This window comes from Mesoplodon mirus, assembly GCF_964341445.2.
Source record: "Mesoplodon mirus genome assembly, chromosome: 7".
NCBI classification, from domain to species: domain Eukaryota; kingdom Metazoa; phylum Chordata; class Mammalia; order Artiodactyla; family Ziphiidae; genus Mesoplodon; species Mesoplodon mirus.
In genome coordinates this window covers 84193550-84337728 of record NC_138983.1, presented here as the reverse complement: position 1 = coordinate 84337728, position 144179 = coordinate 84193550, and the positions used below count along the sequence as shown (strand labels likewise).

The 144179-nt window shown below is 41.6% G+C and overlaps 2 protein-coding genes and 1 long non-coding RNA gene across 5 annotated transcripts; 2 read left to right on the top strand and 1 right to left on the bottom strand.

The window, feature by feature from the left end:
- The first annotated feature begins 28512 nt into the window (after positions 1–28512).
- LOC309807164 (RNA cytosine C(5)-methyltransferase NSUN2) lies at positions 28513–31450 on the top strand. Its single transcript, XM_082626473.1, has one exon. The coding sequence runs from the start codon at positions 28528–28530 to the stop codon at positions 30748–30750; it is 2223 nt and encodes a 740-aa protein (XP_082482599.1). The 5' UTR covers positions 28513–28527; the 3' UTR covers positions 30751–31450.
- A 10576-nt stretch (positions 31451–42026) lies between these two features.
- On the top strand, positions 42027–46506 carry LOC309808019 (speedy protein E4-like; the record flags this gene model as incomplete). The annotated part of the gene is made up of 6 exons (XM_082628033.1): positions 42027–42135; positions 42655–42876; positions 43772–43830; positions 44315–44400; positions 45917–46085; positions 46246–46506. The coding sequence occupies 6 exons, from the start codon at positions 42027–42029 to the stop codon at positions 46504–46506; spliced, it is 906 nt and encodes a 301-aa protein (XP_082484159.1).
- Positions 46507–47701: 1195 nt separating this feature from the next.
- LOC309807697 lies at positions 47702–111404 on the bottom strand. Of its 3 annotated transcripts, none has more exons than XR_014294627.1 (3): positions 111029–111403; positions 63674–63738; positions 47702–48362 (listed from the first exon to the last, which is right to left on the bottom strand). It is a non-coding gene; the product is annotated as an uncharacterized lncRNA (long non-coding RNA). The 3 variants fall into 3 exon arrangements; XR_014294626.1 differs by lacking the exon at positions 47702–48362 and adding an exon at positions 52978–53952 and having other exon boundaries at positions 111029–111404; XR_014294628.1 differs by lacking the exon at positions 47702–48362 and adding an exon at positions 56483–58522.
- Between the last annotated feature and the right edge of the window lie 32775 nt (positions 111405–144179).

Sequence of the window (144179 nt, the reverse complement as noted above, 5' to 3'; positions counted from 1 at the left end):
ACTGCTTATTGAGAGGAAAAATTTGTATTCATACCTTATAACTTCTCTTTAAACTTGCCTTCCATTCTTAGGTTACTTAAGATTTTGTATATTCAAATCTGTCCATAAATTGGAGTCAAATATTACTCTGATATTTGATTAGGTGCTAAAATCAGTGGAAAATATTGTTTAAGGGAGTAAAGTCAAAATTACCCTTGAAAATCTCTTAAATCAATCATAATATACACTGTCCACTAAATAATTTATATCAGTTCCTCTAAAGCTTATTTAATCAATTTCCCTTACCCATCCTCTCAATTAATTATTCAATGAATTATTTGAGAATGGCAGAGAATCATGAATTCCTAAATAATGCATTCTTCTTCTCACGTACTTACTGGCTGTCTTCTCACTAGTTTCAAGCCCTGTTTCAAATGTAGCTGGAGCCAAATACTGTATCAACTGCATTGCCCCCATCAATATTGCCATATCATTCAGGGACTTTTCCTCCGCCTTCATAAACAATCTAATTTCCCTCCTATCATCCATTTTGGATGATGCAGATACACAAATGACCTTCCCCAGACTTCTTCCCTCTCTTCATAGCCTGATAACAGCTTGTGAATTTTTCCTATGGGAAACTAATAAACTCACAAGAAAGTATTAACCTAGGCATTCATGTTAAACCATGCATTCTCAAACTTGACACTCTGGCCAGTGCTTCCAGGCCAAGATTACTACTTTTCTCAAGTTACTCCCCTGCTGAAAGAGTATTCATTACATCAATTTACAAAAGCTGTGAGCACTCCCCTTCCTCAGCAACAATCTGGTAGTTTAGATAAACGGTGGAGTATTTCTTGGCTAATTTCTATGGTAGTCTTGGATGGAGGCACAGCCATATGTTATGTCACAGTACAGTAATCTCAGACAAGACCACAAGTATATAAATCCTTATTTATGTAGACTTGAATATCTGGAAGAGCATGAAAGTGGGTCTGTTACTAGAAGAAAAGCCTACTTTACGATACAAAACACATAGAGAACAGTGGAGAGCATGGATAGTGTTTTACTCTTTTCCATTTAAAGTCTATACAGGTTTCAGCTTAAAGCTGCATCTCTGTAGGTTCTCCCTAACTTTTCTCCTCTTCACCATGACCTTGGTTTTTTCAGCTTTCTTCTTACTCTGCAAGGCTTGATTAGCAGTCAATAGGCTCCTTTCATCTTCTCAGCAAGATACGCTGTGGGAGAGGTCAGGTACCTTGAAGGTCCTACGGAAATACGTTTTAATCTTTCAGTTAAACATCTACAATCAAAATTTCCCTTGCAAATGTTGATAGCCTTTATTTGGTGTTATGATAATAGAAACTTTATTTTCTCATCTAAGCTAAGGCTCTCTTCTAGGAGGGGGAAATGACCAAAAAAAGGGAGGGGGGACTTGGAGAAAACAAATCTTGTCTTACTGCATAACACTGAAGACAGAGAACAGAATTATATGGCACTTTTTCTTGAGGAGATGATGACATTGCACTCTGGTATTCTTTTTTTCTTCTTTAATTAATTAATTTTTATTTATTTTTGGCTGCGTTGGGTCTTCATTGCTGCGCGTGGGGTTTCACTAGTGACGGCGAGTGGGGGTTACTCTTCATTGCGGTGTCTTCGCTTGTTGTGGAGCACGGGCTCTAGACACGTGGGATTCAGTAGTTGTGCCATGCAGGCTCAGTAGTTATGGCACACGGGCTTAGTTGCTCTGGGCATGTGGGATCTTCCTGGACCAGGGCTCGCACCCATGTCCCCTGCCTTGGCAGGCGGATTCTTAACCACTGCGCCACCACGGAAGTTCTGCACTGTGGTATTCTAATGAGAGAAGTGGAATTTTTTTTAATTGTTTTGCATAGAGGGAATTTACCACCATAGTGGTGATATCTGACTTCTCTTGTGTCTTAACTTCTGAGACCTAAAGCCATTCAGCAGTGTTTTCTTGGTAGCTCTTGAAATACCAGACTGTAGTAGAAGAAATGACAGACCTTTGTCCAATGTCTAAAGCCAGTTTATTAACCAGAAGCACAATTTAAGGACTCTGTACTTCAAATAAATCAAATCCTTATAGTCTCTAATTTATACATAATCTTTCAGTTCCATTATTTTTCATTTCCAAAGATAATTTTTTTTAAATCCACTAGGCTATATTTTCTACCTAAACTATATGTTCCATTAAAATAAAAGTATGGGGGTTGCTAAATGGGCCAAGATCCTCTCATGTTCTATCATGTATGTCATTAAAAATAATTCAGAAAACAATGCCATGTTTATTATCAGATTATGTGTCTGTTATAAAAGATACATTGGAAAACCAGGTTAATCATATGTGGTTTGATTGAGAAATTCAATCTTGATGAAGTAAAGAAATTTAAATGTTTAATTTTTTTTCAGTAACTGCTACAAGGGAAATTTAATGCTTTTGCAGTCTAGACCAAAAATTACATCTAATTTTAAAGAATTCATTTAAGTAAATATATGGACATTTCATGTACTACTATTATTATGTTATTATTTTTATTGGGGGGATATTTGTTCAAAGCAACAACTCCAAATAGCCAAAAAGCTTCCCACATGCTCTTCTCTAAATTCCTGTTTTGTTTAATTATAACCCTGAGTTTAGAATTAAAAAGAAAAAGGGGAAAAGAGGGAGACCCTCCTCTGACTACAAGCACAATTAGCTGCCCATTAGCAGTTATGATCCTGGTCTTCGGCCTCTGATATCAGTGGCCTCTAATAACATGGGATGGGTTCACTCTGTGGCTTCAGCATGGGAAGAGTTTAAGGTTCATCCTCATTCTTGCCTCTTTTACAACAGAAGACACCCCAAAGTGGAAGCCATGTCTTAACTTTTGTCACTTCCAGCAATAACCCCCTCCAACTTATTCTCTGGGCTACTGTTCGACCACACTGAGTTCTCTTTTAAGCTCTCTGAGAGTGACAGTGAACTAACTGGAGGACTGGTATTTCATCATCTCTTACCCAGAAACACTGTTTCTTCTACCAGGTCTGATTGGTAGAACAAATGAAACAAATTTTCAAACAACAAACTTTCAAACACACAACACCTATCAAATGATTTGTTTGCTTTGTTTTGATCTCAATAACTGTAGCTTTCATCTCTAGAAGTTAAATTTGGTTCTTTTTTATATCTTCTATATTTCGACATAACTTTTTTTAACATGTGTGGTACAATTATAAAAGCTATTTTGACTTCCTTATCTTCTCATTCTAACATCTGTGCCAGTTTTGGGTCACTCTCAAGTGATTATTCTTATTATAGTTCATCTTTCCCTGACCCTTTGTATGCCTGGTAATCTTTGGTTGGATGCCATAACTTATTAATTTTGCCTTGTAGTAGTGATGAATATTTTTGTATTTCTATAAATATTATTGAGTTTTGCTCTGGAACATAGTCAAGTTACTTGGAAAGGTTTTCACCTTTTTGTGTCTTGCCTTGAAGATTTGTTCTGCTCTCAAAAACTTCATTAGTTAAATGTTTTATATCTATTGTTTAGATGATGAAAATGAAATTCCTAGAGAAAATGTAAAAGCCATGTACCTGGCTGTGGTAGGATCTCAAAAATTATCATTGAATAATTTGAATTCATACCCCTCTGATTCTAAAAACACCATGGTGTCACTCTTCACAACGTTCCTCTGTTTTTAATTAACTCACTTACTAGCTAGATGAAAAGTCCCTCAAAAGTTTCTTAAATATAAAATTTAAATACTGTGCTAAAAATATATATAATAATTTTCTTACCACTGGCTCTAACAATTTACTCATCTAATTCAGGCTTTTCACTTAACAGTAATTACATATGGTTATAATATGTGAGAATGTGCAACGAGAACTTACGTTGGAAAAATATCTGTTCTTACATTTCATATTATACAAATGTTTTCACTGTACAGGAAAAGCCAGACATATTCTAAAATATTTATTTGCAGTAATGTCTTGGATATATATTTTCCTTTAATAATTAATAAAACTAAGGACTGACAATAACATTGATTGAGAAGGAGTATAATTTTGAGGTTCCTGCCTCAGAGACGATGTTAATCTTCATGTTCACATTTCATGTAGTTTAGTTCAGAAAAAAGTTTTCATTTTCCTCTTTGTAACTAAAAGAATCCCCATTCTGCATTCAGAACAGTCACAGTAAAAAACAAAGGCCTACTTTATATAAAGTCAGAATTTATAAACACACACACCCATATATACATATATGCGTGTGTGTGTGTGTATATATATATGTGTGTGTGTGTGTATATATATATATATATATATAAAACTTCCTTATTCTTGTTTCCAAAATATTGTAAAGAAAATTATGACTTATGTGGTATTTATTCATGAATAAACTCTAATGGAGAATTCTACTCTTCGTTTTTGTCCAGTGTATGAACCCATATATAAGTTATGGAAATCCCCATCTTATGAGGAAGAATCTGTCTCTCGTTATTGAGATTGAAAATGCCAGCTACTTAATCTCTGAGTAACCTTTAAAGCCATAGGCTAGCATATGACCTTAGCTCTGACAATCAGTTATATCCATTCTGGAGACTGGACTAGAAGCTACTGACAAGAAGAAAAGACTGCTTAGAATATATTCTGGAAGTGGAAAGCACACACTGTTTTCAGTATCCAGAACAAATGTATCAGTGATTCATATTACTGTATTTAGCATCCCCTATCATTGATATTTGTAGTTCTAGCTGAAGTGTCTCTGCCCAGTGACTCTTGCACTAGGTTGTTCCCTGGACCAATTCTACAGCATGATTCCTAGGCATAAGTTTAAACTTCCAAACACCAATCCTGGTTCTTGAATCTTTTATTTAGAGATTCCATAAACTGTCCAATATATTTTTAATCGTTTATTTTCTACTTAATTAACCCAGAGTAAGTCATCTATTGCTCTAACATAAAAATTGATACCAGGAGAGATCAGAGACAACAGATCATTGAGGATATAGGGGAAATTGCCATCACTTATCTAGCCTGGTTGGCACTGGAGACAGTAAATCTCTAGTTGGCAATAAGAAACAAATTGAGAAAAATTAACCTTAGAGTCTCCTGGAACTTAAAGCCTACTAGTGACCTGACTAGGGAAAATCAAGTAGTAACTCACATGTAAAAGGATGAAGGTCCTGGGACTTCTCTGGTGGTGCAGTGGTTAGGAATCCACCTGACAGTGCAAGGGACACGGGTTCGAGCCCTGGTCCGGGAAGCAACTAAGCCCACGAGCCACAACTACTGAGCCTGTGTGCCACAACTACTAAAGCCTATGAGCCTAGAGCCTGTGCTCTGCAACAAGAGAAGCCACGGCAATGAGAAGCCCGCACACTGCAATCAAGAGTAGCCCTCACTCGCCACAACTAGAGAAAGCCCGTGCACAGCAACGAAGACCCCATGGAGCCAAAAATAAATAAATAAATTTATCTTTTAAAAAAGTATGGAGGCCCTGAATATTCCAAATCTGTAGGGTGTCATGGTTACTTCTAAGGGCACTGGGAGAGCATCCTTTCCCAATTGTATTCTTAGCTCCTTTGTCAAAGATCAGTTGGCTGTATATGCATATGTTTATTTCTAGTCTCTCTATTCTGTTCCATTCGTCTTTTTGCCAGTACCATGCTGTTTTGAGTACTGTAGGTTTGTAATATATTTTTTGAAATCAGAAACTCTTATGCCTCCAACTTTGTTCTTTCTCAAAACTGACAAATGGTGTTGGTGAAATTGGATATCCACATGCAAAAGAATGAAACTGGACTCTTGTATCATACACAAAAATCAACTCTAAATGGATTAAAGACTTAAACATAAGATCTGAAACTGTAAAACTCCTAGAAGAAAACATAGGGGAAAAGATCCTTGACACTAATTTTGGCAATGATGTCCTATCTATATACACCAAAAGCACAGGCAACAAAGCAAAAATGGGCAAGTAGAACTACATCAAACTAAAAACCCTCTGAACAGCAAAGGAAACAATCAACAAAATGAAAAGGCAGCCTATGGAATAGAAGAAAATACTTGCAAACCCTGTATCAGATAAGGGCTTAATATTCAAAATTTATAAACTCCTATGACTTAATAGCAAAAAAAAAAAAACCCCAAATAACCCAATTTAAAAATGGGCAATGGGCTTGAACAGACATTTTTCCAAAGAAGATATATAAATGGTCAACAGATATATGAAAAGGTGCTCGACATCACTAACCATCAGGAAAATGTAAATCAAAACCACAATGAGGGAATTCCCTGGTGGTCCAGTGGTTAAGACTCTGTGCTTTCACTGCTGAGGGTGCAGGTTCAATCCCTGGTCAGGGAACTAAGATCCCACATGCCACACAGCACAGACCAAAACAACCCCCAAAAAACAACAAAAGAAAACGCACAATGAGATATCATCCTGAACCTGTTAGGATGGCTATTATAAAAATAAATAAAGTATTGGTAAGGATGTGGAGAAATTGGAACTACAGTGTACTGTTGGTAAGAATGTAAAATGGTACAGTTGCTATGAAATAGTATGGAGGGTCTTGAAAACCTTAAAAATAGAATTATCACGTGACCCAGCAATGCCACTTCTGTGTAGATAGTCTAAAGATTTGAAATCAAGATCTAAAAGATATTTCTCCACTACCATGCTCACTGTAGCATTATTCATGATAGCCAAGATATGGACAAAACGTATGAATACATTTTTAAAATGTGATATATACATACAATAGAATATTGTCCAGCCTTAAAAAAGAAGGAAAATCTGCCATGTGCAGTAACATAGATATATCTGAAGATGTTATGCTAAGTGAAATATGCCAGTCACAGAAGAACAAATACTGCATGATTCCACTTATATGAGATATCTAAAATAGTCAAACTTGTAGAAACAAAGAATAGAATGATAGTTGCCAGGGGCTGTATTATACACTTAAAAATGTGAGAGTAGATCACATATTGTTTTCTTACCACAATAAAATTTCTTTTCATAAATTAATAAAATAAATTAAAAATAAAGACAACAGGATAAACCAATGTAATAAGAATGTAATATTCCAGTCTTAAATTCCCAGCTCAAGATAATGACAAAATATCGTTAACTTTCTGTGAATGTGATAAAAGTCTTACTTCTTGCATCCACAGGTTGAGATAGAATAACACTAAACATTTAATTCTGATGACTGCTTTATTATGAGAGTTTAATTGGCATCTTGGAATGGGGCATTGACTGAAAAAGAACTGGACTTCTTTGTAGTGGGATGAGGATATAATGGTAGATTCCAATAAAGAAAGGACTCTCCAACCCTCACTTGCCATCTTTCTAAAGAGAAGTCAATTTTACGATATATAGTAACATTTCTTTCGCCATGATTGGAGACATGTAATGACTTAGCCAAGACGAGTTACCTAGAAAATGGAAGTCAATTTTTCCCATCCCAACCTCTTTACCCTTCCCTGTATTGATTCTTGGTACCTTCGATACCACTATTCTCCACTAGTCAGGGTGGTGACATGAAGATGAAATGATAAATGGCAGTTTGACTTAAGTCTGCCTCCCAGTAGGACTAGTAGGATGCCCCAAAATTCCATAAATATTTCATTAGTTTCTTAGTATATCATTAAAGTAGTACACTCAGCCACAAGCAGAATCACCATCTTGGCTGCATGTCTCAGGGAATAATATTTTTATTAGGAAGAGCCCACTAAAAGCCCCAAGAGCTTCCTCTATTTATTATAATAATATATCAAAAGCATGATTAAATCCCTAAGAGAATCACAGTGATTAGTTTCACTACTGAAGATTTTACAAATTCAGGGTTGGTGATTTCTATCATATTCCCTTTTAAAATTTCAATTTGTCTAGTGTAGAAGTCAGAGTATTCAGGAGTAAAACAGAAGATTGTTATAAATTTGATCAGCTAGAGACAGCAAATTGAGGCCGTTATTCTATATGTGGTCTCTTCACTAGAACAAATCAGTAAGGTTCTAAGGAACCTGCTTTGTTTTCTAAGTAATCAATAGTTATTGATTAGGCACATGCTTTTATTCCTTTACTCTAAAAAGCTGAGAACATCAGAACAATTTGCTTGCAAATCACAAGGCAGCAGTATTAATTTCACTGTATTGTCTCAACTTATTCATTCTACATCACAGCTTAGTTCATAGAGACCTTGACCTTCTGACATCACACTTATCCTCTATTTTAATGACATCATGCTCAGAGAACCTACAGATCAGTAAATAGACTACCCAAAGTGTCTTGGCAAGACCCATGTCTGCCTGAAAGTCATAGATACATTGCATGAACCTTGTCCATTCCCTATGTTTTAGGAATCTCCCACTTTATGAGGCAAATCCACCTTTCACCATAGAAGCTAAACATCTCAAGTACTTGTTTTCTCAGCCTCCTTTGAAACTAGGGCATTAGCACAAAAACGGAATTCTATCAGTTGGATGCATATGCCCCAGATTTGCAATTAAAAGCTGCCAGTGAGTGAGTGGAAAACAGTAATTGTAGAGTCTATACTGGTCACACAAAAGAACCCTAGTGGAAGCAATACCCTCTTTCCAGCAGCATCTAAATTCTGTGTTTGTGAGCTCAGCATTACGATCTGCAGAGTAATCAAGTAATCCAGCAGTAGTGGCAATCTCGTCTTCACCACATCAGACCATGAAATAAGTTTAGACATTTCTCCTGGCTGATAGTTTAGACCCACGGTTCTCTGACTCTCCAAACCATTCTGTGAGCTACTCTGTATCATTGTAATAAATTCATTTTCTTAAAGTTATCTAAGTCATATCATGTTGCTTAAAACCAAGAGTTCTGCCGATACACCCAATTAGCATTTAGTAAGCATCTTCAACTGGCCTTATCAGACCCTAAAGGAAACTAGATAGATAGGATACAAACTCTGTTAGTGCATATGCTTGTGGGGGAAACTGTGATGGTGTTAGAGTACACACATATGTAATAAACCATGGGAGTATAGCTAAAATTTTGCTTTTCTTATGCTAATTGTGATTTCTTCTTTGTGGATTATTAAAGTAAAATGCTTAATTCCTGAACATTTGGATCTATTTTAAAATAATTTTTGTTACTGATTTCTAACTCAACATCTCAATGGTCAGAAAGCATCTTTTATTGTATTTCAGTCTTTGAAATATGTTGAGACTTGCTTTATGTACAACCATATAATCAATTTTGTAATATAGTCTATATATACTTGTTAAAAGTGTGATTTCCATCATCATTGTTGCATAGAGCGTTTTATATATTTCAAATTGATCAAGTTTCATATTTGTGTTAAAAATCTTCCATGGACTTTTGGCTGGTTGTTCTACCTACTACTGAGGGAGTTGTGTTAAAATCTCCCACGATGATTGTGGATTTACATATTTATTCTTCTTTTCCTGTCAAGTTTTGCTGTATGAATTTTTAAAAACATTACTTTTTGTATGAAATCTTAGATTTATTACATTGTTTTAGAGAATTGATCTTTTAATCCTTATGGTATTTGAAACAAATTCTACAGGTAAGCCATTTGAATAAGATAATTTAACAAGGTTGCTGAATCCAAGGTCAATATTTTTAAAAATCAATTGTATTTGTACAGACCAACAGCAAATAGGATATTCAGAAAACGATGCTCTTGATGGTAATATCTAAAAAGTGAAACACATAAAAATAAATCTAATGAGAGGTACGAAGACTTCTATATGCAAAATTATGAAGCAGTACTGAGAAAAATTAAAGAATACCTAGATAAAGGGATATACCATGTTCATGGACTGAGGGACTCAACTTATTAGAGAAATCAATACTCCACATATTAATCTCAGTTTCAACATAGTCAAGTCCCATTAATTTGGGGTTTTTTATTTTTGTTTTTGTGTTTGGCTGTTATATTTGTTGCATATTTGTTTGTTTGGTTTTTATTTCTTTGGGGAGATTAACAATGGTTTTAAAATCACTGGGAAGTGTGTCCTCCTACAATTTAAAACTGCTACTCTCTTCCTCATTGATGCTTAAAATTTCATATTTAGATATACATTCTATAACTTTACCTTTCTTTGCCCCTCTTAAATCTCACTCCTCACACTTCCCTGGGAGAGGCAGCACCTTAAGGCTTGTAAGCCATTTACATTTCAGTACAAGTTTGATACAAGTTTCCTAGAAGAAGTTTTGGTAGGAGAAGGAGAGAACAGAGATAAGAGGCACCAAAAAGGGCAAGGAAAAAAGAAAATGAGTTCAATAAAGACAACCACAGATTGGAGAAAGACCAGCCTTTTGCTATTTCTCAATCCTTCTTAGAACAGCTCTGTTGATTGACATTCAGAAAAACAGATGACTGCAGTATTTCTGCTTATTGATTTACTTTATATTCCAGTATAAGCCACTACCAATCAAGCAGTCATCATCTGCTTAATCCAAAGTTTTACTTTACAATTGTTTTTTATGTTGCTTTTTAAGTTGATATGACATCTGGATTCTAAAACATGACATTCTGTTCTCTTTTGGATACAGGAAAAAATATTTTGATGTTTGAGACTGTATGATTAATTTTCCAAATGGTGGAAAGAGTACTGGATTGAGAACAGAGATTTTAATACTTCTTAATATTTAATATGCAATCATCTATCTTTGGTAAATTGCTTAGCTAAGCAGGCTCATATTTTTCTCATTTGTAAAATGAAGGGACTCAAATATCTCATGAACCTGTTCTCAACCCCTTTAAGAGTACATGACTCTTAGTCAGATGTTCACTGGATCACTCAGCAAATTCTTTCTAAGAATAAGACAGTATAATTTTAGATGACACCTTTCTTTTAATAACATCAATTAATTTTTTCTCAAAAATTTCCAGTTAAGCAGTAGAGATAAATATCTTTTAGATATGGGGATATCAATAAAGACTGAAGTTTTACTAAGCTTACAGAGTTGAAAGTAAAAGGATAAGTATTGTTAATATCAATATTATCATTTAGAAAATGCTTTTTACATCTTTTAGGTTTAGTTCAGAAACAAATAATGTTTTAAGTCATCTCCAAATGCTCAAAGGGCAAATAATTTATTCTATATATGACAATTATAATAACACAACACTTTGATTCCTTAAGTATGATTTGTAATTCAAACTTACCCCTCATTTATTATAAAAAAAGTTTATTCCTTTGATCTAAATTTACTAAAATAGATATAAATTGTCTGTGTTACATAATATTTTCAAATGTAACTTCCTTGTCTTACAATACCCTCACTTGAGACAGGCAATATAATAGATGTATTATTAAAACGCCTGCTCTTTCTACAATCTAATGGTTTTCAACATGACTTAGTCAGTCAGTAAATACTTACATCAAAAGTTACTGAGACCAGGGACTTCTCTGGTGGTCCAGTGGGTAAGACCCTGTGCTCCCAATGCAGGGGGCCCGGGTTTGATCCCTGGTCAGGGAACTAGATCCCGCATGCATGCTTCAACTAGGAGTCCACATTCTGCAACTAAGATTCCGCATGCCACAACTAAGACCCAGTGCAGCCAAAAAAATAAATATTAAAAAAAAAGAAAAAAAGTTACTGAGACCAGGGGTTTTTAAATTGTAGTTCTTGGAGTTTGGGGATTTTGTCAAGGACATTTATGAGTTTATGAAAGAGCGGAGGGTACAAATAATCAAAGCCACACTTATTTTGTATTTCATAAAGTTATTGGGATTACATGTAAAATTTTGTTTGAAAGATGGGATATGTTCTATTAAACATCTGGATGTCACTGACTGTACAGACGCTTTTCAAATGTAGAGGTTAATAATAATAATAATAATAATGCATATTGAGCATTCATTAAATACCAGGCACTGTTTGAGTGCTTAAAACGCACTAACTTATTTCATCCTAACATCAATCCAGTGATCATTATCTCAATTTTAAAGACGTAGAAATCAAGGCACAGAAAAATTAAATACCTGTCCCAGTTAGTAAATGAAAGAACAATAATCAAACTCAGGCTGTTTAACTCCAGTACGTTCACTCTTACCCACAACATTAATTCACTTTCTTAGGACCTCCTTAGAATAGAAAAATGGACAATCTTAAAAGTCAGAAAAAAAGAGACAAAATAGACTCAATGAAGTTTCTGATCAGAAAAGCAGCAATACAAAAGTGGTATTAAAAATATTCATCTGGTAATTAATGTAAAATAAATAATAGGAGAACCTAACTTTGGGTACTTGGGCTCATTCATTTATTAATGAATATTAATTGAGCTAGTTATCATCCTTTGTGATTAGGCTACATTAATGAACAAAGCATAAAGAAAATTCTGCCCCCTTGGACTTTCTAATGGATCCAGAGACTAGTTACCTTGGCCCAAAGACCTGGCCTAGGAGGCTAGCAAGGAGCCTACAGAGTGTTAGTTGAAAAAACAGTCAAATTTTTTTCCATCTAAAGGCTATGGCAGAGATAGAAGAATGAGAAAATCAAAAAGCGGGACTAGGTTTGGAGAGAAAAATGATTTTGAATAGCTATCTTTCAAGGAATAGCAAGACATCCATTTATGAATATTTAGAAGGCAATTAGCAATACAAAGTTGGGGCTTTAGTGAGAGTACATTACATGGATACCATAGCCATTTCCCACTGAGGTAATAGCCAATCCAATGGCAGGTTTTAGCTGGAAACATAAAATTCAATCAATAGTCTGATAGAGGAGAACCAGCACACAAAATACAGAAGTATGGTGAATTCCCAAAATAGTGGAATGGGAAAAATCAAAAAGAAGCACTCAAAGTAACAAACTGATTTGCTAAATATGTGAAAAGAGTAACAGGTAGTACATAGTCAACACAATTACAGCAAAAAGATAAGAGTCATCTGTGAGGAGCAAAACATCAAAAGCAATTGAGATTTTAAGGTAAATGAGACAGAAGAAAAACCTTTGAATTTGGAAATTATAAAGCCATTACTGATGTGGAAAATGAAATCTTGGTGCAATGTGGAATGAAAGCAGGGTGAAAAGAGAACATAAAGAGTTCGTATATGTCATTTGTTTTGCACATATAGTACAAGGAAGGGGAGGAGTAGACCATTAGGAAGAAGGGCATGCTTCATTTTGGTGGTAACTGCATCAAGAACACTACAGGATTTTGAAACCACAAATTAGCTGATGATTAGAGAAAACTTTACTTAGCTTTGGAAAAGCTGTGCTTCAAATAGCTTACGGATAGCCCAACTAATTCCTTAGTCTTTCCACTACTATATGCTACTTCCAATAGAGTAATACAAACCTGTCACTTGTTTTTAATAATGCTTGCTCATTGCCCCAGCAGTTTTCTCTTAATCTACTATCTTTGACTTCCTTGCCTTAGCTTACAGTAACATTTTAATACAGGGACTATAACAATAATGCTGGACTCATTTATAATTCTATCTCTTCAAACACACTTTCTCACATGAAATGTTGTTAGGATTAATTAAAAAGAAAGTAAAGTGACAAATAAGAAAACCCTCTTTCAAAAAGATTTTTTAAAAGACCGTTGCTCTGAAAGGCAGATATGAATCACTGACAGCACACATTTGGATATTAGCTAGGTGTAATAAAGTTCTCACACTCTTTCACTCAAACTTTGTTTCAGTCCAACTGTGCCCTCTACAGTCTTATCAAGTGAATGAAAGTGACTTTAGCTTGAAAGGAATCTGATAAGTCTCTGATACTCAGTCCACACTTTTCAGACAGGAAAGCAATATTTGATTCTTTATAAAAATTTCCGACCTATTTAATTTGGGGGAACTCTCTAAGATAAAAGGTAATTAAATTTAACAAGTGGATACATTTGCTTGGCTGTGTGATGACCACTGCAAAAGAAAATAAAGTTTTATATAGTCTAATTGTGTCCTTCGATACTGAAAACTATTATTAGTGACAATGTGGAATTTTACCTGAGCCCTCGAATCCTGGAAAACAGCAAAAGTTAAGATATCCCTCTGCCCTTTGTGTTGTGGAAAACAGCTTATTCCTAAGAACCACCACAGATGCCTCCTCTTGTTTACCTATGGCAATGCCAGACAAAGATATTCCAAATTGCCATTTTTTTTTGTCTCATAAATTATCATCTGAAGTGTTTATTCCTACTAATCAATTGGAACAAACTGCTTATTAATCAAACTGTAAAGTTTCACTCCTTCCTCCAGGCTCCAGAACTCGGACTCACTGTCAGACTGAGTCAACAGATAATCTCTCCTAAGAACAGGCTGACCTCAGGGTAAAATATTCTATGATCTACCATCCACTCAAGCTACTCTTTTATCCCATTTGCCCACACCCTACCCTTAATACCCTTGTTACTTCCTCTCAAGAGAAGAAAAACCCCTTTTGATTAACCACTGAGAGGCTTGCAGATCTTAGGGTCACAGCATTCTCCCTAATGCAATAGTTCTCCTCCCCCAATTGCAATAGGCCCCTCCTTGCACTTACCCTTTTGAGTGAAGTTTCTCCTTACTATGCTGCTATTGTTTGGGTTTTTTTAGTTGACATTGGCAACTGATAGGAGAAGTAAATATTGCTGCAGCTGGATATATGTGATAATGGGGGATTGAAAACTCTAAAATTTTTATTTGATTTTTATTGGAGTATAGTTCTTTTACAATGTTGTGTTAGTTTCTTGCTGTACAGCAAAGTGAATCAGTCATACATATACATATATCCGCTCTTTTTTAGATTTCCTTCCCATTTAGGTCACCACAGAGCACTGAGTAGAGTTCCCTGTGATATACAGTAGGTTCTCATTAGTTACCTATTTTATACATAGTAGTTATATATGTCAGTCCCAATCTCCCAATTCATCCCACCCACCCCTTCCCCCCTTGGTAACAGTAAGGTTGTTCTCTACATCTCTGACTCTATTTCTGCTTTGCAAATAAGTTCATCTCTACCATTTTTCTAGATTCCACACATAAATGGTACTATACAATATTTGCTTTTCTCTGCCTGACTTACTTCACTCTGTATGACAATCTCTAGCTCCAACCACATCTCTGCAAATGGCACTATTTCATTCCTTTTTATGGCTGAGTAATATTCCATTGTATATATGTACCACACCTTCTTTATCCATTCTTCTGTTGATGGACATTTAGGTTCCTTCCACGTGCTGGCTATTATAAATAGTGCTGCAGTGAACATTGGGGTGCATTCATCCTTTCGAATTATGGTTTTCTTTGGATATATGCCTAGGAGTGGGATTGCTAGGTCATATGGTAGCTCTATCTTTAGTTTTTTAAGGAATCTCCATACTGTTCTCCATAGTGGCTGTACCAATTTACAGTTCCACCAACAGTGTTGGAGGGTACCCTTTTCTCCACACCCTCTCCAGCATTTATTGTCTGTAGATTTTTTGATGATGGCCATTCTGACTGGTATGAGGTGATACCTCACTGTCATTTTGATTTGCATTTCTCTAATGATTAGTGATGTTGAGCATCTTTTCATGTGTTTGTTGGCCACCTGTATGTGTTCTTTGGAGAAATGTCTATTTAGGTCTTCCACCCATTTTTTGATTGGGTTGTTTGTCTTTCTGATATTGAGCTGAATGAGCTGTTTGTATATTTTGGAGATTAATCCCTTGTCAGTTGCTTTGTTTGCAAATATTTTCTCCCATTCTGAGGGTTGTCTTTTCATTTTGTTTATGGTTTCCTTTGCTGTGCAAAAGCTTCTAAGTTTCATTAGGTCCCATTTATTTATTTTTGTTTTTATTTTCATTACTCTAGGCGGTGGGTCGAAAAAGATCTTGCTGTGGAAAACTGTAAATATTAAATGATTTGGTTCATTCAGTGAATTATGAGTGTTAATGAATACATTAAACAGTCCACAAAGAGAGAGTCCTTTAAGCATCTGCTGTGTGCTAGGGTTTCCTCTACTAGGCCACAATTAGAAAACTCTGTTTGCTCAAAAAGCACATAGGTCAGTACAGAAGACTAACATAAAACCATCATGAGATGCATTGATAGAAATGTACACAAAGTGCTATGTTTACATTTGATAAAGTCATTTACTATGAGTGCCTAGGGTCTATGGCAGGAAAATGATGTGACCAGAAAAGTTTTAGAGTAAAGGTGATATCTGAGAAGACCATCAAAGAATAAACACGACTCTGTCAGATGAACAAACTGTGAAGAATCTGTATTTGGCATTGGGAACAAAGTGATCACAAAAAGCCCAAGTAATACCATGGTTCCTCTGGAGAGCAAAAGTAGTTGGAACTGACTCAACTGTAGCTCACATATGTAAGATAACTGAAGGGGAGCTGGAAAGATGAGCAGATACAAAGCAGCACAGCCTTTTACAACTATGAAAGTTGGGGACTGCACAACTCCAGTGGGTACCATTCATAATAATGTCAATCTGAATGACACAAGCTGGAGTTGTGTACAGCCCTGAGCAAGACCTCTGAGGAGGTACCAAATTAGTAAAGTATTTTTATGCCAAGTGTATAAGTTAGGATGCTTTTGGTAGCAAAAAAATGGAAACCCAATCTGTCTGTCTTCAACTTTAAGAGGATTTTGGAAAGAACATCAGGGCTCATGTAACAGAGGAGGACCCTCTGGGGCCTTCCTAGGATAGACCCCTCCCCCATATCCTCTACTTTAGCTCCTCTCTGAAGTACATAGATAACAGTATTTGATGCACATTTCCTGCTTTACAGATGCTAAAACTCCCACCAAATGGAAGGTTAACTACTTAATGACCATGAGCACATAGCCCCCAGGCCTACTGGAGCCAAAGAATTGATGACGTAAACCCCCGTGACACTGTCCTGAAACCTCACCATCAACCAAACAGAGAACTGTGCACAAGCTGATCACATATCCTGGGACTCCCCTCCCTCACCTTGCCTTTAAAAACACTTTGCTGAAACCTAGCTGTCCCGGACTCTTTGTATGGTGCCTTACAATAAAACACGGCACTTTCACCACAACGCAGTGTCAGTAGATTGGGTTTATTGCACGTGGATAAGTGGACCCAAGTCTGCTTCAGTGACACTCACAATACTGCTATGGGGCTTTTGCACAGCAATGGAAACCATAAACAAGACGAAAAAACAACCCTCAGAATGGGAGAAAATATGTGCAAATGAAGCAACTGACAAAGGATTAATCTCTAAAATTTGCAAGCAGCTCACACAGCTCAGTATCAGAAAAACAAACAACCCAATCCAAAAATGGGCGTAAGGCCTAAATAGACATTTCTCCAAAGAAGACATACAGATTGCCAGCAAACACATGAAACGATGCTCAGCATCACTAATCATTAGAGAAATGCAAATCAAAGCTACAATGAGGTATCACCTCACACCGGTCAGAATGGCCATCATCAAAAAATCTACAGACAATAAATGCTGGAGAGGGTGTGGAGAAAAGGGAACCCTCCTACACTGTTGGTGGGACTGTAAATTGGTATAGCCACTATGGAGAACAGTATGGAGGTTCCTTAAAAAACTAAAAAAGAGAACACCATACGACCCAGCAATCTCACTACTGGGCATATACACTGAGAAAACCATGATTCAAAAAGAGTCATGTACCACAATGTTCATTGCAGCTGCATTTACAATAGCCAGGACATGGAAGCAACCTAAATGTCCACCAACAGATGAATGGATAAAGAAGGTGTGGCACATATATACAATGGAATATTACTCAGCCATAGAAAGAAACGAAATTGAGTTATTTGTAGTGAGGTGGATGGACCTAAAGTCTGTCATACAGAGTGAAGTAAGTCAGAAAGAGAAAGACAAATACTGTATGCTAACACATATACATGGAATCTAAAAAAAAAAAAAGGTTCTGATGAACCTAGGAGCAGGACAGGAATAAACACACGGACATAGAGAATGGACTTGAGGACACAAGGAAGGGGGAAGGTTAGGCTGGGACGATGTGAGAGAGTAGCGTGGACATATATACACGACCAAATACAGAATACTAGAGAGCTAGGGGGAAGCGGCCGCATAGCACAGGGAGATCAGCTCGGTGTTTTGTGACCACCTGGAGGGCTGGGATAGGGAGGGTGGGAGGGAGACGCAAGAGGGAGGGGATATGGGGATATATGTATACATATAGCTGATTCACTCTGTTATACAGCAGAAACTAACACACCATTGTAAAGCAATTATACTCCAAAAAAGATATTTAAAAAAAAGAAAAAGAAAATAATGGAGGGTTTGTAAAGAAAAGGGAAAAGCCAAAAAGTGCTGGATATAATTGAGGATTTCTGCATTAGGAATTCTGCAGCACTGTGAACTACAAGAAAATTGAGTAGGGGGATGAAGATTTAAGAATGTTCAACTTTTTATGAATTTAATTCCTTTTTTCACCTTTTTTTATGAGTAATGGTTAAAATTTGAATTCCTTTATAAATTACTTTTGGGTGATTAACTGTGTTTTTTAAAATGCATCTCTGTACAAAGACTCTCTCAAATTTATTATGGTGGCCTAAATAAATTAATACATCTTGAAGGTCTTAGTGGTAAATCACCATGTTTAATTCCAAGAGAATTTAAAAGGTAAAGAAAAATTAGTTTCAAAATATTTTCAACAAGTTGACATTTATGAAAAATTTTGAAAGATGAGCAGCTGTGTGCATACCACCTTATTTTAGCTGATGAACTAATGAATATAGACTTCACACATTTTCAAAGTATTGAACTGCCTTTTCTTCTATAGCAATCCTCAACATATACCAGGTTAAAAAAAAACAATAATCTTAAATCATGATTTCTTCCCTAAAATCCCCTTTCTACTCATTTATAAATCCTCCTTAATATTAATTTTTTCCTATCATATTTCTCAGCCTTGATTATTTCATGTATTTGATGTACAAATGTATTGAACACTTACAATATGTACAAGATACTTTTTTTTTAAAGCTACATGTTAGTTGACGCTTTTGTGCTTGGCACTGGAAGATACACTGTTGGAAGATTCAGCCCCTGCACTCAATTTTCTCACAGGTTAAAGAAGATTCAGACAAGTAAATCCACAATTCAACACTCTACTATAAAAGGTATGAGAAAGGGTTGCCCAGGGGGTTTTGATTGTAAAGAGCAGGAGAAACTATCTTTTCCTGGGTATGGGAGGATTCCTAGAGATGTTACCTGAGAAAAGGAAGATGAGAAGAAATTGCTAGGTGAATAAGGGATATTTTTTAGCTTTTATTTCTATTCAATTCTCACAAAAAAAGAAAAAGTCAAAAAAATAAATGAAGGTATGTGACTCTCAGAGCTCCTTAGGCTCTTTGGTATCTATATTTGTAGCTGGAGATACATGTGCCACAATTATGTTCTAAGTTAAGGGAGTCTGCGTGTGTCATGAATCAAGCATGTAGCACAAGCTCATGTTAATAAAAACAGCCATTTAGGCATAATCAAGGTAGAAGAGCAACAACTCACTACATATTTACCGATACCTTTCCTCTAGTCTCCTCTCCTGTGTTCCTTTCACCCACCCAAATGTTTTGGTGTGTAAACTTTCCTCTCAGGACAATGGAGTCCACAGCATGGCCATCACAAGTTTGAGTGTTGAACAATAGGTGAGATCCCTAGTGAATAATTACACCCAGTTGGAGAAGACTAAACAGGGCTTGGAGCCAGGTGAGAGAAATAGCGTTTGGCTTATCTGCTCTGAAATAATATCTGAAAGACTCAATCCATAAAGTTTCCATATGGCTGAAAGCAAGTTGAAGAGTGAACACTGGGTCTTAACATTGTGTGTGTGTGTGTGTGTGTGTGTGTGTGTATGTTTTGATTCATCAAATGTTAGGGAGAAACATTTTATGACAGAAAGAGCACTGGCCCCAGAGGCATGGGTTTAAAGTTCTGTATCTGTCACTCTCTTGACAGGAGGCTTTTTTAAAAGCTCATTTAATGACTCAGTTAATGCTTTTTTACATATGAAAAAGAATGAGCCTTTTTCAAACTTAAAAGTTGGATGATTTCATGGTCACTTTTAGTCGCAGCTTTTTAAGATTCCCCATCTAAATAAACTCTTAGGCTCCATGACGTGTGCCCAACCTAGACATGCCGAAGGGGCTTTGAAATCCTGGCCTGCTTTCAGCCAACTTTATGCATTTATATCAGCTGATTTGTTACTTGATAAAAATGTTCAGGATAATGCAGTCACTTTTTTCAATGTTGTAGAAAAGACCACTTCAGAAACAGATTACAACAGCCATGATAATGGACCGGAGTCCTGAGGCATTGAGCTGAGAATTCCATCTCCCCCTGCATGAGAGAGGCAGGTCGTTACCCTCTACAGAATCTAAGTTGGGGATTTGCTCCCTAACCCCCTAACTCTGGCTAACAGCTTCCCATCAGCCTACCATCTGTGAATGAATCTGGACCTGCAGATTTATAGTCTCAGTTGGTACCGTGTCTTAGGATGTGGAGGACAGCTCGCTTATTATTCCCCAATGCTGCTTCTTCTCAATCTTAAGAGCTAACTCAAGATTTAGTGAATAATCTATACACACGTTACATGAGCTACTCAGATTCCCTCCCACATCGTGACTTCCAGACTGAGGAGTTCTTCCAACTGCCTATTCTCAAACCCCCAACCTCACCCACACCTTCAGCTGAGGAGCTGCTTCCTCAGCTGCAATGGAAGGGGGAGGCTTCTGGAAGCCTTCCAGTGCCAAACGATGCAGGGGACACAGGTTCGTGTCCGGACCAGGAGGATCCCACATGCCGCGGATCGGCTGGGCCCTTGAGCCATGGCTGCTGAGCCTGCACGTCCGGAGCCTGAGCTCCGAAGCAGGAGAGGAGACAACAGTGAGAGGCGCGCGCACAGAAAAAAAAAAAAAAAAAAAAAAACCACAGGAAAGCATTGGGGCAGTAAGACGGGCAGTGGACATGAACAGGCCCTTCATACAAAAACAGAAAGACACCAGTCTGAAAAGACCACAGAATGAAGGACTCCAACTACGTGACATTCTCGAAAGGGCAAAAATACACAGACAGTAACAAGACCAGCAGCTGTCGGGGGCTTGGGGGCACTGGGCGGGTGAACAGGTGGCCCCCAGGGATGTTTCGGGCAGTGAAATGGTTCTGGGTGGCACTGCAGTGGTGGCTGCAGGTCATCACACCTGTCCAAACCTGAACAGTAGGACACAGAGAGTGAGCCTTGATATAAACTACAGACTCCAGGGGAGAATTAGGTGTCAATGCCGAGCCATCACTGAGATGACGCGCCACACAGGCCAGAGATGTTACCAAGGGAGGGAACCCAGAGGGACGGGTATAGGAAAGCGCTGTCTGCTCGATTCTGGTTCTCCTATAACCCTAAAACTGCTCTAAAGGCTGTCTACCAATTAAAAAGAAGAAACAGCTTCTAAGCACGTGAAAATACTCTCAACCTCATTCACGATTCAGAAAAACCCCAAGGGAACGTCCATACTGCTTACCGGGGCCTAGGATGAGCGGGAACACGCCGCGGCCTCGCCCCTTCCTGTCGGGCATCGCGCTGGAGCCCAGAGTCCCCCTGACTTGACCCACCGCACCCCACCCCGCGTTACATGCCGTCCACAGTCTCTACACATGACATCTTTTGATCAGATGACTCACTGTCCCAATTACAAGGTTTCAGTTTCTCCACAGGAAGAAACCAAAACCAGCACAGAGGGGAGGCTCTTCAGTCAAACTCAGGGTCTGCCTGCCTTCACGTCCCGCTCTTCCTGACGGGAGGCCCACATTCTAAGGAAGGAGGTCCTTACCAGCACCTCAGGAGCCTCATCCAGTCCACCTCACGCTGCTCTGAGAGCCTCGCCAACCTCTGCAGCTACCCAAGTCCTGGGCACTTCAGGGCCGTCCCCGTTCCCCGAGTCACTGAGCCACGTGCTCTGACAATGCATTTCAAACCAGGCTCTCGGACTTCCCTGGTGGCACACTGGTTAACAATCCGCCTGCCAATGGTGGGCACACGGGTTCGAACACTGGTCCGGGAAGATGCCACATGCTGCAGAGCAACTAAGCCCGTGCACCACAACTACTGAGCCTGCGCTCTAGAGCCTGCGTGCCACAACTACTGAGCCCACGACCCGCACCTACTGAGGCCCGCATGCCTAGAAGCCGTGCTCCACAATAAGAGAAGCCACCGCAATGAGAAGCCCACGCACTGCCACGAAGAGTAGCCCCCGCTCGCCGCAACTAGAGAACAAAGCCCGCGCGCAGCAACAGAGACCCAACGCAGCTGAAACTGAATAAGTTAAATAGTAAACAAATAAAAAATTTAAATGAATAAATAAATAAATAAATAAAAGCAGGCTCTGCTTTGTCAGCACTCTGGAGTTCCCTACGTATCGACGGGCAGGATTCCCGTCCTCTCCTGTAATTACGTCTGTGAAGTGCCTTTCCCGAGGAGCACAGAAGCTCCTGGAAGCAGAGAATTGCTTCTTAAGATCACATGCAGAAACTGAAGACATTTGATGCTTATGTCAAGGATAAAAGACACAACACTAGATGGTGTGAAGGGTCCTCGAGGCCAAGAGCCAGGCAAGCAGGACACTTCCTCTGGGGACCCTTCCATCAGCAGAGAAGAAAATGTCCGTGGCCAGAACTGGCACTCAATTCGCTTTGAGCCGAGAAGCACCCATGTAATTACACAGGCTCCCCAAAGAGTAATTACTCCCACATTTAAGAAAGGAGATGGCTTTTCAGGCAGGGAAGGCAAGTACAGTCTTCCCAGCTGGATGCACTGTGTGCTGATGGTCACGATGGAGCTGGGCCCCCGAGCTCTGCTCTCCCCTCAAACCCCCAACCTCACCCTCACCCTCAGCTGACGAGCTGCTTCCCTGAGAACACAGAAGCCATCGGAGGGCTTCCCCACCTGCAACCCTGCTCAGCCATCCCCTCCCCACTCCAGGACCACGGGCAGCAGCTCTCCCCTCCCCCACACGCATCTACTGGATCATTCCCACTGTTATTTCTCCCATCACAACACAACACAACACAACACAACATCCTCCCCGGACCTCAGCTCCTACCCCAGCTACTGTCCAGTTTCTATTTTCCCCGTCACAGCAAAATGTCGTGAAAAAGTTGGGACCAGAACAAACCCAGTTCTCCCACTCCTCTCTCCTAAGCCTCTCCGATCAGGATTTTACCCCACAGATCCATCCAAACGCATCATCGGCGAGCTACGACCTCCCCCCAGTGCTGGGCTCGATGGTTAATGGCTCCGCGGAACGGCAACCTCGTTTGTCCAGTCACCCAGGGAACCTCTAAAGTGCTTCCCACATGCAGACAAAACGCTGTGATTAATATTTTAGGAGAAATACTCAGCGTGGAGAATACACTTGAGCTGCTGGACGAAAGAGGTAGCAGCACAGAAGAAAAGTTTCTGTAACTACAGGAATGAACAGATAAGCTGTTTTAATGGTAGCAAGTATGGGATGAAGGAGAACGAATAAAAACCACTCAGAAGACGACATTAACAAGCCTCACACCACAACGTGGTAACAGAGGATGGAGAAGGACTTTACAATGAACTCATTTTTCTGGGCAGGGGACAGGCTGGATGATGCAACGATGAGCCGCCAGGGACAACAGGACAAGGCAAGGGGCAGGGGAGCTGTAAATAATCGTTTCTGGATCTACTGGATCTAGTAATCCGAGGTGCCCTTTGGACAAACTCCATAGAGATGCTGGCAAGTGGCTGGACAGAGGCATCTATCTGGTCCAGGTGGGAGAACTGACAGAGTTGGAGGTGAAAAGCACCAGAGGGTGAGATCAGACGGGTTGAAGAGTCATGAACCAAGGGGGAAAAGACAACACACAAAGAGGGCGGAAGAAAGAATCAGTCAGGAAGACAGCAAGGAGAGATCTGTCACAGAAACCAATAGAGCAGACTCTGCAGATGGCAAGGCGACAGTGGTCTGAGGTGACGACTGGCAAATCTCCACTGCTTTGTATGCTGGATGCCAGGTCACCTCAACCGGATCAGGTTCCATGGAGGGGCAGAACCAAGACCGCAGGCTGCACGATACAATTCAGCTGGGAAACAAGAATCTTTGCCAGAGACCTCACTGCATGGTGTGTAACGCGACCCTCTGAGATTGTAAGAGACAAAGAGGGAAATTTACTGGAAGGGTGACAAGGCTGTTCTTCCAGATGATCCTCATTGCATCCCTCGACTGAGCACTGGAAACAATGTACCTATGTGACAACGGTGTTCTACCGAACAGACAAGTTATATGCACTGAGTGCTCCCTGGACAGCACGCTCTCAGCTTACAGGAAGTACAAGGCAGGCACCAACGTCAACACGTTAGGGGCTGTCACTCAGGAAGGCTCCCGGCCTACAGCGGGATCCTCAAGGAAACCTTTTAACGCTCGAGAACAAAAGTGCTTCGGCAGGACAATGTAAGTCAAGCAAGGGATGGTGTTTTGCCACAAATGTCAAGAACACGAGGCTTGTACTGTGGCTCTAAGAGGATCCTGGGATCTACACGTAGAACTTGCCAGAAACACTTGGTACTGACCTGCTCCTCTACACTTTGTCTAATCACATCTTTTACCTACTCCTACTTTCCCATTTTAACTTTTGAACTATTCGCCTCCCAAGGTGTTATCACAAAAGAACAGCAGCAGGTAAACACATAAACAGCAAAACTCACCAGAGGCTGATTCATTTTCCGCTGCTCTTGGAACAACGTGCAGGACTGTGACAGTGGAGGCGGACCTGGAGAAGGAAAACGCAGGCAGTGAAGCTACGACTGAAGCGGCTCGGGGTGCACGAGCACCTGCCCCACGCTCCACAAGAGACACCTGTGGGAGACCTGTCCTTTCACCTTCAGAAGGGCCTGTGAGAATAAGGAGGGAGCAACCACTCTCAGGTCTGTAGCTCCCACGTGGCTCTGGTACCTGAGGGGATACTTTATTTTTCCGTAGCGAGTGTACATTGAATCCTATTAAAATAAACCTCCGTCATTAAATGTGAAATTTAAAAACGCTTATAGTTTATCTCTTCTCAGTCTGTTAACAACTTAGATCAGAAAATCCACAGGACACCCAGAATAAAGGGACACACTCAGGTGCGTTTCAGTCTTGCAATGATTTGTACAAACTTTACAAACTTAAGTGCGACGCTCAAAAACATCTTTTATTAAAACTGACTTTAAGTGGACAGAACACCTGCCCTAGGAGTTTGGAGTCCTGTGAGCGACCCCAGGTGCACACCCGGTGAGGGTCTAGGACAAGTCATCTCCCTCCTCAGGCCCCATCGCTTCCTTCCTCACCCGAGGCAGCAGGACAGAAGCCCTGCAGACTCATCCTGCACCGATTACACTGGGCGACTCCACAGGGCACAACCCAGGGGGGCGGCGGACGCTTATATTAGACAACCAAGGTGTTGACGCGCCTCGAGACACACGTGCGAGATGCCGAGTCGGCGACAGGAGGGGGAGGACGAGGAGGAGGTGGAGGATCGGGGTTGGACGGAGGGGAAGACGCGGCACGTCCCGGCCGAGCCTGTGGACCCTGCTCCCCCAGGACACCCAGAGCTCACAAGTCCCAGGGGAGCCCCATCCGGAGCAGCCAGCCCTGTCCTCCAGCCCGGCCCCTCCACCTCCTGGAAGCGGTCAAACCCTCCAGGTGTCTCTACCGCGGGGCCCGGGGCGGGCTACCCCAAGCCCTGCTCTCCAAGGGCCGCAGGCTCCACAACCAACTACAGGCCTGCAGACGCAACACCTACCCCGTCGGGACTCGCTCACCGGCCCCGGGCTCCCGAGGCTCCGGTCCGGGGGCTGCTCCTCGGGCGCGCTCCTCTCTCGGCGTCCCTCCGCTCCGCCTCCCGAGACCACTGGGCCAGAGGAGCCGGCTCTGGGCCCACGTCCCTCCCGGGACCTCGCTTGGCCCCGCGCTGCACATGGTCGGGCACTGCACCGCCGCCGGCCGCCCGGCCACTCCGGCCCAAACGCGGGCTCCGCGGCTCGAGCTCGGAGGTCACAGTTCCAGCCTCCGCCCGGCCCACGAGAACCCTCGCCCGCACAGCCCGCTCCCGCGGGCTGCCGGCCGGCCCGGACAGCGTACCGCCCCGCAGGCCCCGAAATGCTCGCCCGCAAGAGGCCAAGACGGGGGAACGACGGCCAGCGACGACCTGGGCACGCACAGCAAGCGAGGGCGGGGCGGCGACGGTGCGCGTGCGCCAACACGCACACATCATGGGGCGCACCTGCGCAGGCGGACACCCGAAGTCCGCCTGCCAAAGCCCGCCAGGAGCGCGGGACAAGTACCCGGACTCCAGAAGCCTCCCAGAAGTCTCCGTGCCGTCAAGATAGTGAGCGTATGAAATGTCTCCATCTCATCTGGCGCTCAAGTGCTGCTGTGCTGCGAGGGTGTGCCGCCTGGACCAGGGACTCCATTGCCCATTTGTCTTCACTCCTGTTAGGGATCAAGGAAAGGTGTGGCCTCAAGTGGGGGCTGTGTGATGGTTTCCAGGGTCCCTGGTCCTTTCCCGGCCCTGGGACATTTCGGGTTACATCTGAGATTCCCCCACCACCAGGAGAGGGGAAGGAGGGTATCATGTTCGCTTAACTGAAACGCTACAACTTTCATTCAAATCCTAGAATACAATAAATGCCCAGCCATGACACAAACTAATATTGCCCACGGAAGGAAAAGAAAATAGAAACTGTAGCTGCTTAGATTACACAACCAACGCATTAAAAACTGTACGAAAATCAGAACGTACACACAAACCGGAAACAGAAAACAGATACCTGGGATCTTACCTCTTAAAGACGATACTGTTTATGTTAGGTAAAAATATCATTTTTCAAAAATGGAATCAGAAGGGTAATTATTTATCACTATTTATCACTGGGGGTGAAATAATATAACTGTGTTCTTGGCCAACTGTTCCTTAAAAGCTGCTAGGGGAAAAGTTAAAAATAAAATCTCCAGGGACTTCCCTGGTGGTCCAGTGGTGAAGACTCCTAGTTTCCACTGCAGGGGGCACGTGTTTGATTCCTGGTTGGGGAACTAAGATCCCGCATGCTGCGCAGCACAGTCTCATTAATTAATTAATTAACGAACACACAAAATAAAAATAAAAATAAAATCTCTCGCCAACCGAGAAAATCCTCTCCACAAATGTAGAGATAAAGAAAACGGTTTTACTGTTGAATAACCATTAAACCAGACTGTGCTGTGCACCCACAGGTGAACCACTAATGTTTGTGCAAATGAAATCAACCTCACCTTTTTTTTTTTATAGCTCAGCAGATAAAATCTGTTGCATACAGGTTCTCAAGATAAACGGGAACTTGCCTCATGGGAATAGACTTGACACCACCATAAAAATGGCATACATTCTTTCAGAGTACATCCTAAATTCACCTGGTCATCTCGGTGGTTGTCCATGCTAGTTAATACCCTTTATCCAAAGGAGAAAGACAACTTCTCCTATCTCTAGGACAAGCACGTACTTATAGCTCAGAGGAAAGTGCCTAACACCTAGCCTAAACTCCCCTGGTGACAGAGAGATAAAGAAGATAGCTCTCAGGTCCTTAACATAAACATTCCTGGGTTGTAATGCTGGCAAGAGACTGATTTAGCTTTTAAAAAGATTTAGATACTTACGAAAGGGACAGAGGAAGTATTTCTATTACAAGCGTCTTGAGGAAATCCTCTAAAAACGGAAATAAGAAGTGATGATTCATGCAAATGAATAAGCACCTAACCCATTCCTGATTTCCCCAGCTGAACTGCCACATTAAATGAATCCTGCACAAAATGTGTGCTTCCCCAAAACTGCTCTTGGAAGTGGCTGCTTAGAGCCACGAATGGTCTTTTCCAGTTCTTGCTGCTGCTGACTGTGGCCTCTGCCTGAATTCTCACCGATGAAATGCTGCTTGTGTGGGAATGACAGCGACCACACCTCCTCTGAGCCTGAGCCTGGCAAACCTCCAGGGCGCATTTCTCGCATTTTCCAAGTTCACCACGTAAGGACATCAGCTACATGGAGTACCTTGCTGGGAAGCGCCTTGGAAGGGCAGTGCGCCCATGAGCACGCCACCAGGCCTCCAGTTCTCACCTCACCCACGTGCACTGACCGTGTCTCAGCAGAAGACTGGGGTGGCCTGTGAACCCCAGCTGCTGTGCCCACCTCAACACCTCACTCTATCCCTCCAGCCCAGAGACATGCTGGGCTCCCCAGCCCCCTGCCCTGGACACTCTCTGCAAGTCTTTCTATTACAAGTTGTCTTGAGGAAATGCTCTAAAAAAGGGAATAATAAGTACAGAGTCATCCCAATGAACAGGATGTCCAGCAGTGAGCTGATGTCTCTCACGACTCACCCCTCTCTCCAAAAGGTGAAAAACTGTCATTTCATACATTTCCCCCTTTTTAAAGTTGTTGAAGCTAGGAGGGTAAACCTGGACCCTGCGATTTCACCTTGACCAGAAGCAGCAATGGCCACCTTTTAGTTTGCTTTCATTAAGATCTCTTCAGGCCGCGTGGGCCATGGGGCGGCGGTCGCGGGGCCGGCGGCTCCAGCAGCAGCAGCAACGACCCGGGAGCGCGGAGGACGGCGCCGAGGACGGCGAGAAGCGCAGTGGGGCGGGCTGGGAAGGCGGGTACCCCGAGATCGTCAAGGAGAACAAGCTGTTCGAGCACTACTATCAGGAACTCAAGATCGTGCCCGAAGGTGAGTGGGACCAGTTCATGGAAGCGCTCAGGGAGCCTCTCCCGGCCACTTTAAGAATTATGGGTTACAAAAGCCACGCAAAAGAGATTCTCCATTGCTTAAAGAACAAGTATTTCAAGGAACTGGAGGACCTGGAGGTGGACGGGCAGAAAGTTGAAGTTCCACAGCCCCTGAGTTGGTATCCTGAAGAGCTTGCCTGGCACACAAACTTAAGTCGAAAAATCTTGAGGAAGTCTCCACAATTGGAAAAGTTTCACCAGTTTCTGGTTAGCGAAACTGAATCTGGAAACATCAGTCGTCAAGAAGCCGTTAGCATGATTCCACCACTGTTGCTTAATGCTCACCCTCACCATAAGATTTTAGATATGTGCGCAGCACCTGGATCAAAGACCACACAGCTAATCGAAATGCTGCATGCTGACATGAGCGTGCCTTTCCCAGAGGGGTTTGTCATCGCGAATGACGTGGACAACAAGCGCTGCTACCTGCTTGTGCATCAGGCCAAGCGGCTGAGCAGTCCCTGCATCATGGTGGTCAACCATGATGCGTCCTGCATCCCTCGGCTCCAGATGGATGTGAACGGGAAGAAGGAGATTCTCTTCTATGACCGCATCTTATGTGACGTCCCTTGCAGTGGAGATGGCACTATGAGAAAAAACATTGACGTCTGGAAAAAGTGGAGCACCTTAAACAGCTTGCAGCTGCATGGTTTACAGCTGCGGATTGCAACTCGGGGCGCTGAACAGCTAGTGGAAGGCGGCAGGATGGTGTATTCTACGTGTTCACTAAACCCCATTGAAGATGAAGCAGTCATAGCATCTTTACTGGAAAAGAGTGAAGGTGCCTTGGAACTTGCTGATGTGTCCTCTGAGTTGCCAGGACTAAAGTGGATGCCTGGACTCACACAGTGGAAGGTGATGACGAAGGATGGGCAGTGGTTTGCAGCGTGGGATGATGTTCCGCACAGCAGACACACCCAAATCCGGCCTACCATGTTCCCCCCGAAGGACCCCGAGAAGTCACAGGCGATGCACCTAGAGCGGTGTCTTAGGATATTACCACATCATCAAAACACTGGAGGGTTCTTCGTGGCAGTATTAGTGAAAAAGTCTTCAATGCCATGGAATAAACGTCCCCCAAAGCTGCAGGGTGAGTCTGCAGAACCGCGGGGGCCTGTGCAGCCGGGCCCCGCAGATCCCATGGGAAGGAGCATTTCCCACCCCTTGGAGCTGGAGAGTAAACTGGCCGCTGGTATTAGCGACACAGGAGCAACTGAAAGAGCTGAGAATTTAGAGAATAATGGAAATAAGAAAGATGGTGTGTGTGGTCCTCCTCCATCTAAGAAAATGAAGTTATTTGGATTTAAAGAAGATCCGTTTGTATTTATTCCTGAAGACGACCCATTATTTCCACCTATCCAGAAATTTTATGCTTTGGGCCCTTCCTTCCCAAAGATGAACTTGTTAACTCGAACCGTGGAGGGGAAGAGGAGGCAGCTCTACATGGTGTCCAAGGAGCTGAGAAACGTGCTGCTGAACAACAGCGAGAGGGTGAAGGTTATTAACACTGGGGTTAAAGTCTGGTGTCGAAATAACAGCGGTGAAGAGTTCGACTGTGCTTTCCGGTTGGCGCAGGAGGGAATATATACGTTGTATCCATTTATTAATTCAAGAATTATCACCGTCTCGATGGAAGATGTTAAAATTCTGTTAACCCAGGAAAATCCATTTTTTAGAAAACTCAGCAGTGAGGCATACGGCCAAGTCAAGGACATGGCCAAGGGCAGCGTCGTCCTGAAGTACGAACCGGACCCCACGAAGCCGGACACGCTCCAGTGCCCCATCGTGTTGTGTGGATGGCGGGGAAAGGCCTCAATTCGAACTTTTGTGCCAAAGAACGAACGGCTTCACTATCTCAGGATGATGGGGCTGGAAGTGTTGGCAGAAAAGAAGAAAGAGGGGGCTGTTCCAACGAGCGAGAGTGCAGCCAGCCCTGGGGCTCCGGAGGACAAGGTGGGTGCTGAGCAAGGGGCAGAGTAGCCGGCCAGCCGGATGCCGCCACAGGCAGTGACCTGGCGGCTGGCCCGCCCCAGTGCGCTGGCTGCAGGGGCCTCCACCTCGGCGTCGCCGCTGAGACAAAACCCAGGACTACTGACTGGTGAGGCATACGTCTGTAAAGACTGGGAAGTGACGGAAGGTTAGGTCTGTGAATGACCCCCGGACTCTTTCACGTGGAGCGTATGGAAGGTATTTTTTTAGCTTGTTAGAATTTCCCCATTTCTTTGGCAAAGTTGGGTCCAGTATGTCTGTTGCCAGTAATAGACTTTCATTGTTAAAGTCTACCAAGAAATATAACTGCCCTGGCAGAAAATTTCAGGTCCCTTTTGTTATGCCTATATTGGTCTTAAGGCCTAGTGCTTCTTTTAGGCATTCTTTTTTAGAGAGAATCTGTAACTACGTGTGGATTGTTGGAAAACTGTACTATCAACTTTAATAATTGTATTAAGTTGCCCATTAGTGCGACATTAATACGCAGTGGGGTTAATATCTGAGGTCTCAGATGACTTCTGTGCCTTTGTAATAAAAGGTAAAATAAACTTTCTCACAGTAAGAGCTGTACTGTGAATTGTGATATTAGTCATGAGGGTTTTATGTGCTTTTATTGGAGTACCCTGCAATTTTAATTTTTAAATGGGGTTTGGGATCCTTGGAAAGTTTAAATAAAGAGTCATTAATGAAAAAAAAAAAGATCTCTTCATATATATGGAGATTTACAATACAAAGCTTTCTCTTTTTGTATCTGCATTTCTATTAAATACAGATATTTTCCCTACTTGGTCACTTATCTATTTTTATTGAAGTATACTTCGTTTACAATATTTCAGGTGTACAGCAAAGTGACTCAGTTACATGTATTTATGTAAGAATATATGTATTCTTTTTCAGGTTCTTTTTTCCATTATGGGTTATTACAAGATATTGAACATAGTTCCCTGGGCTATACAGTAGGTCCTTACTGTTTATCTATTTTACATATAAAAGTGTGTATCTGTCAATCCCTGTTCTTTATCTTTTTAACTTAATTTTTTACTCTCACATTCTGTTATACAGACACTTAAAAAGATATTTTGTGTTCAAATCTTTCACTTTCACTTCATACTTTTCATCAGCTTGGACACTGTACTTGAAGAAGCCTTTCCCATCCTGCATTTCCTAAGTAGTTGCCTGTGTTTTCTCCTGTTTATTTTGGGTCTCTTAACATACCAATTTTATCAAGATAACTGGCACCCATCTTCAGGATTTGTAAAATCATTTTCCTCTTAAAGTCTCTCAACCATTTTTTTCAACACTAACACATCTACCACAACCAGGAAACGCAATGTTTAAGAAGAAAACTCAAGTTTGTAATCTAACAGAAAAGGACAGGCTCTTCTTTGAAGCTCAGCGACACGTCTTAATTTAAAGGCAGGGGAGGGACTTCCCTGGTGTTCCAGTGGTGGTAAAGAATCCGCCTTCTAATACAGGGTACGTGGGTTCAAAGCCTGGGAACACTGGTCCGGGAGCTAAGATCCCACACGCCACGGGGCAATTAAGCCCGCGTGCTGCAATTAGACACGATGCAGCCTAAGAGAGATAAATAATTTTTTACAAATAAAAATTAAAAAAATAAAGGCAGGGGAAGCAGGAAAGTGACCGTCTCATGTGAATTCCTTCTTATTCAAAATACAGGTCGTAGCAGTTTACTTGGGCTGCGTCACAAAATACGACACACTGGCGGGCTTAAGCAACACAAATGCACTGTCCGACATTTACGCAGGCTGCAAGTCTGAGATCAAGGTGTCAGCAGGGTTGGTCCCCTCTGAGGGCTGTACGGGAGGATGTGCTCCAGGCTTCCTGGTGGAGAGGGCGGTTTCCTCACAAGCACATGCACTATGTATGTACCACGTAGGTGCCTGGGCTGAACTCCGATCCCAGGGCTGCTCATCCGCAGCAGCACCAGGCCGCTGGAGGGCTTGTCACGGACCCGTTGGCAGGAGGACTGCAGGCTGACACAGACGTCCGCTCAGCTGTGGACCCATGGCCCGGCCACAGCCCTGACAGAGGCTGCCTGGTTGAAATCCAGGTCACGGTTCACCTCCCTCCTGCTTATTGCATTCAATGACGCCTTGAAGACCCCCTACTGCACCAGCCTGGGTGGCACATCCCACCCAGTCATTTCCAAATCAGAAGCATGTCAATTGAGAAGGTTAAAATTAGGCCCTGGCTCAGTGCTGTGGAATTAGAATCTGTGAGGCTGGGTCCAGGCATCTGTGTTGGAATATTTTCTCCACGTGACTCTCATGCCCAAAGGATTGTATTGACAAAGCACTTCTGCTTCACCCTACTGATATTTCTGCACGAGAGCTACAGCCGTTGTTATATTAAACTGCATCCACAGGAGGAAAAGAGAGGAGGAGAGGTGATAGTTTTGCTTATCTCCAAACACGCTGTTACTGAACCAAACTTGGGTCCACTCGCCCGCATGCACTAAAGCCAATCTACTGACACGGGTCACGGTGAAGGAAAGTGCCACGTTTATGGCAGGGCAACAAGCAAGGGGTCCAGGTATCTAGGGCTCAAAAGGCCCCCACTCCCCAGTGGCTTTCAGGGAAAGGTGTTTACAGATGGGGTGAGGCTGTTGGTGGGAATGTACACTGGTGCTGCCGCTATGCAGAACAGTGTGGAGGTTCCTCAAAACACTAAAGCTAGAGCTACCGTAGGACCCAGCAATCCCACTCCTGGGCATATACCCAGAGAAAACCATAATTCAAGAAGACACATGCACCCCAATATGTATAGCAGTACGATTTACGATAGCCAAGACATGGAAGCAACTTAAATGTCCATCGACAGAGGGATGGATAGGGAAGATGTGGTACATATGTGTGATGGAATACTACTCAGCCATAAAAAAGAATGAGATTATGCCATGTGCAGCAACATGGATGGACCTAGAGATTATCATACTAAGTGAAGGATGTCAGACAAAGACAAATACCATATGCTATCACTCCTATGTGGAATCTAAAACAGTGATACGAATGAACTTCTTAACAAAACAGAAACAGACTCACAGACATAGAAAAAAAACTTAGGTTTACCAAAGGGAAAAGGTGGGGGAGAGGGATAGATCAGGAGGTTGGGGCTAACATATGCACACAACTATATATAAAACAGGAAATCAACAAGGACCTCCTGTAGAGCACAGGGATCTCTACTCAATATTCTGTATTAACCTAGGGAGTTCCCTGGTGGCCCAGAGGTTAGGATTCTGGTCTTTCACGGCCGTGGCCCGGGTTCAATCCCTGGTCGGGGAACTGAGATCCTACAAGCCACACAGCACCACGAAAAAAAAGCAAAATTCGGTAATAACCTAAATGGGAAAACAATCTGAAAAAGAATAGATATCTGTGTCCATATAACTGAATCACTTTGCTGTACACCGGAAACTAACACAACACTGTAAATCAACTATACTCCCAATATAAAATTTAAAAAATGTTTAAAGTGAATTACAAACGAGTGGGGTGAGGGAGAGGAGGTTGAGGCGTGTGTGGTCAGCTTGTGGACATTCTTCCGATTGGTTGGTGGTGAGGTAATCTGAGGTCAACATCATCAACCGGCTGGTTCCAGCTGGTCTGGGGTCTACGTGCTTGTGGGCAGCATGCAGTTACCTTCCTCCCCCCTGCTGGGGGCTTCAGTCTCTGCAAAACAGCTCCAAGGACGTGGCTCAGAACAGTATCTACAGCCCTTGAGGAGGAACTAAAGGTCCTTGACTTTGTTTAACGGCTACACTAGTATTATTTGGTCTTTTGGGACTCTTTTCCTTGCTTTTGGCACTTTCTCCCTTCTCTGATTAAATTGTTTGTTTCCAACTCACGGAAGGCTAGGAGGCTAAAATTTTCTAAAGACAAGAAGCAGGCAGAAGACATGGGGAGAATCCGTCCCAGGAAGGCCCCACAAGGTCCTGCTCACTTACAACATCACATTCAATCTGGGCTGTTTACGCCATTTTTGGACAACATACCAACACATCTTAAGATGGGTCCCACCCGACTGTAGCACATTTGGACAAGGTGCGGTGGGGTGGGATTATGCAAATCCAGATCTGAAGACTAGATAAAGCAATCAGGGTATTTCACAGTACACAAGAGAAATTTTCATGGGGACAGAATACCAACCTTCTAATATTTGAAAGCCTGTTAGCCAAGAGGGAGAGTGAACTTCTGTTTTGTTATACAAGGACCCAATCAGCTGTGATGGTTGAAAGCATGAGGAACGCAAATCTGAATTCATTTGCCTCCTAACAATGCAACGTCTACAGCAGAGGGACACAGGTCCTCAAGCAGCAGTGCTTTTCCCAGCAGTGCAGACCCTGAGGAGAGCCAGGCTGTGGCAGCTCTGGAGGACCTCAGACACTCTTTGCACGGCCTCTGAGACCTAGAACATCTCAGAAAGTCCACGAGTGCAAACCAAAGAGACACTCAGTCCCTGCACCTTGGATGAACTGATTTGACTCTATGTATGCATTGCTAGGGCTAATTAGAAATATGGAAGTGATCAGAAGACAGAATAAACCTCTGGGCACATCCTGAACAACACAGATACTTCTCATCAAAGTCCAAACAATAATTCAAAAGCAAGATTCAGAGCCAAAATGTGGAAACAAACCAAGTGTTCACTGACAGATGAATGGATCAAGAAAATGTAGTGTGTATATTCACACAACAGATATTATTCACCCACAAACAGGAAGGAAAGTTTCTAATTGATACAAAGACCATTTATGTATTTTTCAAAGATTGACATTTCTTTGTATGAACAGTGAAAATTTAACAATTCCACTTTTAAGAGGAAAGGTTAGTGTTTCTTTGTAGAAACAATTAAGTCTCAGCAGTAGAGGCATAAGCACACACGTGCACACAGAGTAAACAGAACAGCGCCCCACTACCTCCCCGCAATCTGATCCCCCGATGAGCCTTGCTGATTCTCCCTTCAAATACAGAGAACCTGTTTACTTCTCTCCATCTTCTCAGACATCGTCTTCCTGGACTACCACGCCAAATTCCTAACCTTATCTGGGTCTCCCAACTTCCACTCTTACTGAATCCCCACCCCATCCATTTATGCAGCAGCCAAAATCAATTGTTCCCCTTTCAGTGCAAACTGGATCAGGACACCTCTCATTCACTGCTTTCCCACTGCACTTGGCAAACATCTGAACTTCTTCAGACCCACGGTTTTATTTCCTTCTCACTCACTGTGTACTGTGTACTGTCCACACTGGCTTTGGGGTCTAGGAAGGAAATTTTGACACAGGCTACCACACAGATGACATGCGAAGACATTAAGCTAAGTGGATAAGTCAGATACAAATGGACAAATGTTACATGATTCCACTTCTGTGAGGTCCCCAGACGGGTCAAATTCAGAGAGACAGAAAGTGGAGTGGTGGGTGTCAGGGGCTGGGAGGGGGATGGGGAGTCAGTGTTTAATGGGGACAGAGTTTCACTTGGACAGGATGAAAACATTCTGGAGATGGATGGTCGGGATGGTTGCACAACAATGAGAATTCTTTTATTTTTCCTTAAGATTTTTGTTTTACTTATTTTCGGCTGCGTTGGGTCTTCGTTGCTGTGCGCAGGCTTTCTCTAGTCGCGGCGAGCGGGGGCTACTCTTCGGTGCAGTGTGCAGGCTTCTCATTGAGGTGGCTTCTCTTTGCGGCAGAGCATGGGCCCTAGGCGCATGGGCTCAGTAGTTGTGGCTCGCGGGCTGAGGAGTTATGGCTTGCAAGCTCAGTAGTTGTGGCGCATGGGCGTTAGGTGCTCCGCGGTATGTGGGATCTTCCCGGACCAGGGCTCGAACCTGTGTCCCCTGCATCGGCAGGCGGATTCTTGACCACTGTGCCACCAGGGAAACCCAAGAAAAAAAGCAAGACTCAGACCCAAAGGGGAGGAGTGGAAGTACGAGTTGGGAGGTTCAGAAGAAGCTTCCAGTGACACTGCATGACCCTGAGTTGGCTATTTTCTTCTCTGCATCTCGGCTACCATATACTTCCTACCCTCATAGAAAAATAACCTGTCTGGAATTGGAAATTTTTCCATTTAGTCTTTTTGTGCATGTGACATTTTTATTCAGAAAAATAATCTGTGTTGAACTGGAGTTTTTTCCATTTAGTATTTTGTACATGTGACATTTTTATTCAGGTAGTGAAATCTCTGGGTCAACAGTGATACCACATTCTCAAGATTTTGATAAGTAGACTAGAACTTCTTAACTGGAATCAAGGGGCAGGCTTTGGACAATCCATGGACTTTGTGACATCCAAAGGTGCCCTTTGTGTGTGTGTGTGTGTGTGTGTGTGTGTGTTTGTAGACACCCTTTGAAGGGTGCGTGAGCACCTGTAGTTTTCTATGATTTTAGCTTCTCCAAATGGCTCTTGGACTCAAAGGTGCCTGAGGGGAGCGGACGTGTACTCCCCCAGTACAGAATTCTGAACGCAGTGTCAGTAAACATTCAGCCAAAGAGCTTTGCCAAATGGCGTGTTTTAACGTAACTTTTTAATCCAGTGAGTCGATGTACCTGGGATCTTTTTTTACATACTTATCTCATTCTTTATTTATTTTTTTTGGGGGGGGGTACGCGGGCCTCTCACGGTTGTGGCCTCTCCCGTTGCGGAGCACAGGCTCCGGACGCGCAGGCTCAGCGGCCATGGCTCATGGGCCCAGCCACTCCGCGGCATGTGGGATCTTCCTGAACCGGGGTACCAACCCGTGTCCCCTGCATCGGCAGGTGGACTCTCAACCACTGCACCACCACGGAAGCCATTATCTCACTCTTATAAGGCTGAAACGTTGCTGCTTCCCCTAAGTTTCCTTGTCCCTCTCCCCACTCTCCCACCAGGCCGTGGAAGAGGAATGGGAGGGAGGGGGAGAGTCCAGCAGGGAGAGGACAGTGCACCTGCTGGGAAGCGGTAAAGAGGGGTCCAGGGTGGGAGGGAGGGAGACACAAGAGGGAGGGGATATGGGAACAGGTGTATATGTATAACTGATTCGCTTTGTTATAAAGCAGAAACTAATACACCATTGTGAATCAATTGTACTCCAATAAACTTGTAAAAAAAATTAGAACTACCATATGACACAGCATTTTCACTCCTGGATATATATCGAAAAAAATAAAACCAAAAAACATTAATTTGAAAAGATATATGCACCCTAATGTTCATGGCAGCATTATTTACAATTGACAACATATGGAAGCAAGCTAAGTGTTTATTAAGAGATGAATGGGTAAGGAAGATGTGATATATATACATACAATGGAATACTACTTAGCTAAAAAAATTTTTTTTTGAATTGAAATTGTATGAAGTATCTTTTCCGACCACAATGCTATGAGACTAGACATCAATTACAGGAAAAGAGCTGTAAAAAAATACAAACACATGGAGGCTAAACAATACACTACTTAATAACGAAGTGATCACTGAAGAAATCAAAGAGGAAATTAAAAAATACCTAGAAACAAATGACAATGGAGACATGACGACCCAAAACCTAGGAGAGGCAGCAAAAGCAGTTCTAAGAGGGAAGTTTATAGCCATACAATCCCACCTTAAGAAACAGGAAACATCTCGAATAAACAACCTAATCTTGCACCTAAAGCAATTAGAGAAAGAAGAACAAAAACATCCCAAAGTTAGCAGAAGGAAAGAAATCATAAAGATCAGATCAGAAATAAATGAAAAAGAAATGAAGGAAACGATAGCAAAGATCAATAAAACTAAAAGCTGGTTCTTTGAGAAGATAAACAAAATTGATAAACCATTAGCCAGACTCATCAAGAAAAAAAGGGAGAAGACTCAAATCAATAGAATTAGAAATGAAAAAGGAGAAGTAACAACTGACACTGCAGAAATACAAAAGATCATGAGAGATTACTACAAGCAACTCTATGCCAATAAAATGGACAACCTGGAAGAAATGGACAAATTCTTAGAAATGCACAACCTGCCAAGACTGAATCAGGAAGAAATAGAAAATATGAACAGACCAATCACAAGCACTGAAATTGAAACTGTGATAAAAAATCTTCCAACAAACAAAAGCCCAGGACCAGATGGCTTCACAGGCGAATTCTATCAAGCATTTAGAGAAGAGCTAACACCTATCCTTCTCAAACTCTTCCAAAATATAGCAGAGGGAGGAACACTCCCAAACTCATTCTACGAGGCCACCATCACCTTGATACCAAAACCAGACAAGGATGTCACAAAGAAAGAAAACTACAGGCCAATATCACTGATGAACATAGATGCAAAAATCCTCAACAAAATACTAGCAAACAGAATCTAACAGCACATTAAAAGGATCTTACACCATGATCAAGTGGGGTTTATTCCAGGAATGCAAGGATTCTTCAATATACGCAAATCAATCAACGTGATACACCATATTAACAAATGGAAGGAGAAAAACCATATGATCATCTCAATAGATGCAGAGAAAGCTTTTGACAAAATTCAACACCCATTTATGATAAAAACCCTGCAGAAAGTAGGCATAGAGGGAACTTTCCTCAACATAATAAAGGCCCTATATGACAAACCCACAGCCAGCATCGTCCTCAATGGTGAAAAGCTGAAACCATTTCCACTAACATCAGGAAAAAGACAAGGTTGCCCACTCTCACCACTCTTATTAAACATAGTTTTGGAAGTTTTAGCCACAGCAATCAGAGAACAAAAGGAAATAAAAGGAATCCAAATCGGAAACGAAGTAAAGCTGTCACTGTTTGCAGATGACATGATGCTATACGTAGAGAATCCTAAAGATGCTACCAGAAAACTACTAGAGCTAATCAATGAATTTGGTAGAGGTGCAGGATACAAAATTAATGCACATAAATCTCTGGCATTCCTATATACTAATGATGAAAAATCTGAAAGTGAAATCAAGGAAACACTCCCATTTACCATTGCAACAAAAAGAATAAAATATCTAGGAATAAACCTACCTAAGGAGACAAAAGACCTGTATGCAGAAAATTATAAGACACTGATGAAAGAAATTAAAGATGATACAAATAGATGGAGAGATGTACCATGTTCTTGGATTGGAAGAATCAACATTGTGAAAATGACTCTACTACCCAAAGCAATCTACAGATTCAATGCAATCCCTATCAAACTACCACTGGCATTTTTCACAGAACTAGAACAAAAAATTTCACAATTTGTATGGAAACACAAAAGACCCCGAATAGCCAAAGCAATCTTGAGAACGAAAAATGGAGCTGGAGGAATCAGGCTCCCTGACTTCAGACTATACTACAAAGCTACAGTAATCAAGACAGTATGGTACTGGCACAAAAACAGAAAGATCAATGGAACAGGATAGAAAGCCCAGAGATAAGCCCACGCACATATGCTCACCTTATCTTTGATAAAGGAAGCAGGAATGTACAGTGGAGAAAGGACAGTCTCTTCAATAAGTGGTACTGGGAAAACTGGATAGGGACATGTAAAAGTATGAGATTCGATCACTCCCTAACACCATACACAAAAATAAGCTCAAAATGGATTAAAGACTTAAATGTAAGTCCAGAAACTATCAAACTCTTAGAGGAAAACATAGGCAGAACACTCTATGACATAAATCACAGCAAGATCCTTTTGGACCCACCTCCTAGAGAAAAGGAAATCAAAATGAAAATAAACAAATGCGACCTAATGAAACTTCAAAGCTTTTGCACAGCAAAGGAAACCATAAACAAGACCAAAAGACAACCCTCAGAATGGGAGAAAATATTTGCAAATGAAGCAACTGACAAAGGATTAATCTCCAAAATTTATAAGCAGCTCATGCAGCTCAATAACAAAAAAACAAACAACCCAATCCAAAAATGGGCAGAAGACCTAAATAGACATTTCTCCACAGAAGATATACAGACTGCCAACAAACACATGAAAGGATGCTCAACATCTTTACTCATTAGAGAAATACAAATCAAAACTACAATGAGATATCATCTCACACCAGTCAGAATGGCCATCATCAAAAAATCTAGAAACAATAAATGCTGGAGAGGGTGTGGAAAAAAGGGAACACTCTTGCACTGCTGGTGGGAATGTGAATTGGTACAGCCACTATGGAGAACGGTATGGAGGTTCCTTAAAAAACTACAAATAGAACTACCATATGACCCAGCAATCCCACTACTGGGCATATACCCTGAGAAAACCATAATTCAAAAAGAGACATGTACCAAAATGTTCATAGCAGCCCTATTTACAATAGCCCGGAGATGGAAACAACCTAAGTGTCCATCATCGGATGAATGGGTAAAGAAGATGTGGCACATATATACAATGGAATATTACTCAGCCATAAAAAGAAACGAAATTGAGCTATTTGTAATGAGGTGGATGGACCTAGAGCCTGTCATACAGAGTGAAGTAAGTCAGAAAGAGAAAGACAAATACTGTATGCTGACACATATATATGGAATTTAAGAAAAAAAAATGTCATGAAGAACATAGGGGTAAGACAGGAATAAAGACACAGACCTACTAGAGAATGGACTTGAGGATATGGGGAGGGGGAAGGGTAAGCTGTGACAAAGTGAAAGAGCGGCATGGACATATATACACTACCAAACGTAAGGTAGATAGCTAGTGGGAAGCAGCCGCATAGCACAGGGAGATCAGCTCGGTGCTTTGTGACTGCCTGGAGGGGTGGGATAGGGAGGGTGGGAGGGAGACGCAAAAGGGAGGGGATATGCGAACATATGTATATGTATAACTGATTAAATTTGTTATAAAGCAAAAAAAAAATTAAAAATAAAGATGAAGAAAAAAAAAAGAATAAAATTTTGCCATTTATGACAAAAAAAAAGAGGGGTCCGGATACCCTGAGGGGGGTTTTGGAGGATGGGCAGAGGTTGGGTCAGTGGCAGGAGATACCATTTACCCCTGATCTCTGGCACAAGTGCACGCATAGGTCTGACAGTTACTTGTGCTTTCCTTCAAACTGGTTTCCTTCAAACTCCGATGATGACATCAGAGGCTTCCGACCTTCCCGATTGGATGGACCAGACTCCTTGGTGCTTGGCAGCAGTAGTAGACAACAGAATCTCGCCAGAGCTTCTCTCCACTGACAGTTGCCCCGCAGCTTGGAGAAGGGACGACCACTTGTGTTTAGCCCAAGTCCAGAAGAAGAGTTGGGACAAAGCAGAGTCTAGGCTTCGAGGAAGGGAAGAGTCTGGGAGACATCATGGACAATCGTCAACCGACTTCCCAGGCTGAGGAGCTGAATTCCCAGTCCAGCTCTTCAGGGTACCCCCTGGAGTTGACTGTCTATGAAGAAAGCCCAGGACCGTCAGGTGAGGGAGCTGGCATGAGAAGGAATTTCAGAGATTTGACCAGTAAGGAGGAAAGGGTACAGAGGTCGGGAAGGAGCACCTGCATAAGGTGCCTATGAAAGAAAGGAGACATTCAGAAAGCCAGGGATTGAGGGAGGAGAGCACAGGAGCTGGGGACACGGAACACCTGGGGAGCAAGAAACAGGGTTAGGAGATGAGATCCAAGGATGAGAGAAGGGGAGAGAGGAAACAAGGGGAGGGTTCTTTTTTTTTTATTCCTGGTGGGAGAAATTATCTACCATGAGAAAGAGTTTCGAGGACGGGAAGCTGGACAAATGACAAAAAGAGTCAGGGGAGGGATAGGTAGATGTGGACAGAGAAAGATGGAAAGATGACTTGGGGCAAGGTCAGCGGTCTGTGAGACTGGAAAGCACGGGGGTGCTTCGGGGGGGAGGCGGAGTCGGGGTGGGGTTGGGTGGTCACCAGTGGCTGAATTCCCAAGACGAGAGCGTCATACTGTAGTCTCTTCTCCTTCGTCAGCTCCCTGGGCTGGTTGCAGCCCCCCGCCTCAGCGCCCCGGCTGTAAGAGGAAGAGGTCAGTGGCGTTCAGAGCGGAGGTGGAGGGCAACACGGCCGCTGAGGCCCAGGACACCTGGGTCGTGGAGTTGCTGAGTGGGCTCAAGATGAAGCTGAAGCGACAGCGGGTGTCTTCAGTGCTGCCTGAGCACCACGAGGCCGACACCTGGGTCGTGGAGTCGCTGAGTGGGTTCAAGATGAAGCTGAAGCGACAGCGGGTGTCTTCAGTGCTGCCTGAGCACCACGAGGCCGACACCTGGGTCGTGGAGTCGCTGAGTGGGTTCAAGATGAAGCTGAAGCGACAGCGGGTGTCTTCAGTGCTGCCTGAGCACCACGAGGCCGACACCTGGGTCGTGGAGTCGTTCAGTGGGCTCAAGATGAAGCTGAAGCGACAGCGGGTGTCTTCAGTGCTGCCTGAGCACCACAAGGTCTTCAAGTGGATGCTTGGTAAGGACCCACCGCCCTGCCCAGCAACCTCCAATCCTATACTTGAAAAACAAACAAACCAGAACTTCCCATGACTACACTTTCCCAGTGGAAAAGAATTCCCTGCTACTTGGTGCGCTCTCCGTCCCTGGCGGACTGTCTACGGATAAAGGATACGGGGGACACATAAAAGATACAGGATGAGGTTAGACTTAGAAATGATACAAGACTAGGTTAGATTTAGAAATGATACAGGATTAGGTTCGCTTGGTTTCAACTGTACCCGAGACTCTAGCTCTTACTGGCCTTTTGAATCTTACTGGCATGTTCGGGGTGGGGGGAGGAGGGGCTGACAAGCCATCTTCACCCCCTGACATGACTGTCAATTGAGACATTGGCTGAGAGTATCTTGATGCCCTCTGCAGGTACGTGAATGCATGATGAAGGGGCATCACTCCCTGTCACTCGGCCCCCCCAGAAGGGGAGTCACCCCCTTTCCTCCCACAGTGAATGGTCTTCCCTCCCCTCTTTCCGTCAGCTTCACCCTGGGCCACATCTTGGCATTTCCCCAGGGGGGCGCGGTTCACCCTCTTGGCTCTGGAATGCTCCCACGACAGCCCTGTTCCCACTGGCAACATCTGCCCTTTTTTCACAGAGGATCCCGTCGTTAAGAAATTCCTCGCCTGGGACAAAAACCTGGAAGTATCTGACAAGGTAAGTCACCCACTGAGATGGATTCCTGCTCCAGCGCCTGTTCTAGGTGGGCGCGCTGGGTGCTTTCTACACCCACGTTTCCACTCCCCTCCTAACCTCATGCCTTGTCAACACTTCCCTCCAGGGGCCTCGAGGTCCCCTCTGGGATCTGAGCCCCAGGAGTGCCCCTTTGGTGGTTGCTGCCTAAGTCCCCTCTCCTCTCAGCTCCTGGGGACTCGCCTTGGCTCCGGTTCATCGAACACCGTCCTGTGCCCGCGGCCCTAAGTCCACGCCCTCAATCCCAAAGCCTCCCATCCTTGGAGCGCCGCCAACTCTGACCTTCTGTCCTCTCCCCTTCCCCAAACAATCAGGCTCACCCCACACGGGGGTCTCTCCTCCAAGTGGCACCACCCATTCCTCGTCCCCTGCTCCCTTCTCCCTCCCACTCTTTCTCCTCTTCCAGGATGTGACCTCTCTCCTACGTTTTTTCCCCTCTTTCCATCAGTATCTCCTGTCGATGGTGATAGCGTATGTCAGCCGGGCCGGGCTCCTCTCCTGGCAATTCCAGAGAATCCATTTCTTCATAGCTCTGTGAGTACCTTGCTCCATCCCCGCCATCAATATTCAACACCCTGGGAGGGCAGAGGGAGAGACGTGGGGCTCTGACCTTTCATCTATTTTTTTAAACCCCTTTGTACTGACTCTAGGTGTGAAAATGACAGGATTACGGTACCGTGGTTTCTTTTTCAAACCATGTTCTGTTTTTTATAGCATTCATTGTCAAAACAAACTACCCTAATGTCAATTAAAACACTGAAAGAAACAAAGCAAAACGCAAAACTTTCCTAAGAGGAGAGGAAGAAAGAACTGACACCATCCTGCCCCCGAGTAACAGACTTGAGACGTTTCCGGTTCGAATTCTCCGGTCTCGGGTCTTCCGACATCAGCACCAAGTGTGATTATCTTCCGTTTCTGCATTCCCACGACAAATGCCACAATCGGGGCCCGTATCACATAGCACGGATTTGGTGTCAAATGCTCCCCACTGATGTTTCTTCCAAGTCTCCCAAGCCAGTTGGCTCTATTTGCCTGAACATCCTTCCAAAACACAGGTCTGACCGCTTCACACAATTTCATTGGCTAATGACATGCCAAATCAAGGCCAGAGTTCTGCGTTGGGATTTAACTCTCTCTGCAATCTCCAGCACACCGTCCTGATACTTTATTCCTGTGTTTCACTGCTCCTTCCAAATACCCTGCCCTCTAAGTTTCTATTGAGCTTTCTATCCAGGTATCTTTGCCATACATTTATCTGAAGAAAACGACCTTATCCTTAAAGTGGGTTCAAACACCAAAACCTTCACGATGCCCGATCTCCCTAACTTCTGCATCCCAGAGGCACTTTAGTTCAAATTGTATTATAATGTGATGCTTTGCATTATAGTCATTTCTTATCTCCCCCCTTCCCCTTCCCCGGTCCCACTAGACTAGACACCATGTGGAAGGCAGGTCTCGTCAAAATGTCAATGCATTCCCAAAACACTCAGCACAATTCTTTTCATTGGGCAAATGTTTGTTACTGTGAGACTTCTAGGTAATCAGTATTGCATTTGGCCATGAGATAAAATGTTCATTCATTCATTCATTCATTCATCTAACAAACCTTATAAAGTACACCCTACATGCTGGGGAATATGAGGTGGTGGGAACAGAGATTCACAAAAGGCTGTTGAATTCATGCATCAATATGAACCAAGCCCTAAATGTGTCATTTGCTAGGAGAGGGATGAATGCAGAAACAGATCAGATCAGCTCCTGCCCTCAGGAACTGTACATGTACCTACAACATAGGAAGAGAGGTGTGTGCACATAAAACAAGTTGAAGGGAACGGGGGTTTGGATCGTGTCCTCATCATCAAGGTGTGAGAGGCACCCTTCCGAAGGTCCTGCCTGGCAGTGGCTCCTTGATGACTGGGCGGCTCCCGGTGACGCTGGGCAGGGCTGGGTGGGTCGTGTGAGGATGCTCAGCCTGCCTCTTTTCTGGGAAGCTGATCTCAAGTGGAGGCCCTTCCTGTCCTGATGACAGCGACCTGATGTCTTTCCCCAGCTATGTGGCCAGCGACATGGAAGAGAACAACCAGGCCCCCAAGCAGGCCATCGTTTCGTTCCTCTATGGAAAGAACAGCTCGCAGCATGCCTTGTTCCACAAACTGCGTTCCCAGTTCATCCGTTCCATGGGCTGGAAGACATGGGTCACTCGGGAAGAGTGCGAGCAGGTGGGTGGGCTGTGGCGGTCTCGGGGAGGGGGAGGGACGGAGAGGAGGTGGGGATCATGGGGGACTCGGTTTGGGACTTGGGGACAGACGAGAAAGAACCGGAGGCGGGGCAACGGGAGGCAGCGGCATCCTCATTGCCAGGGGCTGTTTGTCTTTCCAGATCCAGGCTTTTGATCCAGAGCTCTGGGTGTGGGGAAGAGATCGCGCCCTCTTGCCCCAGAGGCCCCAGGACCACGCAGGCCTGACGTCATCGGCCTGCGCAAAGGTAGGTCTGCGTGCGCAAAGGTGCGGGTGGAATGACGTGTTGTCTACTGAGGAAATCGGAGGAATCCCACTGCTGGACCCACATCACCTCTCACACTGTGAAGGGGGCCAGCCAGGCACACAGCCACGTGCCGACTCTGCGCCAGCCACGGACTGACAGCCACACACAGACACCAGCACCGCGAGGCCCGTGGGCACCAGACCTCGGGGAAACCAGTTTGTCCCAGACGCATGGGTCTCACTGAAGTTATTTCACCCAAAGCAATTGGGTCCAAATAACAGCTTTGACGAGGTGGTGATTCTTTTCCATATACTGCGTTTCCAGTTTCTCTTTTTCATTCATTTTTGGCCTTACATCCCTCAGGGTTATGGGTTCTAGCATTTATCTACAACAAAGTAAATGTCTACAAACAGGATATTAGATAGAACAGCCCACACGTTCAATAAGAAAAGATGAATTATGACTAGCTTTATATTCCTCCAAATTTACTTTCAAATTGCCTATGGCCAGATCACCTGTGACTCTTTATTCCCCCTGACTCACCACTTCTGGACCAATGATTCCTCTAGTACAATTCACCTTTTCCCCCTCACGTTTATGGTCAAGGGGGTTTATCACAACGACTGAAGGTTAAGGAATGCCATCTTCAGCATGGCTTATTACAATTGACACATTAGAGTTCTAGATGTGGGCAGAGGATTGAGCAAACATTTGGTTTAAATCTTGCAAACTAGCTGCCTTCGTCCATTCAACCTGCCCTACTACAGACCGCGTTGCTTAGAAACAACACAGCACGGTCTCTTTTACAAGGGCAATAATCTCATTCATGAGGGCTCTACCCCATGACCTAATAACCTCCCAAAGACCCCACCTCCTAATACCAGCACCTTAGGGGTTAAGATTTTAAGATTTCAACATAAGAATTTTGGGGGACACAAACATTCAGCACATAACACTAACCAAGTTTAGGGCTGAGTATTATTTAAACATTAGGACCCAGGGACTTCCCTGTTGGCACAGTGGTTAAGAAACCGCCTGCCAATGCAGGGCACACAGGTTTGAGCGCTGGTCCGGGAAGACCCCACATGCCGCGGAGCAACTAAGCCCGTGTGCCACAACTACTGCGCCTGCGCTCTAGAGCCCGCGAGCCACAACTACTGAGCCTGCGTTCTAGAGCCCGCAAGCCGCAACTACTCAGCCTGTGCGCCTAGAGCCCGTGCTCCGCAACAAGAGAAGCCGTCAGGAGAAGCAACGGAGAGTAGTCCTCGCTCACCACACACAGCAACAGAGAGAAAGCCCACACACAGCAACAGAGACCCAATGCAGCCAAAAATAAAAGAAAGAAAATAAGTAAATAAATGAAAACTTAATAATAACATAGACATTAGGATGCAGGGTTAGGGTTAGGGATCCGGCCTCAGGTCTCCTGGTCCACGATGTTGACTTGTCAGTGATGTCTGTAGTGTGCTTCCAAGTTCAGAATTTAAGTGGTGCCAAAGGACCAAGGTGAGTTAAGACTAAAGCAGCCTTCTCCAAATGCCAGCTCCCTGAGCAGAATCACCTGGAGTCTGGGCTATAAAGCAGATTACTGGGCCTGACCTTGGGTGCATTCAGTAGTTTTTGGAGTCAGGGTCACCAAAGTCCAAGAATCGCACTTGAAAACAATGAATGGTTCAGGACTGGGGTTCAGAATGGAGAATTTGAGATAAAACTCCAATCATAAATGAGTCTCAATTCTGGTTAGAATTGACTAAGAATGTGAAAACCTTTATATCTGGACAGTTGCCACTTTGAAATCTGACATCCTTGCTCCTTCTCTTACTTCCAGATCACAGAGCCCAGGAGAGATGAGGATGTTCAACAAGAGGTCAATCCAGACACTGACGACAGCCGTGAAGAAGGAAGGGAGAAGCCTCTTGTGCAGATCATCGAGAAGAAGCCAGCATCTTCTAGAATGAGCGGAGGCCAGTTTTCGTGTTATACTCCTAGGAGCGGGGTGTGCTTCTAGGAGTCTGTGGCAGGACAATAAGAAAACAGGGTTTATTCAGATTCCACCCTTTTGGAAGGCACCACCTCAATTTTCAGATCATTTCATTTCCATCTCCCCTGAGACGAACATTGGAGGTCCCATTTTTTATACACTTGTTTGCCCCAGTCTAGAAGCATTTGAAGGTGGAGTGTAGCGGCTCAGAATAGGAGGGAATAACATTAAAATATATAATTAGGAAAAAAAAAAAATATATATATATATATATAATTACAGCCACAGGGTCATGACTCATGACTTAAGTTTCACTGGCTTATTTTGAAAATGTCACCTATAAAATTATTGTATTTTTATATTTTATATTTATATATTTATTTTAAATAGTTTTGAAATAGTCTTCATTTTGAAACATCTTATTACTACAAACTTTTGTGATGAGAACTGTAGCTGTTGTATATTTACACATATATACAGTTTTACTCACATTTTCAAGAGAGATTGTTGATTTTATCTATTACATCATATTTCCATTCTACTTATAGCATAGTGGGTATTTCCTCCCAATTCTTGTAAGCATAAATTTTGTATTTTTTTAGTTCTCATTATTGAATTGTGGGAATTCAGTCCTAATTTTTTAACTTGCCTCAGCATGTTTGTATGTTATTTTAGATTGTTCAAGAGTACCGTGCGATGCAGCTTTTGGGGAACTACAATAAAGACGAAAGTCTTCTCACAGTCAGGATGTGTGTGGTCATTACCAGTCGGCTTCGCCTCTTTGCTGTCCAACGAGGTGTTGCTTAATGGCGTTGTGATTATCCAACCACATTTCTTAACTCTGAAAAATAGTCCTCAATTATTTTTCATGTAGAGAAAACTACAGAAGATGAGGCAGGTCTTGCATCATTCAGGACTCCAATACTGAGAGACAACTCTTGGGTAAAAGGAAAGATAGCTTTATTGAGGAAGCCGGCAGTCCAGAAGAGAGGTGGACTCGTGTCCCGAAGAACCAACTCTCCCCTCCTGAAGTTTTGCTTGAGGACTATACAGGGAAAAGAGAAAGGGGCTACATGTTGAAGAGAGGGTTACAGGGTGCGTGATCAGCTCACGGTCATTCTTCTGATTGGTCAGTGGTGAGGTAACGGGGACTCAACATCATCAGCCTTCTGGTTCCAACTGGTCTGGGGTCTACGTGCTTGTGGGCAACATGCAGTTAACTTCTTCCACCTGCTGGGGGTTTCAGTCTCTGCCAAACAGCTCCAAGGATGTGGCTCAGAATATTACCCAATAGCCCTTGAGGAGGAACTAAAGGTCCTTGACTTTGTTTAACGGCCAAGAGACGATTATTTTGTCTTGGCTGTTTTTTCGGCCTCGCCACGCAACTTGCAGGATCTTAGTTCCCTGATCAGGGATCGAAAACAGGCCTCTAGCAGTGGAAGCGCAGAATCCTAACCGCTGAAGTGCCAGGGAGTTCCTGACAGTAGACTTTAAAAAAAAAAAAAAAACAGACCAAAAGGAACACAGTTTTAAGGAAGCTTAACTTTCTCAGAAATGCAGAAATTTTGTTGTGCATTTATTTTCTTTCTTTTTTTCCCCCAATACATTTATTTATATATTTATTTATTTTTGTCTGCGTTGGGTCTTCCTTGTTGCACGTGGGCTTTCTCTAGTTGCAGTGGAGAGGGGGCGACTCTTCATTGCGGTGCGTCGGCGTCTCCATGCGGTGGCTTCTCTTGTTCCGGAGCATGGGATCTAGGCACGTCGATTCCAGTAGTTGTGGCTCACGGGCTCTAGAGGTTTTTTATGTTTTGCAAGTATTCATCAAATGTTTATTGCTTGAATGAATGACAAATAATTTCTTCCAACAATCTTCAAACTGCTTAACACTATGACAATATTTAGCGTTTCAAATTTCACGTGACCTTAGTCTTTCCGTGCTCTAGTTTCTAAAAGCACGTGGGATCTTCCCGGACCAGGGCTTGAACCAGTGTGCCCTGCACTGGCGGGCGGATTCTTCACCAAGGAGCCACCAGGGAAGTCCCTGTGCATTTATTTTCAAAAAAATAATAAGGCCGGATGAATTCAGAACTAGGTGCAGAAACCTCTTCCAGTGAGATACAGAATCTCTGCTGTTTAGGCAGATTTAGAGAACAACTTTTCCAACCACTTATTAAAGAGACCAATACTCCATGAAAAAAATTTATCATTTGTACAGAGAGAAAACCAAACTCCAGCTTTGCATCAATATAATATTTGCTACTAAGAGAACCATAAGCTCTTTTTTGAAAATCTCTGGAATAAACATCAAAACTGAGCTGCCTTCGGCTCAGACAAATAAAATTCCCTTTCTACCCGTCTCCTACAACTTTCTATACCCATTCAGGTTGTGTCCTTCACTATCCTCTTTCTGGTGCTGGAACAATCAGTCATTTTACTTTAGGACCAAACGATTTTTGTTCCTGTTAATAAACAAAACTACATCGCATTATCTTGCATACAAAGTTGTACCTCTCGGTTGCTGGAACCAAGCAGGACCATGCAGGGCCCTTCCATGTCCCCTGCCTCTTGTCTGTAAAATAGCTGCAGTCTCCCAGGCCTCCCCTGAGTCACCAAAGAACAGGTTCAAGCAGTTACTGATTAGGACAACAGCAGTCACAGAATCTTTAGTTCCTCCCGAAGGACATAAGTAACAGTGTCAGACACACACTCCTAACTTGTTTTGCAGATACTAAAACCACTACAAGAGGAGAAAGCTAACTGTATGATGACCAGACTGGAGCTATGACACAAGCTGCTCCATCTTGAGCAGACCTGAACCAATGGCTTACACAATTCCAGGAACTGGCCTCAAGGAAATGGGAACAAACCAACACTGGAATTGAAGATTAACTGTGCCTGAAACAATCAACATGACACTGACCACACCGCTGCATGACCAATTTCAAGAGGATGGTCAGAGCTGACTGTGCTACTCTGCACGGAGCCCCCACCGGCACAGCCCAGAGACTTCCCGTTTTTTCCCTATCAACCCCTTTTCCCTCTCATTGGCAACTGGGAGATGGTATTGGGGACACTAGCCCACCATCTTCCCAGGTTGCCAGCTTCCTGAATAAAGCATCTTTCTTCTTCCACCAACCCTTGTCTCTGGAACACTGACTTCTGAGCGATGAGCAGCTGAACCTGAGTTCTGTTCCAGCCGATAACATCACTATGGGTCAAGCCTCATTCATAGTATATTAATACTAACTTTGAACCAAAGTTACTTCCATTTCACAAAGAAAACTAGGAGTGAATGATTGACAACTGCCCATCACACATCAGCATTTCAGGCTAGCACAGCTCATGAACACACATAACACAACTTTACACAGCCACAAACATCCCTTACACAACTTATTCAAGTGGCAGAGACAAACACATTCATTAACACACCCACAGACAGAGCCTCTAGGTAACAAGTAAACATATGCAGCAAGAGCATATAACTTGAGATTATGCTTAGTAATCAATGCCTCAGGTTTCTGTCTTGCTTACAAATGACCTCGGTATCCAATGATTATCCAGTAAGTAACACAATTTAGTATCAGTTCAAGGGTTTACGTAAACTGAAGATCTGGGAATTTATCGACAAGCTAACACAGTAGAAAACATAGTTACTGTTGAAAGAAAGTCTGTCAGAATAAAAACTAAATGTGGTTAAACACAAACTTACAGTTTTCATAACCTTAAACATTAAGTAGAAGTAATATGAGCTTAGTTGATGGGCACACCTATATAAATTTAGGAAGAACACACCCAAGTAGAATTGTTTTAAATGTATGCCTAATACTGATAAATAAGATACGAATAACTTTTTATTAAACCAAAAATATTAAACTAGCTTCATGTGTCAAAGATTTACCTAAATTATGTAAACTTGAAGTCTTTAAATTTCTGAGTTGATTTTTTTTTTTTTTTTGGCTGCACCGAGGGGCTTGCTGGATCTTAGGTTCCTGACCAGGGACTGAACCTGGACCCTGGCAGTGAAAGCACCGAGTCCTAACCACTGGACCGCTGGGGAATTCCCTGACTTGATTTCAATAAGAATATTTTTCTAGCACATTTAAAGTATTAGAAGTTCTAATTCCTTTCTCTCTGAGAATTTTAGGGATATATAATTTTTATAAGCACATTTGTATCTTTGTAAGCCAATCAGGACAGAAACCCTTTAATTTAACAGACTCTACAATCTACTTTAATAGATCCAGAAGTAGGAAAACATTACATACTCGCACTGTCAGAGGTAAAGACCTTTTTGAATTACAGACACACAGACATACAGAGAAATGGAACTTTTACCTGCAGTTTTAAGTCTTAGACTTGGGTCAGGAATAAACACTCACCAGTCTAGATATTAAAGAGCCGTTCTCATCCCATTGGGCAAGAGATTCTTCATTGATTTGAGCTTGTCAAAGTAGACAAATAGACAAACAGAAAAGACTAAGAAAAGACTAACAAACTAGATCCTCTGTTACCTCTCACGTAACTGAGATCAGTTCTGTAGAAACTTCATCCCTTTAGAGACCATCAAGTCTTCAAACGACAGAGCCAAACTCAGAACCACTGCTGCCACCAATGGGGAACCACTTCGCTGGAATCTGAAAACAAAGGAGAAACACAAAAGTAATAGAAGGGGAAACTAAAGAAACAGAAAGTGAGCCAAGTTCAAAGGCTGCTTGGGTTCACCCCTGGGAGAGGAGACAAGATGTACCTGGGCTTCACTGGCTCATGAAATACACCACTTGTTGCTGGGCTTTTACAGCTTTATTTACGTAGAACTGATATACAAAATCTAGCCCATGTTTAATGTATATAACTTGATGAGTTTGGACATATGCACACACCTGTGATACCATCACCACCATCACGGTAATATACTCATCACTTCCAAAAGGTTCCTTCTATCCCTCTGTGTGTGTGTATGTGCGTTAGAAAGACGTAACACAGCACCAGGTACATGAAAAGGTGCTCAACGTCACTAATCATCTGGGAAATGCAAATCAAAATCATCATGAGATACTACCTCACATCTGTTAGAATGCCTACAATTTTTTATTTTTTTTTTAAAGATGAGAGTTGTCAAGGTGGTAGAGAAATCGTAACCCTTGCATATTGTACGCAGGAATGTAACATTGTGCAGGCACTGTGGAAAACAGTATGGAGTTTTCTCAAAATCTTTTAAATAAAATTTCCATATGATCCAGCAATCCCACTTCTGGGTGTACAGGCCCAGCTCAGAGACACTGCAGCTTCAGTTCCAGAACACTGCAATGAAGCCAATACCGCCATAAAGCGAGTCACATGAAATTTCTGGTGTACCCGTGCATGAAAAGCTTCTGTTTACACTATACTGTAGTCTGTTAAGTGTGCAACAGCCTTGTGTCTAAACAAACAATGTACATACCTTTATTGAAATATACTCTGGGGAAGAGAAATATAGATAAATGGAACAGGATAGAAAGCCCAGAGATAAGCCCACGCACATATGGTCACCTTAGCTTTGATGAAGGAGGCAAGAATATACAATGGAGAAAAGACAGCCTCTTCAATAAGTGGCGCTGGGAAAACTGGACAGCTACCTGTAAAAGAATGAAATGAGAACACTACCTAACACCATAACACAAAAATAAACTCAAAATGGATTGAAGACCTAAAGGTAAGGCCAGACACTGTCTAACTCATAGAGGAAAACACAGGCAGAACACTCTATGACATAAATCACAGCAAGATCCTTTTGGACCCACCTCCTAGAGGAATGGAAATAAAGACAAAAATAAACACGTGGGACCTAATGAAACTTAAAAGCTTTTGCACAGCAAAGGAAACCATAAACAAGACAAAAAAACAACTCTCAGAGTGGGAGAAAATAGTTGTAAATGAAGCAACTGACAAAGGATTAATCTCCAAAACATACAAGCGGCTCACGCAGCTCAATATCAAAAAAACAAACAACTCAATCCAAAAGTGGACACAAGACCTAAATGGACATTTCTCCAAAGAAGATATAAGATTGCCAACAAACACATGAAAGGATGCTCAACGACACTAACCATTAGAGAAAGGCAAATCACAACTACGGTGAGGTATCAGCTCACACCACTCAGCATGGCCATCACCAAAAAATCTACAAACAATAAATGCTGGAGAGGGTGTGGAGAAAAGGGAACCCTCCCCCTGCACTGTTGGTGGGAATGTACATTGATACAGCCACTACGGAGAACAGTATGGAGGTTCCTTAAAAAACTGAAAATAGGGCTTCCCTGGTGGTGCAGTGTTTAACAATCCTCCTCCCAATGCATGGGACATGGGTTCGAGCCCTGGTCCGGGAAGATCCCACATGCCGCAGGGCAACTAAGCCCGTGTGCCACAACTACTGAGTCTGCACTCTAGAGCCCGCGAGACACACCCACTGAGCCCGCATGCCACAACTACTGAAGCCCGCATGCCTAGAGCCCGCGCTCCACAACAAGAGAAGCCACCGCAATGAGAAGCCCGCGCACCACAACACTGAAGCACCTGCTCGCTGCAATTAGAGAAAGCCCGCGTACAGCAACAAAGACCCAACACAGCCAAAAATAATGAATAGATAAAAATACATAAATTTATACAAAAAAAACCCAACTAACAATAGAACTACCATACGATCCAGCAATGCCACTCCTGGGCATATACGCTGAGAAGTCCATAATTCAAAAAGAGACACGTACCACAATGTTCGCTGCAGCACTATTTACAATAGCCAGGACATGGAAGCAACTTAAGCGTCCACTGACAGATGAATGGATAAAGAAGATGGGGCACATATATACCATGGAATTTGACTGAGCCATAAAAACAAACGAAATTGAACTATTTGTAGTGAGGTGGATGGACCTAGAGTCTGTGAAACAGACTGAAGTAACTCAGAAAGAGATAAACAAATACCGTATGCTAACACATATTTATGGAATCCAAAGGAAAAAAAGTGGTTCTGATGAACCTAGTGGCAGGACAGGAATAAAGATGCAGACGTAGAGAATGCACTTGAGGACACGGGGAGGGGGAAGGGTAAGCTGGGACGAAGCGAGATGGAAACCAAAGGAAAAAAAAAGTGGTTCTGATGAACCTAGTGGCAGGACAGGAATAAAGACGCAGACATAGAGAATTCACTTGAGGACACGGGGAGGGGGAAGGGTAAGCTGGGACGAAGCGAGACAGTGGCATGGACACATGTACACTACCAAATGTAAAACCGATAGCTAGTGGGAAGCAGCCGCATAGCACAGGGAGATCAGCTCAGTGCTCTGTGTCCACCTAGAGGGGTGGGAAAGGGAGGGTGGGAGGGAGACGCAAGATGGAGGGGATATGGGGATACAGGTATACATACAACTGATTCACTTTGTTATACAGCAGAAAGTAACACAACGCTGTAAAGCAATTATACTCCAATAAAGATGTTAAAAAAAAATACTTTAGGGACTTCCCTGGTGGTCCAGTGGTTAAGAATCCGCCTTCCTACAGGGGGCGCAGGTTTGATCCCTGGTCGGGGAACTGAGATCCCACGTGATGTGGTGTGCAGCACAGCCGAAACAAAAAGAAAATTAAAAATACTTTACTGCTAAAAAATGCTAACCATCATCTGAGCCTTCGGCGAGTAGTAACCTTTTTGCTGATGGAGGGTTTGAAATAGTGTGAGAATTACTAAAATATGACCCAAAGACAAGAAGTGAGCAACTACTGTTGGAAATACAGTGCCAACAGACTTGCTCAACAAAGAGTTGCCGCAAACCTTCAATTTGTGAAAAACACAAGATCCGGGAGGCACAATAACTGTAATAGAATATAATGTAATAGAATATAATACAATATAATATAGCCTGTATATTCAAAGAAAAGGAAATCAATATCTAGAAGAGATACATGCACCTCTATAGTCATTACAGCATTATTCACCAGAGCCAAGGTAGGAAAAAAATGCAAATTTTCATCCACAGAGAAATGGATAAAGAAAATGGGGTATATACATAGGATGTTATTCAGACTTTCCTATTAGAAGGAAATCCTACCAGTTGTGACAACGGGGATATAAACAGAACACATTATGATAGGTGAAATAAGTCAGTCACAGAAGGACAAAACTGTGTGTTTCCACTTATATGAGGTGAGGTATCTAAAAGAGTCACCCAAAAATTGTCAGGGGTGGGGGAGGAGAGAATGGGGAGTTGTTCAACGGGTATAAAGTTACAGTTACACAGGATGAATACGTTCTAGAGAACTGCTGTATGACTAAGCATCTCTAGTTAACGAGGCACACTATTGTTTTCGTTTGAATTAAAAAAGTTTAATTCAAGTGTAACTGACCTACAACACTATGTTAGTTCCAGGTGCATAATATCAATATTTCTGTACATTAGAAAATGATCACCAAGATTAACTCTAGTTATGGTCTAGTTACCATCCGTCACCGTACAAAGTTATAATGCTATTGACTGTATTGCCCATGCTGTATAGTTCATTCCCATGACTCATTTATTTTCTAACTGCTTATCTGTTCCTCTTAATCTCCCTCACCTATTTCACTCAACCACCTACCCTCTTCTGGCAACCACCTGTTTGTTCTCTGTATCTATGAGTCTGTTTCTGTTTAGTGACATTAGTTCATTTGTTTTGTTTTTTAGAGTCCACATACAAATGAGATCATACGGTATTTGTCTTTCTCTGTCTGACATATTGCACTTAGCATAATACACTCTAGCTCCATCCACGTTGCCACAAAATGGCAAGATTTCATTTTTTTTTAATTTTTAAATATTTATTTATTTTACTTTTGGCTGCATTGGGTTTTTGTTGCTGCATGCAGCCTCTTTTCTAGTTGCGGCGAGCGGGGATTTCTCTTCCTTGCGGTGCATGGGCTTCTAATTGCGGTGGCTTAGCTTGTTGCAGAGCATGGGCTCTAGGTGAGTGGGCTTCAGTAGCTGTGGTACATGGGTTCAGTAGTTGTGGCTCACAGGCTCTAGAGCGTGGCTCAATAGTTGTGGCACACGGGCTTAGCTGCTCCGTGGCATGTGGGATCTTCCCGGACCAGGGCTTGAACCTATTTTCCCTGCACTGGCAGGCGGATTCTTAACCACTGCATCCACAGGGAAGCCCCTCATTCTTCTTCTTCTTTTCTTTTTTACTGGCTAATAGTCCATTGTGTGTGTGTGTACAGTTATACATATATATACATATACATATATATATGTGTATATATATATATACATAGACATATAAATATATATGTATATATGACACATCTTCTTTATCCATTCATCTATGGATGGACACTTAGGTTGCTGCTATACACTGGCTATTATAAATAATGCTCAATGAACATAGGGGTGCATGTGTCTTTCTGAACTAGTGTTTTTGTTTTCTTCCCAAAAAATACACAGAAGTGGAATTTCTGGATCTTATAATAGTTCTACTTTAAAAGTTTTGAGGAATGAGGTGCACTACTTTTGAAACGAAGTTTACCTGGTGATGTTAGGTGAATCCATCCAAGATCTCTGTGAAGACCTCCAAAACTGTTAAAACATAAGGGTAGGGACTTCCCTGGTGGTCCAGGGTTAAAGAATCTGCCTTACAATGCAGGGTACCTGGGTTCAATCCCTGGTCAGGACACTGAGACCCCACATGCCACAGTGTAACTAAGGAATGGTGTGGAGGAGGTTAAGGAAAAGACCATGCCAAGCTCAGAGGCCGTTTCAGATGGCAACAAACTCCTGACATTGACTGCAAATCAAAGTTCTTTATGTGGAACAATCGAAGAGGCAGGATGGGTTCTGTTAGCAAGGTCCCCTGAGATGCCAGGTCACCTGACCCCCAGCTCCAGATGCAGAGATGTCCGGGACCCAGGCTTTGCTGGCCTGGGAAGGCTGAGGGTGCCCAGCTGCTGACAGGACACACGAGGTGGGGGGATGAGGGGGGCCGGGGGAAAGAGTTGGTTGCCGCCCAAGGCAGACAAGCGTCTGTGCAGAACTGCCTCGGCTCAGCCTCGAGAAGCCTGGCTCAGAAATCGACAGCAAGTCTTCCAGAAGCTCTGAGCATATTCCATTCAGGTGTCACTGGTCACATCTGTGGCTGCCCGGATGAAGACTGGGGGCCCACTCGTTCACACACTGAAAGTTACTACCAAATGCAAGAGAGTGAGGGATCAGACCATGAACTACTCTAATTTTAATGCCTAAGTAGAATCACGCGCACCTTATTCTACTTTCCGGTTTTGCATTTGTAATTTCACAAAATGTGTGATTTGTGGGGCTTTTCTAATTGCTTGTCATTTTGCCTGATGCGAAAAAAACGGCACAATAAGAAAACATTATAGTTTTCACTGGTAATGGGCATAAAAATATACGCACTGTTCCTGCTTGAAAAGAGCATTAATGTGAATGTTCCAGATGATTTTCTATCTGGTGATGGGTTAAGCGGCTTGACCACATTCACTTTTATGTAAAAGGAAGATGAGAAAATTGCACTCTTCTTGCACTTTAAACTTTAAGAAAATGGATTTCGGGAAACCTGGATAACAAATTAAGAAAGCAATCAGAACTGCAAATATTTAGGGGTTTTAGGTTAGTTTCAAAACACAAGGGAACAACCCATGATGTATGTGTCTTAAAAGACCCCTTGGTACAGTAAGATTCCACAGACAGCCTTGTAATCACAGAACTCAGAACTGGTTACACATTTCCCACAAGCCACTTTCTCACTGTTAGGTTAACAGTGTCGGCTCACTCCCCTGCTTGGGGGCAGAGAGGACCGGTCTCCTTTCCTTTCTGAGATTCCTTTCATGAGTGGCTAGAAAGCTTAAGCACTGGAATTTCATTAAAGAAAAGGAGTATTCCTCAGAGGATTGTAAATGACACAACCCCAAGAGGACTTTAACAGCTGCGTCCCTGTGTCAGAGATCTCCCACACATGGCTGGGGCCCAAATGACACAGAACAGTGGGGGCCCAAGGGCCGAAGTCCTAGGATGCCGCTCCCCAACCAAAAGAGTCCTCTTGCTCCTCAGGGAAAAACAAAGGTGTTCTCACACACACACAACTTCTGGAGCCAGGAAGTGAGGACCCCACCTGCCTGGCCTATCCCAGGAGAGTGGCTGATGCAGTGCCCAGAACCAGAAAGGGGAACTGAGACCCAACAGAAAGGGAACCACGAGACCGATGCATTCCTCCCCCCGCAAAGAAGCTGCACCCCAGTACTGACCAAGGAGGGTGCTCTTCAACTAGGAATCTTATCCACACAAATGTGCTGATTTTGAGAAGCTTTTGAAATGCATGGTATTCAACCTCTCAAAGTAAAAAAAAGTAATGAATTATATAGCAATGCTGGAAAATACAGGAAAATGACAATAAACCTTGGAAAACAATGTTTACTAACAGGACCCCAACTGGAAAAATTTAGAAACATTTAAGACGACTCTGAAAGCCAATAAGACAAGGAAAACAAAACAGAACAAAACAAAACAAAACAAGACAGTATTGGGGCAGGAAGACGGGCAGTGGACATGAACAGGCCCTTCATATAAAAACAGAAAGACACCAGTCTGAAAAGACCACAGAATGAAGGACTCCAACTACGTGACATTCTCGAAAGGGCAAAAAAAAACACAGACAGTAACAAGACCAGAAGCTGTCAGGGGCTTGGGGGCACTGGTAGGATGTTCTGGTAGGGCACTGGTAGGGAAGGTGGCCCCCAGGGATGTTTCGGGCAGTGAAATGGTTCTGGGTGGCACTGCAGTGGTGGCTGCAGGTCATCACACCTGTCCAAACCTGAACAGTAGGACACAGAGAGTGAGCCTTGATATAAACTACAGACTCCAGGGGAGAATTAGGTGTCAGTGCCGAGCCATCACTGAGATGACGCGCCACACAGGCCAGAGATGTTACCAAGGGAGGGAACCCAGAGGGACGGGTATAGGAAAGTGCGGTCTGCTCGATTCTGGTTCTCCTATAGCCCTAAAACTGCTCTAAAGACTGTCTACCAATTAAAAAGAAGAAACGGCTTCTAAGCACGTGAAAATACTCTCAACCTCATTCACGATTCAGAAAAACCCCAAGGGAACGTCCATACTGCTTACCGGGGCCTAGGATGAGCGGGAACACGCCGCGGCCTCGCCCCTTCCTGTCGGGCATCGCGCTGGATCCCAGAGTCCCCCTGACTTCACCCACTGCACCCCACCCCGCGTTTCATGCCGTCCACAGTCTCTACACATGACATCTTTTGATCAGATGACTCAGTGTTCCAATTACAAGGTTTCAGTTTCTCCACAGGAAGAAACCAAAACCAGCACAGAGGGGAGGCTCTTTAGTCAAACTCAGGGTCTGCCTGCCTTCACGTCCCGCTCTTCCTGACGGGAGGCCCACATCCTAAGGAAGGAGGTCCTTACCAGCACCTCAGGAGCCTCATCCAGTCCACCTCACGCTGCTCTGAGAGCCTCGCCAACCTCTGCAGCTACCCAAGTCCTGGTCACTTCAGGGCCGTCCCCCTTCCCCGAGTCACTGAGCCACGTGCTCTGACAATGCATTTCAAACCAGGCTCTCGGACTTCCCTGGTGGCACACTGGTTAAGAATCCACCTGCCAATAGTGGGCACACGGGTTGGAACCCTGGTCCGGGAAGATCCCACGTGCTGCGGAGCAACTAAGCTCATGCGCCACAACTACTGAGCCTGCACTCTAGAGCCTGCATGCCACAACTACTGAGCCCGGGACCCGCAACTACTGAAGCCCACATGCCTAGAAGCCATGCTCCGCAATAAGAGAAGCCACCGCAATGAGAAGCCCGCGCACCGCCACGAAGAGTAGCGCCCGCTCGCCGCAACTAGAGAACAAAGCCCGCGCGCAGCAACAGAGACCCAACGCAGCTGAAACTGAATAAGTTAAATAGTAAACAAATAAAAAATTTAAATGAATAAATAAATAAATAAAAGCAGGCTCTGCTTTGTCAGCACTCTGGAGTTCCCTACGTATCGACGGGCAGGATTCCCATCCTCTCCTGTAATTACGTCTGTGAAGTGCCTTTCCCGAGGAGAACAGAAGCTCCTGGAAGCAGGGAATTGCGTCTTAAGATCACATGCAGAAACTGAAGACATTTGATGCTTATGTCAAGGATAAAAGACACAACACTAGATGGTGTGAAGGGTCCTCGAGGCCAAGAGCCAGGCAAGCAGGACACTTCCTCTGGGGACCCTTCCATCAGCAGAGAAGAAAATGTCCGTGGCCAGAACTGGCACTCAATTCGCTTTGAGCCGAGAAGCACCCATGTAATTACACAGGCTCCCCAGAGAGTAATTACTCCCACATTTAAGAAAGGAGACGGCTTTTCAGGCAGGGAGGCAAGTGCAGTCTTCCCAGCTGGACGCACTGTGTGCTGATGGTCACGACGGAGCTGGGCCCCCGAGCTCTGCTCTCCCCTCAAACCCCCAACCTCACCCTCACCCTCAGCTGACGAGCTGCTTCCCTGAGAACACAGAAGCCATCGGAGGGCTTCCCCACCTGCAACCCTGCTCAGCCATCCCCTCCCCACTCCAGGACCACGGGCAGCAGCTCTCCCCTCCCCCACACGCATCTACTGGATCATTCCCACCGTTATTTCTCCCATCACAACACAACACAACACAACATCCTCCCCGGACCTCAGCTCCTACCCCAGCTACTGTCCAGTTTCTATTTTCCCCGTCACAGCAAAATGTCGTGAAAAAGTTGGGACCAGAACAAACCCAGTTCTCCCACTCCTCTCTCCTAAGCCTCTCCGATCAGGATTTTACCCCACAGATCCATCCAAACGCATCATCGGCGAGGTACGACCTCCCCCCAGTGATGGGCTCGATGGTTAATGGCTCCGCGGAACGGCAACCTCGTTTGTCCAGTCACCCAGGGAACCTCTAAAGTGCTTCCCACATGCAGACAAAATGCTGTGATTAATATTTTAGGAGAAATACTCAGCGTGGAGAATACACTTGAGCTGCTGGACGAAAGAGGTAGCGGCACAGAAGAAAAGTTTCTGTAACTACAGGAATGAAAAGATAAGCTGTTTTAATGGTAGCAAGTATGGGATGAAGGAGAACAAATAAAAAACATTTAGAATACGACATTAACAAGCCTCACACTACAACGTGGTAACAGAGGATGGAGAAGGACTTTACAATGAACTCATTTTTCTGGGCAGGGGACAGGCTGGATGATGCAACGATGAGCCACCAGAGACAACAGGACAAGGCAAGGGGCAGGGGAGCTGTAAATAATCATTTCTGGATCTACTGGATCTAGTAATTCGAGGTGCCCTTTGGACAAACTCCATAGAGATGCTGGCAAGTGGCTGGACAGAGGCATCTATCTGGTCCAGGTGGGAGAACTGACAGAGTTGGAGGTGAAAAGCACCAGAGGGTGAGATCAGACGGGTTGAAGAGTCATGAACCAAGGGGGAAAAGACAACACACAAAGAGGGCGGAAGAAAGAATCAGTCAGGAAGACAGCAAGGAGAGATCTGTCACAGAAACCAACAGAGCAGACTCTGCAGATGGCAAGGCGACAGTGGTCTGAGGTGACGACTGGCAAATCTCCACTGCTTTGTATGCTGGATGCCAGGTCACCTCAACCGGATCAGGTTCCATGGAGGGGCAGAACCAAGACCGCAGGCTGCACGATACAATTCAGCTGGGAAACAAGAATCTTTGCCAGAGACCTCACTGCATGGTGTGTAACGCGACCCTCTGAGATTGTAAGAGACAAAGAGGGAAATTTACTGGAAGGGTGACAAGGCTGTTCTTCCAGATGATCCTCATTGCATCCCTCGACTGAGCACTGGAAACAATGTACCTATGTGACAACGGTGTTCTACCGAACAGACAAGTTATATGCACTGAGTGCTCCCTGGACAGCACGCTCTCAGCTTACAGGAAGTACAAGGCAGGCACCAACGTCAACACGTTAGGGGCTGTCACTCAGGAAGGCTCCCGGCCTACAGCGGGATCCTCAAGGAAACCTTTTAACGCTCGAGAACAAAAGTGCTTCGGCAGGACAATGTAAGTCAAGCAAGGGATGGTGTTTTGCCACAAATGTCAAGAACACGAGGCTTGTACTGTGGCTCTGAGAGGATCCTGGGATCTACACGTAGAACTTGCCAGAAACACTTGGTACTGACCTGCTCCTCTACACTTTGTCTAACCACATCTTTTACCTACTCCTACTTTCCCATTTTAACTTTTGAACTATTCGCCTCCCAAGGTGTTATCACAAAAGAACAGCAGCAGGTAAACACATAAACAGCAAAACTCACCAGAGGCTGATTCATTTTCCGCTGCTCTTGGAACAACGTGCAGGACTGTGACAGTGGAGGCGGACCTGGAGAAGGAAAACGCAGGCAGTGAAGCTACGACTGAAGCGGCTCGGGGTGCACGAGCACCCGCCCCGCGCTCCACAAGAGACACCTGTGGGAGACCCGTCCTTTCACCTTCAGAAGGGCCTGTGAGAATAAGGAGGGAGCAACCACCCTCAGGTCTGTAGCTCCCACGTGACTCTGGTACCTGAGGGGATACTTTATTTTTCCATAGTGAGTGTACACTGAATCCTATTAAAATAAACCTCCGTCATTAAATATGAAATTTAAAAACGCTTATAGTTTACCTCTTCTCAGTCTGTTAACAACTTAGATCAGAACATCCACAGGATACCCAGAATAAAGGGACACACTCAGGTGCGCTTGTCTTGCAATGATTTGTACAAACTTTACAAACTTAAGTGCGACGCTCAAAAACATCTTTTATTAAAACTGACTTTAAGTGGACAGAACACCTGCCCTAGGAGTTTGGAGTCCTGTGAGCGACCCCACGTGCACACCCGGTGAGGGTCTAGGACAAGTCATCTCCCTCCTCAGGCCCCATCGCTTCCTTCCTCACCCGAGGCAGCAGGACAGAAGCCCTGCAGACTCATCCTGCACTGATTACACTGGGCGACTCCACAGGGCACAACCCAGGGGGGCGGCGGACGCTTATATTAGACAACCAAGGTGTTGACGCGCCTTGAGACACACGTGCGAGATGCCGAGTCGGCGACAGGAGGGGGAGGACGAGGAGGATCGGGGTTGGACGGAGGGGAGGACGCGGCACGTCCCGGCCGAGCCTGTGGACCCTGCTCCACCAGGACACCCGGAGCTCACAAGTCCCAGGGGAGCCCCATCCGGAGCAGCCAGCCCTGTCCTCCAGCCCGGCCCCTCCACCTCCAGGAAGCAGTCAAACCCTCCCGGTGGCTCTACTGCGGGCCCTGGGGCGGGCAAAGCCAAGCCCCGCTCTCCAAGCCGCGGTCTCGCAAGCCCTGCTCTCCAAGGGCCGCAGGCTCCACAACCGCCTGCAGGCCTGCAGACGCAACACCTACCCCGTCGGGACTCACTCACCAGCCCCGGGCTCCCAAGGCTCCGGTCCGGGGGCTGCTCCTCGGGCGTGCTCCTCTCTCCGGGGTCTCTATTTTTAAAATATTTATAAGTAACCCATTTTGTAGAAAACACCTATCTTTCATCATAAGAATTATGACACTTTATACTTTCATTCCAGCCTAACTTTTATACTCTATTTTCTACCATTTGGCAACTTATACCCTATGCTCTAGTCAAAAAGAATCTCATTTACAGTCACTTACATATATTGTGTTGGTTCTCAAGTCCAGGATGTTCCTTCTGCCTGGTATGCCCCGACCTTCTCTCCACGTGGAACATTCCTACTGACGTTCAAAACCTAATTCCAAGACCCCTCATTGTTGGCATTCTCTTTAATATCCCCTAGAAGGGTTACTGACTCCAAGTTCTGTTTTACAAATTTATATTTTTATGATCTATTTATTTAATAGCCTATCCCTATTCGATTGTAATGAGTTGTTCATGCATCTCTCACACTCTCTTTTGAGTTCCTCTGGCCTTTTTCTTTTATCTCTTACCCATAAGCACAGTGTTTGCCCCATAGTACGTGCTCAACGTGTTGGCTGAGAGAAAAAAGACACCTTTTAGCTCTAATCATTTGTGAAATTTCATTTAAAATGACATCAGATTACCCTTTGTTTCCTAACTTAATTTCTAGTACTATAGAATGTACACTCAGAACATCGTCAGTGGCCTACAGAAACAGTGTTCTCACTGGACTTCATGCATATAGTCAACCCCCTTATAACTTTCTCTGGCATACAACTGCCAGACATGTTATTAAGAAAAAAAAAAAAAAAAAGATGTACCAACCCCTCACCTATTAGAAAACTTCCAGAAGCTCTCCATTCCTTATGGTATCTTTTCTACTTGATTTTTCAAATACCTCTGTCTTACTTCAACTATTCAGAACTGCCTTTTCCACCTTTGGCTTTCATTTTCAATTTCATTCATATCATTACCTGCACTTACCCATAGAACCTAAGCATATTTCAGTTTCTTATGCAAGTTTCCTCACTAGAGGTCAAAGGGGCAAGGACTATTGTGATAAAATATTAAATAAATAGACGATAGAACTTTGTTCTATTGGTCTGGGAAAATTACTACCTGAAACAAAATAATTCTGGAAACTGAAGGGATCAGACCAGTCAGCTTTGTTTACTTCAGACTCAAATCAATGTCTTGTCTTTACCTGAGCTCTGGTTACATTTAGAAAAAAGTACTGTAAATACAGTGAATGAGCAAGGCCACTACCTGAGACGTGTCTGGGTCCTTAGTATAGTAACTGGGGGAATGGTAAGCGTTGGTCAATGTTTGCTGATTGATGACTCAATACATCTGGTTAAGCCTCACCATCAGAATTCCAGATTTTTTAACAAGCTTCTCAGTCTTTTCAACCCAAAGAAAAAACTAAAGAAAACCAGATGACAAGAATTTCAAATTGTAAAATATCCTGGTTGTCAAATTTAAATAGGGATATCCTGTGCAATGGAGAGGCTGGCTGGTGCCAATTTCACATTTTGTTCTCTAGTGTCCGGACGAAGCCTGCTCTGCCAGTGAGCTGACAGGTCGAGAGCACTCCAGCTTCCACAGACACCCGAGAACTTTCTATTTTTCATGGTGTTCCTGCCTTACCTAAGGGAAGGACTATATTCACAATGAAAAGAGTTATGATTAATCACCAATAGAGAGATTCTTCCACTTTCTGGGTGCTCACGTTGAAAGTCTGGTATAGTCAACACTCCCTCTAACATAGATTGTGTATTGAAATGAGAAAACTATCACCTAATATGGCCAGAGAGATGAAGGGACTTGGCCCAGCTGAGCCCAGGAGACACCTCTAATTCAAAACCTCAACCATTAACATAGTGATTGTGATCAAGGGGACTTACAGGACATAAGAGATTCAAAAAGCATATCAATCCACCTCCGGCAACACTGCCAGTTTAAAAGAATGATTAACCTTCTCTCCCACTTGATTCAACCTGGCTATGTATTATACCACTCTAAATGCTAGCAGACTCTATGCTTATGGCTTCCATTAGGTAGCACTTAGTATACACGAAAACTTTCTTCAAGAAGTAATTACTTTTGAAACCATAAACGTTTCAGTTGGGAAAAGAGAAAAAGAAAGGAGGTGCAAGTAAAGGGAACTAGGAAAAAATAAGAAAATACCCTCAAATATAAACATGTTCATTCAAAAAATAATTTAAAGGGGATTTAAACGATACTAGGTGAGCATTTATTCTGTTTCTGCTTTAAATAAAGCATTCTGTTCTATTTGTTAGGTGTTGTACTTGTTTAGTATCTAATGTCTGTTAAAAACCTCTCGAAAGAGATGTATTCATTCTGGTATCCTAAGCACCTATCTGGATGAACAGCACAAGCAATGGGAAGTCATGGGGCATAATGGACCTTGCAAAGGCTCTGGAATCCATCTCTTACTTATGGTCTTTGAGACTCAGGCTCCTCCTCTATGTAGTGTTCATAAAACTTAGTGGAGATAGAACACTAGGGACACAGAAGGTCAAAGCAGGTATTTACTACGACTTTTCAAATATCTTCCTTTAGGAAAACAAATATATTTTATTTGCAATGAGGCTTTCTTGTGAATTTTATTCTTCTAAAGAAAAACATTTTTAGTGAACAACTGATTCGTTTGCCTCCCTGTGCTACTTTATTGACAATACTCAGGTAGGGGTGGTTTTCTCTCAAGCAGTTACCTCCATGTGATTTGTATTTCAGACCTTCCTAAAAGCATGTTTTCCTGCTCTTTCTTTCCACCCCATCCCAGCTCTGCTTAAAATATTGTGATCCTCTATTAAAATGCACAGAACCCTATAAGGAGAAGCAAAATGTTTGTCACTGCCAGCTCTGGTATGCATATATCAGAGAATAAATTATAACTGATGAAGACAGAAATGGGACCCATATCTGACTGACTTCAGAAACCAGAAGTGTAGGGCTTCCCTGGTGGCGCAGTGGTTGAGAGTCCGCCTGCCGATGCAGGGGACACGGGTTCGTGCCCCGGTCCGGGAAGATCCCACATGCCGTGGAGCGGCAAGGCATGTGAGCCATGGCCGCTGAGCCTGCGCATCCGGAGCCTGCGCTCCGCAACGGGAGAGGCCACAACAGTGAGAGGCCTGCATACAGCAAAAAAAAAAAAAAAAAAAAAAAAGAAACCAGAAGCGTAGCTACTACAAGCTGATGAATTGGAACTCAGATCAAGGCCTAGAGTGGAGAGGAGTCTTCTGATCAGAAGGGGAAAGTAAACAAAGGGCAGCGTTTAATTATTTAATAATAAGTAAGAGAATGACTATGGTGTTTTTACAGAACAGGATATAATATTGAAATAAAACCCCCCAAAGTGACACAGAAACATAATGCAATCCTCTTAAGCTACAACCCTTCCTAAACCAAACCATACCATTCTCTTCACACAGCCTGGAAAGTCAAAAGAAAGGGGATACTGATCTGCATCACACTGGCATTAGAAGCAGATGTAGTTTTAATGAAGTTTTACTTCATGGACTGAAGTTTCCCCCAAAAAAGGGTAAGCTTTTTTCTCAAGAAACATCACTGTGTAATAATCAAGGAGCCAGGGATGGTGGTATTCATTGTTCTAAGTACAGGGATTTGTTTTGCAGAAAGAAGTACCAATCAGAAAGAGAACTGACCAATAATTACTTAACAAAACTGCTTCAGAAGTAGATTTCTAAATCTACTTTTAGATTGATAGTTAGAAACATCTTACTAAGTTTATTCATTTAGAGGAAATCTGTGCAAGCCTCTGAAACCAAGAGGTATTGTATCAAAAGAGATAAGGTCACTAGACACTTATGTAAGAGCTACTTCTTCCTCAAATGGCCACCATATAGTCATTTCTGACTATTACATTACCAAGAAGTAACAATGCACCTTTAGGAAACTAGTATGAAAGAAAAACATAATAAAATTTTTTGCAGGTGACTCTTTGATCTCATAGGTGTGTGTTAATTTTCCAAAGTTGGGACTGGATCCCGCCTTTACAAAATGCTCCTTGAAATATCGCATTGAAAATCTTCTCTTTTACTCCTTATTGTAAACACTGTATATGTTTTTAAGAAGACCAATAAAAAATATGGACTATGGGGCTGCCCTGGTGGCGCAGTGGTTGAGAGTCTGCCTGCCGATGCAGGGGACACGGGTTCGTGCCCCAGTCCAGGAATATCCCACATGCCACGGAGCGGCTGGGCCCGTGAGCCAGGGCCGCTGAGCCTGCGCGTGCGGAGCCTGTGCTCTGCAACAGGAAGTGCCACAGCAGTGACAGGCACGCGTACCGCAGAAAAAAAAAAATATATATATATATATATATATATATATATATATACACACGTATATATATACGGACTATGAAATTATTTTTCCAGTAGTGAAATTATGGAGAATATGACTTGCATTTCTACTGTATTCCCGCAAAAAGAGGAAGTCCTTTTCCACAAAGACTGTCATCAATGTTAACTCTGGGAGAAAAGTATTTGTAGTTGTCTCATGCTTTGTGGTGAGAGACTCTCACTTTTCCCCGTCTCTATTGTGGGAAACAGGGCACACTTTGGGCTGAGAATTCATGCTGTGGTCGGAAAAGAAAGAAACGAAAACTACCCTCATTAACACTGCTCTTTAACAAGTTCAGCAAATGGGCCTCAGGCATTCTAAACAGCAGCAATTAAAAAATAACTCTAGATTTCATACATTTCTTCCAGTAGGATGAAAAGCTGAGGTATGTTAACTTTAATTTTATGGTTTGGGTGAATACAGAGTTCGATTACTCCCTGTCAAAGCAGAAATCAGCCTTTTACAGGGAGTAAGTGCTAATTAAGCAAAACAGAGTAAGCATGTCATATGAAGTATATTTGATTCTTTCCTGTGCACTGTGGCTGCACAAGCTCTAACCAGTTTCCGGAGGGACCATCAGTGCTCCCTAAGAATGCCAATGCAGTGTTCCGTCCAGTTAGTGGGGTGCAGAGACCACTCAGAATGCTGATGCTTTCCACAAAGGAGATGGGGCTAGGGAGGCAAATGCAATCAGGGAGTATTACCTCTGTCTTGTGTGCCTGCTACAAAACAGTGTCCTCTCAAGACTACTCTATCCCTTCTTTGCTTTATACGTGTATGTGTAAGTTTGTGTAGGTAAGCTTTACAAGTCTCTCATAAGAGAAAACTAAAAATGCCCAGGAAAAAGACAAAACTGCTTCAACAGAGAAAGGCCTCTCTGTTCCAGTTGAAGAGGATATAGAGTTAATAACAGGAAATATCCATCCCCTGAAACTGTAGGAAACATGGATGCTTCCACAATTTATTCAAGGTCTCACTGACCAGGCTGTAATTTTAATTATTATTTCTTATGATTATGGTAGATAAAAAGTCTCAGTAGTATGCTAAAACTCTTGAACACTTGTTGACCTTTTTTCTTGATAGCTTTCCTCCTGCCAGGCTCCAGCCAACAGTAGCAGTAACAGATATCCAGATCTTAAGAGGATAGAAGTATAATGGTGCACTGAATATGGAAAGGAAGAACCAGTAATGGTTCCTATACATTCATAACGCGAATCAGCATCAAACTAAGGAAAAAAGCTTCCCCAAGAAGTTGACAGCAAATAGTTTCGCCTCTTAATGCACTGAGGAAACAACTTTGAAGTTATCCGTAGCCACCACTTCTGAAGCGACCAGTAGCTTTGCGACTATTACTTTACTTGTATTAGATTAATTTATATTAGAGTTTATTTAATGTAATTGCTCACAAATTTTAAACCATTTTGTAGTGTTCTGTATCTGTTCAAATGAAATGCTTTCCTAAGCTCAAGATCAGTGTTTTTATGTTGTGTAAATTATGAAATTACTGTGGAATATCTGGTAAACTTGATAGGAAACCCCAGATGTCAGCACTTTGCTGGGCAAGATTTAAAGTGGTCCACACCACTAACCCTCATCAGGAGCAGTAGCAGTGGGCTAAGTCATAAGGGCACGCCCATCCATTACATTCACCCAGGATACCGTGAGTGAGAATCAAAGGGCAGTGAGACAGAGACCTCTACGCTCAGATTCCACTGCCAAGAAATGGCCTAAGTCAGCTCTTGTTGTTGAAGAAAATAACCCTTTAGGAATCAGACTGAATCCTATTTTAAGTTTTAGAGGAGGAAGGATACTATTTAAACATTAATGAAATGTGCCTCTCTTTTTTTATCAGCATAGAAATTTATTTGAATTCAAAAGAATATGGTTATATTTAGCATAGTGTAATAATTATCTAAAGCACGTATCATCGCTGGCTCTGAAACAGTTCTAAAGATGTCATTCTTTTGAAGTAAAAAATATGCAGTAAAAATGTACAAGGAAGCAAAAATATGAAAAAAACAGTTTGCTGAGTATGGGAAGTTGTTACAAGAGGGGCACACCAAGATAATTGTAAGAGTCCAAATTACATAACGTGCAGCAAGGAGTTCTCTTGCTTTAACAACTCCTAGAAAATAAACCAGTAATCTCAATGCAAGAATATCACCACTGGGATAACAGGACAAATTTTCTGAGGCACACAGGTAGTAATTCACTATACTTCCCCTTTCTCTAATACCTTTTCTCACACCAATTTCTTTTCTTTCCTCGAGGATAGATTTTATCCTGTTGAAAACAATTTTAGTTTTATTTGTAAAGTGGAGTAAATAATATCCTGAGTGAAGTAGGCAGCGTTTTAGCTGAAGATGCTCAGGAATCAAACTTTTGAAAAAGGCCAATCAGCTAGCTAGCTAGCAGTTACCATCAGTGGCTTGCAGAAAAAAAAATTACAGATGATATGTTTGTTAAATAGATAAAAAGAATAAGCAGTTTAAAATGGGTGAAAAATCCCAGGATCTGTTGTGACCTAGACCAGAGGTCCCTAACCTTTTTGGAACCAGGGACCGGTTTCCTGGAAGCAAATTTTTCCAGGGAGGGGAGGCGGGGTGTGTGGGGTTCAGGCGGTAATGTGAGCCATAGGGAGCGGCAGATGAAGCTTATAGCTGGCTTGCTTGCGACTCACCTCCTGCTGTGCAGCCCAGTTCCTAAGAGGCTGTGTGGACTGGTACCTGTCCAAGGCCAAGGGGTTGGGGACCCCTGACCTAGACACTCAAAAGCAGACAGTTGACCTTTGATTAAGCCCATTTTCCTGTGGAGTGAGCCATAAGGGGCTCCAAGACACAGTTTGGTTTCAATGTTTCAGTGTTCACAGCCAGAGGGCAAACTCAGAATGTCTCCTCCTCTTGCAAAAACTGGACCACGAATGAGAAGTCTTTTTTAGAGTAGCCCTTCACGCACAACATCCCTGCAGATCTGATGGGCTTGACTGCCCAGAAGGATTGGGCTCTTCGTGCTGGTAGCAGAGCCTCATGCTAATCCCAGATCCTTAGCCATGAGTGTTGCTCCAAATCCACCCTAATAGTAATTAGCCAGGTGAACTCCATCCATCACCCCAGGTACAGGATTTTAAGTGTCACTTGACCAACATCGTCCTAAGCTCGTATTTAGGATTTTAGCCAAGAGTTTTGGGTCAAGCCCTAACCTGAGTGCCAGATTCACAGCTTCAGCAGTTCCAATCCTACTAATACCTAACAGCAAGTGTTTGCAGATCTACGAAGCCTGGCCAGTCCCAACAGCTCTACAATGCACCACATGGGAGCCCCTGCACCACAGCAGCTCAACCCCTCCCATCCTAAATGTGAGGTTGCCAGACCGAGCTGTTCCCACACCACCAGAAACAGGGGCATCCGAGAAAACTGCTCCCATTTTCTCAACTTCTTTGGCCAATTCTCTCAAAACCATAGGGTCAACAGTACTGGAATCTATTAATAGTCTTTCTTCACTTTTTTTTGAATTCCATTTGCTTCAGTATAAGCTTCTAGCGCATTGATGCACTGTAATAATTCTGTCACCTTTTTCGGCTACATCCGCTGCAGAAGACACTACCGGGTCCACTTGCATCTAGCAGCTCTTTGCATGCATCAGGGAACACATCAGCAATAGTGAGTGGCTAGCCATGTTTCAAGAGCTCTTTTGCCATTGGATTCCCCACGTTGCCTACTCCAATGAATCCAACTGGAGTCTTGGAAGCTACTGACCTAGAACACAGCGCTGCAAGGCTGGCCACCGACGGCTGCTGTGGACGACTCCCTGTACCAGAGGCAGGAGGTGGCTCCACGGAGACGGAAGGAGGCTGACACGTTGCCCGCGCCCCTCCTTCCCACGGTGACCTCCTCGACTCCCGGCTCACCCACTGGCTGCTATAGGGTGCGTGGTGCGGAGGGCCGGCTCGGCTGTGGCGATTCTTAATACCTCTTTGGTACTAGGTTACACATACAATTTCACCTAGTGAGCGATTTAACAGAAGGAATTTTTTTCGACGGCATTTTTGTGGCACAGCAGATAGAAGCGAGGTCACTATTTCTTTGAAAAACTGAACTAAAAATGTATAGAAAGTCATGATTCATTCTACAAATATGCTGAGTCAAAGAAATGTGGAAATTGATGCGATGGAGGAAGAGCGCTAGACTTCCCTGATGCTCAACTGGGACCTTTCTTCTGGTGTCAGAACATGGTTGTGTAACTCCTTTAATCCCAGTGGATTTTCCAAAAATTCCAGAATCTTCAGATTTTGGTAGTCCCTGTTTACTGCCTTTGCCCCCGCATGCCAAACCCCCACCCCACCCCGCACACATTTATTTTTTGCCAGTTGTCCTCCGGGGGCCTTTTCTTTATATAGTTATTGCAGCAGTTTGTTAGACTACTGACCCCCAGTGAAAATGCCCCTCCCCCCCGTTTTCTCACCCTGTGTAGTTTTGTTCCACCTTGACCTGGGTTTGGTCACATGACTTGCTTTGGCCCAATGGCATATCAAGAGCTGAAGCTTGGAGAGTACTCGTGCTTTAGGGCTTGTCCTCATGGAAACCTGACATGTTAGGAAGCCTGGCTAACCTAGTGGAGAATAGGCCCAGGCCACAGCCAGCACCAATGGCCAGACATGTGAAAGCAACCAGCCCCAGTCCAGCAACCAGATGATGGCAGCCTCAGTAGTCACCTCAGGTGAAAGAAAGATAGATCCATCCAGGGGATCCCAGCCCATTCTGCTGATTCACAAATTGTGACGAGATAAAGTGCCTGCTGTTTTAAACCACCAAGCTTAGGAGTAGTTCATCACACAGGAAGAGATATAACTATCTTCACTGTTAGATTATCTTCCCATTTTATACCATGTTTCCCCTCAAACGACTGTTCCTTTATCCAAGATTCTAGAAAAGAAATAACAACTGATGAGGCTGACAGAGCCTTAACATTTTTTAAAAGCTTTATAAACTTTTAAAATAACTATGTTAATAAAATCAATATTTATTTGATCACAAAATTATTTTCTTCAGTTGCCTTAAGAAGTAATGCAGAATTGTACTAAGTTTATAAATCTGGAGGCTCTAAAAATGTGTTATTCCTTGGATTCAAGTCCTAGTGTACTTTATGTGGGCATTCACGTTTGCAAAATGATTCCAGGAAATTTGCGATTTCATTTTACAACTTGGGCCTAAGGAGTCTTATGATATTTTACCTGAGAAAAATAATACATTAATTCCACTTTCAGCTATTAAACCCATGGCTTCCTGTATTTTCTAAATTCCCTATCAGTAAAGAAGACTACGTATAGCGTACAAGGCTGTCATGATTAGGAGGAAGGTAGTACAGAAAGAACCTGTCAAATTAGGCATTGCCCAGTCATGTCAGTATACTAACGTGGGGAGCCACAGGCAGCTTGAAGCCTGGAAAAAAGACAGATACAATGTAATGATTATCCTAAGGATCCGGATAATGATTCCTATGATTTTCTTTTAAATAATAATGGCAGAGGATTCTGGGGAAATGATGGTGGCTACAGAGAAGATTTTTATCCCTGAATATGCCACCCCTCCCCTAAACACACAAGCCCCCACCCCCACAAAGAAGAAAGAAAAGCATCTAGAATAGCAAGATCAAAAACCCACAGACAACATCTACAACAAGGTGTCCACATTAACTGCAACATACAGCCAGGTAGGAACAAATCAACAACAGGAAAAAGACCTACATATGTGTATCCCAAGGTGTGTGGGAGGAAGACGAGGGAAGGACTCTCTCTCTCTTTCAGGGGAGCCAAAGGTTACTATGGTTCAAGAACTCACTGAGATTGAAAAACTCACTGAGAACAGCGACAGAAACCGGGAGTGAACGTTGCAGGCTCCACTTTGCAGCTGAGTGCAAGAACTTTGAAATGTTCTGAGGATGACAAGTGTTCTGGGGTCTGTGAAACCTTGACACCTATCAAACCAAAGCACCATTCCAGAACAAACCCCCATACTCAACAAGGACAAGAAAGAGGAGCCCTGGGTAAATGGGCAGAGGAGGGCCGAGGAGGAAGATTTGAGAAATTTTAAGGTCATTTTTAAAAATTATGTTGTGAAAATAATAGAAGATAGTGAGCCCTGGAGTTCTGAAGCTAGAAATTATATTCTGATCTATGATTCCCTCCTAAAGTGGAAACTTATTTCATTTAAAAATGAGTGACAGAAGAGTATTCCACTCACATCCTGTAGAAAATCAGTGAGAAAAAAAAGAAAAAAGAAGGGTGAAAAGAAAGTTCCAGCAAATCCTGAAAACGTGACAGAAAGACACGTCCACAGAACAAATGAAATTTATTGCCTGATATTGCGGAAAAAGTAAAAGAAATTTTAAAAGGAATAGAAACTGGTTTTAAGAAAAACATAAAAGAAATTAGAAAAAATCAGAAATGAAGTGATTGGAGAATAGCAAGATTTGAAAAGGTGAAAAAATTCAGTAAGTAATTTGTTTAAAAAAAAACATGTCTCGAGAGAAGGTTAAACTAGAAGGAACACAAGTTTGAATAAACACAGTGGATAATGCCTCCTTGGAGAAATAGCTGATTTCAAATCCAGCATAAGAAACGAATTAGATGTTCCTGTTACACCTTGTCGTACAAGAGAGCTGGGAAGACTTCAGACTACTGTGGTTGTGTGGAAAGGACTCAGGAGCCAACTTGAACAGGATCCGTGAACCTAAGAGGGGACAATCTCTGCATCAATATTTGTAACAACCTCACTGAAAACAACAACAAAGAAAGAAAATACCTCATTAGTCATCTTTGGAAGCTACTTTGCAGTCAACCTTTCTCTCTCCTGTTCTTTCGTTTTTTGTAAAACTGGTAAATAAAATAAAAGAAACATTTATTCTTCCTTTCCTAATTAAACTGTAACTCAGGGCAACCAAGTAGTTGATGAAATAATCTTCTAGCTAGTAAATGAATAATAATCTAATTAGTAGAATATCACCATTTGGTACCCTTAAGAAATTAATGGATCTAGACATTGATCATTAATGGCTGCAACATCACAGTAAGACAGACACTTTATAGTTCCTTTTGGAATTCATCAATATTATCTATGAAGTAAACGTGACAAAAAATCACACCTGAATTATGTCAGTGCTCTAGATCTATCTACCAACTGACAGTAAATACATGGGCCAAAGGAGCATGATAAATATATAAGCATAAAGGGGATGCAATCAGCATAATCCAGACAGTTGGGAACCCTACTGGATGAATGCTTTGAATTCAATGACAAATACTTGCAAGAAAAATGAGCAAATTGAGTTCTTTTAAACCTATACTTTAAAAGAAATTGTGTTTGGATCAGCAATCAAATAAATAATGGTTATTAAAATAAAAATACGTTTATAGGACAATCAAGGAAACATGAACTGACTGGCTATTTGTTGATATTAAGGAATTATTATTATTTGCGGATGTGTGATAATGACATAGTTGAGCTTAAAAAGGGCAGTTCTTGCATTTTAGAAATATGTATACTGACGTTTTCACTGAGAAAAAGAAATCTGGGATTTGCTTTAAAATTGCTGGGGATTATGGCGGTAGTATTCAGAGAGGGTGTAGAGAAAATGTATTGGCCTGAAATTGACATTTGATGAGAACAATTGATGAAAGTTTCTACTTCTTTCTTTTTACTTCTGTAGATGTTTGAAATTTTCCATACTAAAACATGTTTTATAAATGTAGATGGCTTGCAATTTGCTCTTCTGAGCTCTCAGAAGGCAAAAAGCCATTCTTAAATTAGGAGCTTTCTTCTCTAGCCAAGAATTCTAATGATAATTGTGTCCCAACTGGCCAGTGCACTCAGATTGCTCTGAGATCTGCTGGTGGAAGACAATAAAGAAACTCTTTAGTCTTAGAAGAAAACAACAAAGAGTAAAGGCTGCTGCTAGGTCTAGGGCAATAGTGTAGTATCAGTATAAGGCAAAATATTAGTTCCTTCCAAAATCCACTTGTTACTACTGTGTATACTCTTGCAGCAAAATATCTTTTCTACATTGTCAGCATTAAAGTAAATTTACTATTTAGGTGGCATTTAAATTATCATATGCTCAAAGCCTAGAAAGAATCCCCTAGGCTGAAATGACATTAAATCTTATTTTGGCCATTGTAGTGTATTCTCCAGTCCTACTTGCTTTGTCTATAACTGTCCTAAAAAGGTGTGAGGAGATCTGCCAATATTAATGCCAGGATTCAAAATGAGTTCTTTGCAGCTTGCTTCCTTCAGGATCTTCTGCCCTCAGACCCATGTATTTACTTACTGCCTCAGATTATTGTATATGTCACATCTTTCCAACTAGAAGACAAGCTCCTTTAAGGGCAGTGACTAGTCTCATCAACATCGAATTTACTCCAACACCAGTGCTTTCAAAATGTGTGTTGCTTAGTATACGTCTGACCGTGAGAAGTTACAGAAACAATTCTACTCTAACTGAATAATAATGATACTGCTGCTACCATTTCTACTACTGCTGCTAATAAAATGTATGAAATAGAGTATACATGGGAAGATAAAGATCACACTGGAAATCCCAGACTGTAAAATGAATGACCCCAAAGCCACTTGCCAATCCATTGACTGTAAACAGTTACTTGGGAATTGGTCAACGTTTAAATGCATAATTGAGAGAAGGGTTAAAACAAATTTTATTACCAAAACACACAATTTTTATACCTACAATTTTTGAGCTCAACTAACCTGTAGTTTTAACAGAAATAGATGAGATTCAAAGTATTCATTCAGGTTCCTAAATGATCCATTCCCTACCTTTCCTTATGAAACAATCAGTTATACCTCTAATAATTTGTCAAGGATTCACCAATCTCTACTTCCTTTATTTTCCAAGGTTTGGTATCATTACAAAATCAAGTCCTTTGGCGGAATTTAATAGTTTCAAAATCCCTCATCAGTATTATTCACTGGGATAAAATAATATGAAAATTTAACAAACACTGACTATGTGCTGAGAAATGATCCTTCAGTGATTCACTCCAGGTGGAGACTAGCATTCAGGCTGCACCTGAGGTAGAACTTGAATTCCAAAGTGGACCTTTAAACCACGGCTCAGCTTCTCTTTTTAAAACCATCAGAAATAAGCCTGTTGCCTGACCTTTGAGATTCTGCAAAGAGACCATATTTACATCTTTTGTCTCTTTTAACTTCCCTAGTCCCCTTCTCTACTTTCAGAATAGTGATTCCCAGATAAGTACAATGAGTTCAAACAGTGTGGTTAAAGGGGTAATTAGTCTGCTCTGCAGCCAAGTTACTCACAGAATAAATAAGTTGGCTTTCACAGTTGTTAGTTTCTTCCTGGGCTTTGTTTAGAGGGGTCTCAGCTCAAGCAAGCAGCCTGTCAGCAGCCTGAAATAACTCTGTGGAAATCTAATGGCATATATGTAAAATATGTCTATGAAACCTTTTATTCAATCTTAGATCCATAATTTTATTACTTCTTTAGGCCTGGAAAAGGATATTCAGCTACAAAAGGACAGAAAAGAAAATGTGTATAATACCTCATGCCTGCCTCACACCCTAGAACCGTATTTTACCCGTTTCATCAGAAAATGATGTATACTGTAAGAAACATTTTTTTAATTATTTGATCAAATATTTAAGTGCACTAAGTCTCTGTATTTATTAAAGCAAATAGTTACCTTTCTGTCCCTTTCTAAAACAAAGCAAAAGATACAGTTCTTTTTTCTTAAGACTCAGGGTTTATGGATATTAATTATTACACTATATTGACACCCAGACATGTTTATAGGAGGCTTTTGAGACATACAGAGCTATTTATTCCCATACCAAATGGCACTTCTTTTTCCTCTGCCTTCTGCTTCTATTTCTTCTGTTGTGATTATATCCTACTGAGGCTGCTACATGTCTTTGTTTGATTTGAGGTTCTAAAGGTAAGACTGTATAGTCTCCTTTTTACAGAATAATAATGGGTTTTATGACTGCCTTCAGAAGCCTCCTTTTCCACTCATTCTCATTTCATATCTATGGTGAGGTGTCTAAAACAGATGAGTTAGTTCTGAACTGGTGATATATAAATCAATTATTATTTGATTCATATTCAAAGCAGCTCCTCCTAAAATAGTGGCCTTCCTGCCTGTGGGATGTAGTCTAACCTACTGCCTGGATCTACACCCACCAACATCCATATTTTGTCTATTGTTACCTTGGACACTTGTAGGAACTGAGTGAGTTTCTGTTTCTATAGTGTCCATTGACAGACAAATGAATAAAGAAAATATGGCACATATGTAGAATGGAATGTTATTCAGCCTTAAAAAATAAGGGAATCTTGCCATTTGCAACAACTTGGATGAACCTTGAGGGCATTATGTTAAGTGAAATACTCAGAGAGAGAAAGACAAACACTGCATAATCTCACTTTTACGTGTAATCTAAAAACGCTGCTCTCACAGAAACCGAGTAGAATGGTGGCCGTCAAGGGCTGGGGAGTGGAGGAAATGGGGAGTTGTTGGTCAAAGGGTATAACCTTCCGGTTATAAGATGAATAAATCCTGGGAGTCTGATATACAGCATGGTGACTATAGTTAACAACACTCTATTGCATACTCAAAAGTTTCTGAGATAGTAGATCTTACATGTTCTCATCACACACACACACACACACACACAAAGGTAATTAATTGTGTAAGGTCATGGATGTGTTAACTAACCTTATTGTGGTAATCATTTTGCAACATATACATGTATCAAATTATGATGCTGTACACCTTAAACTTATACAGTGTTATATGTCAATTACATCTCAATAAAACTGGAAAGAAGAAAAAGATTCACATGGAGAAGGGTGAGGCTGGTAGAAAAAAGCCACTGCCTTGAGCAGTACCGAGGTGGGCGGAAAGCCATGGGGCTCTATGAGCACTGCTGGGGAGGCTCTGTTCCCACGAGTGGGGAGGGGGTAGGACAGCACAGCTGTGATCCTTATTGCAGACCCTAGGCAGCCTCAGGCAACTTTTCGAAGTTAGATGCTGAAAACCAATAAATGAAATTATAAGGAAGAATTACATAAATGCCTTTATTCTACTTCTGGTCCTCTTGGCAACTTTTTCCATCTAAAAGCTGCGCCCTGCAGTTCTCAAAGCAGGAACATTAACATGGACCAGAAGTTTCCAAACTTTTCATCATCAACCCCTACACCAAAAGAAAAGTTGAAATTTTATGACCCCTAGTATATGAAGTATCTTGTGTGTTTTTAATATTTATCAAGAGAACATTTAACGGTTACCTACTATGTGCCAAGAGAAAATAAAAATAAGACACAGACTTTAAATGCAGACTTTGTTCCGGTATTATTCTTCCTTTTAACTTCAGTATAAGAACTATTGAGCTATTTGCTGTCCCAGTAAGGGGATAAGCAGACGATTACAGAATCCTGTGATCTCTTCCCAAGTTTGCAACTATAGGGTTGGTCCTAGAATTGCTCAATAACTTTGTATTTTGATTTAAGGGGAAACTAAAAGAACTTCCTGTCCCAAAGTAACTCTGCTTTGCGGAGACTGGAGGTGCCGTGCAACTGACTCAAGATACTGTTTATTTGTTTAAACAGTTAAATAAGTAGTTTCTATTTAACAAGTGAGCACAAATTTTCACAACAGTACCTACCCCATGACATAACTCAGACAAAAACTCTGAGGGAAAGGAAAACTATATGGGCAAAAAGTCCAGGTTCCATCCACTGTACATGGGATATTGATAGGCTTGTAAAACTTACAGAGGTACCTGGGGGTACCCAGGAACCCTGGGTATTTAGTATACAGATCAGCAAAGGATGGTGGAAAATAAGACGACACCAGGTCAGGGGAGAAATTAAGCAGGTGAAGCTGGTCCTTTATATTCTTTTCCCTTCTGATACACCACTGCTCGTTCATGTCCAGAATATGTTCTGTATCCTCAGTAGACCTACACACACACACACACACACACACACACACGTGTGTAGCACACAAACATGCACGCATGCATGCATGTACACATACATGGAGTCCCCAGTCTTCTCAGTTAAAATTCAGCTTGTAGTAACTAAAGAAAATTTATAATGCCCTATATTTTATAGATTTTAAAAATACTTGCACTTTAAGAGAAAACTTTTAATGTCTGAAAATCCCTTCTCACGAAGGAAGTTATTTCTGATATTGGAGGTTGACAGTTTCACAGAGAAAACTTCAGGAGCACAGAGACATGCCTGACGTTCTCCCCACGCACCATCTGGGGAGAATTCACCAACACAGAGGCTCAATCCCTCTGCTAAGTCAAAATCAAGTATACCAACATCATTATTTCACAGAGAATACCCTACCTCATGTTAGGCATTCATATGTATTTTATTTGTTGAAGAGAGGAAGAAGATATAAAGGAGGGAATCATCCGAAATTACAGAGGACAGCATTTAAGTCAATATAGATATTTCAATTTAAGGTAAAATTCAATGATAATTTGAAATTATATGTGGAGTTTTATTTACTAAAGAATATTTTGCAAAGTTCAACTCCTATTTTAACTTATATTTTCAGAGAAGGTATTTGGTCCAAATGAAGAATACATTCAATCATTGTTCTTTTATTGCAAGCAAAAAAGGATTTATACTTCTTTTCATGAAATATGCTTGTTTGACAACAGAAGGATAAATATTTTATATTTTTAGAAACAACAGTCAGGCTACTGATATTCTTAATTAGTTTTAATAAATATGAATGCTTCTTATCATCTACTCTTGAGCTTGTACCTGAGGAGTTGAATACCTCCGGAAAGATATGTGCTCCAGACCCGGAAATATGCAGTTCACAGAGTCTACCACCAGAGGGCAATAAAGAAGTCAAATCTTGAAACCCTGGAGTGAAAATAGTGGGAGTTTAAATAAAAGCAACATTTCACAGTATGCTTTTCTGACCAACGTTATATCTAATAACTTAATGGATTGTATGTACATGGATTCTGAAAAGTCAGCAGCACACTTCACTGGTCAATTTCTATGATAAGGGGAACATAATTGGAGTGTAGAAAAACAGTATACTTACATCTTAAAATTCCACCCCTACAGAATCTACTACTCACTATTGAAAAATGATAAGAAGAATAGCTTTCTGTGTCTCAGTCACCAGTTAACATTTTCAAGAGTAGAATTTATCTTCCTATGATTCTCAAATACACAGGAAAAATGCATATCTAGGACAATGGATAAACTCTATATGACATGTGAAAATAATTCTTCAAATGGAAAAAGTAAAAGATCTAAAAGGAACAGTTTTATATGCATTAGTGTGGATATATACATAAAGAGGCTCTAAGAAACATAAAAATCACTTCCAGGAAGTAATTTTAGGTAGAAGAGAATTAACATGGATGAGGAAGAAAAGAGAGTTGGTTTTAAGATAGTTTCATTTACTTGTTTTTTTGTGTGTGTTTATTTATTTGTTTTATTTATTTGGTCTTTGGAATATAAGGAAACAGTGGCTTTCACATCCGTATCCCAGTGGAACAAAGGGACCGAGGTCTATACTGGAGCCCAGCCATTGTTTGACTAGCTTGTAATAATACTGGTGAAATACAGCCAAATCATTTGAACTACAAGCATCCTCTCTGACAATAATCTTAAGACATCAACATTATAAATTAAAGAAAGGAAAGAGAGAATACTGTTTTCTTTAGTGAGAAAATACAGATTCTGGATCAAATCAATAATGTCAGCAAACCTCATGGCTATAAAATATTCTGCTGCCTATCATTTAGATCATGCCTCTGGAAGAGGGAAACTGGGTGATAATTTCCCCACATTTTATATTTAATTCAAATATTTTAGGTAAGAGGCATCTCTAGTAAAACAATGTATCATTGATTTTTTCCAATAGGATAGCTCACAGGAGTTCCTCTTTCCTTCTCAAATACATATGGGGAAATGGAGGTGGGTGTGGGTTAGAGGAACTATCTAAATAGAGCATAGTAATCAACAGTTTGTTTTTTTTAAATTGACATTTCTATTTAAATTGTTTCCAGAGACAGGAACACACAGAGACAATTCCATGTGACAACAGTGGAAGAGACCAGAGTGATGCAGCTGCAAATCAAAAAATGCCAACACCAGTGATTGATGGCCACCACCAGAATCTGGTTAAGACAAAGAAGGATCCTCCCCTTGAGGCGTCAGAAAGAACATGGCCCTCTCAACACTCTGAGTTTGATCTTCTGGCCTCTAGAGCTGTGATAAAATACATTTCTGTTCTTTTTTTTTTTTTTTTGCTGTACGCGGGCCTCTCACTGTTGTGGCCTCTCCCATTGCGGAGCACAGGCTCCGGACGCACAGGCTCAGCGGCCATGGCTCACGGGCCCAGCCGCTCCGCGGCATATGGGATCCTCCCAGACCGGGGCACGAACCCGTATCCCCTGCATCGGCAGGCGGACTCTCAACCACTGCGCCACCAGGGAGGCCCTACATTTCTGTTCTTTTAAGCTAACAAGTTTGTGGTATCTGGTTATGGTAGCCCTAGAGATAACAGTATTTGATTCCTGAGATGGCAACTGTATTCTGACTATGTAATGACTATTCCAAGATGATCAACAGACACAAAGATAAAGAAAGGCAAAACTGAGACTAAGCCCAGTTCTTTTTATTCCCAGAATAATAAATGATTTTTTAATTAATTTAGATCTCTTTGTCTAACCTCTCTGCTTTTCAAGACTATGTGCGACCAATCAAGTATTAATATGTTATACTTTCATTTTAATTCATCTCAAATTATTTCTAATTCCCCTTATGAGTTCTTACTTGACCCATGAATTATTTAGGAATATATTGTTTAATTTCCATTTGTGATTTTCAACAAATTTTTTTCTGTTAACGATTTCTTATTGCATTCTGTTGTCATCTGAGAGCACTCTTTGTATTGCTTATATCCTTTAAAATGTACTGAAATTTGTTTTATGGCCTAGAATATAGTATATCCATATGCATTTGAAAAGAATGTATATTCTGATGCTGTTGGGTGGAATGTTTTATAGATGGCTGTTAGGTCTAGTTGATTGATAATGTTGTGCAAGTTTTTTAAATTTCCTTGTTGATTTTCTGTCTGTTCTGCTATTGAAAGAAAGGTATTAAAGTATCCAACTATTATTGTAGAACTGTCTGTTTCTCTTTTCCGTTGTGTCGATTTTGCTTCATTGTATTTTGAAGTTCTGTTGTTAGGTGCATATAAGTTTATAATTATTATACATTCTACATGGTATAATCATTTTATCAGTTTAAAATATCTTTGTCTCATGGACTTGAGGATATGGGGAGGGGGAAGGGTAAGCTGTGACAAAGCGAAAGAGCGGCATGGACATATATACACTACCAAACGTAAGGTAGATAGCTAGTGGGAAGCAGCCGCATAGCACAGGGAGATCAGCTCGGTGCTCTGTGACCGCCTGGAGGGGTGGGATAGGGAGGGTGGGAGGGAGACGCAAAAGGGAGGGGATATGGGAACATATGTATATGCATAACTGATTAAATTTGTTTTAAAAAATAAAATGAATAGTGAAAAATAAATAAATAAAAAAAATAAAATATCTTTGTCTCTAGTAAAAATTTTCGTCTTAAAATATAATATTTTTCTGATATTTTCTTAGCCACTCCAGTTTTGTTGTTGTTGTCTTGTTTTGTTTTGTTGTTACTGTTATGGTATATCTATTCCAACCCTTTTACACTTCACTTATACATTTTCTTGACTCTAAAGTGGGTCACTTTCTTGTTGATGTTATATACATATGTAAATGTATATTACATTCAAAAATTACATATATAATAACAAATTATGGCAGACTTTGAACTGGACCTTTTATTTTTTTCGATACGCGGGCCTCTCACTGTTGTGGCCTCTCCCGTTGCAGAGCACAGGCTCCGGACACGCAGGCTCAGTGGCCATGGCTCACGGGCCTACCCGCTCTGCGGCATGTGGGATCTTCCCAAACCAGGGCACGAACCTGTGTCCTCTGCATCGGCAGGTGGACTCTCAGCCACTGCACCACCAGGGAAGCCCTGAACTTCACCTTTAAATGAGTATGATTTAGACAGTAGAGCTTCCCTACCAAGTGCAAATAACTCACTTGAACTCTCTTTTTTTGTAAAGAACAGACCAATTCTTCCAAGGGGAATTCTTGAACTCATTTGATATGTGATATTCATTATACTTAGTTGCATTTAACACCACAGAAAAGACTTGGTCAAAGGCTATTTTACTCTTTTCTTCCTCACTGGATGATTAGCTAGGTTCATTTTTAAATGGAAGATATACTCTAGATATTTAAATGTAGGGTATCTCTTCCTTTCAAATCTCAGGAAGAAAGGTGTGCTTCAGTTTCCCTGCAGAAAGCTCTAGTATCTTGCCCCCCTTTTGAAAGAGGAACTAATCCTTCTTTCTCTATTCTTCTTTGTCTTCTTCCCTTCATCAGCAATGAGCCTCTTTATCATTTTTGTCAGCCCAAAGAATAATTTTTCTCTTTCCAGGCCATTCAAAAATTGTACACTACAAAGTAAACGGAAAGAGCTTTATTTATAAAAATAAAACAGCTATAGCATTAGTTCTTAAAGAGTATAAAACTTTGATCCCTCATTCCAACAAAAAGTCTTGTTAGCATTTAGGGTTCAATGAGAGGCAGTACAGAAAAATGTTTTGGTGACTCATTTGACATCTTTACTAAACGGTTTGAATTCATAATGGTGAATATCAGACATATTTGTGTTAGGCAATTAAAATTAAATTATATCTAGACGTATTTTAAATTACCACATTAACATTAGCAAGTAATCTTAGAACTCATCTTGAAAGTAAAAGGTACTTTTATACTTTATAATGAAAAAATCAATAAAATGTGCCTTTATGCAGAGAAAATGTAATTATAATACCAATTAATGTTAACTGGTCACTTTTTATTGAAGTAGAGTTGACATACAATATTATGTTAGTTTCAAGTGTTCAACATAGTGATCCAACATCTAAATACATTTGAATTGGTCACCATGATAAGTCTAGTAACCATATATCACCATACAAAATTATTACAGTATTATTGACTATATTCCTTACGCGGTAGATTGCATCCCCAAGACATTTATTTTATAACTGGAAATTTGTACCACTTAATCCCCTTCACCTATTTCTCTCAGTCCCCATCCCCCTTCCCCTCTAGTAATCACCAGTTTGTTCTCTGTATCTACAAGTTTGTTTCTCCTTTGTTTTCTTTTTTAGATTTCACATGTAAGTGAAATCGTACAGTATTTGTTCTTCTCTGACTCATTTCACTTAGCACACCTAGTACTCTAGGTCAAGCCATGTTGCTGCAAGTGAAGAGATTTCATTCTGTTTTAGGACTAAGTACTGTTTCATTATATATGTGTGTATATATACACCACATCTTCTTTATCCACTCAGCTATTTATGGACACTAGTTTCTTCCATATCTTGGCTAGTATAAGTAATGCTCCAATGAACAGAGGGGTGCATACATCCTTTCTTATTAGTGTCTTTGTTTTCTTTGGATAGATACTCAGAAGTTGAATTGTTGGATCATATGGTAATTCTATTTTTAACATCTGGGGGAACCTCTGTACTGTTTTCCATAGGGGCTGCACCAATTTACATTCCCACTAACAGTGCACAAGGGTTCCCTTTTGGATGATGGCCATTCTGACAGGTGTAAGGTGATATCTCACTGTGGTTTTGATTTGCATTTCCCAGATGATGAGTGATATTGAGCATCTTTTCATGTGTCTTTTGGTCATTTGTATGTATTCCCAAAGCAATGTAACCCCTATCAAAATACCAATGGCATTTTTCACAGAATTAGAACAAATAATCCTAAAATTTGTATAGAATCATCCAAACAAACAAACAACCTCCAATAACCAAAGCTATATTGAGAAAGGAAAACAAACCTGGTGGTATGACATGCACTGATCTCAGACTATACTACAAAGCTATAGTAATCAAAACAGTATGGTATTAGCATAACAACAGACACATAGGTCAGTGGAATAGAATAGGGAGCCCAGAAATGAACCCACAGTCATGTGATCAATTAATCTACAACAAAGGAGGCAAGAACATACAATAATAAAGACAATAAATGGTGTTAGGAAAATTGGACAACTACTTGTAAAAGAGTGAAACTGAACTATTTCCTTATACCATACATAAAAATAAATTTAAAATGGATTAAAGACTCACATTTGAGACCTGAAACCATAAAACCCCTAGGAAAAATACATTGACATCGATCTTAGCAATATTTTTGGGGGGTCTATCTCCTCAGCCATAGCCAACAGAAGTAAAATTAAACAAGTGTCATTGTATCAAACTGAAAAGCTTTTGCAGAGAGGAGAAAACCATCACAAAATGAAAAGGTAACTTACTGAATGAAAGATTTTTTCAAATGATATATCTGATAAGGAGTTAATATCCAAATTATCTAAAGAAATCATACAATTTAATACCAAAAAACCCCAGATATTCCAATTTAAAAATGGGCAGAGAACCTGAACTGGTCACTTTTTAAAGTGTTTGATACAGTACTTAGATGCATTCTTTTTTCATTAGCCTTGAATATCAATACTCTTAACATCTCCGTTTATAAATGAAGAAATTAAGGAATGGAGAGATAAATGACTTGTCTAAGGTACAAAGCTTATTACAAAAAAGATTATACTAAACCAGACCTCTGATTCAGATTCCTATACTTTAATCATTATGGCTTACTGCAGAAGATTAGAGACAGAATTTGACATTGAAAGCTTAGATTCCAGTTTTTAATGAGACTTCTTCACCATGCCTTTATGTCTAAGGGAAAAAATTCTGGTCTGTACTGCCATTAATGGTAATACTGCCTTAGAGAAATGTTCTGGAGGGAAAGGATATTATTCAAATTTATTTTTAAAGTTTTTTTTTTTGGTTTGACTTTGTTTCTTAGTTTTCTCATGCTAGGATGGGAGGGCAAACAAAACCTAAACTAACAATACCAACTATACGTGTGTGTGTGTGTGAGTGTGCCTGTACTTATAAGTATGAAAATACAACTTACAAGCAAAGGCAAGGCCAGAATCTATAAGGCTAAGGATTTTGACTTTATCTTAGATGCAAGAGAAAGCAATTAAATGAAAAGATAGTTGTGTAGATACTAGGCTGTTCAAGTAGAGCAAAGGAGAAATGGTAGTGGCTAAGACGGTGGCAATGAAGATGAAGAGAAACATTATATAAGTGATGAGAGAGAGAGAGATGAGATTCCAGAGGACCTAATGATGCAGTCTATGCAGAAAGTGAAGAAAAGGAAGGAATTGAGGACCATTCCCAGGTTTTTGCATTGAGTTACTTTTTGTGTGAATCATGGCACCATTCACTGAGGAAGAAAAGATTTGCAGGATGGGACAGTTTGGAAGAAGGAATAATTGAAGTTTCATTTTAGACATCTCAGTTGTACAGACGTCAAGCAGTGTTCCTCATATTTCTCCAATGAAAAGAATCACCTGGGGATCTTACTGCACATATGGATTATCACCTTTTCTGCTAGAACTTCTGGTTTGGTAGTCTGAGTTGAACACAAAGTACTGGATTTTCTCACACTGCAGAAGAAAAAAAAACACACTGAAGGAGGTGGGAAAGAGCTAACCTAAGTAACTTTGGAAAACAGTATTTTAATATACTGTAATTAACCATGCACAATATATACTGAAAGGCTAAAGACAAGAAGAAATGTACACAGAACCCGGAGGAAGATGGCGGAAGAGTAAGACACGGAGATCACCTTCCTCCCCACAGATACATCAGAAATTCATCTACACGTGGAACAACTCCTACAGAACACCTACTGAACGCTGACAGAAGACCTCAGACCCCCCAAAAGGCAAGAAACTCCCCACATACCTGGGTAGGACAAAAGAAAAAAGAATAAACAGAGACAAAAGGATAGGGACGGAACCTGCACCAGTGGGAGGGAGCCGTGAAGGAGGAAAGGTTTCCACACACTAGAAGCCCCTTCGCGGGCGGAGACTGCAGGTGGCGGAGGGGGAAAGCTTCGGAGTTGCGGAGGAGAGCACAGCAACAGGGGTGTGGAGGGCAAAGCGGAGAGATTCCGGCACAGACGATCGGTGCCCTCAGGCACACACCAGCCCGAGAGGCTTGTCTGCTCGGCCACCGCGGGGGGGGGGGCGGGGGGGGCGGCGGGGCTGGGAGCTGAGGCTCGGGTATCGGGTTTCAGTTGGAGCGCAGGGAGAGGACTGGGGCTGGCGGCAGGAAGAGAGCCTGAAGGGGTTAGTACACCACGGCTAGCCCGGAGGGAGTCCGGGGGAAAAAGTCTGGAGCTGCCGAAGAGGCAAGAGACTTTTTCTTCCCTTTTGTTTCCTGGTGCGCGAGGAGAGGGCATTAAGAGAACTGCTTAAAAGAAGCACCAGAGACGGGCGCGAGCCGCGGCTAAAGGCGCGGACCCCGGAGACGGGCGTGGGACGCTGGGGCTGCTGCTGCCGCCGCCACAAGGCCTGTGTGTGAGTGCAGGTCACTGTCCACCCCGCCTTCCGGGGAGCCTGTGCACCCCGCCACTGCCGGGGTCCCGGGACCCAGGGATGGCTTTCCCGGGAAAGTGCACGGAGCGCCTCGGGCTGGTGCAACGTCACGCCGGCCTCTGCCGCCGAAGGCCCGCCCCACACTGCGCGCCCCTCCCTCCCCTCTGCCTGAGTGAGCCAGAGCCCCCGAATCAGCGGCTCCTTTAAACCAGTCCTGTCTGAGCGAAGAACGCACGCCCTCCGGCCACCTACGCGCAGAGGCGGGGCCAGGTCCAAGGCTGAGACCCGGGAGCTGTGAGAGCAGAGAGGAGACAGGGAAATCTCTGTGCAGCCTCGGAGGCAGCAGATTAAAGCTCCACGGTCCACTTGATGTGCCTGTGCGTGGAGTGCATGAATGGACAGCGAATCATCCCAAATTGAGGAGGTGGACTTTGAGGACAAGATTTAAGACTTTTCCCCCTTTTCCTCTTTTTACAACGAATTATCCCAAATTGAGGAGGTGGACTTTGAGAGGAAGATTTTCGATTTTTCCCCCTGCTCTCTTTTTGTGAAGGTGTATGTGTATGCTTCTGTGTGAGATTTTCTCTGTATAGCTTTGCTTCCACCATATGTCCCAGAGTTCTATCTGTCCGTTTTTTTTTCAATAATTACTTTTTAATTTTAATAACGCTACTATATTTTATACTTTATTCTATTTTACTTTACCTGCTCTTTTTTCCTACCTTCCCTTCCTCCCTCCCTCCGCCCCTTCTTTCTTTCTTTCCTTCCTCCCTCCCTCCCTTCTTCCTTTCACTCTTTTTCTTTCCTTCCTCCCTCCCTCCCTCCCTCCTGTCTGTCTTTCCTTCCTCCCTCCCTCCCACCTTTCTTCCTTTCACTCTTTCTCTTTCCTTCCTCCCTCCCTCCCGCCTGTCTTTCTTTCCTTCTTCCCTCCCTTCTTCCATTCACTCTTTTTCTTTCCTTCCTCCCTCCCTCCCTTTTCTTTCTTTCCGTGCTTCCTCCCTCCCTCCTTTCTTTCTTCCTTCCTTCCTTCCTTTCTTTCTCTCTCTCTTTCTTTCTTCTACTAATTCTTTCTTTCTACTTTTTCTCCCTGTTATTCTGAGCCGAGTAGATGAAAAGCTCTTGGTGCTGCAGCCAGGAGTCAGTGCTGTGCCTCTGAAGTGGGAGAGCCAACTTCAGGACATGGGTCCACAAGAGACCTCCCAGCTCCACATAATATCAAGCGGCGAAAATCTCCCAGAGATCTCCATTTCAACACCAGCACCCAGCTTCAGTCAACGACCAGCAGGCTACAGTGCTGGTCACCCTATGCCAAGCAACTAGCAAGGTAGGAACACAACCCCAACCATTAGCAGAAAGGCTGCCTAAAAACATAATAAGGCCACAGGCACCCCAAAACACACCACCAGACATGGACCTGTCCACCAGAAAGACAAGATCGAGCCTCAACTACCAGAACACAGGCACTAGTCCCCCCCACCAGGAAGCCTACACAACCTACTGAAACAACCTTAGCCACTGGGGACAGACACCAAAAACAACGGGAACTACGAATCTGCAGCCTGCAAAAAGGAGACCCCAAACACAGTAAGAGAAGCAAAATGAGAAGACAGAAAAACACACAGCAGGTGAAGGAGCAATATAAAAACCTACCAGACCTAACAAATGAAGAGGTAATAGGTAGTCTACCTGAAAAAGAATTCAGAATCATGATAGTAAAGATGATCCAAGATTCTATTTCCAAGATCCAAAATCTTGGAAACAGAATAGACAAAATGCAAGAAACAGTTAACAAGGACCTAGAAGAACTAAAGATGAATCAAGCATCGATTAAAAACACAATAAATGAAATGAAAAATACTCTAGATGGGATCAATAGCAGAATAACTGAGGCAGAAGAACGGATAAGTGAGGTGGAAGATAAAATAGTGGAAATAACTGATGCAGAGCAAAATAAAGAAAAAAGAATGAAAAGAACAGAGGACAGTCTCAGAGACCTCTGGGACAACATTAAACGCACCAACATTCGAATTATAGGGGTTCCAGAAGAAGAAGAGAAAAAGAAAGGGACTGAGAAAATATTTGAAGACATTATAGTTGAAAACTTCCCTAATATGGGAAAGGAAATAGTTAATCAATTCCAGGAGGCACAGAGAGTCCCATACAGAATAAATCCAAGGAGAAATACGCCAAGACACATATTAATCAAACTGTCAAAAATTAAACACAAAGAAAACATATTAAAAGCAGCAAGGGAAAAACAACAAATAACACACAAGGGAATCCCCATCAGGTTAACAGCTGATCTCTCAGCAGAAACTCTACAAGCCAGAAGGGAGAGGTAGGACATAATTAAAGTGATGAAGGAGACAAACCTGCAACCAAGATTACTCTACCCAGCAAGGATCTCATTCAGATTTGATGGAGAAATTAAAACCTTTACAGACAAGCAAAAGCTGAGAGAGTTCAGCACCACCAAACCAGCTTTACAACAAATGCTAAAGGAACTTCTCTAGGCAAGAAACACAACAGAAGGAATATACCTACAATAACGAACCCAAAGCAATTAAGGAAATGGGAATAGGAACATACATATCAATAATTACCTTAAATGTAAATGGACTAAATGCTCCCACCAAAAGATACAGATTGGCTGAATGGATACAAAAACAAGACCCATATATATGCTGTCTACAAGAGACCCACTTCAGACCTAGAGACACATACAGATTGAAAGTAAGGGGATGGAAAAAGATATTCCATGCAAATGGAAATCAAAAGAAAGCTGGAGTAGCAATTCTTATATCAGACAAAATAGACTTTAAAATAAAGACTATTAGAAGAGACAAAGAAGGAAACTACATAATGATCAAGGGATCGATCCAAGAAGAAGATATAACAATTGTAAATATTTATGCACCCAACATAGGAGCACCTCAATACATAAGGCAAATACTAACAGCCATAAAAGGGGAAATCGACAGTAACACACTCATAGTAGGGGACTTTAACACCCCACTTTCACCAATGGACAGATCATCCAAAATGAAAATAAATAAGGAAACACAAGCTTTAAATGATACATTAAACAAGATGGACTTAATTGATATTTATAGGACATTCCATCCAAAAACAACAGAACACACATTTTTCTCAAGTGCTCATGGAACATTCTCCAGGATAGATCATATCTTGGGTCACAAATAAAGCCTTGGTAAATTTAAGAAAATTGAAATTGTATCAAGTATCTTTTCCGACCACAATGCTATGAGACTAGACATCAATTACAGGAAAAGATCTGTAAAAAATACAAACACATGGAGGCTAAACAATACACTACTCAATAACGAAGTGATCACTGAAGAAATCAAAGAGGAAATAAAAAAATACCTAGAAACAAATGACAATGAAGAAACGACGACCCAAAACCTATGGGACGCAGCAAAAGCAGTTCTAAGGGGGAAGTTTATAGCAATACAATCCCACCTTAAGAAACAGGAAACATCTCAAGTAAACAACCTGACCCTGCACCTAAAGCAATTAGAGAAAGAAGAACAAAAAAACCCCAAAGTTAGCAGAAGGAAAGAAATCATAAAGATCAGATCAGAAATAAATGAAAAAGAAATGAAGGAAACGATAGCAAAGATCAATAAAACTAAAAGCTGGTTCTTTGAGAAGATAAACAAAATTGATAAACCATTAGCCAGACTCATCAAGAAAAAAAGGGAGAAGACTCAAATCAATAGAATTAGAAATGAAAAAGGAGAAGTAACAACTGACACTGCAGAAATACAAAAGATCAGGAGAGATTACTACAAGCAACTCTATGCCAATAAAATGGACAACCCGGAAGAAATGGACAAATTCTTAGAAATGCACAACCTGCCAAGACTGAATCAGGAAGAATAGAAAATATGAATAGACCAATCACAAGCACTGAAATTGAAACTGTGATTAAAAATCTTCCAACAAACAAAAGCCCAGGACCAGATGGCTTCACAGGCAAATTCTATCAAACATTTAGAGAAGAGCTAACACCCATCCTTCTCAAACTCTTCCAAACAATTTCAGAGGAAGGAACACTCCCAAACTCATTCTACGAGGCCACCATCACCTTGATACCAAAACCAGGCAAGGATGTCACAAAGAAAGAAAACTACAGGCCAATATCACTGATGAACATAGATGCAAAAATCCTCAACAAAATACTAGCAAACAGAATCCAACAGCACATTAAAAGGATCATACACCATGATCAAGTGGGGTTTATTCCAGCAACACAAGGATTCTTCAATATACGCAAATCAATCAATGTGATACACCATATTAACAAACTGAAGAAGAAAAACCATATGATCATCTCAATAGATGCACAGAAAGCTTTCAACAAAATTCAACACCCACTTATGATAAAAACCCTGCAGAAAGTAGGCATAGAGGGAACTTTCCTCAACATAATAAAGGCCATATATGACAAACCCACAGCCAACATTGTCCTCAATGGTGAAAAACTGAAACCATTTCCACTAAGATCAGGAACAAGACAAGGCTGCCCACTCTCACCACTCTTATTCAACTTAGTTTTGGAAGTTTTAGCCACAGCAATCAGAGAAGAAAAGGAAATAAAAGGAATCCAAATTGGAAAAGAAAAAGTAAAGCTGTCAGTGTTTGCAGATGACATGATACTATACATAGAGAATCCTAAAGAGGCTACCAGAAAACTACTAGAGCTAATCAATGAATTTGGTAAAGTAGCAGGATACAAAATTAATGCACAGAAATCTCTGGCATTCCTGTACACTAATGATGAAAAATCTGAAAGTGAAATCAAGAAAACACTCCCATTTACCACTGCAACAAAAAGAATAAAATATCTAGGAATAAACCTACCTAAGGAGACAAAAGACCTGTATGCAGAAAATTATAAGGCACTGATGAAAGGAATTAAAGAAGATACAAACGGATGGAGAGATATACCATGCGCCTCGATTGGAAGAATCAATATTGTGAAAATGACTCTACTACCCAAAGCAATCTACAGATTCAATGCAATCCCTATCAAACTACCACTAGCATTTTTCACAGAACTAGAACAAAAAATTTCACAATTTGTTTGGAAAAACAAAAGACCCCGAATAGCCAAAGCAATCTTGAGAACGAAAAATGGAGCTGGAGGAATCAGGCTCCCTGACTTCAGACTATACTACAAAGCTACAGTAATCAAGACAGTGTGGTACTGGCACAAAAACAGAAAGATAGATCAATGGAACAGGTTAGAAAGCCCAGAGATAAACCCACGCACTGCTCAACTTATCTTTGATAAAGGAGGCAGGAATGTACAGTGGAGAAAGGACAGTCTCTTCAATAAGTGGTGCTGGGAAAACTGGACAGGGACATGTAAAAGTATGAGATTCGATCATTCCCTAACACCATACACAAAAATAAGCTCAAAATGGATTAAAGACCTAAATGTAAGGCCAGAAACTATCAAACTCTTAGAGGAAAACATAGGCAGAACACTCTATGACATAAATCACAGCAAGATCCTTTTGGACCCACCTCCTACAGAAATGGAAATAAAAACAAAGATAAACAAATGGGACCTAATGAAACTTCAAAGCTTTTGCACAGCAAAGGAAACCATAAACAAGACCAAAAGACAACCCTCAGAATGGGAGACAATATTTGCAAATGAAGCAACTGACAAAGGATTAATCTCCAAAATTTATAAACAGCTCATGCAGCTCAATAGCAAAAAAACAAACAACCCAATCCAAAAATGGGCAGAAGACTTATATAGGCATTTCTCCAAAGAAGATATACAGACTGCCAACAAACACATGAAAGAATGCTCAGCATCATTAATCATTAGAGAAATGCAAATCAAAACTACAATGAGATATCATCTCACACCAGTCAGAATGGACATCATCAAGAAATCTAGAAACAATAAATGCTAGAGAGGGTGTGGAGAAAAGGGAACACTCTTGCACTGCTGGTGGGAATGTGAATTGGTACAGCCACTATGGAGAGCAGTATGGAGGTTCCTTAAAAAACTACAAATAGAACTACCATAGGACCCAGCAATCCCACTACTAGGCATATACCCTGAGAAAACCATAATTCAAAAAGAGACATGTACCAAAATGTTCATTGCAGCTCTATTCACAATAGCCCGGAGCTGGAAACAACCTAAGTGTCCATCATCGGATGAATGGATAAAGAAGATGTGGCACATATATACAATGGAATATTACTCAGCCATAAAAAGAAACGAAACTGAGCTATTTGTAATGAGGTGGATAGACCTAGAGTCTGTCATACAGAGTGAAGTAAGTCAGAAAGAGAAAGACAAATACAGTATGCTAACACATATATATGGAATTTTTAAAAAATGTCATGAAGAACCTAGGGGTAAAACGGGAATAAAGACACAGACCTACTTGAGAATGGACTTGAGGATATGGGGAGGGGGAAGGGTAAGCTGTGACAAAGCGAAAGAGAGACATTGACATATATACACTACCAAACGTAAGGTAGATAGATAGTGGGAAGCAGCCGCAGAGCACAGGGAGATCAGCTCGGTGCTTTGTGACCGCCTGGAGGGGTGGGATGGGGAGGGTGGGAGGGAGGGAGATGCATGAGGGAAGGGATGTGGGAACAGATGTATATGTATGACTGATTCACTTTGTTATAAAGCAGCAACTAATAAAAAAAAAAGAAATGTACACAAATATTGAACGTTAGTAAATTTATTTTTCACACGTGTACAGGTTAATGATTTTTAAATATTTTATGTGTATTCCAGAATTGAGCAAATGAATAAATAGACTGCAAATAATGAGAATCAGGTTTCTAATTGTTAAAGAAAAGAGTTACAAATAAGGAAAGGGTAAGGGAGGCTAGAATAAACCCTGTGGTGTTGGATTGGAATCAAGGTATCAATTTGAATTCATATATCAATTTGAAGTTATATATATATGTAGATAGATGATAGATAATGTGTGTGTGTGCACACGTGTGTGTGTATACACACACACCCAGATAGATAATATGAAAATAGAGATACTTGTATATTTTTATGTATTCGTATATATATTTTTAGCTCTCTCTGCTGAAAACACAATGAGGTAGCTTGGATAGTGATAAATCCACCTCATACCAAGATTCTGGTTTCTGAATACCATTATTAATGCAAGGAACAAGAACTCCATGGAGAAATGACTGATTCAAGGCTGAGACAGAGGAAAGTAAAAGATGGGTCTGGAGCATTTTGTGGTGTCAGAAAATAAGATATTACTCCAAAAATTGTATGGCCATGTAGGAAAAATATAGGAGACAGCTGGAAGGAGTACCAGTGACCAAATATGGAACACTTTGAGAAACAAAACTATTAATGATAGTAATAAATTTTAACCCGTAGAATAAAATAAATATCCACAAGTTCACACTGATGTATGTATATATATGAACAAATAACCAGATAAATACATAAATGAAGGAGAAGAATAGCTCTTTCTTATACTCAAATTATAGTTAATAAAGGTAGAGGGAATGATGGGAATAGAAAATGAACAATCATCAAACACCACAGTAATGGGTGGAGTCAAAAATTATTGATGGATGCTAAAATTAGTATGCGAAAATTAAACAAGAAGCAGAATATTTGAACAATCTCAAATAATTACAAAGGGAAAAATAGTGATTTTGCAGCTATCATTATAACTAAGTCATCAAAGTTAATATCCCCAGTAGTGAGACATACCTCTAATATTTGTACCTCTAATATGTACTGAAAATGGCATATCTCTCCTGAAGTGTTCTTGTCAAGAAATACATATCCTCAGTCTAACCATGAGAAAATATCAAACAAACCCTATTTGAGAAAAATTCTACAAAATGACTGGCTAGGATTTTCCATTAGTTCAAGGTCATAACAGACAAAAAAAAGACTGAGGAACTATCCTAGATTAGAGAAGAATGGGGAGATATGACAAGCAAATGCAATAAGGGATCCTAGATTTGAATCTGGACCACAAGACAATAGGCAATATTTGAATACGAGTCTATAAATCGTTAGTAGCATTGTGACAATGTAAACTTTCTGCTTTCAATAATTATACTCTAGTAATAGAAAATGTTAACATTTGGGGAAGCTGAGTAAAGGGTATATGGGAACTCATACTGCTATGTTTGAAGTTTTTTGATAAATAAGATTTGATAACACAGTTTTATAAAACCTTAGTTTGGACATTTCTGAACCTCTTTTTTGTTTCCTTATGGAAGAAAGCTGCTTGTTTAGGGTTAATACTAATTCAATGGGGGTAAAATTTACACAGGACCAACCCTAACATTCATAGTGTGTGGCACAGGAAACAACTTTGAATGGCCATTTCAAGGAACAATATACTTAAGTGTATACAATGAGTAAAATGGATGAACTACACAAATTAATGAGTTGAAAAACCATAGAATCATAGAATTTTCTCACTGTAAAGGCTCTTACTTTCATAACTTTTCAGAACTTTTCCGTTCCTATGGGTAAATACCAAAGAGCAGGATTACTAGATCACTGTATGGTAAAAGTACGTTTATTTTGTAAGAAACTGCCAAGTATCCCACTAGCCACAAATGAGAATTCCAATTGTTCTGCATCATCACCAACTTCGGTATTTCAGTTTTGGGATTTTAGCCATTTAAATAGGTGTGTAGTGGTATCTCATTATTGTTCTAACTCAAAATTCACTGATGACATGGAATGTGTAGCATCTTTTCATATGCTTATTTGCCATGTGTCTATTTTCTTTGTTTAACCATAGTAGTTTTGTTGTTTTTTTTTTAACCAAGGCCTGCTAACTCTTGTCCTGCTGTGTCTATTTATGTTGTCTTTTTTCTTTCTTTCTTCTTTTTTTGAACTTTTGATCATTTAGTCTTTTTCCTGGTTATGTCCAATTATTTTTTATACTAAAATTGGGCTTAACTTATTTTAGGAAACTATGAAGATACCTCCACATTCTGGATGTTGTTATCTTTCTCTTGAAAAGATTTACTTTGGCCCAAGGCAGACACTTACTATAGGGACTGGTAACCTTAGTCCATTCTCAGTTTGAGCTCATTCAAAGCCATTTTTCAGTCTGTGTGAAGGTTGGTCTATTTCTGTCTTGTCCTTCCCTACGGGTGTTGCCATTTGGGATTACCATGTGAAAGTTCGGATTCTCCCTGTTCCCAGCTACCCTTGTATTTGTTAGGCTTTAAATGTAATGGTTCCCACAGCCCTGTGAGACTAAAGATACACTTAGCTTCTCATTCCATTAGTTGTTGCCTTTAGCTTGAGCTGTTGCCCTTTGGCTTCTGTGGTTAGAGTCTTTTGAACTCCTTGGCTTTTCAGTTCCTAGGCTGTAAGATTTGAATCAGCAAATGCCCAAAGGAGAAAAGCTGCACCAAATGTCAAGCTTGCGTCTGTGTTTCCCTTCTCTCCACAACTTGGCCCACATGTCTTGGTGTCTCTCTAACATTCAGATGCCAGCGAACAGATGTTTTCTTACTTTGTACAGCTTTTCTAAAAGCTGTAGACTTCACCTGATCTTATGTTATTATTGAACTATCATCTCAATTACCCCTAGGAAGAAAATTTACAATTTTATGTTTTATTTTTTATTTTCTATATTACCTCAGTTTCTGTCGAGACCTTTTACCTCACTGTTCGGTCTAGTTCCTGTGTTAGCAGTAAGATGGAGATAAGCTGGAGGCTAAGAATACTGGGGGGAAATCACTGATGAATGATATGTCTCATTCTTTTTGTTTTTCCTCTCCTTATTTATTACTCTGGCAGCCTATACCTGCCTTTCTTCATTTGACCCAGTTGCCCAAATAAGAAACCCACTCTGGTAAAGACCTGACTTTACTCTCATAAATGTCTGCATGTTAGGATTAGCTAGATGATGAACACCATGCCAGAGTTCTTTGTGTGAGACTTTTGCAGACTTTTGTTAGCCCTTTAGTTTGCCTCTTGCCAACGCTGCTCAGATTGTTGAGGTTTTCTAAGATTCTGTAGGTCAAACCTCTCTACCTGCATACCAGATGAGCCCTTCTCTCTTTCCTGACCTCACTTGTGGGAGGTTAGCCCTCGGTTCTTCTTTTTCCCCATCCAATCATAATCGTTCATGAATTCTAAAAGGCCCTCAAAGTATCTGTCATCCCTTTCTCTCTTCTCTTTTCTATCAACACTGTTAAATATTAACCATATATTTGCATACCTCTTTCTTACTTACAGTGGAATATTGGAAGGCTCGATCATTAAGTGTGAGTCCCACCAAACTAGGACTCATACAACACTCTCCTCCAGGCCAAAACTTTTGATATCCACTGGGTTTTTCTTATACTATCTTATATGTAGCTAAATTTGTAATGATTTAGTTAATGCCTGAGTTATGTGACAATAAGAAATCAGTCAAATTAGCACTACAGAAGTGCAGCTTAGACCTAGGGACCAGAACCAAGGACCACAAAAACCTGTTAACCAATAAGTTTCACTTGTACTTCATGTTTAACAACTGCTGAGGGTGAATGGGAAGTGAGGGAAAAAGAGTTTAACTTCATATCACAGAAACTTGCGCTAAAATGAAGAGGAAAATGACCCAGTTCCTGGTTCAAGTCACTGTAATCTGCTTCAATAAATAATAACAGCACACAAGGAAAACAAACACTATATGATAGGAACAATGGATAATTAAATACCAGATCAGGGAGGACAGATTACACTTGCTATGGGATTTCATTAAAGAAGGCTTCCAAAAAGTACTGGCTTCTTCTGAGAAGACTTCTCAGAACAGGTAGCATTTAAACTGAGTCTTGAACAAGTATATAGAGGGTAGGGAACAGGCCTTCCGGGCAGGGAACAGGCACAGTGTCAGGAGTGGCACAAAGGGCTTATGGAATAGGGGACAAAACTGGCTGAACACAGGAGTGCTACGTGTTGGGGAATATGGAGGAAGGCTGGCTGAGGTTGGTTAAATGAAACATAATTAGATGGAAGAGAATGTAGGTGCAAAGACACATGGAAGACTGTGGAAAGCCCCTGAAGATGGAGGTCAGCATAATAATATGAAGAACTCAGTGGTACTTTGACACTGTATGAATGTCTAGGTTTAAAAAATCAGGAAAACACAATAAAACAATAAACTACTGATATAATGATATGTAACCAGAGGCCAGATACCAAAGAATACACACTGTGTCTTTCCATGTATGTCATATATGGTGATAGAGGTCAGCTTAGGTGTTGCCCTGGGAGAGTATGGAACAGAAAGAAGTAACAGAGAACCGTGTAGGGTGTTAGAAATATTTTATAATATCTTGATCTGGTGTTGCATACATGGGTGCATAGAGATGTAAAAATTCAGTTATTAGCAATGCAGTTAACCTACTAGAGTTTTTTTTTTAATGTATGCGTACATTAAAAAAAACTCTAGTAGGTTAATTAGGCTGTCAGTTGTATGAAGTAAATTTTGGTCAAGGAATAGCCAAGGTAGTAATGCAGTAATAAGTTATAAATGTACTCACTGTGCTCTAGAATGTCACAATTGGAATACAAGAAATATGTGTAAGAAAAAAGACAAATATTCAACATTGATGGTTGGATGAGCTGAATAAGTTAGATCACTCTACTTTCAATTTAAGAACTTGGCCAGTGTTTGGATACCTCTGAACAAAGAAAAAAAAGAAATACAATTTTTATTATGCATATGCTATGTATCAATCCCTGACTTATATTTTGACACATATAAACATGGGAAATATTGCACCTTGTAACTGAGACAATGAAGATGAGTGAGGTAGCTGGTTTTGACACTAGAGGCTGAGAAAACCATCAGCTCATAATCGTAAGAAGTCTGAAGTCGGAGGAAAAGAATCAAGAGGAAATAGTGGTAAGTGCCAGGAGCTTCTGGAAACTACATCAGAGATGAAGACTCCAGGACTGTTGAGCTTTCTAAGATTCCCAATAACTCAGGTAAAAACAGAGGGCTTAAAACTGAATCCTGGGGATATATGTATGCATATAGCTGATTCACTTTGTTACACAGCAGAAACTAACACAACACTGTAAAGCAATTATACTCCAATAAAGATGTAAAAAAAAAAAAAACTCACTCCTGCAAAGTAACAATTGTTACGACAAACAGTAAAGAATTATAAGAAAAATAATCACATGCCTGTCCCAACAGAGAAATATCCTAAGCTCCATCTCACCATTTCTCCGATTGGCCTTTCACAAAATACAGTCCCATCAGCTGAATATAGGTTTGTCAAGTAACTGTGAGTAAGACTGAATTAAACAAAAATAAATCAATTCCTTCCTCCAAAACTTTTCAGAGTATGTAATGTAACAAAGTGAAACTTGAATTTCATGTCGGGATGTAGAGTACAGCTCTTCCCAAATGCTTCTGTCTTGTAACTACATTAACATCATCTAAAACCAGTGTTCTGCAGGACAGAGATTGTGAAATGCTGCTCTCATCATGTAAGATATCAAGTCTTTCTGAAAATCCATTCTTCCTTCTGCCCTTTCTCCTGTTGTCCCTGTCACCTGGAATGTCTGTCCTAAGCTCCACCTGCCAAAACCCTACCCATTTTTAGGATCCAAGAGATAATAAAAGGCTTACATTACTGAAAGGCAGAGAAAGAAATCCCTTCCTAGGAATCTACATTTCCTTCCTAGGGAAAAGAAAAATTGTAAAGTATACCACAGTGACCTTAAGTCTATGAATGTAACTATGTTGTGTTACTTGGAGTTCTGTAAAAGTCAATGTGCTACAATATACATGGATATGAATGTTTGATCTCTTACAAGTAGAACTTGCTGATAACTTTCATCATGAGCGAGGTTAATGATTAAGGGAGCCATTGTATTTGGCTCAGCCCTTATAACTAGGGAATATTAAAATTGGAAAGGTCCCTAGATATTAGCAAATCTATCCACCTCGTATTCTAAGTAAGGAAACTGAGACCTTCATAGATTGGATACTTACGTTAACAAAGGAAAAGGATATAAGATTGGCAGACCTACCTTTTAGATTAAGAATTTTGAGATTTTTATAGACTACTAGGACATTATGTCCACTGATATTGAGACAATGTGTTTCTTAGTCATCATTTCCTATTGCACTGACCAAGCGAGGTGCCAGTCAGTAGTTGTACAAAGGGAAAAAGAAAACTTTAGAAACTCCCAATTTATATACACAGGGAAATTCATCATTCATGTTATTTAAGCTAACTGGATGCAGTTTATCAGCTACATTGAGGAATGGTGAAGTGAAGTGTCTACACAATTAACATGTTAGTTTGTGTCATGACCTCCCTGGTGTTCAAGTGAGTTAACGGTTAGCACTCAACTAGGCACTTAAGAGTCCATTATAAATCTGGACTAAACGTTTATTTGTGGCATCTTTGTTCTTCTTTGGTGCCCTTAGGCAGAATTAGCCCTCTTATGTTTTGATAAATTCAAGTATTAAACAGGGCTAAGGTTTCACAAGTTCTCTGGCCTGAACATGGGGGTAAGGGAGACCAATGAGCTGGAGTACTTCTAGATTTAAGAATAGTCAGATTGAGGAAGAAGAGTCTTATGCCAGAGGTGAAAGAAGACTGATTATAATTACCTATTTTTAAAAATTCCAACCCTTTTCAATGTTCTAAAGTGACCAGGAAGTACATGGGTATGCTAGGAAGTAAGGGAGTCAAGCAAGAATATTCTCTAAGAGTTTGTGGATGGCAATGAAGAGGAAAGGAAGATAGAGACAATCCTAGAAAAGGTTTTGGTTGGCCATAATAATGAAGTCAGAAGGAGAAGAAGAAAAAGAAGAAGAATGACACATGCAATGGGAAAGAGAAAGCAAGAATAGAGAAGCAAAAGGGAGAGTAGAAAAATGAGACAAATTTGGAGAAGGAAATGAGGAAGAAAACTGGGTGAAAGGAAGCACTGATGGTAGACCACCTGACACTCAAATATTAACACGATGCACATTTAAGATGTGTCATCAATGGCCATGGTCATTACCCTCAAATAGTTTACAGTATGTGTTTCAGAGACATTTATAAATTGAAAATGCCATTAAAATAAGTGCCAGGGTATAAGTATTCATGCAATTGTATGGGAGAATAAAAAGTCCCCCATCAAAGAGCCTTCTGAGACATTGGAAAAAAAGGAAAAACCTAAAAAGCATAAGACTCTTCCTATTTTCATTTCCAATGATACATCCCAATCTTGATGATCAATCAGCGATTTAAATATCAACTATAAACACAGTATTTTATGAGCTGCTATGCAGTATACTATACTAGAGCAATAGAACAGAGAGGACCTCAAACCCTCTGTTCCCTCAAATTGAAAGGCACGCTTCCTGACCTCTCCAGACCACTACTGGACACAGGGAACACACGCTAATGTTTCAGGACCCCAACCAGCAGTCACCTGCTTTGTGATTACTTCCATGACACACCCTCACTAACACCACTGACTTTCCTGCTCCTACGGGACATGACACATATTTCCTATTTTAACACATACCACAGTGCATTATGATTGCAGGTAGGTGTTCTAACAACTTAAAAGAGAATGATGACTTTTTTCTCTTTACGTCTTGTTATTTCCCTACTCATAATATTTCTTGAAGAGAAACCATAAAAATATAAGCAAACACAAAAAAACAGATAATATACAAAACGTGTGCTTTGCACCTTAACACAAACTTAAGTAAAATTAGTTCTGACAGTATCCGGCATGACAAACTTCCATAGTACAAATGAGAATGGACCAAGGTTTGAGCAGGTACAGGAGACAATCCACGCATGAACAACACCAAGGAAAGGTAGACAGGAAGTAACATGGTGTGTAGGAAATCACGAGACCAGTCTGATGGGAAGAGACTTAAACAAGACTGAAACTCACTTTCTAAACCTCCATCTCCAATTGGACAATTCGCAAGACACAGGTGCACCAAAGTGGCCAAATATTCAATCCCTTTAATGGGGAGGAACAGTTTAAAATTTTATAAATTTAGTTTGCCCAAAAGCAACTGTCAAATGTTGGCAGGACACAATGAAGGCTTACCTTTGTTAACATAGTTAAGTCTCTCTCTCTCACAACTAGCCCACTTGGCTCCACGTTCCTTAGCGCACCTGACGCACTTACACAGCATTGATGGGCTTTACACAACTGGAAGGTCACATCTTTATTTCTTATTGCAGGAACACAACATCCGGAAACTTTATTTCTATCGGAAGCTAAAGCAAAATTACTGTAAAATGAGTCATTTAAACCATACATTTTATCACCGTTAAAAAGCATCTGCTCTGTGCTAAGGATTAGAAATGACTCCTGTCCTTAAAGCCTCATTAAGGAGGCAGATCTATAAAGTCAAAATTTCAATCACATGAGATAAAGCACAGAAGTGCCTATGGAGGCCAAAAGTTATATCTAAGTGACGGCTTCATGATAACCCTGAAGTACAGTCTGGAAAGATGAGGCTATGCAGAGGTGGAGTAGGAGGTGCATTAGCTGCAGAGGGAACATGTGTGAAAAGACACTCAAGCCTGACACCTGCTGGGCACTGTAAATACTGCAGGTGGGGGTGACTAAAGACCAGGGGTCCAAGTGTGAGAAGAGACAGAAATGAAAATAGAGATGTTGGCCCAAGCAAGCCTGGGAGAGAGCATGGCTTGTATCCCACAGGTGGTGAGGCCTGGGGCTACCACTGGCTGAGTAAGGGTGCCTCCGCTGATGAGAAAAAGGCGCCCCGCAGCTGAAGGACCGACTAGATAAAGGGAGTGATCACAAAAAGCTCCCCTTCCTCAGGGCCAAAGAGCCCCAGGAGGCTTGGCAAAGCACAGTTCAGATTACAGGCTTCTGTGCAGAGCACACGCTGGGCGGCTAGTATGCACTAACTCTGTGTGGGCAAGCCATTAGCAGCATTATTTCAGGCATATCTTGTCATGTTAGAAGATCACTCAACCCGAGTAGGCAGATGAACTTAGAGGAACTGAGACCAGGGGCCGCAAAACCACCCAGGAGTTTCTGCCAGAGTCGGGGCAAAATGTAATGTGGATGAAGAAGCAAATTTAGGAGGAGGCCAAAATTTACAAGCTAGACCCACTGGATGAAAGTCATAAAGAAAGTTCAGTGAAGGAATTCTGAAGAGAATGGGCTCTGCATTTTTCTTACAATCAATGTAAAATATTAGGCAAAATTAAGTACAGTGGCTTTTAAGGTCCCTTCCAGCTCTAACTTCTTTTGATTTCTAACTTATTACTCTGGTTAAGTAAAGTCCCTTCAGAGGTACAGAACAGTTCCTACACCTGAATGGGATGCAAAGAATAATCTGACTTCTCTTCACCAGGGAATGAGTTGAACTGTCCTTGCAGAAGAAGTAACACATGGTGAGAACCCCAGATCCTAGAAAAGGGCCAGGCACACGATAAGTATTCAGCTTTTTGAAAACAAATGAACAATCATTTCCTCTCCTAGATCTCCACACCCTTTCTCTGCTGGCTGCTTTCTTTCAGCTTATAAACTTCCTCAGTATACCCACTTAAAAAGCCCTCAGACCTATGATTCTTTGGATCTTCTTGTGGGTAACCTAAGTCTCTCCCATGCCTTCAAACACCTCTCCTCCCCAAAAGCCCACATCTGAACCTTGGGCCCAGACCTGTCTACCAGGCCCCTCTAAAGCACTGAAGATGAAGTAAGATCCTCTCCCCACCCCCAATACCTTCCTACTGTGCTCTGTATCTCTCAAAAAGATGCAGCTGTAAACTGTCACCCGCGCTTGCTGCCCTCCCTTTTCTAACTGGTCACCAGGCCCCACCCATTCTCTCTCAGATCTGCAAAATCCAGTCCAACCTTTTATAACTTAAGTGGGAACCTTAGATTACAATTCACCCTGCACCCAATCAAGTGCCTTGCACATGGAGGTCCAAGTGAGTCTCTAAACCAGAAGTCCATCTCACTGTTCTTTAGGGTTTCCCACAGCCTTCAGGATAAACATCTAAACTTCTGACAGGACAAACAAGGCCCCGTTCTGTTGGGCCCCACTAGGTTTCCAGTATCAACTCTCATTTCTTTCCCAAACCCTGAGTTTGAGTCCTATACCTTAGTTTTGCCATATTTTCTTATATTTCTCAAACTTTGACACACACTGCTCCCTCCTGCCACCCCAGGAGCTTCTACATATCCTTAGAAAGGATGGCACCTCCTCCAAGAAGCCTACCCTGAACTTTCCCTTCCAAGATTCTGTGCTCTGCAAAGGGGGAAGGTTGGGGGGGGGGAGGGATACATTAGGACTTTGGCATTAACATAGACACACGACTCTATATCAAACAGATCATCAACAAGGACCTACTGCACAGCACAGGGAACTCTACACCATGGCCTGGAACAAACTGTACGGGAAAAGAATCTGAAAAGGAATGGATATATGTATAACGGAATCACTTTACTGTACGCCTGAAACTAACACAATATTGTAAATCAACTATCCTCCAATATAAAATAATAATTAAATTAAAAAGAAAGATTCTGTGCTCTGTAGCACCAGAACTCACTTCTTCCAGAGCACTGACTACTGTGCTTGTGCTTACCTGCCGCCCAGTAGAAGGGGAGATTACCTAGGGCGGAAGCATCGTCTCCAGCAGCCCTTGGTTCTGACAACTCATTCAAGTGCCAGGATACTTTACACACATAACCTGCTTAATTAATTCTAAGAACCCACAGAAAGAGTGGTTTTTAATGTCATTTTACAAGTGTGGGGATTGCAGTTCAAAAGTAACCTGCCCAGGCCACAGACAGCATAAGCCCTGGAATTCAAACCCTAGGCTGCCTTCACACCAGTGTTCTTTCCACTATATGATACGACTACTGAAAAACAGATTTTTTTTTCCTGAGCCCTGTTTTAATGGAAAGGAAATGAAGCTGGGATATACCAATTTCCTAATCGCTTTGGCGTGTACCAGGCAAAGTCGTTCAACAGACCAGGTAATATCTGTGGAACAATTAACGATGCTCCAAACTGTCCTAAGTGTTCTACATTGTAGGGTCTACAAGCATTAACACAGTTCGACCTTGTAACCTCCAGAGAGAGTGAGTCCTGTTCAGCCCATGCTACAGATGAGAATACTGAGACCTAGAAGCCTTAGAGCACTCGGCCGGGGTCACCGAGCCGGCAGGAGTCCTAGGCCACACGCCCCATCTAGCGCACGCACACCCGGACACTGGGCACCGGTTCTAGTGCCCACCCTTCACCTTGCACCATCTAAAACCCCGCTTCGCAGCGCCCACACAAGAGCCCCTGGAAGCGGGAAGTACAAAGCTGTCTCAAACAGATGAACCAGTTTGCACGGCAGAAGTTGAGACACGGATGTAGAGAACAAACGTATGGACACCAAGGGAGGAAAGCCGTGGGGGGTGGGGATGGTGGTGTGCTGAACTGGGCGACTCGGATTGACGTGTATACACTGATGTGTATAAAATTGATGACTAATAAGAACATGCTGTATAAAAAAATAAAATAAAATTCAAAAAAAAAAAATACTGTCTACTGTCCTCCGCGCCCCCTGGAACACTCACTGTAAATATCCAGGAGGTGCTTGCAGAATGAATGAATCCATGAACAAACAAGCTCACTCATTTCAAACGTGCAGTCACATGCGAAATCTGACCTTCTGAGAAGCTTCTGGAAGGAGCCCATTTTCTTAATGTATTCAGCATCGAGTCATCACAAAATATGAACTCTTATAAAGTACTGGCCCCTCACTTCCCATGAGAAAGCAAAATTCCTCAGCAGGGAAATGGGAGGGTAGCAGACATTACCCGCAAAGCTTTAGGAAGGCTGCGGCTCGCTGAGCACGTCACTAGGGCCCCTGACCGCCTGCCTGGTAGTAGGACAGACACACCAGGAACGGCTGCTGACCGGCAGAAAGAGCGCCCGGCCAGGCAGGCAGCACACCCCGCACCCTACCAAGCGAGGTCTGGCCAGCAAGGGAAAGACGCTCTCCACTGCAGAACCGCCCACCACTAGAAAGCCAGGTCCTGCCACGGCCTGGACACACGAGGCCTTCCTTACAAGGGTTACACATCTGTGGCCTTGCTCTGCCTCGAAGAAAAGACAGTGACGGCGACAACGTGACCATCTCCAGATGAACTTTCAACTTCGTTTCAAGTGCCTGGGTGCTGGGTCACAGTGGATTTCTAAACTCTTCCAATATTCAAAAATACCAATTTCTAAGATGCAGAAGGGGTGTTAAACATACACTTAGCACAGACCCCAGTCCCACTCCTGAGTATTTTCTCAAGTGAGGTAAAAACCCAAGTTCACATGGAAACCTGCCCTGGGATGTTTACAGCAGCTTTATTCCTGATCCCCTCAAAACTGGAAACATCCCACAAGTCCTGCCACCTGCACGCGAATGGACAAACGGAAAATGGAATACAACACAGCCAGAAAAAGGAGTGGCTTCTCATACCCGCAACAACAGGGATGACGGACTTCCCTGGTGGTCCAGTGGCTAAGACTCCACACTCCCAATGCAAGGGGCCCGGGGTCCATCCCTGCTCAGGGAACTAGATCCCCCACGCCGCAACTAAAACATACTGCACGCGGCAATGAAGATCCCATGTGCCGCAACTAAGACCCAGCACAGCCAAGTAAATAACTACCTAAATAAATATTTAAAACAACAGCAAAAAAAACAAACCCGGGAGGAATCTCGCATAGGTTTTGCTGAGCCAAAGCAGCCAGAATCAAAAAGCTACATGCTGTTGTTCCGTTTATCTGACTTTCTGGAAAAGCCAAAACCTTAGGGACGGAGAGGAGATTAGTGGCCAAGAGGCTAGAGGCACCCTGGCGCCAAAGGGCAGCAAATAGGATGACAGGATTGCTCTGCCGCCTGATGGCGATCAAAACTCCCACAACTGTGCACTACAAGTGAACTATGCTTCACGGCTACTAAGGACACACAAATTCGTACATTTTGAAAAATGTGCCGGCCAGCCATCCCCTGCATGACAAATGCAGTAAGAGGGGCGGGGAGGCGAGGCAAGTGGATCAGCTGGAGTTCTGAAGGTTCTCCCCACTTTCAGTTTCCCTCCCCTGGCATGTCTCCCCGCCCAGCCCACTGCTGCTCAGGCCGCCCACCCGGGCCGCCTGGAGTTACCCAACCGGAAAAGCCAGAGACCAGGCTCAGCCGCGCCTCCAGGCACAGGAAGGGCAAAAATAGAAAGCGCCAGTGCGCAGTGGAGGGCTGGAAACCCTCGGACCTCAGATAACTGCGGAGAACCGGGGCTCGGAGTCAACATCGGCTCCAGGCGGTCCCAGCGTCCCGACCCCGGCCGCGACACACTTTCCACAAAACTGACACACACGCGCGGGTCGCGCGGGCTTCCCCGCCGGGTCGCCTGGAGGCCGGTCCCCCGCAAGCTGAGCGCACGAAAGGGCGCCGGCCCAAGCCGCCCGCTGCGTTTTCCCTCCGGAAGGTGGGCTGCGGGGCCCAAGCGTAAACCCTGAGACAAGGTACACGCGCACCACGCCGCCACAGGGGACGAGAGGCCGGGCGCCCACCTGGCCGGACACCCTGCATTTCTGCAATCACCGGACTTGTGTGTAAATTTCCCTTTGGCGTGTCATTTTCCAAAGGCCACTCAAGATCAGGGGACAGCACGCCTCCTCTCCAAGTGTCCTGCCAGCCCACCCACTCAAGATCAGAGGGACAAAATGCCTAACTAAAACAAAACAAAACAGAAACACAAAAAACTGGAGAGAGGGAGGAAAGGGTGCCCTCAAAAAAAAAACACAAAAAACCTAAGCACGTTGACAGCGCTAAGAATAAACTACCAGGCAAAAGAAACCCTACATGTCAAATCCTAAAGTACAGAAGGGCAAGCCCGCCGGCAGTCCAGGCCCGGGGAGACCGGGGTCCCCAGCCCTGCAGAGCCAACCGCAGACCGGCTCGGGCGCCCCTCAGAAGCCCGGGGTCCCCGCGGCCGAGTCTGCGCCCCCGGCCGGCGCCGGCTCCCCTCTGCCCACCCTGCGCGCGGGGGCTGGAAAAGGCCGCGGAGAACCACGGCGGGGCGGGAAGGGGGGCTCCAAAGAAGGTCTGGCGACTCGAGTGGCTCCGTTTCTCGGTGGGCTCAGCGCCCGCCGTGGGGGAAGAGGGGCGGGGGTCCGGGAGGAGGGGACGGGTGGCACTTACGTAGACCGGCAGCGGCCACGGGCAGACGGCGGGCTCGGCCCCCACGAGCGATTCCAGCCTCAGCTCCAGCTTCTCCCCCATGTCTTCGCGCGCCGCCCCCGCACCGTGCTAATCTGCCGGTTGGGGGAGGGGCGCGGCGCCGCCGGCGGGGGCGGGGCAAACAGGCAGGCGGGCAGTGAGGGGAGGGGGCCTGGCCTGGGCCTCAGCCGCCTCCGCCGCGCTCCTGTCCGGCCCCCGGCTCCCTCTTTGTGGTCACAGGCCCCGGGCCTCCAGCGCTGCTGCGAACTCGGGCCTGCGTGAGGCGAGCACAATGAGCCGGGGACCGGGCCGAACCACTCGCGGCGCGCGCGGCCCACCCTGTGGACACGCCCGCTCTCACGCACGCACGCACGCAAGTCTTCGGCTGCCCCCAGCCACACCCACCGGCCCGAAGTGGGGACCCGAGGAGACCCCTCGGGGCCTGGGGTGGCGGGTTCGACTCCCGCCCTTGACGTACCGTGACCCCCCCCCCAATAAGAAGACTATAATTCCTCATTAAATATGACAGCTGGAATCCCGGCTTCTGTTCACAAAAATGCCGTGTATTTAGCCTATGCTAGGCACCAGACCGCGGACGCTCAGTACTGGCAAAAAAGGAAATGCCCTGCCCTCGTGGCACTGCCATTTTAATTGGAATAGTAGGGACAATGGTCAAGGGAGAAAATAAAGTGTCATCATCGCCACGGGGATGGTTAATCTCATGTGCGCACTGCGTGGGGCCCCGGCAACCACAAACATTATTCCAGATGTGGCCAGGAAGGTATTTTTCAGAAGAGATTAACACTGAAATTGGTCCACTTTGCGTAAAGGAGACTGTCAATGCCGTGGCGTGGGTGGGCCTCGTCCATCAGTTGAAGGACTGGAGAGAAAAATGAGGTTCCCTAGAAAGAGGGAACTGTTCCTCCAGTGTGGCCTTGGGACATCAGCTCTTCCCTGTGTCTCCAGCCCAGAGTCCTGCCTGGACTTGCCTGCCTCACAGTCACATGAGTCAACTCCTTAAAACAAAACTATATATGTAAAAATACTGAATATATACAAGCCTATTAATTTGTATATGTGTATACATATTATATATATGTACACACATGTTTATATGTGCGTGCGTTTGTATTATATGTGTAAGTACTATATACAGTATACATACAAGCCTATATATTTGTGTGTATATATTGTATACATGTATGTATGTGTATATATATAGTATACATATTATAAATGTGAACATGCTGTATATATACACACACCCATATATTGATATATGGGTGTGTGTATATATACAGTGTATGTACGCTGTACGTATGTATGTATACAGTGTATATTTATATATAGGTGTGTATATATGTTGTATACCTGTATGTGTATATGTTGCATAGGTATTATATGTATATATATATATACTATATATAGACACACTTGCATATGTATTTATATGTGTATGTACATGCGCATATTTACACATAGGTGTGTATGTGTGTGTATACATTGTGTATATGTATGTGTATATATCTTATATATATGATATATATGTATATATATGATGAATTTATATGTACAGTACATATATATTTTTATGCTACATGCTTTTATATGTAGGTGTATATATGTGTCTATATGTATGTACGTGTATTGCATATATTATATATGTATGTATACTGTATATATACACATCTAAATATCTTTGTATGTGTGTATATATGTATGATATATATGTACTAGGTGTGTCTATTGCATATGTTATATGCATGTGTACATACTGTATATATACAAACTATGCATTTTATGTGTGTATGTATAGTGTATATGTATATGTGTATTGTATGTGTGTATACATACTGTATATATACAAACGATGCATTTTACATATGTGTGTATATATGTATGTGTGTATTGCATATACTATATGTGTATATGTCTGTATGCATACTGCATATATACACAGCTGTATATTTTTGTATGCGTGTACATGTGTATGTGTGTGTGTGTATATACACACACACACCCTATGGATTCTGTTTGTCTGGAGAAGCCTCACTGATACAGACACTTATGACAATTGAGCACCTGCTCTTTGCCAGCCAGGGAGCCAAACGCTTGTCTTTTCGGTGTCTCCCTTAAGTGTCACAAGTCCTGGGAGGGAAGGTGATGCCGCTCCTACCAGTTGAGGTGCCTCAGGGTCAGAGAGGTGCACAGGGCGGGGGGCTGGAGCCTGGTGGAGCCCAGGTGGAGTTCTAGCAGCAGTACAGCCTAGCAGTTCCACTTTCCCAGGTGCTTCTCACAAAGATGCTGAGGGAGAGACAGGGTCTGAAAGAGGGGATGAGGAAGCTTCCATGGGTCCGCAAGCCCAGACCAAGGCTGACTCGTCAAGGGTGTTAGAGGTCAGGACTGTGGTTTCCCTGGGGGTGGGGTTACACAGAGCCATTCCCATTCTGAAAAAGTATCCATTCTGCTCTTGTTTGTATGTTTACCCCCCTCCCCCAAATCTTTTAAAAACAGATTCTCTTGGCTGCTGGGAGCACACATGGGGAAGTTGTGTGTGAGGCGGTGTGATCCAGGGGACAGGGAGGATAAGCCCCCCACTCGTAGGGCCAGGAGTGGCTCAGCTTTGTGAGCTAAGGATGGCTCGCGAGGTCCCAGAGAGAAGGGTCCCTACTCCGTCCCTGCTCCGTGCATCCCATTCCCAGCCTGAGAAGCCCAGAGCTACCCACACACACACACACCAGGGAGGAGAGCCAGTCACCCTGGCTCACAGGCTGCGGCTCCAAGGCTCAGGGCACTAGGAGCTATTTTCAGCTTTCATGCCCTAGGACATGGCCAGAGCTATTGTCTCCGGAAACTCTCTGTCTGTCTCTCGCCCGCCCTCCCTCCCTCCCTCCTCCGCCTCTTCCCCTCCCGCTCCAGCTGTCCTGCCCTCCACCCTGCATTTCTACACAGGATGGCTCACAGACAGCTGCTCCCCGAGTCCACCCGCCACCATTCGATGGATGTCAGAGCAAGCCCTGGGGACTTCCCTGGAGGTCCAGCGATTAAGACTCCGAGTTTCCACTGCAGGGGGCGCGGGTTCGATCCCTGGTCAGGGAAATAAAATCCCACATGCCGCACGGCATGGCCAAAAAAATAAATGAATAAAAAATAACGTTAGAGTGATGAAACATCCCTAGTGGTGCAAGGATGGGACGTACAGCTCTATGGTATAGAATAAAGGTCCAGAAGGAGATATGTGAGAACCTGATATGACAGAAAGTGGGGAAATGAAGGAGTTTTCAATAAATGGCATTCGGACAATTGCATACCCACGTGGGAAAAAGTAAATTAGAGAAAACAAAAAGCAAGCCCTGGTCAGGTGTGACCTTGGGCCCAGGGCCATTGGCACACATTGTCGTGTGGGATGTTCTTCCTTAGACTCCTCCCTCCCTCCTGTGTCACTTTCCCCGCCAGGTAAAGAACTCTGCCTGGTCAGTAAGACCCTAGAGGTCCTTGGCCATTGCTATTGCAGTTGGAATTGTTACTGTTTACATAGGGTGACCAACACCCACCCCCAGTTTGCCCAGGACCGCTCAGGTTTGAGCGCTGGAACTGTGGGGAAACCCTCATTCCGGGGAACCCCAGAAGGCTGGTCAGCCTATTTAGCATGGATCTCTCACTTGATCTCCCAACCCCCGAGAGCCAGAAAGGGAATCTCACCCCTCCTTCCATGGTAACCTTCATTCATTCATCCACTCATCCCTTTATTCAACTCCTTTATTCAGCAAGTATTTATGAAGCATTTACTACACATCAGACACTCCTCTAGGTGCTGGGGACAGTAAACTGAGAAGGTGTGATGGATTACATGGGGATGATGTCTCGGAGACCACTGCAGGGCAGGGGAGGTGGGAGAGGAAAGGGGCAGTTCTAAATGCAGCCTCTGACGGGATTGGGGCAGACCTTGCCCTGGGCCAGGCTGGTTGCTTCAACACAGCTGTCCTCACCCAGGGCCATCCTGCCCCCGCCTCCCCCAGTTTTTTGGTGATGTCTGGGAAAATCTGTGGTGGTCACTACTGGGGTGGAGAGGCCCCTGGAATCAAATGGGTGGGGCCAGGGATGCTGCTGAACCCCACACAGTGCCCAGGAGGGGCCCCCAGCAGAGGATGACCCGCCCCAAATAACCCCAGTGCCGTGGGGGAGACCCTGCACTAATATTATTCAGACCCGCTGGTGCCCCTAGATTCCTGCACAGGCAGGGACTCTAACCGGGTCACCTCTGTATCCCGAGGTGACCTAGAGTGGGGCAGCCAGGAGGGCTGAGTATCGGGGGTGAAATGACAAATCTCTGTGCCCACTCTCCCTGCCACACCCCAGGGTCGATGTCCTCTATCTCCTCCCTGTGCAGGTAGCTTTTCCCTGAGCCATTTCTTCTTGTCAAGGTCCCGGTCACAGGTTGGGTTCCCCGAAGATGACATTGAGAGCAAGGATTGGAGTGCAGGTGGTTGATGTGAGACGTGCAGAGAACAGATACAGCTGCCACAGGGTCCCGCAATTCCACTCCTGGGCATAGACCCGGAGAAAACTCTAATTCAAAAATATACATACAACCCTGGGATTTCCCTGGTGGTCCAGTGGTTAAGACTCCATGCTTCCAGTGCAGGGAGCATGGGTTCCATCTCTGGCCAGGGAACTAATATCCCACATGCCTTGTGACAAGAAAAAAAGAAAGAGAGAAAGAAAGAAAAAGAAAGAAAGAAAGAAAGAAAAGATACATGCACCCCAATGTTCACTGCAGCACTATTTACAATAGCCAAGACGTGGAAGCTACCTAAATGTCCACTGATGGATGAATGGATAAAGAAGATGTGGTACATATATACCATGGAATATTATTCAGCCATAAAAAGAATGAAATAACGCTATTTGCAGCAACGTCGTGGATGGACTAGAGATTATCATACTAAGTGAAGTAAGTCAAAAGAGAAAGACAAATATATGATCTCACTTATATGTGAAATCTAAAATATGGCACAAATGAACTTGTCTACGAAACAAAAACAGACTCACAGACACAGAGAACAGACTGATACGGGTTTGGGTCTCTCAGGGCCTTGGCTGTTTTATCAGTTTATCAAGCCTCTCATGAACCATGCTGAGTCTGAAGAGTTACTACGATACAATTTGATTTTACAGCACTATCCCCAAAATTTAAAAACAATCTCAAAAGCAAGCCAATCCCCCACTCCTAGAAGAGTCAAACTAGGCACATTTTTGTTCCCAGAATCCAGTACAGAATTTGACCAAAGAACATAGCAGAAACTCAATGGCATTTGAGAGAAAGAGAAAGTCTCTGGTTTTAGCCTCATTAGGATGTCCATTAGTCTATGCCATTTCTTTGAAATTTCTGACCTGCAAACCTCGAACCAGGAGGAATCTTTTAGCCTGACGTTGATTTGTCACCATGAATTTGCCATGTGCAGTGCACAGCCCTGAGCATCTATCACACGTGGACTCTTGAGCTATCCTTTCTGTTTGATGACCTTGTGGTTCATACTGCAGTACTGAACTAATTATGGGTTCTGTCTAGTGACATGACACCTCCAGTTCTGAGGCGTAGATTTGACAGTCCTATGCCGCCATGGCCATTTTCACTGCCTTCTGCTATGGAACTGCCTAGACCAAAGGCAGCTGCCTTGAAGAGAACATTTCTTTCTCCAACATAATTGACAAATCCAGTGTCAGCTTGGGTCCACATGTAAGGGGAGTCACTTGAGCCTACGGTAGACCATATGTGTCAATGCCGACAAGTTCTATAAAACATGTTTTCCTTACAATTGAGTCTTTGTCTCAGTCAAGCCTGCTTGGGAAAAACTGGACCTGAAGGGTACAGTTGGCTGTGGCTGCTATTGCAGCAGCTGGCTGATGGACAGCTGCCTGAGACGTTTCTGCCCTGTAAACTCCTGCACACTCTCAAGTCAAGTGCCAGGTATACTAAAGACCCTCCAGGTGCCTTATTCATTCCACTCCAGGTATTGCTCAGTCACCTGCAACTCCCTAATGCCCCTTTTCTTTATGTCAGACCTTTACTTAAGTGGCTCGAAAGAAACAGCCACTTTCCCACACCATAAGCTGTAGCCATCAGCCAAAATCAAAGTATCTTACGGCTGGTAGAGTGGGTTGGATGGTGGCCCCCAAAAGGATATATCCATGTCCTCATCCTTGATGGTTACTTCATTTGAAAAAAAAATGTTTTTACAAATGTCATTAAGGATCTTGACATGGGATTTCCATCCTATATTATCTGGATGGGTCCTAAATAGGATGACAATTGTCCTTATTATACAAGAAGGGCAGAGGGACATTTGAGACAGACAAAAGAGAAGATACAGACACAGAAAGGAGGTGATGTGAAGACAGAGACAAAAACTGAGTGATGTGGCCTCAAGCCAAGGAAGCTGGCAACCACCAGAAGCTGAAAGAGGCAAGGGATAGAATCTCCCCTAAAGCATCTGTAGGGAGAGCAGCCTTGCTGACACCTTGATATCAGACTTCTGGCCTCTACAACTGTGAGATAGTAAATTTCTATTGTGTTAAGCATCCAAGTTTGTGGTAGTATGTTACAATAAGCACAGGAGAATAATACAGCATGTCTTAAACCTTTTCTAGGCTTCAGCAGTTTACTGCACAAACTTAAATATTTTCAAACAGTCAAAGGTCCCAACATCCCACCATACATTAAAGACCAAGGCACTGGAATACCTTCCTTGGCAGTACCAAAGTATTTTCCATGTGGGCATTTTCCTCTCCAAAATGTCTGCTCCTTTCTTTTTATTTCTCAGTGTTCCCAGGTAATGCACCAAATGTTAGGGTCTTTTAATTACCTTTCAGCAGCTACAATGCCTTAATTCCATTTGGTTTGGCATAAATTAGAAAATAAGAGAAAAGATGGAGGGCCGAATATTCCTGTTACTGTTGATAACCCTGGCTTGAGAATCCAGTTTGAATGAAATGATCACATAACTGAACCCCAGAATGGGGCAGATTTACTAACTAGTAATACACAGAATGAGAGAAACAGAAGACACTCACTCACACTCTCAAGGGAGAGAACAGAATTAGTCAAGGCAAGCATGCACGCTTAATTCTTTTCAAGCTTTCTATATAAGTCACTTGATCACCCTGGGGCAGAGCCAGTAAAGAAGCAGCGCTGATAGGACCCTACGAGCTCTCTTGACAGGACTAAAACATCACGAGCAGGAAAGGAACATTCCCTCACTCCCCACCACCACCACCCCCAGCAGTAAAAAATGATCATCCACATTGACAATGTAAAAGAAATCAGAAGCTACGTTAACTCTGATTTACTCTTAGTATACCAAAAGCTTATCAGGAGCCTTGTGCAAAAGCATCTTGATTGGGCTTCTCTGGTGGCGCAGTGGTCCGGGAAGATCCCACATGCCTCGGAGCGGCTGGGCCCGTGAGCCATGGTTGCTAAGCCTGCACGTCCGGAGCCTGTGCTCCGCAACGGGAGAGGCCACAACAGTGAGAGGCCCACGTACCACAAAAAAAAAAAAACCCAAAATCCCATCTTGATTAGTTGCTAATAAAAGTCTTTAGAAGCAGAACCCTCCACATGCAGCAAAGGGAAGATGCAGACCTGTATGCTTCAGGATTTTCTCACCAAAACCCCACACAATTTCTTTACTATTCCAGCCAAGTATGGCCTAGCCCTACTCTTATCCCTGTTTTTCTTGGTGTAGTAATAAAGAAACATAGGTGGAAATAAAGAAGACATATCAGGTAGAAAGATATAAAATAGTGGGGAAAATAATATGTGAAGTCAAGTACCACCACCATTTACTAGCAGTGAACTTTCAGCACCAACATTAATATTTTTTCCTGTTATATCTGTAAATGATAATAACTAATATGTACATAACAATTTTCAATTTAATCAAATCTCATTTTTATAACTAACTACTTCACAACAAGTAACATGCCAAGGCAACATCAATAGATGAAAAAAGGTAGTCCCTGGCCCCAAGGAATGTTGCCCAGGAGAAGACAGAGATATGTAAAAAATACAATCACAATACAGTGTAGCGAGTGCAGCAATCAGGAATGAAGAAGTGCAAGGGTAGCAAAAAGGAGCGTGTGATCACAACACTCAAAAGAAGACTGCACAAAAGACATAATATGTAAACTGAGGTTTGAAAAATGAAGTGGGTTTCCCAGGGAGAAAGGAATTCTTGGAGGAGGGAAAAGCATAAAAGAAGACAGTGAATTGTTCATATAATCCAGAAGTGAAGTAGGCAATGGCAGGAGAAATGATTGGACACAGGCGTCATGAATACTTGCAGGTCTGCATTTTAGCAAGTCCATTCTAAAGGAAACTTTGAGGATCAACTCGGGGGCGGGGGACAGTGGGGGGACAGAGCTAGTCATTCCTGCCAGAAACACTGGAACCAGTTTCTACCAACCCACCAATAGAACGGCTTCAAAGGCAACATGGTATCACAGAAAGGGCTTGTTCTTTTGTTTGTTTTTAGTTCATTAGGCCTCACTTAAAATTCTGATTCCACAATGCACCTGCTTTGGGATCTTGAACAACGCTCATAACCTCTGCAAGTTTCAGTATAGTAAGTTTATGTGATTACCTTCATCTGTAATATCCCTGCGTTGCAATCTTAATGGAAACTCAAGTTCAGGTCAAAGACAAGTTTCTCTGTGACTTCTCTGAATTGATTCAAAAGCCGTCTCTCCCGTCCTCATTTGGCTTCTCTTATGGAATCTCATAAAAACTTCTAAGACCTCTTTGGTTTTTTTTTGTTGTTGTCTGTTTGTTTGTTTTTTAATTTAAGTATAGTTGATTTACAATGTTGTGTTACTTTCAGGTGTACAGCACAGTGATTCCTTTTTCACATTCTTTTCCCTTATAAGTTATTACAAAATATTGAGTAGAGTTCCCTGTGCCATAGAGGAGATCCTTGTTGTATCTATTCTATGCCTTCTTTGAATGACCATAGCACTTGTTGTCTGTATCATTTTTATGTCTCTGGTTGCTTTGTGACTGAAAATGAAAAATTTCTATTTGTTCATGTCCTGGCCCTTCCTTAAAAATCTGTTCATTTATGTATTTCATATTTATTGACTACATCTTAGACACCTTGTGAACTGCTGGTTCTAGATGTTAGTAAAATATAGACCTTCCTGCTCAAAAGGTCGCAGTATTTGTGGGAAAACAAAAAAAATGAACAACCTATGTCTCAAAGAGCTTTGTACTTCCCAAAGAGAACACACCTAGTAGGTACAATAAATACACGTATCATACATAAATGTATAAATAGTTAATGGGATTGAAAACTAGAGATAACTGCTTTTCGATTCTGAGGAAATGATGATTATATTTCACCAGGAGCTCAACACCACTCTGAGAATGAGGGCTTAACCCCCGTCCTGACTCACTGCATCGCTTTTCTGTATAAAAATACACAAGTCTGTATATACGCTCTAGAAAAAGGCTTATCTGGCATGAATTTCAGATAGCAAGAAGAAAACTTCAAGAGGTTCAGAGAAACATCCAGAAGCTCAGATGATTGGCACTAATACAACTTGCTTGACAGGAAAATAGAGCTGTAAATCTCACAAAATTAGATCATCTTTGAAGAATTTCAAAACCTCCTGCTATTAATTGGAAATCCTAGAAGAACCACTTCTTTTAAAGCACACTGATAATATGCTTTACAGCTTAATATTCAGAAGCCTATGTTTTGGCTAAGTGAGCTTCAGGAAAGAAGGAAACTTGAGGTTCAGTTCCATCTACTCTGGAACCTCTGGTCAAGACATCTACTTCTGTGCTCAGCCATCTCATCACCTGTAAAATGGAGGCAACTCTAAGAACACATAGTTACACAGATGCTGCACAGTTTCACGTGTCATTGTCCTCATTTGTTTCAGAAAAACCAGTAACATCTAAGCTACTACTGCAAAGAGTGCAGTGTTCCTTGGGGTCATCTAGTGCAGCTCTGTCAAAGGAAAGAAAAGGAAAGGGGCCTAGAATAACTATAATTTTCCCAAGAGGACACTATTATTTTATGGTAAATCTGAGTCAAGAACCCTGATCTCTTTGATGACATTCCATTGTTCTTTCGTTGGGTTCTGAACAACACAGAGAAAGAAAGAGAAATAAAACTCCTATGTGCTGTGTCACTGGTACAGGATGTGGCAAGATTGGAATTGGAGAACTACATATTAACAGGTATTTGGGAAATTCTTCAAACTAATTAAGATATATACCAGGTCCATAAAAAACAGTATGTTTTCTCAAGATGATTCTGTGGAATGAACAGAACTGGTAACTGAAGGTGTCTGTGTGCTGCAGTTCCAAACAGGATGGGTGAATGCTTGTCTTCTGGCACCTTGAAGACTCCACCCCAACACACACATTAAAATAAAATTAACATTTCAACTGGGTCATACTTAATTCTGCATGTTCTTGTAAGTCAGCAAAATATTCCATATATCATTTAAGTTGTCACTCAGTTTTTGTTTTTTTTTTTGCGGTACGTGGGCCTCTCACTGTTGTGGCCTCTCCCGTTGCGGATCACAGGCTCCGGACGCACAGGCTCAGTGGCCATGGCTCACGGGCCTAGCCACTCCATAGCATGTGGGATCTTCCCGGACCGGGGCACGAACCCGTGTCCCCTACATCGGAAGGCGGACTCTCAACCACTGCACCACCAGGGAAGCCCCATATCTGATTTTTGTATTAGGACTCTTCTAATTTTTTATATACATTGGAAAATAACTCATGTCTTTCTAAGGTGTATATCTTTGATTATATTTTCTATTTTCATAAAGCTTCTTGTATTCTCTACTCAAAACAGTTGTAAATAATGGCTGCATGTAACTAATCAATAATCAGCCATTTTGTCCAGATTTTCAAATGTGTTGGTATAAAGCTACCATAGTATTCTTTTGTAATTAAAAAAAATTCACTCTGTTTTATAGCTAGTCCCATCTCTATCATATTTGGCAAATATTGCTTATTTTATTGGTCTTTCTAAAGAACAAGCTTTTGGTTTTATTTGTCAAGTTTACTGCTTTTCTTCTCTATTTTTGACTTTTCTCTTGATTGATTTTGTCCTTCCACTCTTTGGGATTTACCTTGTTCACTTTCTATGTCTACTGTCCATTTCCTGTAGCTTCAAGAGCCATTTTCAACAACTCAACGAGTTCTGCCGGCTGTGTCAAGGCCACTTCATCATATGCCATTAAAACTTAATCTCATACACTGGGTGAAGACTCAGCAGTCTTATTTTGCTTTCAAAATTGTTCTATAGCCTTGGATCCTTCTTCTTCTCCTAAATTAGCACTATCATCAGGGAAAATTCTAGTGGGCCTAGAATTCTAGGCTTGCCTCTCCTGTAGTTTCATAATCAAAGAAAAAACATTTCCACCCTTTTTTTGATGTTGATCGAAAATTTAGCAACACTTCTTTGCACTGTATTCAAATCCCAAAATATAAGCAAGCCTTCATGCACACACGCTCACTGAAATGTCATAATTTTAAACTATGTATGACCTGGAACAATGACCTTTCCAAATACTCCACACTCTTCCTAGGTGTTCAGACTTTTTCATTCCTACAACATCTTTTACACATGGTCGATTTGTGTCATAAGTTCCTCCTCACTCCCACTTCTGAGTATATATCCAAAGGAAACATCATCATGATTTGAAGAGATATCTGTACTCCCATGTTCATTGTAGCATTATGCACAAGAGCCAAGGTATGGAAACAACCTAAGTGTCCATAGTAGATTAATGGATAAAGGAAATATGGTGTATATATACAATAGAATATTATTCAACCTTAGAAAAGAAGAAAATCCTATCATTTAAGTCAACATGGATAAAACTGGAGGACACTATGCTAAGTGAAATAAGACAAAGACAAATAGTGCATGATGTCACTTATATGTGGACTCTAAAAAAATAATGAAATAGGGCTTCCCTGGTGGCGCAGTGGTTGAGAGTCCGCCTGCCGATGCAGGGGACACGGGTTCGTGCCCCGATCCCGGAAGATCCCACATGCCGCGGAGCGGCTGGGCCCGCGAGCCATGGCCGCGGAGCCTGTGTGTCCGGAGCCTGTGCTCCGCAACGGGAGAGGCCACAGCAGTGAGAGGCCCGCGTACAGCAAAAAAAAAAAAAAAAAAAATAATAATGAAATAAATCAACTCTTCCCTCCCTGGACATTTTCCTCAGCAGAATCTAGCAGCCTCTACTATGAGTCTTATCTTTTTTTTTTTTATTGTTGTACCAGATCACAACCCCAGGGAACCTATGTATTTACCGATGTATATCTGCATTATAGTTTACCATTGTTCTTTTTCTTTGTAATTCATTCCTTCCACTTCTGGCATCAGAACCTCATTTTTACTTTGGAGAAGTCCTTGTGATTCAGGTAGGCTGTGTGTCTCCTCCCTAGGCTGTGTGACTTGGGGCTGGCTAGACACAGTGTTTCACATATACTCTATATGTCTTAAGTACTTACTTCTCTGTTTTCCATCATTTTCCCTCCAAATTTTTGTGTAGTTATTTTTTAATTGACATTTGTATTCCTTTCTTTTGTTTGACTAAGGTACTGTTCAACCGATCTTCTGAGTGCTTAATTTCAGCTTTTTTAATTCTAGAAGTTTCTTTTGGTTGCATTTCACAGATCATTTTTGCTTAAATTGTACATGTTGTCCTTTTCTTAATACATAAATCATAATTTTAAATAATAGTTTCATTGAGATATAATTTACTTTCCATATTATTTAAAGTGTACAATTTAATGTGTTATGCATCTACCACCACAATCAATTTTAGAACTTTCATCCACCCCCAAAAAGAAAAAGAATCTATTATAGGTCACTCACTCCCCCATTTCTCCAAACCCTAGGCAGCCACTAATATACTTTGTCTCTACAGATTTGTCTAGACTGGACATTGCATACAAATGGAATCATACAATTACTTAGCATGTTTTCAAGGTTCATCCATGTTGTAGCATGCATCAGTACTTGATGTCTTTTTATGGCTGAATAATATTCCATGGTGTGGATATTACTATGTTTCATTTATCCATTCACAGTAAATGGCCATTTGGGTTATTTCCACTTTGGGGCTCTTATGAATAATGCTGCTGTGGTTGGATTTATGTGGAAGTTTTGTATGCAGGTCTAGATTTGATTTTTCAATTAACAGACTATTTCGGAGCAGTTTCTGGTTTACAGAAAAATTAAGCAGAAAGGACAGAGTTCTCATACCTCCTTACCTCTCTACCCACTTTCCCCTATTATTAACATCTTACATTAGCGTAATACATTTGTTATAGTTACTGAACCCATATTGATACATTATTACTAACTAATGTCCATGGTTTACTTTAAACTTCATTCTTTGTTTTGTACATTATATGATTTTTTGACAAATGTGCAATAACCTGTATCCACCATTACAGAACCATACACAGGAGTTTCTTTGCCTTTAAAATTCCGTGGTTCACCCATCCTTTTCTCCCTCCCCACAACCTCTGGCAACCACTGATCTTTTGACTGTCTCCACACTTTGGCCTTTTCCTAAAGTTCATATAGCTGCAATCATATAATATGCATGTAGCCTTTGCAGATTGGCTTTTTTTTCACTTAGCAATATGCATTTAAGCTTCTTCCATGTCTTTTCATGGCTTCATAGCCTTTTCTCTTTATTGCTCAATGCTATTCCTTTGTACCGATATACCATAGTTTGTTTATCCATTCCCCTACTGAAAAACATTTGGTTGATTTCAAGTTTTGGCAATTATGGAAGAAACTGTTATAAATATCCATGTGCAGGTTTTATGCGGACATAACTTTTCAGTTCCTATGGGTAAATACCAAAGAGCATGATTACTAGATCACTGTATGGTAAAAGTATGTTTCGTTTTGTAAGAAACTGCCAAGTATCCTGCTAGCAGCAAATGAGAATTTCAGTTGTTCTGCATCGTCAACAACTTTGGTATTTCAGTATTTGGATTTTAGCCATTTGAATAGGTGTGTAGTGGTATCTCATTATTGTTCTAATTTAAAATTCCCTGATGACATGGAATGTGTAGCATCTTTTCATATGCATATTTGCGGTGTGTCTATTTTCTTTGTTTAATCATAGTTGTTTTGTTTTTTAACCAAAGCCTACTAACTCTTGTCCTCCTTGTCCATTTATATTGTCTTTTTTTCTTTCTTTCTTTTATTTTTTTTTGAGCTTTTGATCATTTAGTCTTTTTCCTGGTATGTCCAATTATTAGGTATATTAAAATTGGGCTTAACTTATTTTAGGAAACTATAAAGATACCTCCACATTCTGGATGTTGTTATTGTTCTCTTGAAAAGATTTCCTTTTGCCCATGGCACACAGTTACTATAGGGACTGGAAACCTTAGTCCATTCTCAGTTTGAGCTCATTCAAAGCTGTTTTTCAGTCTGTGTGAAGGGTGCGCTATTTCTGTCTTGTCCTTCCTCTATGGGTGTTGCCCTTTGGGATTACCATGTGAAAGTTTGGATTCTCCCTATTCCCAACTACCCTTGTATTTGTTAGGCTTTAAATGTAATGGTTCCCCCAGCCCTGTGAAACTAAGGATATGTGTAGCTTGTCATTCCATTAGTTGTTGCTTTTAGCTTGAGCTCCTGCCGTTTGGCTTCTGTGGTTACAGTCTTTTGAACTCCTTGGCTTTTCAGCTCCTAGGCTGTATGAGTTGAATCAGCAAATGCCCCAAGGAGAAAAGCTGCACCAAATGTCAAGCTTGCGTCTGTGTTTCCCTTCTCTCCAGAACTTGGCCCACATGTCTTGGTGTCTCTCAAACATTCGGATGCTGGTGAACAGAGGTTTTCTTACTTTATCCAAGTTTTCTAAAATTTCTTTAGACTTCACCTGATCTTATGTTATTATTGAAGTATCATCTCAATTATCCTTAGGAAGAAAATTTACAATTTTATATTTTATTATTTTATTTTCTATATTACCTCAGTTTCTGTAGAGACCTTTTACCTGATAGTTCAGTCTAGTTCCTGTGTTACCAGTAAGATGGAGATAGGTGGAGGCTAAGAATATTGGGGGGAAAATCACTGATGAATGATATGTCTCGTTCTTTTTGTTTATCCTCTCCTTATTTACTCTGGCAGCCTACATTTGTCCTTCTTGATTGGACCCAGTTGCCCAAATAAGCAACCCACTCTGGCAAAGACCTGACTTTACTCTCATAAATGTCTGCATGTTAGGATAAGCTAGATGATGAACACCATGCCAAAGTTCTTTGTGTGACCAGTCAGAATGGCCATCATCAAAAAATCTACAAACAAGAAATGCTGGAGAGGCTGTGGAGAAAAGGGAACCCTCTTGCACTGTTGGTGGGAATGTACATTGATACAGCCACTATGGAGTACAGTATGGAGGTTCCCTAAAAAACTAAAAATAGAACTACTGTCCGACCCAGCAATCCCACTACTGGGCATATACCCTTAAAAAAACGTAATTAGAAGAGACATGTACCACCATGTTCATTGCGGCAGTATTTACAATCGCCAGGACATGGAAACAACCTAAGTGTCCATCGACAGATGAATGATAAAGATGTGGCACATATATACAATGGAATATTACTCAGCCATAAAAAGAAACGAATTGAGTTATTTGCAGTGAGGTGGATGGACCTAGAGACTGTCATACAGAGTGAAGTAAGTCAGAAGGAGAAAAACAAATATCGTATGCTAACACAGATATATGGAATCTAAAAAAAAAAAATTGTTCTGAAGAACCTAGGGGCAGGACCGGAATAAAGATGCAGACATAGACAATGGACTTGAGGACACGGGGAGGGGAAAGGGTAAGCTGGGATGAAGTAACAGAGTCGCTTGGACATATATACACTCCCAAATGTAAAATAGATACCAGTGGGAAGCAGCCGCATAGCACAGGGAGATCAGCTTGGTGCTTTGTGACCACCTAGAGGGGTGGGGCAGGGAGGGTGGGAGGGAGATACAAGAGGGAGGAGATATGGGGATATATGTATATGTATAGCTGATTCACTTTGTTATAAAGCAGAAACTAACACAGCATTGTAAAGCAATTATACTCCAATGAAGATGTTAAAAAAAACAAAAAGTTAGAGAGTAAAAAAATTCAAAAGAATTGGCCACACTCCTCCAACAGATTCTCTAACCTTTAGCAGAACAGAATTCACACTGAATCTGGTTTATGAGTAAAAGACAAGTCAACTTTAAAGTGGATCAGAGATGACAACATTTCTTTTCCATGTGCCTGCTTTGGAGCCATATTTATGCTGACCACTCAAAACCTTCCTCTTGAGTATTCTGTGATATATTAGAACCAGGAATAAGGGGTGTTAGTGCTGCAAGGGTCAGCCAGTGGTCTGCGATTTAATTCACATATCCTTTCTGCACCAGACTCTTTAAGATCATTGAGTTAGCCTAAGAATTTTGAAGCTGTAGAATTCAAGACAGTACATTACAATAGGCCAATATTACTATTCTCCTGCTCTGACATTCTCCACTGATGGACAGATGAAGGAGAAGGAAGGGCAGTCACCAGTAACTGAGAGTAAATGAAACTGGAATATTGTAATTCAGTATCATTTGAGTGACTGAATTGGCTGGCAGAGTGTTCTCCAGTTAAGAGTGAGGGAAGATTAATTCTGCACATGACACCACTACTGTATTTATACAAGTCTACTGGGACAGTTGTTTGCCTTGAATTGTTTTCTTCATTCATTTCAGTCAGACAGTTGTGTTGACTGATTTTCCTTTTTGATGTATGAAATGACTGTTTGACTGAATTTACCATTTAATTTACACTAATGCACTGTAAAAATGATACATTAGTCAAATTGGATTGGCAGGTATGAAAATGTTTACCCCAGAACTAGACAGAAATATAATATTGCCTTCTACAGAAATGTGCGTCATATGCCCTGGATTCTGGGGAAATGTTCCAATTTTAACAATTTTACCACGTTTCAAAAATGTAGGGTCACTGATCCCACAGTAAAAATAAGAAGATCTGTGAAGTCCAGAAAAACACAGTTTTGTGTGACTCTGACAATCACATAACACAAAAGAAAAAACTATGATGAGTTAAATTTTACTGAGTTTCATACTTATCAAGAGGTGTTTCTATGTTAAACTTTTGAGTCTTATTCTAGAAGTTCTTTAGGAACAAACACTTCAAATATATTCATAGAAAACCCTCTTTATTTGTAATTTCATTCTTCCAATATTTATAGTTACTAAGACAGGCCATTTCTCCACGTCCCATCCCATGATTCTCTGCTCCTATTGAACATTTGGAAATTCGTGGCATGAGCAGGAAAGTGAAGAAGTTTTTGAGATTATTGAATAATGCTGATTTTATAAAGACTGCTTTGTTCCATAGTTGACAAACTTATAATGGTACCGATGGTTGGATACTACTCTTAGAGATGAGAAAGCTCTTAAGGAACCTTCCGTATTCCATTCACCAATCTGTGTTCTTGTTCAAAGCAAAATTAATTCCTTTCAAAATTATCATATTACCTTAATTTTTAATCTTAAAATAAGATTAAAAATTAAAATAATTAAAAATTAAAAATAAAATTAAAAATCTTAATTTTTAATCTTAAAATAATCTATCTGTGAGAATGGGAATTTTGGGCAGGAAAAAGTGACAGAAGATGGGACAAAAAGAGAATTCATAGAAAGACAAAACAGAATTGTTTAAATGGTGGGTACAAACTTCTGTTTCCAACTATATCAGTTTACCTTAGGGAAACGTACTAGAAAGGCCAAATAAATCATAAGCAACATTGGACTGTGAGCGTTAGAAAGCTACTGAGGTAGCCATGACCTAGAAAAGTAAAATAGAGAAAGAAACTCACTGAAGTGAGAACAATATTCTGCACATGCTTTTCTAGCCCAGTCATTTAGAAACTACTGATGAAGAGCAAAAGTCTGAGAAACCAAATGTGGCTCCTAAGAGATAGAAAAGCCAGTAGATCTTAGGACAATGTCATAGGACTAAGGAAACCAGAGTTGGAATTGAGAAATAACAAGGCAGCTAGAATTTTAAGGACCAAACTCACAGAGAGAGTAAAGATTCAGAGAACAGAGCTGGATTCAGCAACAGTGTTCCCTTGCAGTATTTTCCATGTATAATAGGTAGAGAAGGCAAGATGCTAAGAAGTCAAACAAAAGCTAACTGAAGTCAAAGCAAAGACTTAGTTGGCTCATCATGCTGAAGAGACAAAATTGGGGTTCAGAACCTATGAAAGATTTGTGGCCCAATGGAAAACGAATGATATGAATTAGGACATTGAAAGTCTCTACATATGTGTGTGTGTGTGTGTCTGTGTGTGTCTCTGTGTGTGTGTGTGTGTGTGTGTGTCTGTGTGTTAGGAAGGTTGATGCAACATCTACACTGAACCTTATAAAGAAGGAAAATGAGTATGAAGTTGGTCCAGTGACTGAGGTGATCTTCCCCTCTTCTCCCTACCTAAGAATAGGAAATTCTCTCCTCAAGAAAATACAGTTGACCCTTGAACAAGGTAGGGGTTAGAGATGCTGACTCCCTGTACAGTCAAAAATCCACATATAACTTTATGGTCGGCCCTTCTTATCTGTGGTTCTGAATCTGAGGATTCAACCAACCACAGATCATGTAGTACTGTATTACTTATTGAAAAACAATCCATGTATAAGTGGATCTGTGCAGTTCAAACCCAGGTTGTTCAAAGGGCAACTGTAATGTCATTCAGGTTCCCTACAACTTGTCATATCCCAAGTCTGGTATTCACTGAAGAACCACCAAGACTACCAAGAAAAGGAGAATTAGAATAAAAAACAAAACAGAATCAGAATCATAGATGACCTAAACATTAAAGTTCATACATATTTTGGTAAATCTTATCAAGTTCAAGAAAATAGATGACAAGGTGGAGAACTTAACTTGACAACTAGAAACTATAAACTGATTGAAGTTGAACTGATAGAATTAAAAATTATACGAAATTTAAAATTCGGTAGTGGATTGGACACAGGTAAAGAGAGGTAAGTGAACTGGAAGATAGCACAGTAACAATATTAACACTAAAACATGGGAAACGAAAAGAATAAAAAGTACACAAAAGCGCATTTGAGACATATGGGCCACAGTAAACATTTTTATCATATGTGTAAACTGGAGTCCAAAGAAAAAAGGAGAGAGAGATTGGGATGAAAACAATATTTCAGAAATATTAACAGCTGAGAGTTCTCTAAAACTAAAAAGAATATGTGGAGCCATAAATTCAATAAGCACTAAAGAATGCAACAAGAACAAATACAAAGAAAACCACACCTAAGATCACCACAGTACAATTCATGAATGGTAAAGAAAATCATGACATCTTAAAAGCAGCCCAAGGAAAGAGAGATTACTTTCAAAGGAACAATAGGATTAAGATTACAGCTTTCTTCTCAATGAAACTGGATACTAGAAAATAATGGAATAACATTTTTAAGTGCTAAAGAAAAGAACTGCCCACTGGGAATTCTAGAGGCAGAGAAAATGTTGTTTGGAAGGAAAGATGAAATAAGGAAATTTGCAGACAAACAAAATTTAGAAAATATGTTCTCATCAGAACTGACTGAATTAAATTATAAAAGGAGACCCACAGGTAGAAGGAAGTTATCACAGATGAAAATAAGGAATTTATAAAGAATTATGTATAACAGAAAGGATAAATAAGTGGATAAACCTAAATAAAATCTAACTGCACAAAAGAGTAATAATAAAATATATCAAAAATTAGAATGCATTAAAACAAATGGAAGAGGAAAAGTAGTAAAAGAAATTTAAGATCTCAGCATTGCTTGAGAAGCAGTAAAAGAGCTAATAAGTCATGGTACATGTGTAACTGCTACTTATGTAAAAATAACAAGCTAATACAAGGGAAAATGGAATTTGAAGAAATCTAAAAGGAAGAAAGAAGAGCAAAAAGAACATAACAAGGTGGGACAAATAGTAAACGAGGAGTAAACGGTCTATAAGAAAATACATTAACTGTAAATACTCAAATTAAAGGACAAGGATTATTGAAACAAACAAAAAACCGAATTCTATGCCACCTACAAGAGACAAGAGTCAGATTGAAAATTAAAGGATTCAAAACTTATGTCCTAACAACAATAAGTAAAATTGAAGAAGATTTTTTAATGTTAACATAGATTTGAAAGCAAAAAGTATCACTGGTGATAAGGCAGGATAATAAAACCCACTGTTACTTTACAAGGGCTATATTATAAATCTAAACTTCAATGCAATAGATGAAGGGAAATTCCAAAAATCTAAGTAGAAATAGAAAAATCTAAATTACCTAGATCAGTAACGTAGAACCACAAGAACAAATCAGCAGATTAGAGAAGATCTGAATACCATCATTAAAAACTTTGGCCTACATTTACATAAAACACTGCACCAACAATGATGGAATATGTATATTACGCAGAAATTTTTAGGTGCATATGGCACATTTATAAAATTGACTATATTCCAGTTATAAAACAAGACTCCGAATAAGCAAGAAATTTAAAAATATATAACCAATATTTTACCAAATAGTTGGATATTAAAAACATACTTCTGATCATTATGTAGGTCAAAGATAAAGTCGCAATGGGAATTAGAATTTTATTAATTGAATGATAATGAAAATATGCCATAACAAAACCTGTGGGTTGCAAATAAAGCTGTGGTCACAGAGAAGTTTATGTATTCAAATTAGATTCTCTAAATGTAAAAGGGACAGGAATAAAGCAACTAGAAGATAACCTATCACCCTGAGGTAGGCAGCTCCTGAACTGTACCTGGTGGGGAAGGCAGGGCAGAACTTCAGGAGGCCAGCTGAGAGCACGGTGAACGCCACGTCAGGAGCAGTCTCCAAGAAAGAGCACTTAATGTACAAAGGGATGACTAAAATATATTTAAGAGCTAGCACCTGACTCCTCTTAAGGATGACTTAACGTTGCTGGGGAAAAAATAAGAAGTGCTCGGTGTAGAAGGTGAATAGCTTTATAATTCCCAGGAGAATCTTGGTACCAGGACCACACAATGAAGAACTTGGAGTCCCCGTGGCTAATCCAGCAGAGAGAAAAGGAGAAACAGAGATGCGAGAGAAAATAAAGGGAACTCTTGGTGCAATTTGGTGCTGCTGCAGGCCCAAGTCCAGGTATGTGCTCTCTAGCTCCCCATCTTAAATAAAAGCCACCATGTTCCTTAGTCTTTCAGGTACTTAGAATTTCTCTTTAGAACCTGAAAATGGGGTCAGGTTTCCTGTCTGCATTGCTACAGTCCAAAATAGAGGCAGGATGGTTGAAATAGTTCTCTATCTGGCAGAGGAGGCCTTGAAGCTGTGAGCCACTCACTGCAAACCAGCAGGACATGAAGGATTCTTGAGCAGACCTGAAGCTACTGGGAGGCCTTTCAGGAGTTAAATCCCATAGTAAATACTGTACCTTCATTGGCCCCTTCTCCCTCTCTGTCCAGTCTTCCTCCACTCCCATGGGGGCCCAAAGGGGTTAAATGAGCACTATTTGACTTGTACTTGGTGGTCCCAGAACTTGACTTGGGCCTGGAGACTTCCATGAAAAGTCTACCTTCCACCTACTGGCTTGGGTTTCTTGGTCTCTGTGCTTCAGGCTAATCCCTTCAATCTGCTTTTTCCATTTCTGCCAATAATCCCCCTCTCCAGACCTTCCTAATGCTCTTCTGGGGTGGGAGGAGACTTACTGAGGGCAATGTTTATTTCTAGAGGGAGAGGTGACCACATGACTTCACAGTGGTCGTCCCCTTGATTATTCAGTTTCTGTCTAGATTAGTCGTGGGTGTCTGTGCACCCCAGCCTCACCCCAGGAGGCTGTAGAACACTGTCCTTATCTCAGCCCTGAGCCGCTCTCTATCCTCCTTCCCTCTCTCTCCTTACCCTTCTTTACCCACAGACTCGCAGGCTTTCTGGACCTCTGAGGAAGATAAGCACGTCACAGAACCTCTGCTACAGAACAAAACATACTGAAACAAAGCTATTGAAACAACAGAAAAAGAATACATGAGGATTGTTTCTCCTGAGTGTTCAATTACCTAGGGGGCCTTTAGCAAACTTTGATTGATAAATCTAACCTTTCTGTCCTTGGCAATAGTTGATCACACTGTGAGGAAAACAAGTTAGGGAATGGAAAAATACTATTTGGATTTCAAGGAAATAATAAAGATGCAGGGACTATCTTTGACTTTTGCAAGGTGAGAAGAGAGTTTACATTTTGATTATTGATGGCAGGAATCCCTTTTAAAGCAGGGCCAGTCTGCATGATGCATTTAAAAATCAGCCTTTTCAAATATAGCCATAGCCCCCACAAGATCTCTTGATTTCTCTGGGATCAGATAAACCATCACATTTCACAGTGGTGCCCTGTATATGAAAGTGATAAACATAATCTGGAAGCATGGCAGTGGCTAAAAATATGGAGCTGGCAGCCACACGTTGAAATGATTTTTTGCTTTTAATTCATTGCATAAAATGCTAATGTCCAAATTCAGGCAGGTAGATCTTACCAACCATCAAGAGCTTCAACCCTGCTAACAGCTAAGTATGCACTTTTAAACCCTACTTTGACTGCTCCAGAAACTTACTGGGTTTCTTTAATGCCTCTGTTACTATTTCCTTTGTGTCATTTTGTTTTTCTTTAAAAACATAGCTGTGTGACCTTGGGGAAGTTAGATTATTTCCTTGAGACTTGGTTGCCTTCTCTGTGAATATCTGGGTATAATTTTAGTATTGCTCAATAGAATTTTGGGTGATAATGAAAATATTCTATATCTGTACTATGCAAAGCAGTATTCAATAGCTACATGGAGCTAATAAACATCTTTGAAATATGGCAAATGCAACTGAGGAACTGAATTTTTAATCTTATTTTTAAATATGTTTACATATAAATAATGTCACAAGCTAGCATCTGTTGACAGTACAGATCTACATAATATTTTAAGGATACTCTCCACTCAAAAACTCTACCATTCATTAACTCAATCTAAATATTTTTGCCCTCTGACAAACAGAAAATAATTTATGCTTCCCTTGAAATTATCTGTCAAGACCTTTATCAGTTTGGGGACATTATATTCTTAATATTGACTTTGCTTTATGAAACTTTAATAATGTTGGAGTTCCCTGCCCTTGCTATCACCTTTGTGATGATGGGAAATATTGTGGATGATCAAGGACCATTTCAAGAGATCATGGAGAGAAACCTCCTTCTGGATTTAATTTCATTATGACAATGTCAAAATGCTTAATTACTTAAAATAAAACCCATACCGTTTTTATGCTGTTATATTCTACATGTAGCTGGAAAAATGTTAAAAATATTTTTAAAGAACTGCACATCTATTTTTGAAGCTGATTTGGCTGTTCAAGGCTTGCTAGCACTTTATCCATCTCAGTACTATTTCACTTAGTAAATAAATGCAGTTGCCATAATTGCTGCACATGTGTCTGTGTTCCCTTCCAGGTTATATGTTTTTGAAGTTAGAAACTATATTTATATCACAGCCCCTATGTATAGCACAATATCCATTGCTAATTCAGATTGTGTTTTAAGATATGAGACAAAATTTAAGACTTCTATTATAGTCATAAACATCTAGCAAACCAACCAGAAAATAAAAGCTAATTTTCAATTGGTTGGCCAAGAACAAAAAAGAGAGGAATACCTAGTGGAAAACCATATCTCTAATAACTACTGTTGGATTTAGAGCATGCAGATGCTAAACTTCTTTTAAAATATCTTCTTATCAAAGATTTGAGGTTGGACCTGAAAAAATTATATCAAAAGTGAAAATAATCATGTGGTCTGACCAGCCTAGATCACACAAAGTAAGTGTATACTATATATAAAGTAGATAAACTACAAGGTCCTACTGTATAGCACAGGCAACTATATTCAATGCCTTGTAATAACCTATAATGGAAAAGGATCTGAAAAAGAAATATATATATCTGAATCACTTGGCTGTACACCTGAAACACAACATTGTCAATCAACTATACTTCAAGTAAAAAAAACAAAACAAAACAAAACAAAGTAAGTGGAAAGGGAAGTATAGTTTTATAAATTCACCTCTGATATCCAATGGACCAACTTAAAGACAACAGAAACTACAACTTTCTAGGAGACAGGACATGGCCAGCAAACCAGGCCGTTACCCTCGGCCATACCTGCCCAAAAATAGACAGACTAGCCTGCATTCATGAATACATAGGAATTCTTCATTTATCTGGCATTATTAGGCAATGAGGTATTGTATGTTAGGAGAAGTTTTTTTTTTAAATGACAAATTTAAGAGGAGTTATTTTAACCTTCACTCGGTAATATTTTTCTAAAATTAAGAAATGTATCCACTGGTGTAACTAATGTTTCCGTGATAACTCGGGGTCATCAGTTCAATCAATGTTTGCATGAATAATGCAAATGGAAACAAGACAGGCATGCTTACTGAAACTGAAAATGACATATCACTGGCTGGAATAACTGAGGAGAGAGCAAGAAAACAAAAATGAAAACAAACCGTGATCAAGAAACAATCAGTCAAGTTCTGACTTTCTGTACTTTGTTTCAAAAAGAGATACCACAAATCCCAGCGAGAGACTCCAGCAGCCTTAGCTGTCTTTCTCCTTTGTTTCCACCTTCCTTTCCTTTTCCTTCTACCCTAGATTGTTCCAGGAAATGGTTATAGCTGCTTCCAAGACAAATTCTAATACTTTCTCTCACACAAACTTCACAATATTTCCATGGGATAAGTAGTGTGGAGGTAAAAGACAATTCATCACAGGGACATCTCCTATGAAAATAAAATTAGAAACTAGCTTCTAAACATGCAGAGAGAAGGGCGTGGTGTCAGGCACTAATTTCCTTGAGAATTCCTCTCCATTTCTAATAGACCTTCTTATTTACCAAGATCCCTTTTTATTGGTGTCCTATTCCAGACTGTTCCACTCTGCCCATCCTCATCCTGTCAAATACATTCACACTCTTTTGTGACCCTACTTATTTGCCCATTAAATAATCAATCATAGAACTGTCGGAATTAAATATAGAGTGAAATTAAAATACTGGAGTCACTTGGAGGGTTTAAGCAGCTCCACCAGAAAATACTGGGCATGGATTTAAAGAGGCTGTGTGGGACTTGCTCTTGTCCAAGTTCTTTCTCAAGAAGTATCTGAAATAAGCCTAAATTCAGAGTTAATCTGATTGGCCTCCTTTCTCAGGTGGACTGGAATTCACTGCTCTTTCCCCTCAACTCCCTGATGTCAGTGGCACTTTCTGGAGATGAGGTGGACTTCTCTGCCTACTGCAGAAGCTCAGTTCCCCCCGGGCCCACTCCCTGTCTGAATCCCACACTTGAGGCCAGATGCCAGCCTTCCCAGAACATTCGTGGTCTCATTTCCGTTTTTGACCTGCTCAGATTGAGTCCCTGTAGACTCTTTCTCAGCTTGAAACCTGATCTTCAACCCCTTTCCCTGACCTCGATGGTTACCTTCCTACATTAGGCCTCAGGTGCTTTAGCTATAAAATGATATAGTTGCCCTTAATTCTAAAGTCTTCTTCCTAAAGCTCCACAATGTGCTGGCTCCTTGAAAATGTTTCTCTTTGCTGGTTTTCATTTTGTAGAGAATTAAAACCACAGCTACTCTAAAAGACAGTAAGTTACACTGGATAAGGAAAGTGTGCTTTTGTAGTTAGATTAACAGGGATGGAAGACGAGTTAGTATGTTTTAAGATACTCATGATCCATTCTCGTGAGAGTCAGGGGAAGAAGGGCAAGAGAGTTAATAAAATACCAAACGATTGTGACAAATTAAGTTCACAAAGTTGTAGCTGATTAGTTACTACTTGAATAAGCCACACATATCCAATTCAAGTTTTCCTTTATTTTTCTAAGAAGGGATCCCAGTGAACTGAGTCCCATGTTCAGGAACTCCACGTTCAATGGCTTAGCCTTTAAAAACTGTTCTGTTGCTGGAAGGTGAAATATTGCCCATCAGTCCTAATTGATGTTTAGCTATCACGCACATTTGAAATAAATTTATTACTTTGCCTGATCTCAGCGTAATACATTCCAAAGGGGCAAAGAGCACACGAAAATTTATGGAGTCTCCATCTTCTATAATAAAGTGTGCCATAAATTACATATTATTTGGCCATGAAATTCACAAGCCATAGAAACCACGCCATTAGCAATGTATACAGTGGTAAACAGCAGGTAATGATAATGATATAAAACAAAATAGACTGTGTATGTTGGCACAGCTGCCAATAAAGCAATCATTAAATACATTCATATGCATCTACGCTAGGTAAGCTCTTTGAGGGCAATTGCTATGAATTCTACATACCTGTCAGGATATTATATATAGCCCAGTTTCTATGGCCTTTATTCAGAGACGCTGAGAAAGGGTTACTGTGGGTAAATTCAGACCTTTTCTCAATATAGAATTTGGTCAACATGCATTCTGAACAGCAAAATTTCACACTGCTTTCAATTTTCCTACAGTAATTGCCACCTCAACAAATGCAGGATTAAGTAGAATGGATTATAAGAAGTTAGAAAGGAAAGATGGAAGAAAAGAAGGAAGGTAGAAAAAAGGTGGGTATGGAGTACTTCAACATTTACATAAAGAGTGGACCTAAAACTAACCTGAGGTTACCCTAAATTATTAGCATATGCTATAGAAACTTAAATGAAAAAATTTTAAAAACCCAGCAAGGGAAACTCAAAGATTCTTTGTTTTTTTCACTCTATTGCATATACACATCCAACTTAAACAATCTATATGCTCATGTGCAATAAGAGAGCATTGTTTTGCAAGGCTATTTGGGTTCTATCAGCATGTAAAGGTCAGACAACTCAACTTTAGCAGAGCTAGCCTTCAGGTGAATAACTGCTTCTTTCAGGCTGTGAGCATCTGAATTTTCTGGAAATATTTCCCAAAAAATGAAAACTAAAAGAGTCCTAGGACAGCGTCCTTTAGAAGTTTTATAGTATCAAAGTTTTTGGAGGAAGAGTATCTTTGTCGATTATCAACACGATGATTCCAAGCAGGTCAATTTATGCTGAGAAGATTATATAACAGAACCCACTTCACCTCCATTATACTGACAATGGTCTTCCTTACTTCAACCTTGTGCTTCTTAGTAAAGTTGAAAATACTAAGCCAAGAACAGACAGTGCCAATGCCAGAGACTCAGATGTACCTATAGGAGCCTTCAGACAACATCGCCACCCAGGCTAAAGTCCTGGTTTAAAACATCCCAACATGAATGACTCTCAAAAACCGTATGCTGAGCAAGTGAAGCCAGATCAAAAGGGCACCTACTGGGGCTTCCCTGGTGGCGCAGTGGTTGAGAGTCCGCCTGCCGATGCAGGGGACACGGGTTCGTGCCCCGGTCCGGGAGGATCCCACATGCCGCGGAGCGGCTGGGCCCATGAGCCACAGCCGCTGAGCCTGTGCGTCCAGAGCCTGTGCTCCACAATGGGAGAGGCCACAACAGTGAGAGGCCCGCGTACCACAAAAAAAAAAAAAAAAAAAAAAAAAAGGCACCTACTGTATTATTCAACTTACATGAAATTCTAAACTGGGCAAAATTCATCTCTAATGATAAAAAACAGATCTGTGGTTGCCTTGGGTTGGGAGATGGGGATACTTTTGCAAAAGCCTAGGAGGAAACTTTCTAGGGTTTTAGAATTGTTATCGATCTTTATGGGGGTGGTAGTTATACAAATGTATACATTAATTAAAAGTCACTGAACCGTTGACTAAAAATGTCTGCATTTAATTGTATGTAAATGATACCTTAATAAGGTTGATTACAAAATGAGCCAAAACCAAAACAAAGCAGAAGAAAAACCTCTCAAGACCTCAAAGGAAATACACTGTTTTCTTCCAGGGTACCAGATTGGAAATGAGGCATTGGTCTGTTCGACCTCAGATTATCCCTAGGATTATCTAGTCTACTTTAAAGCACTAGAGTCCCATATCAGAAAAACTCACCCCATGTTTTATTACTTTGATTTCTTCTCTGCCTCTTCTCCCAACATGGTGAAGTCATTTACAGAAGAAAAACCAGCTTTTTCCAACTTTGCATCATCACATATTCTTTCCAAAGCTATTATTTATGGAATAAAATTTGGCTACACTTTGTAAAAATCTAGCTTTTTGAGCCTTACAACTCTTAACAGTTAACCTATTGCCTCCATTGGAATTTGGAAAAAATATTTTGAAAATGAATAGCTGAGATTTGACATTTTTGTTTTTTGTGATTTTCTCTTCCCCTAAGTGACAAGTGAGTAGGAATGAGAAACACATACATAAAGAAAAAAATTATCTTGCTGCCTTTGCATGGTTATAATTTATAGGAGGCCCTTTTCAACAATAATCTATTACCAGAATCAATAAAATATAATCTTCATGAAGCCCAGGCCAGGATATTTGTCTCTTTTTCAGCAGATTGCAATACAAACCACATTCATGGATTTGCTTCTTGATGATCTTTGTAATACTGTAACAGCTGACCATTTCCTCATGCCTCTTCACCTTAACTTAAACCTGGTTTTTCACTAATGACCTCACATTTCCTTCTCTATCACTTGGTTGTCCAACTCCAACTCCAACTCACATTTCACTCTGGAACCAAAGGAAGACTTCCACCTTCCTGCTTTTTAGTGATACCTCAAGGTCATTACCATATTGTGATCACCCTGAAGAATAGCCAGACAATTGCTATTGCAGAGCCATCTGACAGTTTGTGGCTCTAAAAATTAACTAAGGACCACATTTGTCCAAAATATCCTAGTTTAAGATTTTGGTAATACAGCAACAGTAATTCCGAAGTCATTTATGACAATCAGTGTGGGAAGCACCCTCCTTCAGGAAGATCCTGTGCCATACAATACTCTTTCCCTGTCAGGTAATAAGGAAGCACGGCCGTGGAAAGTAACCTCCTGTGGACAGAAATACTTGGCTTCGAGACGGCTTGAAGTTCATACATTTTTCTTGAATTAGATTCCCCATTAATTACTTTATCCACAAAGAGGTAATTATCAGAATTCTGTAAGCAATTAAGGAGATGCTACTGCACATTCTTTCAGCTTGGTGACCTTTCTCACTTTATTTCATGTGGCTATCTGAAACATCAGTGATTTACATGTCTTTCTTTTTTTTTTTTAGCAGATTTCTGTGTGTGTGTGTGTCCCCATGATGAAAACATCATTAAAATAAGATATCATGAATAGACTCTTAAGAAGCAGAGTCTACTTAAAGTCCCGGAAAATGTGAAAGCACTAACATTCATGGACAACTCTACATTCTGAAAGTTACTCCAAATTTTATTGATCTCTATTTTGTCTAGGAGTTTTTCAAATTTTCTACCATGATCATTTGTTAGTTTTATAATTACATAATAAAGGCAATACATCATACAATCTTTTGTAATCCATTGCCGTTTTAAAACTATTTGTTTCCTTGTCCTCAGCAGATATGTCATAGATTATTAGTACACAAGCAAAGACTTTCAACATAAGAGTACTTTATAGTGAGAAGAACTATACTGAGCTATCTCTATCCTAAGACAATGCACTAGGAAAGCACTAGGAATTCTTTTTTTTTTTTTTTTTTTTTTTTTTTTGCGGTATGTGGGCCTCTCACTGTTGTGGCCTCTCCCGTTGCGGAGCACAGGCTCCCGATGCGCAGGCTCAGCAGCCATGGCTCATGGGCCCAGCCGCTCCACGGCACGTGGGATCCTCCCGGACTGGGCCACGAACCCGCGTCCCCTGCATCGGCAGGCAGACTCTCAACCACTGCGCCACCAGGGAAGCCCACTAGGAATTCTTAAGCACTAGGAATACAGACATGATCAAGGGGCAAGTTCCTTGCCTTCGAGTATACATAATCATTATAGCAAATGCTTAAATAGCACTTAGTATATAACTCACCACAGCAGTCTTATTATACTCCTTTTTAATAGGTGAGCAGAGGAAGCCACAGGGAAGTCATATGGTAAAGCCAGAATTTGAACCTAGGTAGACTATAGTACACTCTCCACTGCTTTAACTACTATGTTAAAATATGTATATATAAAAGTTATATATATTTATATAACTCCAAGTATTTGAAAGTTACAAAACACTTATCTACCAAAACTCAAAAAGGAGCACACAAACTTGCATAGAAAATAAACATGTAAAAGTTCATGAATAAACCACATTATAACCTGCTCCACATAATATACTGACTGCAGTGTCCTGGGCCTCTCCCATCCTTAGGTAACCGGAAATTACAACAAAATAATTCTTTTCACCTTTGGAAGCCACACCATCTCTCATACCAACCAACCAATTACTTCCTTAGAGAGAATAGGAAATTAACCTGAATATCATAAATATATATATATATATATATATATATATGCTATATATATATATAGCATTACTGATGTAGAATCTTTGTTTAAAGACAATAACTTCAATAGCAGAGGGAACTTTACCATTGCAGGCTTCAGATAACCTCTATATTTCTCAGATTTTATGCTAAATCATGAAATGCCATATTGTGTCTGAAGCTATTTTTTCAATAGTCCATTTTCTTAAATGGACTAGCAAAGCAGTAAATACTGAGGAACATTTTGGCTCCCAAATCCTAACAAACAATAGAGCAGGGGTCAGTAAATTATGGATAGTGGGCCAAATCTAGTCCTCTACCAGCTTTTATAAATGAAGTTTTATTGGAACACAGCCATGTTCCTCAGTATATGTATTGTTTGTGTCTGTTTTCACATCACAGCAGCAGAGCTATGTAGTTGCAAAAGAGATTGTATGGCTTGTAAAGCCTAAAATATTGACTGTCTGACACTTTATGGAAAAAGGTCTCCAACGCCTGCAATAGGATATAATGAAAGTGATGCTATGTAACATCTAAGACTAGGTCATAAGGTCATGCAGCTTTTGCATGATTCTCAAAGAATGCTTGAACCCTGGACACTCATTCTTGGGATACTCTACCTTGAATCCTAACTACCACATTATGAGAAGTCCAAGCCACATGGGCAGCCACCTATAGGCACTCCAGTCAACAGTCCTTGTTGGGCCCAGTCTTCACGACATCCCATCTCAAGGGCCAGAAATGGGAATTAAAATTATCTAGATGATTCCAGCCCCAGCCATTTCAATCCTCATGAGCTGAGGTTTCAGACATCAGTCATGGAGTAGAGACAAGCCATCTCCTCTGTGTACTGTTTGAATTGCTGACCCACAGAATCTGGGCACATATTAACATTTTTTTTTGTTTCAACACTAAGTTTGGACTTCTTAATTATGTAGCAGTACATAACTGTGTTATCTATTAGATAACACAGTTAGATATCTATTATCTAATAGATAATATAGCACTGTGTCTGTACACAGGAGATCTACATTTCACAGAGCACATACTTTTAGATGTGAATGTTGACTGCTCAATTTCTAAGAAGAACGTATACACACATCTAGGTACAAAATGTTTATGTATATGTAAATATTAGACCTATATAAACTAATCTATATTATCCATAAAATGAGGGGCCCTTGATAATGGCTAACATTTCTTTCTGGTATTTATTGTGTTCCAAGAACCGATAAATTCTTTCATTGTATGAATTTTCTCTTTTAACCCTCATAGTAACTCACTGAGAGAAGTAATGTTATCTCTATTTTATAGATGAGAAAACTGAGGCAAAAACAGATAACATGCTCAAGAGTACTCAACAAGTAAATTTTAGAGTCAAGATTTGAGCCCAAGTTCTCAAGTTTTAGATCCCTTACTCATAGTCACTAAGCTATATACTGAGGGAGGGGATGAAAGCTGAAGCCATTACCTCATGCTCAAGAAGTTAGACAGAAACTTAGCAGGTATGGTTGAAAGAAGACAGGACTTGGAGTCGTAAGTCCAGAGCCTGAGTGATGAAATGACTTCTCCTCTCCTCTAGATGTAGGTTTGTGTTTAGAAAATGAAGAAGAGCACTGCACATGTTGATTGTTGATTTCTGGACTTCATGATGACCAGAGAGTGGAAGTTTACCAGGGAGCTATTCTGCAATGACATAAATTATTGATTCAAAATCAAACCTTTAGTATAAACTACTGATTCAAAATCAAATCTTTATCATGTCTCCCTTGCATCAGAAGTCTTTCCCACTCTTCATTTCTTTTTAAACCCTTTCCTGTCTACTCTTGGCCAAAGCTTGAAGCCTGATTTAACATTTGGAAAGAAAATAATGAAATAGTCATAACACAGCAATTCCAATGCCTACTGAAACAGAAGCTCTAAATAATTTTTCAGATAATTTAGGAAATTAAAAATATTTACATCCTAGATGCAAAGACAGAAGTTACTTGTGTAATAAAATAAATGGTGAGACAAAAGGTTTCTGGTCAAGTAGATTTGTTTAAATAGGAACACTAATCTGAGTTCTACCCCTGTGCCAAAACCCAGTGACAGGTTGCATACAGCTTCTAAAGGGATAGTTCAGTGCACTGGGTCAAATTCATGCCCTAAAATGTGGTATTATTAGTAGTACTAGAAGACAGAGTGTGACTGTCTTCTTTGGGACATAGATGAAGACCCCAAGATAGACAATATCAAGGACAAGTTATGTAGAATAAGATATTATCTCAGTCCTTGGGACATGTCATCCAGGATAGAACAAGAAGTAGATTTATTATCAAGTACATGAAGCCAGAGACAGTAAGCAATGAGTGGTAGTTGGTTAAAATAGACAGGTTTTAGAAGTAGAGGCACGGATGTAGAAAACAAACTTAGGGTTACCAGGGGATTGTGGAGGGGAGGTTAAAATGGGAGATTGGGACTGAAATATACACACTACTCTACATAAAATAGATAACTAATAAGAACCTGCTCTTCTTATTAGCACAGGGAACTCCACTCAATACTCTGTAATGGGCTATTTGGAAACGACTCTAAAAAAAAATACAAGTGGGGCTTCCGTGGTGG

Excerpts from the sequence above, each read along its gene's own strand:
- LOC309807164 (XM_082626473.1), top strand. The coding sequence starts at position 28,528 with ATGGGGCGGCGGTCGCGGGGCCGGCGGCTCCAGCAGCAGCAGCAACGA.